The sequence below is a fragment of the Scleropages formosus genome, chromosome 20, assembly GCF_900964775.1.
Source record: "Scleropages formosus chromosome 20, fSclFor1.1, whole genome shotgun sequence".
Classification (NCBI taxonomy): Eukaryota; Metazoa; Chordata; class Actinopteri; order Osteoglossiformes; family Osteoglossidae; genus Scleropages; species Scleropages formosus.
This window is the reverse complement of record NC_041825.1, coordinates 23,556,395-23,698,549: the sequence shown is the minus strand read 5'-3', so window position 1 is coordinate 23,698,549 and position 142,155 is coordinate 23,556,395. Positions and strand designations below refer to the sequence as shown.

The window sequence follows — 142,155 nt, the reverse complement described above, 5'->3', positions numbered from 1 at the left end:
TCCAAGGCAGCTTATCACATTTAAGCAGTTGGGTGACTTTTACCGGAGCACCTCAGGTAGACTGGCATCCCGTCTGGGCTGAACCCCCATGCCTTGCACCCACTAATTCCGGGATAGGCTCCGAACCTCCCTGGCCGGGACAAGCAGTTAGTGAAAATGAATGAGCTCAGGGTAAGTGCACTGCTCTGGTATAGTACAGTAGGAATGGGATTTGAACCGGTAACCTGTAAGTCCAAAGCAGCAGCTCTAAGCACTGCAGTGGCTGCAGTCAGGGGGTGTATCGCAGTCTGCAGCTACAGCTACTGTGGTTCTGCGCTCACATACTGTATAAAGCCGCCCTCTTGTTGACAACAGGATCATAACTGATATATTTTAATACGCTGTTTAATTTGGGTACTTTCATAACACAACGGGCCCCTTGGGTGTCTTCTTTCAGGTTTGGCATCGAGAAGTTACAGCTTCCATTAGTCCATATTTAAAAGTTAAAGCATGCATTCCGGGCCTTGCTGCGTTCAGCGGTTTTAGTACCTAGTGTGGTCAGATGTGAATTGAGGTGATCATCCCCCTGCTGCCTCGTGCTTTCTCCTCACCTGCGCAGTTTCACGTTTCTCCCCATGTGTGAGGAATGTAAAGCGCTCACTGCGGCGGAGAATGCACGCACACTGACTAAAGCCACTTGTCCCAAGCGGGGTCACGGCGAGCCAGAGCTTAACCCAGCAGCACAGGGCGCAGGGCTGGAGGGGGCACACCCAGGACAGGATGCCAGTCCATCACAAGGCACCCCAAGCGGGACTCAAACCCCAGACCCACCAGAGAGCAGGCACAGGCCAAACCCGTTGCACCACTGCACCCCTTGGAGCCGAGAAACTGGCGAAACTGCAATGAACAGCTATTAAGCTCGGCACAGCAGTGCATCATTAAGTGGCGATACGGCTGCTGAGGAGGTGCAGCCGCTGTGGGTTCTACACCCACCGTACTAATAAGGCTTTGAAGTGCCCCCTGGAGAGACAGGAAGGACACGCCGTTGGTCTTAGCGCCTCTCCTATCCCCAATACTACATCCTGTCCCTCTTGTTGGTCGGGACCCGCATCACCGCTTTGGGGCTCGCTCTCTATCTCTGTCCTCCTCTCACAGCCCAGGTCCGGCTGGTGGCACATTGGAATTCAGAGCGAGGGGGGGATCACCCTGAGCTTCGCTCGTGCGCTACTATTCTTGGAGGACTGGAGAAACACGGGACTGGAATACAAAAGCACTCCACATGAGACGAAGTACAAAGAGATGACATACATCCCCCCAGCTTTTCTTACACGCTGCCGTCTTAAAAGAATTATATGAAACTCTAGATGGTGCATATCAGTGTTAGTTACCACAACATTGGACATTGTACCATAGCAGCATTGCACACGCACACAGTCTGAACCGCTCGTCCCATACGGGGCCGCGGGGAACCGGAGCCTAACCCAGCAACACAGGGCTTGGGGCTGCAGGGGGAGGGGACACACCCAGGATGGGATGCCAATCTGTCACAAGGCACCCCAAGCGGGATTTGAACCCCAGACCCACCGGAGAGCAGGACCCGGTCCAACCCCCTGCACCACCGCACCCCCCTCTAGCAGCATTGCCCCTGAGCACTTAGAAAATAGAGGCTGGAATGTGAATTGCAGGATACTGACAAAGGTGAAGGACCGGTCACTCAGGGACAGCAATAGGTGCCATATGGTGATTAATGCTGAAAAACACACACACACTGACTGAAGCTGCTTGTCCCAAGTGGAGTTGCAACAAGCCAGAGCCTAACCCAGCAACACAGGGCACAAGGGACACACCCAGGATGGGACACTAATCCATTACAAGGCATCCCAAACAGGACTTGAACCCCAGACCCACCAGAGAGCAGGACTCAGCCAAACCCACTGTGCCACCACACCCCCCCCCACCAAATGAACACACACACACACACACTTTCAGAACCGCTTGTCCCATTCAGGGTCGCAGGAAACCAGAGCCTACCCAGCAACACAGGGCATAAGGCCAGAGGGAGAGGGGACACACCCAAGGCAGGACACCAGTCCACTGCAAGGTACCCCAAGCAGGACTCGAACCCCAGACCCACCGGAGAGCAGGACTGTGGTCCAACCCACTGCACCACCGCACCCCCTCGATGAATACATCGAAACGTAAAACATTCAATAAGGCTCACTTCAGACCCACTTCTCGGCTGATCTCCAGTCTGCTTCATGAACTCCAGCACATTATCTCAGAGACACCATGTATTCCTACCAATTCTATACATAGCCACTCGTGGGATGTCCGCCAGCAAAAACTGGCGCAGACAAGCCGACCGCACTGCGTTTGTGCATCTATAACTCTTCGTCTGTTGATGGAATGTGGATGGAACGGCGTCTGCTACGGGAATAAATGTAAAGGTAAACGAAGAGGAACAGCGTTTTTGTTGCGTAGCAGCTGCTCGCCTGATGAGTCAAACAGTCACACATGTAACGCATATAGTGGGGACCTCGCGATGTGACTTGTGACTCTGCTCCCTCCAAGACCCAAATATGTTTTTTCATTTAGCTTCCTATGGTTCTTCTTTTCGCGGTGGCGCAGTGGGTTGGACCGGGTCCTGCTCTCCGGTGGGTCTGGGGTTCGAGTCCTGCTTGGGGTGCCTTGTGATGGATTGGCGTCCCATCCTGGGTGTGTCCCCTCCCTCTCCGGCCTTACGCCCTGTGTTGCCGAGTAGGCTCCAGTTCCCCGTGACCCCGTATGGGACAAGCAGTTCAGACAATGTATTTCTGTATGCCTCCACTTGTACATTATGCCCTTATTTTATAGTTGTTTTTTTCAGCTAGTTTATCTTTGGAAATACACTACAGGTCATGAGCCAGAGTGCGATATGAGTCTAGACAGCAAGCCTGCGAATGTGCGCATTCACATTAAAATGTAACGAAAAATACAAATTGCTATCCTTTCCCCTCATCCTCGCTCTTCTGTTTTTGTGTCCCATGATAACTTGAATGCTGTGCAATATATACTCGTATTTTTTTTCGGTCGCATTTGCTTTGCAGATTGAGCGCTTACTCAAAGTTGCTGCCCTTGTGGAAGGATTTACCTTAAGCTGGTGTAGAACCATATCGAAAATGCGGAGCCCACAATACTCAGTGGACATCTAGCAAATGCACACCAATGTTTAAGCTGGAAAAAAAATTACATTTATTTATTTAGCAGACGTTTTTCTCCAAAGCGACTTCCAATGAACTCTATGTAGTGTTAAGAGCCCACACACCTTATTCACCGTGGTGACTTACACTGCTAGATACACTACTTACACTGGGTCACTCATCCATGCATCAGTGAAACACACTCTCTCTGTCACTCACACACCATGGGTGAACCTGAACGGCATGTTTTTGGACTGTGGGAGGAAATCAGAGCACCCATAGGAAACACACAGACATGGGGAGAACATGCAAACTCCACAGTAACCGAGTGGGGATCGAACCCACGTCCTCTCGCACCACCCAGGCGCTGTGAGACAGCACAAATTAAAATAATATCTATATATGATTGTGCATGTGTTTGTTTTTATTTCATATTCATTGCTGTATCTTAGCAACACACATGCATACTAGTATATCGGATACTGTATGAGGGCCATGGTGTCCCTATGTCTGCATTTATATCCAATAACATATTTGTATGAGAGCTGCTTAAAAGAGCCATGCATTGCATGCTATAGTATGGCTGGGGCCAGACGCGGTGAGCGACTCGAAGTTCAGGCCGGTGAATGACGTGGATCGGAGACCGCTGGGGACGCTCAAGGTGGTTCTTCAAAAGAAAGAGGTCGACCTGTAAAAAGGGTTCGAGGGGGGTGTGGTGCCGAAAGTGAGCCACGGCGAACGGAGAGGACGGAGCGACAGAGCAGGGAGCGAGTAAGGGACATGAGAGCGCCGCAAGAACTGAAAGACAGAGGAGGTGGAGGAATGAATCTTTCATCCGGCCTGCGTCTCAGACTCAACGAGGATATGTTTGCTTTCACCCTGCGTGCGTGTCATGCGTGTATGCGGGGACCGTGGTGGTGTGCGTGAATATGTGTCCGTGCTTTTAGAAAGGCTTTTTATAGGGCGGCAGTGCTGTTGCGGGGGGGGGTGCGAGTGACTGGAAGGCTGTTGCCGTATGTTCGTCCTGTTAGCCGCAAAGCATACGTGGCAGGGTGGGGAAATCGCTTGGAGAGGTGATCAAATAGAATATAAGCAAACTGGGACGAGAGAAGGTGGGTCTCTGCGGAGGGAGGCCGGCTTACGGTGCCAATACTACATAGATTAGCCATTTCGCTAAACAAAGGCTGCGTGCTAGAGTGCGATTTGTGACGGAACTCTGCTGCGCTCAGCTCTCGACAGCCTCCTTCTGCTTCGGTAGCGCAGCGAATCGGATACACCCAGCACTGTCTTAGCGCTTTATATCACCCTGCGTGATAGTTTAGCACGTAACGCTTCGGCGGCCGAGGTTTTGGCTATGACAGAGAGGGCAGAGAAGAACGATATTTCCGCTTTCGGTGAAAGAGCAGATGGCGTAAAAGTGGTAAATTTGGGGGTGATCTTGAAGGATACCTTGAGGAGGCCCAAGACCATAGAATATACATATATATATATATATATATATATATATATATATACATACACACACACACACTGGCTGAAGCCGTATGTCTCGGCGAGCCGGAACCTAACCCGGAAACACAGGGCGCAAGGCTGGAGGGGGAGGGGACACACCCAGGACAGGACGCCAGGCACCCCAAGCGGGACTAGAACCCCAGACTCACCAGAGAGTGGGACCTGGCCAAGCCAACTGCGCTACCGCACCCCCCTCATTAAATAAATACATGTCAACGTAAACGTAAATCATTCTCTTTACCTTTGCTTTTGGGGCGAAGGGGCCTGAGGATGGGCAGTAAGTGGAGTACTGCTTAGAGATGTTACCTTGCAAACATGGGTTTGAATCCCTGCTTGTAATATATGTCCCCTGACCAAAGTACTGCAGAATTCCCCAGTCAGAAGTTCCCAGCAGCACCAATGGGTAAATCATAGTAAGTAGCTTACTATATAAAGCTAATGTTGTAAGCTGCTTTGGAGGAAATCATGAGCTACATGAATAAATGAGAATGATGCGGCTGGAGAAGAGGCTGCCCCACGTACTGTACATTCATTGTCTCCCACTGTCTCCATATAAAGTCCACTCAGGTCTTGCTCCAGTCCATTGCTATGTGCTGTGGCATCGGCTGCGTGGAAAAGGATCCTGCACTGTTAAAGGAAGTTACTAGAACCAAACTGATTGTCAAAACAGCAGGACAAAGTGCTGAGTCGTGTCAGAGGGAGGACCCGGCATTGTGCCCATAGTACGTGTGTTGGTCTGCATCAAGGTACCGGTGGCTCGCAACGGCACCCTTCGGACTGAGAGTCCACCACTGGTTGCTGCTCCTTCTGCTGCCGGATGAGCCGGAGTGGGCGGTATTAGGGCAGGTGGGGCACCAGGCGCCACCATCATTAACGCTCGAAGAAATGTTTGATTTGCTTCACCACTGCAAGGCATTTTTAAACGTCTCAGCGCCATTCTGGAAGCGGTTTGGAACGTGCTACATGATCACACTTGTGATATATTGTCACCTTTAGATGCTGAGCCCTTGCTCTGTGTATGTGGAGGTATTTGCACTTTCTCAGCATACTCTCTCTACCTGCATGTTGCTGTGACCCTGTGCTGTTCGTAAAACTGATAAAAAAGCTCCCACCCTGCATTCAGAGCACCAAGGTTTGAATCCCACCTCCTACTGCAATAGCCTTGATCAAGGTACTTACACCTGAATTGATACAGTAAAAATTACCCAGTTGTAACTGCTTTAGTGTACAAAAACCTTTGGAGAAAAGCATCAGATAAATTAATGAATAATAATAAATATAATAAATGCATTGGAATTGATGGAGAAGATCAGTGGTGTTCGTAGCTTTGGTTGTTGATCCGGATGTCCAGGTGTTCGCCGAGCTTAGCATTCAGACTGCAAACGTTTCATCACCAGTCAAGGTGACATCATCGGTGCACAATGTGTGTAATGTGGGTTTGAGTGTCAAACTTGGACATCTGGATAATAAATAAATAAATAAGGTGAAGCTGGACTGAACACAATCGCAGTGAATGAAAATACTCAGCTCACACACTGCCCATCCCATACTGTTGGTTTCAGCTCTACTGAGCATCGCATCCATCCATCCATCCATCCATCCATCCATCCATCCAATGCAGTCTCAGTGGTCCAGAGTCTACCTGGAAGAATAGTGTATCAGGTAGAGCACACTGTCACGCGGAACACAGGGAGCCAGGACAGCTGAACCCAAGTGCAGCGTTGTTCGTCTGAAGTTGAGGGAAGAGGCGAGTTCCCAAAACCAGGGACAGGCGAAGGGTCGGTCGATCGGCGAACGGGACAGGAACGAGGATCCATGGACGTGGTCGGAAAACGAAGCAAGGAGTCAAAAAACCGGAGATCGTGACCAGAGTATAGAGTAAGTGTGTGTGCGAAGTAATGCGAGGAAGGGCGGTTGTCCCAAACGAGATTCCGCAACGGTACGGGAGCTAAAGAGGGTCTTTATAGGGTGAGCGATTACTCAGGAGCTAGTGCAGAGTCAGGTGTTGTCGCTTGTGTTGTGGGCGTGGACGTGACACACCCCACATGGGACTCCATTCCATTTTAGTAGGATAAATATGTTCTCCTTTTTACCATCTGACCAGTAATGTCCTCTGCGGTCAGGTTGCTTGTGCAAACCAACCTGCCCAAACCTGTCGTTCCACTTCCCCACTACGAAGTGGGCAATCTCTCCCCCAAAAGGATTCAACCTCAGTGACTTTTATTTGTGTCCCCATACGCCATTAAATAATCACTGCCACTGATAGACAGAAAACACATCACCTGGCTTCATCGCTGACTGGGAGTTAGTCCAATGTGTGGATCACATCTCGAAATACAAGTGGTGTTATTTTCTATTCAAAACATGACTAATGAGGCAGGCTGTGTGCCAGGACACAGTGAAAACACACAAAGCCTGTGGTCCTTGTGGGGCAGAACTGCCCACTCCTTTCTTTCTGTTGGTTTTAGACTTCTCTAGTTGTGTCTGTATATTCCTGCTCATCAGCGCAGTCCATGCGGACAGGGAGCTGAATGCATTTGCATTGATCTGCCCGAGCGACGTGCTGCAGGCCTCCATCAGCCAGCGGGACCGAGAACCCTGCCGCTGTTGTCTTGCATAACACACACACACTCATCCTCTGCGCCGCGTGTGTCGGCAACGCCGGCTTCTCTGGACGTCCCGCCTGATGGATGAGGTCAAACCAACCTAGAGACCCTCGCTCTTCAGCTGCAGACGTGTGGAGGCGGAGCAGATAGGGGGTGTGGGAATTGATATTCAGAGAGATATTCAGCCGCACGTGACGTGTGTGTGATGCTCTCAGGCCGACTGATTCATGCTCCCTCTCGTAAGCCTGCCGGTGTCAGGAGCGCGCGCAGAAGATGACGTGAACCTGGCATGCTGTCCTCCTGTGCATGAAGACACACTTGTGTTTCCACATCATGCCATCGTTCCAGAAAGATTTGTCTTCCTTGGAAGATACCTCTTTCCCTGACACCCCGCTAATTTATAGGTGAATCTCCTCAAATGATACAGCCTGTCACTGCCCCAGGGGCGCTCTATCCCTTTCTCTGTAATAGCGCTCGGAATCCAAGAGTGGCTTGCAGCTGTCATCCCATCTGTTTGCTCTTGACATGCCTGGCTCTCTCCCCATCTCTCTCAAAGCACACGCTCCTTTGTGGTCCCGATCCCTCTCTCTGTACCATAGACTCCCACAACCTCCCCATCCATTAGTCCAGAGAAAGCGTCCATGAGAGCGTGCGTATTTTAAGCTTCGGCAGGATCGGCTGCAGAGCGAGGCCTGAGCGATGCGGCTGCCAAGTGCAAGGGGTCCTTGATGGAGGAAGGGATCGAGCGCACATGTTAACATGAGTCAGACACCAGACCCTGACCTGTGATCTAAAATCTCCTTCAAACCGCTTGTCGTACAGTGGGCAACAGGTTGAGACCAGGGGACAAGTGCAGACAGAGCCCTGCCTCATAAAGGACTTACTTTGGAGACTTAATGTGAGGTTTGTACTCTAAGACATTTACAGTGAATAGAATAGAATAGAATAGAATAGAATAGAATAGAATATACTTTATTGTCCCATTTCTGGGAAACTTGTCTTGGACAACCATAACACAGCCAGTGCACAACATTGGACTCACATAAAACAATACATACCATAACATACAATAAAATAAGAAATAAAGCAATAATCACAATATATTAGAAACCTACTGTATACCAATCTAAAATCTCAGTTTTGGAATTCTCCGTTCAATAATTTAACCGCAGTTGGCACAAAACAATTTTTATAAATTGTTTCATAAAACAAAAAGAACTTTTATTTTATAAAAAATAAAATTTTAAAGACTTTATTTCTAGAATTTTGAAGTTTTTAAAATTTTATAGAATTTTAAAGAATTTATTTTTTAGAAATTCTCAGTGGTTCACCCATTTATAAAGCTGAGTCAGTTTTACTGAGATTGGACCCTGGGGCTTTTAACTGCGAGGTGATGCCTCTAAGCACTGCACCACCTGCTGCCCCAGGGAGCTCTCAAGAAAGCTGAGATACAAAGAGGACACTACGCAACAACAGGTTTTCTTCATCTTGTCTGCATATTCATGCAGATCTTTCTGGTTTTCAGTTCTTTGTCATTTGCTCCATCCCTCAGGAGGATGTCTGACCCTCTGAACAACATCAGCAAGGGAACACTTTATTCAGCACCCTTTATGTTTGCAAATACTGGACAAATTCCTGCATTTCCACAAATATACCTGTACACATCATCAGTAAGAACTTTTAAAGTGCATTGTAAACATCACCATATTTCTTCAGTTAAAGATGTCATGTTTTACATTATAATATTAAAGAAAGCAGTGACTACAAGCGATCCAGTTAAATTCTGTTTTTTTCATCCTTATGAATCACTCAGAATATACACGATGAATATTAAACTGTGTGGAGACACCTACCCAATACAGATGAGTCACTTTCTCGCCTTCTTGTAAAAATAACCATGTGGTTATTTCATAATTACAGTGACAGACTCTTCTAATCTTCCATAAATCAAAAGATCTTCAACAGGTGAACAAGATATCTGGTGTTTATGATCTATGGAGACAACTGGTGGTATGAAACAGGATCTGCAAAATTGAAAGCAAAATCCTTGTTGGGTGTCTTTGTGTGTGACTTTCTACTCCCGAGGGATTTAATAACACCATTCAACTGAGAAAAAGGTTTAACTGGATCAATTATAGGCTTTTCTAGAGGTATTTTACATTTTTCTCTGAGGAAAGGAAAACATAGATTTGAAAACCTGCTTCTGAGAAAATTCCAGCTATAAAACTCAAAAAGCAGTTGATATATTTATCTTTTCATCGCTTTTGATAGTCACAACTATATACACACACACATTGACTGAAACCGCTTGTCATGAGTGGGGGTTGCGGTGAGCTGGAGCTTAACTTGGCAACACAGAGAATAAGGGTGGAGGGGGAGGGGACACACCCAGAATGGGATGCCAGTCCATTGCAAGGCACCCCAAGCAGGACTCGAACCCCAGACCCTCCAGAGAGCAGGCACAGGCCAAATCTGCTGTGTCACCGCACCCTCGTGACCCCCTGAACTACATACAGTATCTTACTAATAATCATTTTGTTGTGCTTATTATTGTATAGACAGTATGGGTAGAACTATACATATATGCAGGGCAAATACATCGTGACTGACATTATAAATAAGAGGGTTATGTGAAAAAGATTTATTGCCCTCCTGTCAGTGCCTTTAGTTATTTACTGCACGTTTGGTGGGTAGCTATACTTGGCACTTTCTTGGCATGAAAGTGTTGTCAATTCATTGACGCTCTTTTTTTTTTGTCCTGAGATTAAAATTTGAAATTTGACTGATGTTACGAAAATGGACACACAAAAAAAATCTAGTCAACTGTGATTGAAAATTCTCTGAAATCTCTTTGAAGTAGAAAATTACCGCTTATTACATTGCAAGACCTCATCCCAATAATATACACAGACTAATTAGCACAAGAAAAAATCCTTTATTTTTTGTAAGATGCGTAACTATTGTGTGACTTATGTTACATTGACTGATGTTACAATTTGTCCAGTTATAATAAGCAGTTATAAAGCCAACACCTTACAGCATCAACTTGGTTATGAAGTGTAAAATCAAGATTTATTAACAAAGTACAGACATGCACACACTGTCTGAAACCACTTGTCCCAAGCAGGGTTGTGGTGAATAGGAGCCTAACATGGCAACACAGGGTGTAAGGCCGGAGGGGGAGGGGACGTCAGTCCATCGCAAGGCACCCCAAGAGAGACTCAAACCCCAGACACGCTAAAGAGCAGGCACAGGCCAAACCCACCACACCACCGCGCCTCCCCCCCGTCTTAACAAGTAAGTTTTTATATACTACAAATATAAATTAAATTATCCAAATAAGACGTCTAATCTAGGATAACATTTTTACCATGTAATTATGGCATGTCAAACAGTAAAGTTTCAAGTCAAATCTGTCACATCCACACCCACACCACAATAGACGACGCCTAACGCCGATCAAGAGCCTGGTGACAATTAAAGCACCCGGCCTTAAAAGACCCTTCTTGGCTCCTTCATACTTGCAGAATCTCAATGAGGCAACCGTCCTCCTTAGCACTCATGGCCCGGTCGCCTTCATTCCTAGTCTCAGTTCTTTGTTCCCCAGCTTCTGACCATTCGCCTTGTCTCCTGACTACGTCCATGGATCCTCGCTCCCACTCTGACTGCCGATCGACCGACTTCGCCCGTCCCCAACGAGAACTCGCCCAACCCCTCAGTTCCTAACAAACGGTCCTGCAGTTGGGTCCAGCCGTCCCCACGTCCTCTGTTCCGAGTGACAAAATCGAGTACATGTTGCAATTTGCAAGAGGCACCAAAATAACCAAAAGAAACACTTGACACGATTCTTGAATTCAGTACTGATTACAATGTCTTATTGAAACACTGATCATTTTAAAAGTGTAAGTTAAATTTGTACTATCTTAGCACTTGCACGTACGTACATTGTGGGGAAGCTTGTTCAATGACAGTACAGGCTTTGGTCTAAGTTCAGCAGATTTGATATTGCCGATCTTTGTTTCTTGGTCCTCAACAGAGGTGATCAAATGCCTGGCTTGTTTTTCCTTCTCCCCAGCTTCACTTCTCATAATAACTACATTTTTTATCTTCCCTTTCATGAAATTGTATAACTTTGTCAATGGTCTCCTTTGACAGAGGCTTCAGTCCTTCTGACTGACTCTGACTGGAGCTTGGTTCTTCATTGCCAACATCAGATGTCTTTTGGAAAAGCTCATGACAGATAGCTTTCTCATGGCGTGGTGTTGATGGCGATCCTGCCCATAGAGCCCATCTAGCAGAGAGATTGCTTCACCCAAGGCCTTTGCACTTGCAAATGGCTTTTTCATAGCCCGGGTCTTATTTTTTTGGCCTCTTTCTTCAATGAACGCCACTCTTCTGCTTGCTTTCTGGTTTCTTCTCAATCTCGGTCTCGGTTGAGCTTTTACTGCTGCTTTGGGAAACTTAATTCTTTCTTTCTTTTCTGGTCTGCTTTTCATTTGGTGTTGAACATTCTTCTTCTTATATTCATTATACTTCTTCCTGGTCTCCTTTAATTTGGCTTAGCATTTAGCATGATGTTCAGCAGCATTCATGGGCATTTTTTACCTACACTACAGTTAATTAACATATTTTATCATCACGTATTCATCTGCTTTTGTCTTTTAGTTCATTTGTATTCATTTGAATTCATCCATTTCTTCTGTGAGGGGGTGTGGTGGCACAGCAGGTTGGACCAGGTCCTGCTCTCTGGATGGTCTGGGGTTCAAGTCCTGCTTGGGGTGCCCTCTGACAGACTGGCGTCTGGTCCTGGGTATGTCCCCTCCAGCCTTACGTCCTGTATTGCCGGATTAGGCTCCGGTTCACCACGACTCTGCTTGGGACAAGGGGCTTCAGACAGTGTGTGTGCATTTCTTCTATTTACTTGTAAAAAGTATATGTGCATTAACAATTTCAAATACATTGTTTTCTAACACATTATTTCCTGCAGCAGCTGGTGACTACTTTTTTCTTACAAAATTAAGTAAAAATGTAATCTGGCAAGGGTTGCCCAAACTTTTGCATAAAACTACATTTCTCACCTGATGAGTTAAGATGCAACTGATATCACTTGATGAAAAACTTGGACAACGATTTCACACGTTGACCATAAACAATTCAGGAAGTATAAAGGATTGTGTCTAATAATTTGTACTGCCATCTGTTGTACAAATATGAATAATTATATGTTGCCACTTATTGTTTGGGATGCAAATTAACTTTAAAATAAAACTGTGGCTGACATTACATAATGTGATTGATATTACAGATTTCAACCCCTGCCCTGTCGGCACAAATAGTGTTTGCCATACATAGGTTACTCATAACCTCTAGTAAGATGGCTGTTTAAATCAACGGGTGGCTTCAAAGAAAAATAGATTGGCAGTTTTTGTGACTGATGTTATCTGTGTGCTAGAACTATCTTTGGAGCTATATGCGGGGGAAAAGCAGTACAGGCTGTTTGCAGATTATTACATTAACTGTAATCCTAGTTAAAAATATCATTGAAAAGGCCGATCTGTGTGTTGCCAAGGAGCTTTCAAATACAGGAAAATTTCACTGTTTGTGGTGACAGTTAACTTTGGTATATTTGACAGCATCACCAAAAACATGTGACAGATGTTAAAATCTTTCATTTCCATTACCTCTCAGGTCATATCTTCTTAAAACACCAGTTAACCAATTTCTAAAAAACTTTTGTTTCAGTCTATGTTCACATATTCATAGATTTGACCCACAATATATGTGTAGTGCAAGTATGAGTCAAGTACAATCAAAGTCATTCTCTCCACTGTGAATGTTTCTGTTATCTTGTACTTCGCATAGTTTTCTTTCCATCATTTTTTATGTTCGAAGGTTGTTTCAAGGTTCACCCATGTGACATAAGAGTGAGATATATTCTACAAACTGACACAGTCACCTCCATCACTTATATAGCTCTCATTTGTAACCTCCTTTGGCACTTTTCCACACTCTTTACCATTTCAAAAGTTGCATTTTAGCACCTCTAACCTTCCTCTTCTCTCTATCTATTTTTTTGATAAACTGAGACTATTTCACTGATTTAATGGTGATTCATATTAGAGTTATATATTTAATGCATAGGGGGTGTGGTGGCGCAGTGGGTTGAACCGCAGTCCTGCTCTCCGGTGGGTCTGGGGTTCGAGTCCCGCTTGGGGTGCCTTGCGATGGACTGGCGTCCCGTCCTGGGTGTGTCCCCTCCCCCTCCGGCCTTACGCCCTGTGTTACCGGGTAGGCTCCGGTTCCCCGTGACCCCGTATGGGACAAGCGGTTCTGAAAATGTGTGTGTAAAAAAAAAAAAAAAAAAATGAATTTGAGACAATAATGAAAACACAATTTAAAACCTGGTCAGTCATATAGTTCGGATAAGAGGTGTTTGAAGGTGATTACGGCAATTTAGTGTGAAGAGGTAAACTCGCAGCACCACTGAGGACGCGGGAGCGATTTTATGAAGTGTACACACAGTAACGCAACATGACATGTAGGAGACGGTGATGTTACGGCGGCATTGTGGTCCCTCGCTTTTTGCCGAGTATTGGGGACAAAGTGGAAGCGCAGTGTGCGGTCAGTGTAACAGACCAGGCATGCTGTAGGAATTGCGAGGGGCGTAAACGGAAGCTCAGCAACTGCATCATGGTAAATTTAATTTAGATTCTCTCGTCCACCAGTAATTAGATCAGTGTGTGCACAGAAAGTGCTGAAACATCATACAGACACTCACTGGAGGCTTCACCAGTGGCCAGGACCATTTTTGGGCACAACAAACTGTGTAATCAAGTTGTGAAGTTATCATGTTCTACCCCAGAAAGAAAAAAAACAAATAGCTACAAAATATTTATACTCTATCTATCTATCTATCTATCTATCTATCTTTTATTTATTTATTTAAAATTTCTGTCATGATTACAGATATATGTTTATTTGTAAGGAGAAAATCTGCCCAGGATATTTAGTGAAATTACTGTAATTGTTGTAAATTCGAATAAGATTTGCAAGAGAAGAGTGAAATAGTCCATAATGAAAATAGCCGAGTATTAAAAATATTAGAAATCAAGGATATCACTGTATTTATTCCATATGAATCGGAAATTTGTAATACCTAAGCCTTATAGCCCTATATCTTTATACACACACACACACTATATACATATATATGTGCAGAGGTTTCCTGTTCATCCCACGGCAAAGAACCCCCCTCCCCCTGTGCAGGACGCAAGCGCGAGCTTCTTCAGCGTCTGCGCAGTGCGTCTGCCTCTGTGCAGCCCCTCGCGTGCTACGACAGCAGCGCTATAGCTGCAGCCAATCACCGGCCTGCTCTGCGCAGCGGAGTTGCGCAGACGCGTCGCCCGCAGAACGCAGCCATTATCCATCTCGGGCAACCGACACCGCTCGCGTTTTTTTTTTATGCAGAAGTCGAGTGTAAAGATCGTGAAAACGCTGCGAATACAGAATTCCTCTTTCTGAAAATTAATTGGTAATTCTAAATTTAAAGTGTTATGCAAAGTAACGCGAATGCATTTCTGTAAAAGTTGCTCCGCAGCTCTGATGGATCATGCACGCAGCAATTGGTGTTTGCGGCTCAAGCAGCTGCGCACACAGCCGCCTGCTGCAAATGTTGCGCTGCGGCCAGCTGCCAGTGTGTAAGTCGGTAGGGACCGAGCTCTCTGTGGGACAGCTGGTCTCCCTGGAACCATGAACGAGCAGCTCAACCACGAGCTGTCCCTCGATGGCAGCGAAGCCCCCCTGTGCGCCAAGGACTCGACTTTACTGTCCGATTGTGACTCGTCCCCAAAGCACCGGGACCACCCTTTGAGCAGCTGCCCCCTTCTCATCTGTGAGTGGCGCCGTTTTCTGGCCTTTCGTTTCGAACGGAAAGGTCCAAATTCGAATTTTCGACTATGCAAACAATTTTTTTTTCTGGCTTATTTGTTTGTTATTAATTGCATTTTCTTTGCTTCTCGGCAGGAGTTTTCAAACTGGGGTCCGGGGGCTGCGAGAGGGAGCTAGGGAGGAGGGTCCGCGAAAAACTTGAGAGAAAAAAAAAAAATTACAAGAAGAATTTTATTTTTTTAACCTAAACATGTTAATAAGCAAATCTACATAGTTTCGTGATTTAGAAGAGTGGTTCCTTATAAAGGGTTTCAAATTCAAATTCAGATTTTATTTATTTGTCACATACACAGTGACAGTGACAGTACGACGACGTGCGGTGAAATGCTTAAGTTTATACAACTGTCCGACATAACAGTTTAAAAAAAAATAAGTAGTAAAATGTAAAAATTTATATAAAATCTATATATGCATATATGGCGAGAAAGCAGAACATATAAATATCTAAAACAGATGTGCAATGGATTATAAATATTTGTGCAGCATGAAATGCAGCGCGATATGGTGTTTTTATCCCAAAATGCTTTGCGCTCTTTACGTTTTTGCACTTCTGCGCACGTGGCGCGTGGTGGAGCCGCACGCGATCGGCGAAGCATCATTTTAGCAGCTACTAAAGGGCACTGTCAGGGAGTTATTGGGAGAGGAAGCGCAGGAAAAGTAGATTATGTGCTTTTGTTGGACAATACAGCGTGAGCAGATGCATAGGTGACAGGGCCAATGATTTTGCTTGGCAGCTTTTGGAACAAGTGCAAGCGAGGAAATATTTTAAAGCGCTGCAGGTGGATCAAAGCACTGATGTTGCTGCAAATCAAGCACAGCTTATGGTCGAAATCATTCCGTTCCGGTTCCTCGATCGAGGAACTTCTCTTTTGTGGAGCCCTGAAGGCAGAACCACGTGGCAGGACGTATTATTAATATGACAGATCATCAATTGATGACAGTCAATTCGGTAGACCGGTCTCGGTGTGTTGGGGTGTACGGTACTGACGGTGCTGCCGCTATGACCTTACGGTAAGTGCGGTGGTGTTGTGACTCTGATCAAAAAAAAAAAGGCCCCCAACGCTGTTGCCACACATTTAAATTTATTTATTTAGCAGACACTTTTCTCCAAATTTACTTCCAATTAACTCTGTGTAGTGTTATCAGCCACACACCTTATTCACCGTGGTGACTTACACTGCTAGATACACTGCGTCACTCATCTATACATCAGTGGAACACACTCTCTCGATCACTCACACGCTATGGGTGAACCTGAACAGCACGTCTTTGGAGTGTGGGAGGAAACCAGAGCACCCGAAGACTTACACTGCTAGATACACTGCGTCACTCATCCATACATCAGTGGAACACACTCTCTCGATCACTCACACGCTATGGGTGAACCTGAACAGCACGTCTTTGGAGTGTGGGAGGAAACCAGAGCACCCGAAGACTTACACTGCTAGATACACTGCGTCACTCATCCATACATCAGTGGAACACACTCTCTCGATCACTCACACGCTATGGGTGAACCTGAACAGCACGTCTTTGGACTGTGGGAGGAAACCAGAGCACCCAGCGAAAACCCACACAGACATGGGAGAACATGCAAACTCCACACTGGATGAGTGAGGGTCAAACCCTCGTCCTTTCGCGCCACCCAGGTGCTTTGAGACGGCAGCGCTATTCGCTGTGCCACCCACGCGCTGCACGCTTGACCATGAGGCTCGTTCTTGAGGCCAAACGCATTGATGATTTGTATCACGTGCTGAGGGATTTATCTAAAACCGTGAATTATGTAAAATCACAGCCCTTGAGACACAGACTGTTCGGTTTACTCTGCGAACAAATAGGTGCTGATTACGAGGGCTCGCTGCTCCACTCAGAGGTACGCTGGCTTTCCCGCGGGGGGGGGCGCTGCGTTAAGTCACGTGTATGCGCTATGTAAAGAGCTAAGAGAGTTTCTCTCTGGTGAAAAGTCAGAGCTTGCCAACTGTTTTGAAGGTGACTCATGGATACTGAAGTTGTCATACATGGCGTATTATTTTTTTTCAGTTAGGACTGAGTAGGGTTTTGTGAAGACATGTTTTTATCATTTGAAATACGTTTCCATTTTAATGTAGCCTGAAGCAATAAAATATTGAAGTGTTGCTGAGTATTGATTTACCCATTTATACATCTGGATAATTTTTACTGTATCAGTTCCAGATCGGGCATGGTGGTGCAGTGGGTTGGACCACAGTCCTGCTCTCCAGTGGGTCTGGGGTTCAAGTCCTGCTTGGGGTGCCCTGCGATGGACTGGCGTCCCGTCCTGGGTGTGTCCCCTCCCCCTCCGGCCTTACGCCCTGTGTTACTGGGTAGGCTCCGGTTCCCCGTGACCCTGTATGGGACAAGCGGTTCTGAAAATGGGTGTGAGTTCCAGATCGATACTTCAGGGCAGCTGGAAGCATAATGGATCGATCTCTGCCTTTGAACCCAAAGGTTGCAGGTTTGCTCTGCTGCTATAGTACCCTTGAGCAAGGTACTTACCATAAAATTACCCAGCTTTATGAATGGGTAAATAGTTTAATGTTGTAAGTTGTTTTGGGGAAAAGCATCAGCTAAATGAATAAATGTAATAAAGGGAACTGTAGCAGGAACGGGGCCTTCTATCACACGGTGACCGTTCTAACCAGCGCACCACCTCTTTCCGTATTTTATTTTCTTCACACAGGATGCCTTGAAGTGTAATTTCAGTGTTTCGGAGGCCTCAGCTCTGTCAGAGTATCACTCCACTTATAATACAAGCTAGGGGGCGCACAGCAGGTTTGACCGGGTCCTGCTCTCTGGTGGGTTTAGGATTTGAGTCCCACTGGGGGTGCCTTATGATGGACTGGCGTCCCGTCCTGGGTGTGTCCCCTCCCCCTCCAGCCCTACGCCCTATTTTGCGGGGTTAGGCTCCAGCTCAACGCAACTCCGCTTGGGACAAGCAGCTTCAGCCAGTGTATGTGTGTGTGTGTGTGTTTGTAATACAAGTGTACTTTTGTAGTGTGCAAGTAACTAACTGTGTTGTTCCTCCTCAGACCCTGTGAGCATTGACAGAGTGCTCCCTGCTAGCTCCGTGGCTGTCAAAACAACAGTCAAGATTGCTCCAGGTAAGCTGTAGCAATGGCTTCGTCAGAGATGTGCAGTAAAGGGTTGGTACAGGCTACGCACAGAGCTGCAATGATGGACTGTGTGACGAGAGAATGGAGGTGTACCTCAGGGCTCACTTCCTGGCTCTTGTTTTTTCCACTCTATCAATTTTTGTCAGGTTTTTAACTGCTGTTAGTTCACTCATCATCAGCAACTGCTTTTCCAGTGCAGGGGTGTAGTGGTCCAGAGACATTCCTGGAAGGATAAGGGTGAGAAGCAGGAGGCAGCCTGGACAGCACAGTGGTCCATTGCAGGACAGTGCGACACAAGTGTCCTCCAAGTGCTCCGGTTTCCTCCCACAGTCAAGAGACATGCGTTGGGCACCATCACAGTGGCAGCCTGAGTGGATTTCCACACGAGCATCAATGAAGTACGATGATGGCAATGATGACAATGACAGTGCTAATGGTGGTGGTGATGATGATGATGATTATTACATTTACTACGCACTCGGTGACTGACACGTTTATGCACTATGGGAAATGTTGATTACTCATCAGTTTGCATATTTGGACCATGGGAAGAAAATGGAGCTCGTGGAGGAGGCCTACATGAACATAGGGGGAAGCGCCACACGGACTGAGCTGAATTCGAACATGTCCAAACCCACAGCCGATTAGCCGTGGGCCACCAGTGCTGCCCTCTGCACCTCCGTGGCACCCGGTTTGAACCGGTTTATGTTAATTAACGGGCGCTTTCGTTCCTAATGAGCTGGTTCTAAGAGAAGTAAGAAGTAAAAGTAATGCTGACAGCTTTGTATGTTTTAAAAACGCCTAACTTTAATATTATAAACAGCAGGGCACAAGTATGAGAATTTTGTGGTGTTGAAAAAAGGCACATAATCATCTTTATTTAGCACTGCCAGCCGTTGCAGAAACTTTGTGGCTGATGATGACACAGAGCTCTGTGTAATGACGAAATTCTTTCATGCTTGTAGCTGCCGTGCCAGCGCCAGTGCAGGGTATGTCGGGAGACGATGGTGAGGCGGGTTCGCACTTTGCCCCGCGGACCCCGGCCTCGGCAGCCTCTCCTCCTGAGTTCACCCACCAGGCCATCGTGCGCCTGATCGAGGCGGTGGGTCGACGCTGGGACATGTATGGCTCACGCGAACGCACCCGCCTCTTCCACAGCGTCCAGCAGGAGCTGGCGGAGCAGGGCCATGCGCTGCCCATGGAGAGGATCCGCCGCAAGTGGAACAACCTTGTTGTCACCTACAAGCGGGTGAAGGACCGGTGCCGTGAGACAGGCCAGGCCAAGACCTCGTGGGAATACTACGAGGTACAGATGAGTGGGTCACTGTGCGTGAGCACCAGGATGCACTTGTGCTTGAGCTTGACAAAAATGCTCTCCTGACCTCCTCGTGTGCACCAAGGAGAGGAGCATTACAGTGCACCCTAGTACAAAAACAGTGTATACATAATATAGGTGCAGCAGGTAGTACTTTTAGCTTGCCTTTGGAAGGTCCTATGTTTGAATCTCACTTTTGCTATAGTACCCTTGACAAAGGTACATACCCTGAGCTGATACAGTAAGAATACCCTCTTGTGTAAATGGGTAAATCATTGTTAGTTTAACATTGTACGTGTGCTTGGAGTAATATATCAGATAAATAACAATAATAATAATAATAGTAATAAAGTGTCAGTTGTGGTTTAATGCGAGGAAACACAACCATATTCAGACTCTAAGTGTGAAGTGGTAAATAAGTACAGTGTAGGAGACATGACTGGGTAACTAGTGCCAAAATTAAGACTTGTCAGAACCGACTCGATAGCATCAATATCAGGTGCCAGACTCTGTTAAGGTCCATTTTAATTATTTTGTTCATAAATACTTTTAATAACTGTGCTTTTTTTAGGATTAAACCACACAGTTTTGAAATGCAGTGAGTGTTGTGCTTACTGTGTTTATAGCCTTAGTTGCTTTATATTATTAGATTAGTCAAAAAGATCAATACTGAGTGTTTTCATGGAAGTCGTGTTTTGTTCTCCACCTGCCTTCATTTCACTTCAGTCCTCGACTCGCTGCCCCTCTCCCCCTGAACAGATGCTGGACACTATGTTGGGGAAGACCATTGGTGCTCAGGCCGCTACTGCAGCTTCAGCAACGCTGGTCGGCATGACAACCACCACCAAGGCCACATCATCTGTAGAGCTGCCATCATCCAGTCATACGGTGGCGGCGGCTGCCAAGCCCTGCGTGTTCGCTAGCAGCCTCATGGCTACGTCCACCCCGATCCCCACGCTGGTGCAGTCCGTGATCCCGTCGGTGCCGGCTACCCCCAACACCGTCTCCAGCCCTCTGGGAAACGCTGACGCTCACCATCCCCGGCGTGCAGCAGGACCAAGCCGGCTGCGCGTGGGACCCAGGCTGCGAATCGGCCCCTCTGGCTCGGCCGCCTCTTTCTCGGCGCAGCAGAATGGCCCGGCAGCAAAGCGCACCACTCTGCTGCGTAGCTTCCTGTCCTCCCAGGAGGAGCGGGCGCAACTAGAGGAGGAGCGGCTGCAGAGGGCGGAGGCCCGCGAGAAGAGGAGGGAGAAGAGGGAGATCCGGATGGCCGATGCCTTGGGCCGTATGGCCGCAGCGCTGGAGCTGGTCTCCTCCAAACAGGACACCATCATCGCTCTGCTGCAAAGGGTTGCCGACAAGCAGTGATACGTGAGCAGAGCATCGCTAAGGCCACTGGGACAACGAGCCAATGTACCTGCACAGGTGAAGCTCACAGTGATTTCTGAGTGAACCAGAGAACCAGTTACTTCACAGAGTAATTTTAATGTGAGTAGTAATTTGAATTTTAGTTTAAGAGACCACCTCAAGGGTGACTGTCTCTGCTGCTCCAAGTGGCTGCAGGTCGCCGTGGCTACAGAAGTCACCCGATCGATGGCTGGCGCTCCAAACGCTCTGTGAATATGTGCTAATATAGCACTCTCTTTGTGAAACACCACCTGTGTGACGTACGAATAATGTTTATGTTTAATGGTAAGGTCAACGTTTAGTAGTTCCTGTTAAAGAAAAGTATCGTTTTGCTTTTCTCACTTTGTCTTTTGGTTTATAGAATGATGTGTAAATAAAATGTTCTTCAGTAAAAAATAATTTTCTATTACATTCTTTAATTGCATACTCCAGAGAATATTTTGTGCTGTGCCGCAGCTGTATCCCCGCTTGTGTAAATGCCCGCAAAGTATGAAAATACTGACTGTGATCACATCTGAAATGAACTGCACCTGGAGCTGAGGTCACGTGTAAGCGAGAGACGAACTCGGGTAAGAGGCGCTGAAGGTACAAAGTGCCCCGCAGCACTTAATCGCTGCCTTTCTCGCTCACAGGTAAGACAAAGGTGCTCCACTGACACAAACACATTTCGGATCCCATTAAACCTAGGTGCACCCACTGTTTATAAACATATGCCAGTAACCCGGTGCACATTCATCTTGAAGAAAGAGCTCACTCATCTCGCTCATGTAGGAGGGGGGTTCTGTGACGCTTTGTGACATTTGTCCCTTTTCAATCTGCTGTCTTTGCCTCCCCGCCACACAGGGCAACTGTGCAGAGCATTGGGGTACTGCAGACACACCAACATTTCAGTTCCCCGTCCCAACAGTCTAGTATGATGGTCACATTAGGACACTGAGTCGGTTTCGGTGTCACCAGATTACATTTACATGTATTCATTTAGCAGACACTTCTCCAAAGCCACGTGCATCTCATAGAAAATACAATGTGTTCATTACGTTAGAAAGAGACACTTAGATGCAGACGTGTGATTCGTAAGTACAGTTAGTTTCTTTCCACCATATGAACCATTGTTCGTCACACAAGTAGCTGCATAAAGGTTTATCAAAATAATTGACAATTGCTAATCACATTCCTAATCTTTTTTTCTTTTTAAATAAACGTTTACATTACATAACAGGAGTAGCTGTGTGAAGGGTTATCCATTGTGTATCAGGTATGATCTCAAAGTTATAGTGCATGAACATTTAAACCTTACATGAACTTAGAGATCATGGGAGAAGTGAGTCTGGAAGAGGTGAGTTTTAGGACCCTTTTTAAATGTGGAGAGAGATTCAGCAGTTCTGAGTGAGAGGGGGAGATCAATCCACCACAACAGAGCTGGATCCGAGAACCTCGGTGCTTTGCTTTTCCTGCGCGGGACCACCAAGCGGACAGATGTGGAAGAGGGAAGAGCATAGCAGTCTGCTTTGGGTGTAGCGGATGATCAAGTCAAGTGTTGTAGCTACTGCTGGGAGCAGTTCCACTGATGCTTTTGGAGGCCATAACCAGGATCTTAAATCTGATTACAACCTTCAGATTACAGCAGCTCTCTCTCTGCTGCTCCACAAGATGGTTTCTAGGTCCATCAGAAGGTATGTTCTTCACTGATCAGATTGTTTTTGTGCGTACGGTAGCCTCGAATCCTGAAGTGCCGCTTCAGCATTTGAGGCTACCGTACACACAAAAGCATTCTGGGGAAAAAAGTAGTAGAAATTACATCCAAAGCTCTTACACCATAACGAACACATGACTCTGGGCAGGCGAGATATGGCAAGCCTCTATTAAAATTACAGGTGGTCCCCGATTTACAATGGTTCGACTTACAATTTTTCAACTTTACAATAGCGAGCTGGCGATAGATATTCAGTTGAAGCCGAACTTCGAATTTTGAATTTTGATTTTTCCTGGGCAAGCAATATGCGGTGCGATCCGCATTTCCCATTCTGTCATGCAGAACTGTGTATTAGGTGTACTAAATGTGTTTTCGATGTACAATATGTTCATAACCCCATCGTAAGTCAGGGACTACCTGTAATTCATTCATTCATTTACAAATCTCTGCAAGACACCCTTTCTAAGAATACATAAGTCAGTTTTTGGAAAATATGGCTATTGAGCCACTGGTGGTATGTACAGATCTCCAGATGCTTCTATGTTTTTGAAGACAAAAATAACCATTTTCGCTGTAACACAACTGCGTCTTCAAATGTTCACAACTCTCCTGGGCTCCATGGTGATGTCCAGTGTGCAGCTCAGTGTCTCATCAGTGACTTATGGGGAAAGTGGGTAGTGCAGTGGTTAAAGTTACTACTTTTGGACCCCAAGGTCACAGGTTCAAATCCCATCTCTGGCTGTAGTACCCTTGCATCTATTAATTTATAAATTATTAATGATTTGTACTTACAAATAATTATTTGTATTTACTCAATGTAGGATAAGTACCCTGCTATATTACTCCAGTAAAATAACCCAGCTGTATAAATGGGTAAATAATTGTAACTTTAACATTGTAAGTCACTTTGGAGAGAAGTATTATCCAAGTGGGGGGGTGCGGTGGCGCAGTGGGTTGGACCGCAGTCCTGCTGTCCAGTGGGTCTGGGGTTCAAGTCCCGCTTGGGGTACCTTGCGACGGACTGGCGTCCCGTCCTGGGTGTGTCCCCTTCCCCCTCCGGCCTTACGCCCTGTGTTGCCGGGTAGGCTCCGGTTCCCCGTGACCCTGTAAGGAACAAGCGGTTCTGATAATGTGTGTGTGTGTGTATTATCCAAGTGAATAATTGTCAATATCAGAGCTAAGAACAAGAACTGCAGGTCGGGCTGCAGGGGGCGCAGTACAGCACTCAGTCCACGGGGGGGCGCTGCGCTCACTGCTGCGGTCAGGAAGCGTGATTATGTAAGATGCTGATTGTTATTCAAGCATCCGCACTGGTTACAGTGAAATCGCTCTCTAATGGCTGTTTTCCGGTATGCAGTCCTTCGTGGAGTATACATGGTTTTATCTGGAGTCACGCTTTTCATGTTTTATGGCAAATCATTTATTTTGTACAATATTTAGCCATAGTTATAAATAGTTTAGCTATACTTGGCTAGAGTATTTCTATGTGTCTCAGCTACGGTTAGCTACCGTTATAATGCCACAAACACGAGATATTTAGTCGTGTCTGTCCAGCGCTTTTTTAAAAGAAAAAAAATAAAAAAAAAAATACGGTTCCTAATTTCAGGAAATAATTTCCGCGCAGCACACAGCAGTAAAGTAACGCAAAAAAAAAAAAAAAAACTTGCGTCTGACATGCTTTATTCTCATTGGATTAATGTAGGGTCGTACTGGGTATTACTATTGGATTCTGCTTCTGTCCATCAAGGAGAAGCCAATCGCAGCGGAGCAAATTTCACCCGGAAGTACTCGGGTGAGAAGGGCGAGCTGGGCGGGTGTTCAACCTGAGTGGTTTTTTTTTTCTTAGGGAGCGGTGGAGCTGCCTGGGTACGGAGATGCTGTCGACTTAGTGTTTCTTCGGTGTTAACATCGTCTGTTTGACTGAACTCGGCGGGACCTGCTGGTCTGCGCGTGGCGAGATGGCGAGGACACACCCATAAACCTTCCCCCCGTAGCAGCACCGCCCGGTTGGACTCGGTCGGTGTCTCTCTCTGTCTCTCTGTACCGCCAGAGAGGCGGAGCTCGCGAGGTGCGTGAAAAAATAGTGAAGGAGAAGCGCTCGAGTTTGTCTGCGAATGTGGGGGGTGAGTGGGGGGGGGGGCAACAACGACCACCAGTGTCCAGGTGTCCATCTGTTCTGCTGTCTTAAGTGTGTGAGTGTGAGTGTGTGTGTGTGTGTGTGTGTGTGTGTGAGAGTGTGTGTGTGTGTGTGTGTGTGTGTGTGTGTGTGTGTGTGAGAGTGTGTGTGTGTGTGTGTGTGTGTGTGTGAGTGTGTGTGTGTGTGTGTGTGTGTGTGTGTGTGTGTGTGATGTTCAGGCAGGACGTGGAGTGTGAGGTGGGGGGGGGGATCAGGGTGGTACAGAGTGTGTTTGACCAGAGAACAACAACCAGAATGAGCAGGATCACTGACTGCTTGGTGTGTGTGTGTGTGTGTGTGTGTGTGTGTGTCTCTGTGTGTGTGAAATGACACCCAAAGAACCAGGTGCTGGATCTCCTTTTCTGGAGCTGGCAAGTAACCTATTGAAAGGGTTTGTAAGTTGAAGGTTGTTGGTTCAAGCCCCACTTAACAGTTAACCGCTACCCCTGCGGTAGACTTATACCGCACTACCGCAGTAAACCGTTTACCCCTTTACCACAGCTGCGTAAATGGGTCAAACGCTGTCGCTCTGGTTAAAAACATCAGCTGGGTACTGGATTCTAATAATTTTACCGTGTAAGTTCAGCGTAAGCCCCCTTTTTGAGGAGTGCTGCGGCAGGAGCAGGGCTGAACCAGCAACCTTCCGATTTTGACAGCAGCTCTCACCAGGACACTAATAACTGTAACAACAATGATGGTTATTATTATAATAGTATGGGTGATGAGCTGACAAGTGCCAGTGATTTTATCCTTCCAACTGTAGATCAGCCAAGTCTCTTAATGCTTCTCATTGCAGTTTGTGACATCAGACATTTTTGAGGTCACAACCCATCCAAAACTTTTTTTTTTTCTTCTTTGCAGAAAATATGTACCTCATTTCCATTTGGAGTTGATGTAATGGGCTCCAGTTAAGCTTTTCGCGTGTCCACCCTCATACAGCCGCTGTGTGCTGAGGAAAGTGACTCATACGGTGGCTAGAGATAAATTCCGAGAGAAGAAAAATGCAGAATTGGTGCCGTGCAGGAAAGAGGAAACTGTGGTCATCAACTGTGGGGAGTGAGTGTCCTTTAGTGATGATAGGAGAAGGACCTGAAAATAACACTTAGAAGGGCATCTGAATATATCATTTGTGTGTTTTTGAGAACATTATTAATTTAGCTGATGCTTTTGTCTAAAACAATTTACATTGTACTTAGTTATTTATCCCTTTATACAACTGGGTAATTTTACTAGAGCGATTTAGGGTAAGTATGTTGCTCAGGGGTACTGCAGCTGGATGTGGGACTTGAACCTGTGACCTTTAAGGTCCAAAGACAGCAGCTCTAACCACTACACTACACTATCAGCTTCCTGTATCATTCATACCTGTACGCGTGTCTTATTCCTAAACACTTCACTTCCACTGAAATATTTAGCGATGCGGACAAGACACGTCTGTCTTTGATTCCATTTAACAAAACCGTTTTCCCACCTCTCTTGTGTGTTTGTCAGGTTTTAATCGCTGTCGGCTTGAAGAGCTAGAGTTGTGCACCAGGCCTTTCGTAGCTTTATGCCCCTTCCTTTCCTGTTTTCATTATGTCATCCGCTGATGTTAGTGTGTGCCTTACGTGTGTGTGTGTTTTCATCTGCTGCCACTCACTGTTTACATGTATTCATTTAGCACACGCTGTTCTCCGAAGCGACGTACATCCCGTAGAAAATACAGTGTGTTTATCACGTTAGGAGAAAGGGAGACATAGTTGTGGATGTGTGATTCTTAAGTAAAGTTAGTTTCCTTCACCATATGCACTGAAGTTCATCACACAAGTAGGTGTAAAAAGCTTTACCCAAAATATCAACGATTTCCGGTTACCATGAAATGACCTCAGTGAAGACATCTGAACGTGGAAGACTCAAGGGCATTATGATATATTATATTATAATATCTATTCGTTGGCAGCAACCACTTGTCTCGAGCGGCGTTTACGGCGAGCTGGAGCCTTACCCAGCAACACGGCACATGGCCGAAGGGGGAGGGGACACACCCCGGACGGGACGCCAGTCTGTCGCAAGGCGCCCCAAGCAGGACTCGAACCCCAGACCCGTCACACCACCACACCCCCCTATATATTGTATTGTATTGTTAAACCCTTGTGACTCGGGGGGTGTAATATGCTTTGCGGTGGGGTGAAGGTCCAGCAGCTCGTGGCTCCCTGCTTATTTTTTTTCTGGAGTTCATCTTAATGCCTGAAAAGCAATTCATTTCTCGGTGTTAGGTCTGTTCCTTTGCAGTCGTGCTGAGCAAGGTACTTACCCTAAATGGATATAGTAAAAATGATCCTGCTGTATAAATGGGTAAATCATTGTAAAGGTATGCAAGACTCTAAGCCATGTTGCAGAGAGGCATCGTTTAAAGAATGGCTCGTAATTATTGGAGCTGTACATGCAGTGAGAAGCTTGTCTTGTCGCTGCTTAATGAATGCAGTGTGTTCAGTTTACTGGCCCCTATTGACAAAGGTCGTATCATTTGAAGCATGTAGAGCAAATACAAATAATCTGTTTACTTTTAAAAATGAATAAGCAAGCGGATAATACTTGATTGTTAGTCTGGTGGACTTTTTTTTCCCCCCCGTCTTCCACTCTTTTTAGTACAGGTTTATTTTCCTTTTTTTGTCCCTTGGAATGGACACAGCAGGCTGATTGTCACTGAGCGAGTAATCCAGGTACCATGGTGATCTCTCGCTGTGTCCATATCTCGCCGTCTCACATGCACTCTTGTCTTGAATCAGTCTCTCTTGGGCTGAGAAAGAGGTCAGCTGGAAGAATGTCACCTTCTGAACGTTTAGGTTTCGGTCGCATTTTTCTGCCCATATGTAAACACATGCGATCATTAGCAGTGACACTTCCTCAGGCCTGTTTGGCACCACATTCACTTTTACAAGGCGACCGTGTAGGGCATGGTGGCCTAAGAACTTTTTTGACGGTGTTCTCCAAGATCCGCTCGGGCACGTAGAGGCAGGTCAGGAAGAATTCCAAGAACCTTGCAGCCTGCTTTCCTGGAACTGTATCGTGCCGTCTTGCAAGAAACATCTTTCCCGGAAATGTTTCTGTCTGGCGCTTTGTCTGCTCTCGGCAAAGGGGGCTGGATGGACACACCTAGCTCAGAAGTGAGGGGGTCTGCGCGGTGCAGTTGCAAGCAGGTCCATTTTAGATGGAAAGGGCTGATGTGGGCTTCATCCCTCGTCGCGCAGAGCAGAACACCTCGGACATGCTAAAGAGCCTCATGGCGACATATTTCTGTCACACGGCCACTGTTTGCACTTGATGCCACTCCAAGTGCATGATGTCACTGGGGATCTGAGGGCACAATAGATGTTGCCCCCCCCTTTTTCCACACGTATTCCATGTTACATAGTCCCATGCAAGATCCAGTGAACAAAGCCATGTCATCTTTAGGTTTTTTCTGGAGAAGGGAAGAAGGAGAAGGTTAGCATTTTGCCCACATGGTGTCCAGAAAGAGCTGATGGAGGATATGAAAGTGGAAATCACTCCCCCCCCCCCCCCCCCAGTTGTTCGTACTGCTTTCCACTTGGCTGACCTGTTGATAGAACCAGCTGAAAGATCCGGGAGTTTGACTCGTCCTCCTTATTGGTCAATTGACAACAGTTTGCCCACTGTGGTTATTTTTAAAACCAGTGCAGCAAGTATATGGTAAGAAAGAGGACCATAAGAAATAATGTGTGAAATCTGTAAGGCTGAGCTTTGAGGAACTTGGAGGATGGATATCAAATCTGTTAGATGCGTTTTATTGAAACCAGTGTCTTTCAGAAAAGTGTCAAGTCGGAATAATGACTCTGAGATGTTCACTGGGGCTGTAATGTTCTCCAGAGCCTCAGAAACATTCTGGAAGTTATCATGCATCTTGGTCTAGGTACTCCTCCTGGTTGTGGAATTGCGGCTCTGCCCACGCTCCTCTTTCCGTTGTCAAGCCCCTCCACCTTTGCACACCCCTGCTCATTCGCTTTACTGCCCCAGTCAGTAAAGTGGTACCGGTGACACTTATCACAGTAGGTATTCTTTACAGTCTGACTGCACTCCTCTTATCGCTGTTGATTCCATTTTCGATGTTTGTCTTTGATAGCTGGTCTCGCCAGGTTGTGCAGCAATGATGCTGGCCATGGGTTAGTTCTCAGCAGCCACAGGTATAGTTGTGCTGTTACTGCTCTTGAGAACTTTTTCTTTTTTTTTTCCCCCTCTCTCCTACGTTTCAAATCTTGAGGAAGACACTGCTGTACCAGCCATGGAAGTTTTGGGTACAAAGCAGCAGCAGGAAAACCTGGATTCCTGCAGAGCTTGTTTTGCCTGCAGCCTGATTTCCCCCTTTGATATTTATAGAAGTGTTTGCTTTCCCCTCTGGTCACAGCTCAGGATCTGCACTGGTAATGAAGGTATTGAGCGTTGCGTAACCCAGGTGCCGCCTCCTTCGGACGCGTTCAAACACGACTGCATCTCCTCGCGGTTCAGTCCGTAGACCGTGAGCTGCGGAGAGAGAAGGCCGTATGCTCTCCTAACCCCACCGAGAGATTAGCAGGAAAATACACACACACGCGCGTTGTCTGAAACCGCTTGTCCCAAGCGGGGTCGCGGCGAGCCGGAGCCTAACCGGGCAACACAGGGCGTAAGGCTGGTGGGGGAGGGGACACACCCAGGACGGGACGCCAGTCCATCACAAGACACCCCAAGCGGGACCTGAACCTCAGACCCACCAGAGAGCAGGCCCTGGCCAAACCCACTGTGCTACCGCATCCCCCTCAGCAGGAAAATAGATTTGTGATAAACTCGCTGTTCTGCTTTGTTTTGTGCTGAAGGTGGTGGCAGTCATGCACAGGGCAGTGGTGCTGCTGCTGGTAGCTTTGCTTCTTCATAGTGCCTGGGCCGTGGGTTCAAATCTAGCTCTGTTTGTGCACAGTTTGCATGTTCTCCCTGTGTCACATGAGGATCCTCCCACAGTCCAAGGACATGGGTTCCAGGTGAATTGTTGACTTAAATTACCCTTAGCATGTATGTATGAGAGAGATTGTCTGGTGATGAACTAGCATCCTGCCCAGGCTGCCTCACAGCCAGTGCTTTCAGGAGAGGTACTGGACCACCATGACCCTACACTGGACAAGCAGCTATTGATAACTGATGGGTGGTGGCACTCTCTTGAACTCATGTTTTGACTTGAGGACAGTTACTCTAAGTGTGTTATGGTTGCCCCACTGGGACACGCTGCTGTGTTTCTTGGAATCTGATTGGTTGTCATGAGCGTTTTCGCATAGTATGGCTGCAACACACACGGTGGTTTAGTGGTTTCAAGAGTCTGACTGATTGGCACGGCACATTTTGGCGTTCAACGTGAAGACAACAGGAGCTTCTGCCTGCATTGGTTGTGGCTGTGTTGCCATGGAAACAGCCTGGTCGCTTAGCATCCGCGTGTCCCCATTACCCCATTAGAGCTCCAGGAATGCAGTAGGCGGGTGTGTGGGTTGGGGTGGGCGGAGGTATGTGGGTGTCAGAGTTTGTAGCTGACGGGCTTAGCAAGCTGCAGCATGCATGCACACACAGGGGCCCGCTAAGAGTGTATCTGGGCAGGGTGTTCAACTCGACCCAGGGAGCCCTTCGCCACCCCCTTCAGCCGCATCTGCTCCCCCCACAGTTCACAACTAGGCTGCCCAGCCAAACACCTCTTTAGCCCCCCTTCTTTTGAAATGCTGGAAGATTTAACACATGCTGCAATTCAACGATCTCGTGTTTGAGTAATTTTAATCATTTGCTGCCCCGTACAGCGTGGGCCTTAACACAAAACCGTAATTATTATTGATCAATGTTAACGTTTCAGGATGCTTTCCTTGGCATTCCCTCCACAGGTGTGACTGTCACCTCTTCCCTCTCGCCCTGGCGGCGCCGGAGCCACCGAAAGGGGAGGAGCCGAGCACCAGCAGCACAATGGCTCCCACGGCGCCTGGCTCCGCCCCCAGCCCACAGAGTGAGGCTGTGACCAATGAGCTGCAGGAGCTGTCACTCCAGGCCGGCCCCACGCTGCTGCCTCTGCGAGAGAGGAAAAATGGTGAGTGGGCACCTGGACAGTTTTGGCAGGGACTGACCCGCTGTCAAACTCCTACATGCATGTCAAGGCTGACTGTCCATGCCGTCACCTTCCTGATCGCTCCGTCTTCCTTATTCTTAGTCCATGCCGCAGCTACCCAGTGTCGCAAATTTTCGGTAAATTTTGCAGCAGGTGGCGTAGGGGTTAGGGACACTTCGCACTCAAAAGATCCAGGACTGAATCCTAGCCCCTGCTATAGTAGCATAGATTGAGGTTCTAACCCTTAATTTGTACAAATGAGACAGCTGTATACGTTTATATTTATTCATTTACCTGGTGCTTTTCTCCAAAGAGACTTACAGTGCTAGTCTACCCACAATTAAATAATGGTAAATACCCATTTATACAGCTGGGTAATTTTACTGGACCAATTGAGGGTAAGTACCTTGCTCAAGGGTACTATAGCTGGAGTTGGGATTTGAACCTGCAACAGCTCTAACCACTATGCTACCAGCTGTCCTCAGGTAGTATAAAAGGATAAAGCGGCTTAGCGTACAAAACTCGCGTTGTAAGTTGCTTTGGACCAAGGCGTCAGATTAATAAAGGTTAATTTACATAACAGTATATTTATCTGCATTTCTCATATGAATTTAGTGTTTAAACGATTTAAATGTTATCAAATTTAGTTAAAATCCTCTTACGTAAACACAGCCACTGGTAGGAAATAAATAAGTGTCAGGGGTGTGACTGAAACACTGTATGATGGGCACAGCCAAAAATGGAATCTCAGCCTTGGGGCACCAATACACTGTCATTTGTGATTCATTTATTTATTCATTCCTGTCAAGGCTACCTACATCACCCAAGTAACTGTGGCACAAAAAAATGTGTTTAAGTAGGATTTGTCTCTTGACCCACAATACACTAATTTCTGTCAAGTTAAACGTATATCATCTGGCTGTAAGTGGGCAGAATGTGAGTGAAGAGCAGCAGTAACCGCGCTGTTCGCAGTTCGCATGTCGAGCTGCGTGGTTGGGTGTGTTCGCATCTCTCTAATGTCCGCCAGCTGTTGGGTTAACATGGCTTCGTTCGTCCCTTATGCCCTCGAAGGTGTGGCTTTGTTTACTGGGTGGTTAATGAGCCATGTAGGTCAGGTCCTCATCGGAAAGCTTCATATTGTTTGAAATCAGTTTTAGAAATCATATTTTAATATGTGTTTGTACTTGTGTGTTTGATATATACTGTATCTTTTGATTGGTCTGGGCTGTGGGTTCGGATATAGTTTTAAATCTGTTCGTGTGGAGCTCCCTGTGTGGCTTTCTACCGGGAGCTCTGATTTCCTCCCACAGTCCCAAAACATCGGTGAACCGGTTACTCCAATGTTGTTGTCACCTTTCAGTCTGAGGGTATGAACATTCCTGGTTCACATTCCCACTCATGCTGCAGGACCCCTGGGAAGTCCTTAGACATTTAACACAGTTAGAATAATTTGCTGTGTAAGTGGTTAAATCAGTGTAAAGGTGGTAATGTGGTTATCTAACATTGTGAATCACCTTGAAATCACAATACTTAATAATGATAGCTCTGTGTGTGCTGTTTTCACTGGGTGTGCGGTATGTTGCGCTGCTTTCTGTGTGTGAGGATTTCGCACTGGCTGAGATCTGAGATGAATGGGTGTGTCTCCTGCGCACAGACCCGGAGTGTCAGGTCTACATGTTTTCTTTTGTGTTGTTTTCCTCCTTTGTAACGGTCGTTTACCATTAAGTGAAAAAGTGCGGAAGCACCGTCAGCCTCCTCCTTCCAGTAAAAAGTCTTGTACAACATGGAGCGTAACAAGCGGCCATCAGAAAAATAGTCACGGCAGAAAATTGATTATTTAGACTGCTTCAGATTACTCCCACGGTTTGTTCAGGATGAATCGTGCTGCAGCACTTTAGCGGGCTTTGTGTGTTTTGGGTCGAAAAACTCGCGTGAGAACTTCCAAGTGGTTTGGCAGCGAACTGCTGCGTCCTGGGTTCGAGTGTCGCTCTGCATGCCTCCAGGAGGCCTAAGGAATAGTGTCCCTCTAGGGCGGGTGAAATGTTTGAGACCGTGACCCGATTATTAGTGACGCGTAGAGGTGCCCGCACGACTGCAGGTGGATTCGGGCCAATAGGGCCCTCTTCCAAGCCTGCTGTGTCACCTGATGAAAAGCAGCAGGTGGCATAGTGTTCACGTGGAGCAAGGTATGTGACCTGTCTCGTCTTCCACGTTTTAAGACGTGGTTCTTGTTTCAGTGGCGACATAAGGAGCCTGAGCGCCCCTCACTTCGTGCCCACATCTACATGGTGCAGCGGCCAAAGCCGTTCCCTTGCAGTCAAAGGAGCCGGGTTTGAATCTCGCCTCCTGCCGCAGTACCGTTGAGCAAGGCACTTACCCAAACTGATAAGGTAAAAATGATCCAGCTGTATAAGTGGATTAATCAATGTAAGAAGTTTAGTAAACAAATCTGGAGAGAAGTGTCAGTTAAATGAAAATGTGAAAATGTTTAAGAAAACGGGAACAGTAAACACTTGAGAGGGGAGGAAAAAATTTTTTATAGTAAAGGAGAAGTCACTGCAGACTGAATGCAGCCAAACTGTGTAGCAGAGTGCAAAAGCGCTGCTTAGAGAATTGAATCACCAGCAATGTGGAGCTGGTGTGCTGGTCAGTTTATCGCAGGTGAGTAAATAGGTGATCTCAGTCTGGGACGGAAGGGAGTGCGACTCACGTGAATGATTGATTCATAGGTTTATGGGTGGAGAGGAAAGGAATTAGCAGAGATGTTTCTGCCTCCGTTAGTAAGAGGTGTGACATCAAGGACCATCAGGGGAGTGTTTGGACAGACCCTGATGTTTCAGTCATTGATGCATTGTTTATCTGATGCTTTTATCGAAGCAGTTAATATTTACATGAATGCGTTTTACAGACGCTTTTGTCCAAAGCAGTGTAATCCGGAGTAAAAAAAGCATTAATTTCACAAGAGAAGAGCTTTAGACAGACACGTGATTTTGAAGCACAGTTTCTCTGATACCAGTACATTGCACAGTAGCTCCCTGTGGAATCCACGGTCAGGTTGCAAATAAAGAGGCGATCGTGACAGATGATGTGATCCAAATTTATGGAGATCAGGAGAGAAGTGCATCCAAAATCCAATCCAATCCAAATCCAATGCAGCAGTTCTGAGGGATGGAGGGAGGGAGTTGATTCCACCACACTTGACACTTTATTAGTGGGACCACCAAGTGGTCAGAGGTGGAGGAGCACAAGGCTTTTGTGTGGGTGTAGGAATGATCGGGTCCTGTCGGTATCAGGGAGCAGACGCTGGCCGTCCGATAGGCTGTATCCGGAGTGCTCAGTTTGAAAGATGCAGCTACAGGAAGCTGATGGAGAGAGATGAGCAGGAGAGGGATGTGGGAATTCGCAGGCAGGTCCAGAGCAGCTCGTGCAGCGGCAGTTTGAACACAATGACACCAAGATGGCATTTCACTGCTTCTGTTCAGGTTAAGGACCTGGGGTTTGAACTGGAAACCTACAGGTTACAAGGCTGCATCCTTCAGCTGCTGACACAGAGCAGTGGTCTTCCCCATCTTTTTGCCCTCTGCCTGTAACACTTGTCCTCAGCTCGTTCCAGGAGACGGCTGTGTATAATGTGAGATCCCGTTCAACGTTCCAGAAAATGTTCTAAAAAGTTTCCCTCTGTGCGTCCCATGGACCCACTCTGCCAGCTGTGGATGGGGGAGTTGCGTACGGACTTCTCCACACTATATGACCAGCAGGCCACCCCTGCAGAAAGTGAAGTTGGTTTTAAAGAAAGTGTGTTGAAATTTGAGAAAGAGAAGTCTGTAGCGCTGGCAGCAGGGGCATGTCGGAAAGACGGGGTTGCATAACTCCACAGGAAGGAGGGAGGGAGATGGGCTCTTAGTGCTCAGGGGCCAAAGGTGACCTGGAATGCAGTGCAGAGCCTGTGATTTACCATGTAGGTTTACTCTAGTTGGGTCAGAGAAGGAAGAGCGAGCGCGAGAGTATGACAGAGAGAGAAAGGGGGGGTGACAGATCCTGGGCCCAGATATGAAGGATAATTTCTAAACTTTCAAGGACCAGGAGAATAGTAGGTGTTGCCAGAATTGAACAAAAGGCAGAAGTACATTCTTGTCCAAGGAGCAATAAAGAAACGCGCGCGCACGCACTCGCGCACACACACGCAGGGCGTCGGGCGTGCACACACAAGCAGGCATGCTGCTTTGGGACGGCAGGACTTGGGCGGAAGCATAGCGCCCGGTCGCACCCTGACGGACTGTAACAGTCATCCTCGTCCTCCTCGTCAGTGCTGGTGCAGGTCACAGGGATTGCTGTCCACTCCTGGACCAGGTGCGCTTCTCATTTCTCTCGCCACAAGCTGCTCACTTTTTCCTCCCCTGCTGCTTGGATCATGGACTGTTGTACTTGTTGAGAATCCCTTTGCTTCTTTCCAGCGCGAGGGACATGGCCATTCATTCAGGTACCGTCTGCTGCACTTCCTCACGGTCACTTTTGTGTTGTGTGTGTGTGTTTTACTCCTCTCTCAGTGAGCCTTTATGTGTGCTGGTTGTAGTACTGAGTGATTTTGATTTTGTTGTGTAAATGTGTACCGTGGCGGACTGGCGTCCCATCCGGGGTGTACCCTGTCTCACGACTGCCGCGACCCTCTCGAATAAGAGGTTATTAGTATTGGCTGAAAGGGATGTAAATATTTACAGTATATAGCCGTGCTGTGTTGAACTCTGAGGTGTTCAGCAGAGTACAGGAAAAGAAACACGCTATCGTCATGCTGTTGGACTCTATCCGCGGAGTGTTCTGTCCCACTTTTAGGGCAGATTACTTTGTGGCTTGAGTCACTTAGTTCAGAACCGCTTTCAGCTCAGAGCCAAAAGAGCGTCAGCGCATTTGTTCCGACACACCTGTAAGTGCACCTGCATAGCTGCGTGTGACGCTAGCGTCCTTCCGAGACCCGCTTTGGACTTGCAGACACGGACAGGGTTGATGTGGCACAGGACACTCGGGAGGGCGAGGGTGGGTGTGGCTCCTTATCCAAAGAGGGGGGCGGGAGGAGGGAGGCTGAGAGACCGTGGTCGAGTCAGGGTGGGGGAGTTTGATAATGTGTCCAATGCATCATGGGAGGCTGTTGTGTGCTAATGAATGCTGATGACCCTGTAAACCAATGATGGTTCCTTGCCTTGCAATGTGAAAGTCCTGGGTTTGAATCTCTGCATTTGCCCCAATACAGCTGGTCAAGGTACTTGCGTGCAGCTGTAACAATTACCGAGCTGTGTAAGTGGGAGTAGTTTGGAAAATCATGCACTAAACGAATAATAAGCAGTTTTCCCGTGGAGCAAAAGCCGTGGTTTGACGACAAAACGGTTGGTCTGCAAACAGCCGTGTGAGGCTGGGGGTTAGGAGACGGTGATGGCCACTGTAAAGCGAGGTGCTGATGCTCTCTCACTGCTTTCAGTGGCATTGCTCAACAGCGCATTTCTATAGAGGAATTTGCACCCGGGTCTCTCAGATGGGGCTTAACCCCACAGCGCGGAGCACAAACAAGACCGTTTTTGCACAGGTGAAGAGGACCTTTTGATGGAGACACCGTAGTTTAAATAGTCAAGTTGCATTCCCTGTGACACCAGTGAACGGCAACACCTGGGCCATATACGCAGGATCGCACATGCTGGAACGCATTCCACACGCATTACACACATGCAGAGCAGAGAAGCACACCGCATGCTCAGTAGACGTACAGAAATGTAGAAATAACACCCAGTGCAGAGGCACTGCACACATAACCTCAAAAAAAAAAAAAAAAAAAAACCCACATGCGTACGACACAGTCGCAAATGTACAAAGAGAGATCTTGGACAGGACCCCTCTGTGCGTGTGTGTGTGTGCATGTGTGTGTGGACAAGGAGCCCTAGGCATGTCTCAGTGCTTCTTATGTAACAGTGTGGGGGTGGGGGACTCCCCCAGCTCAGGCTCCAGCTTTAGCAGGCTCACACAGGCCCAGTGTGGTGGGCTGCTCTCTGAACAGATAAGACATCCAGCAGGAACCCGGCAGTGGACCCCGCAGACACCATGTGCGGAACACACGGGAGGCAGCTAAAGGCTAGCACAGACGTGTGTATATTTCAGCAGGCACATGTGGATTTACTGCAGTAGTTTCCAGACACTTCCCAGCACCGCTCTGGACCGGTCAAAGTCTGGAGTGTGTGGGCAGCTTATAGCTGCGTGTGCAGTGGCTCTGGGGATCCAGCAGTGACACGCGGGGCTGGATTAGTGGTGCCAGCTGCTTGCTCCCTGCTCTGTGGGCTCAGACCTCACCCTGCCTGTGATATAGCGCTATGGATCAGTGACTCGCTCTGAGCCCCAACGGTTACCTGTCAAGCTCCTCTCTTCACGAGTTCCGTGTCTCGGTGCATGTTTGTCCCCCGACTCGCGCTTCAGGAAGAGGCAGTGATTAGCAGGAGCAGCTACCTGCCTGCATCTGTGAAGGAATGCCCTCGAACCGCAGCCTTGTTGGGTCTGTTTAACAGACGAGATGGACATAGGTGAGCTGATTATCTAGCGCCACTCCTGACTTTGGACATACTGGGTGAAAAATTTGACCCCGTGGGGAAAATGCGACATTTCCAATTGAGCGAAGTGGCTGCGCAACCCCATTCGGTGTGTGGGGTGATCACATTTCACAGGTTCTTCTCAGGTTTGGAGGAGCATAGATGTCTGCAGGTTTTAGTTCTAGATCCTGTCCCGTTAACCGCTTCCACACCTTTCTGGGCCAGGAAGGACTCGGTGAGCAGGAGTGGTGGAAAGCGTGTGAGCTAACAGACAGGGGAAGAGCAGAGATTTGTGTGAGCATCATACATGCCGAATTCCAGCTTTAGTGTGTGTGTCGGGGGGGAGGGGGTGGGAGTGCTCTCTGCCTCCCACACTGAGAAATTTTAATGGCAGACCGGAGGCTTTCTCTCCCGTACTGTTGAGCTGCGTGTGAGGAGGCGTCTACATCCATACCTTCAGCTCGTCGTCCTCTGCCGGCGATCCGCCGAAAAGTTGCCATGGCATTTTGAGAGGAGGAACTCGATACCGAACCCCAGCCTCCCATCCATCTCCTGCTACTCCACCACAACCCGCTGCTGAGCTGTCCTCCAAAGTGATGCGCAACGATGCACGTTATTTACGCCAGTTCTGCCTTCACAGAGCTCCTCATTCCAAGTGGCGCACACAGGCATACACTTTTATTCTACCTCTTTTACTTTACCTGGGTATTTTACTGATCCAGTTCATTGTGAGGACCTTTCTGAAGGCTATGCCAGCAGGTGTCCCCCTGGGATTTGAGCCCACAAGTCCTGTTGATTAGCCCTGGCAGAGTGCTTCGAGATGCCTCTTTTCCAGATTGTTCTGCAGTCTACCTTTGAAGGAAAGATAAGGAGCACCTGAAACAACCGGTGTAATTTGTAAACATTTACACAGGTATTGAACTCGCTCTGTCTCAGTGTGGGATGGGCCCAAGGTGTGCACTTTGGTTCTGTCTCACTTCCTTATTGTCTTTAACAAAGGTGTTCTTGTACCTGTGAAGAGTCCCGCTCCGCTCCTTTGCCCTGGTGCTGCCTGTCGTATCTGCTGTCCCTGTGATGAGGTCCAACTCAAGGGGCTGTGACTTTGCTGAGAATAAGTTCGCACCTCCTCTGAGTCAGCGGCGCCGTTTGTCACCACTGGAAGTCGACTCCATGGCTTCAGACACTCGTGTGACGCTGAAGTTTGTGTGGGCAGCATGTGGCGTGGTGGTGGGTGAAAAATGCTCACGGCTCAAAACCCTGGAAGGAGAACGCCTGTCTGTTCAGTGGGAACAAAGCAGAACAGTTGATGCTATGTAAAGGCTGAAAGGATTTTCCTGGGATTGGAACCAACGTCCTTTTGGCAGCAAGTACAGCTGTAAAAGTCTGTGTGATAACTGCGCCAGTCGGCGCTCATTTGTATTTTCTCATTCCATTTTGTTCTTTCTGTTTGGAGTTATTACAACTGCTGTCAGATGGTGCGCAAGTGGAGTAGAGATCAGCCTACGTTAGAGCATCATGGGGAGGAAACTGGCAAGATGTTCCTGAGCGCTGGAGGGAAGTGATCGTGCTCTAGTGGGGTACCAGCTACGGAACAGGGCCTGTCCTTCCGCACGGCGTGGCAGAGAAGCCTGCACGCCACACCGCCGTGGGGTCCACCGCTGACAATCTCGGATTATGGGATGTTCAGTGTTTCCAGTGACACAAGGCAGCTGCTTTTCTTTCTTTGTTTGTTTATACGTACGTAGTCTCTTGCTCTCCAGCACTGTTTATTTGGTCACTCAATGTCTGTACTTGAGTTGTTACTGGAAGATTTATTTCTACCCCCTTCATCTAAGCACATAATTCAAGTGAAGGTGTGGAAAAAAGTCAACAGGAGTGAACACTAATTGAACACAGTCCAACATATTGATTCTTGCAAATTACAGACAAGCTAATCTCACTGAATGCGGTACAGGAATCGCCATCGTGGTAAACTGGTTACTTGTGTGTTGTATTGCGAATAATTGTAGATTGAAATATTTCTTTGTTTTATTTTTAATTGCATCTTCTATATGCGTCTTCTGAAGTGTCTTTCTATAATGCAGCAAAGAGAACCCATGTCTCGGTGATCAATAAGCAGATGAGGAGCATTGCACGTGTTAATGAGATGAATAGGTCATCAATCAGCATTGATTAGGTGTTCATGGGGACAACATATTTTTACTTTTAGTAATTAAATTTTTTTTTTTCCTTTTGAAGTTCAGTGTAAATAAAATGTCTGAGTTCTGGAGAAGCTCAGTGAGAACTTAATGTGAGTTGGATGCTTTGTGCCACAAACTTGCATCACTTCAGTCCTCTACTCGGTCCCACATGCAGGATGTTCTCTGTAAGTGAAGAGCACCGCTGATGGTCTGTGAGCGTGAGGCTCTTTGGGGTAAGACCCCTGTGTGTGATCAGGTTTCTGCTGGGAGTGCGGTACATTTGTCTTCTGGGTGGTCAGAAGGGGCATGGAGGCAGTTCAGCCTTGCAGTTCCTGAGAGGATGGCTCAGGAGAGACTGTGTGTGTGCGTGTGCGTGTGTGTGAGAGAGAGAGAGAGAGAGAGAGATCCTTGGAAAAAATCCAGTATGAATTGCGTAATTGCATTTCTTGTTTTCTTCAACAGAAGTGTCATGATAGCATTATGCTGCTGCTTCTCGACATCTTTGCCTAAATGATGCAGCTGCTAGCGTAGCGGTTAGAACCACTGCCCTTGGACCCGGAGGTTAAAGGTTCAAATCCCATCTCCAGCTGTAGTATCCTTGAGAAAGGGATTTACCCTAAATTGCTCCAGTAAAATTGCCTAGCTGTGTAAATAGGTAAATAATTGTAAGTAGCATAACTATTGTTTCTTTGGAGAAAAGCATCTGTGTAGTGCCTGAGGAACTGGACTCCGGTGTTTGGACTGACCACATCGAACATGTCATCATGTGACGGGAACCAAAGTGTCCCAGATCAGTGTGTATTTGTGCCACACGCCTCCTACGCTCGCATACTCTGAACGACAGAAAGCGCACTAAAGGTTCTCGTTATTCGCTCTCGCTGTTCTTCCCTGGGGGTCTGTTTTTTTCCACTGTGGTGCAGCTCATCTCAGTGCTCAACTGGTGATACCGAGATGTCTTCGCAGACAGGAGCACGCGCCTACACAATCAGTCCTTTGAGGTACGATGGTGTGAAGTCACAGGATGAGTTGAGAACCACAGCCGTTTGGGTTCGTAGCTCTGAGCTGCACCAGATTTGCCCAGGTTGCGTCGGGCCTTTTCTGACCTGCGGAGAGCGTCGCAGAACATAGCAATGGCAAATGTTGCCATCCGGCTGTGGGTGGTACAGGGGCAGTGCCGTAACCGCCCCAGGTCAAGTAACTCCTCCAGGAAAACACTGTCACACACAGCAACAGCCGGAGTGGAACTACCTCTTTCTGCCTCTGCGGTGTGTGTCATACGTTGACATACTGTTTTAAGTAAATGAAGAAAGAGGAAGAGTGTGACACCAGCACTCCGCCCCCCCTCCCGGCACACAGCACATAATCTCACACCCACTATACACATTGTCGATTTCCTCTTGTGCGACCGGCTCGCGCAGACCATGTCAAGTTGAGCGCCTTCTTGACACTGAGCTGCTCCTTTGTGCTGCGCTCATCTTTACCTTTACCGAAGGGCGCCGTTTCTGTTCTCCACCGTGCCCCTTTGGACTCCCTCACTTTGACCGCCTTCTCCCTCTCTCTCTTTCTCATGCAGTCCTCCAGCTCAAGCTCCAGCAAAGGCGAACCCGGGAGGAACTGGTCAGCCAAGGGATCATGCCACGTGAGTTCTCGTTTCCTTCGTCCATCCGCCGATGAAGATCCGCGTTAATGTGTGTCGGCTCACCTGCCCTTTGCTTGTCTCCATGTGCCCGTGTAGCTCCTGCTAATCTGTGTACAAGTGCAGCCTCCTGCTGTGTTGTAAGCAGCATCACTGTTTTGCAACATTGCTACAGTGTTGCCGAAATGTTGGTGGGGTGCTCGCATGGGATTTATCACTTCCCTGCCTCCGCAAGGTGAACTGCAGCAGTTCTGACTCCTTTGGAGCAGGATGAACCTGGTTTTGGAAGTCATTGGTGGGGGTTTTTTTTTTTTTTTTTTTTTTTTTGGTTCTCTGCTAACTCTGTGTGCAGAGACCAGTTCAGTTGTCCTGTAGCAAAGTAACAGCACGAGGACTTTTCCAGCACCTCCTGTGTGGGCTTTGCTTCAGTAATGGGAACTGAAAACGCTACTCTGTCGTCCTTTTCAATTTCCTCCTGGTCCTCAGATGACCCGTGCGCTCATGTCATGGGCCCCACAGGTGATGTAGTGGTTAGACATCAGTTTGCAGTCAAAAAATCTGGGATCGAGTTGCTGCTCTTGTTGTAGAATCCTTGAGCGTGGTTAAAAATTTTGGAGCAGTGATGGGAGAGCTTGCAGAAGACACTATATTTTAGACATGTTTTGGGATGAAGGCCTTCGTCAGGCTGAAGAAGGATGATGAAGGTCTTCAATGCCGAAACACGTCCGTACCCGAAAAATAAAACGTCCTTCTGTAAGCTTGAAGTGAGCTCTCCCATCATTGCTCCAAAATCCAATCCTACACACCAGTGAGTTTCAAGCACCCAAACCATTTATTCCTATTTTTAACTACAAGTTGAGCACATCTTTTGTTTTTTCCAGTAAAAATGTCCCAGCTGCTCTTCTCGCAGACACTTCCATCTACTCTTCACCTGGAGACATGGTAGAGGAGGGACTCTGTGAGTTGAACTCTTGAAGGGACAATCTAACGGCTGCAAGCCATCCGGGTAGTGATGACAGTGCTTGAGTGACACCATTTCTAGCAACCTGGTATTTCAAAGTTCCTTGCTGACAGTCATTGCAGCAGGTTCCAACATGTTGACAGAAATCCGGTTTTCAAAGGCATGTCCTTAACCGTTACGCCATCTGCTGCACTTTCGTTGCCCGTGTGTGTTTAGTTTCCTGGGAGGATGAAGTGGAGAGAGATACTGGTGTGCTTAGTTTTGTGTTTCTGAATTCAAAGTTTGGTTCAGTAGTTGATAGCTGCGTTACGCACAGAGCCATATAAGTTCTGTTGGACTTCACAGATCAGGGTGACACACTGTCGCCTGCTGCTCTCGGCGGTTTGTGGGTTCCACACTTTAAGATGGTCTCAGCAATGACCGCTGTACCGTCGCCGAGAGCAATTCCTGCGGTCTCCTGCTGTCCTGCAGTGGAGATCCAGCAACAGCCTGGTGCACCTTGTCATCGCTGTCCAGTCCCCCGCACCTCATGCGTGTTCTGATCGGACCTTGGGCTCACTCTGCTCCCACTTGGGGAGGGCAGCTTCCCGTTTTCAAAGCACTTTCTCTTCTCTTTTCAGCTGAAGATCACAATATGTTTAGAGTTGAGTTTGGCAGTGTGGGATTGATGCTCTTGTTCAGTCAAGCTGTGAGCCAATCCAGGGCCCCTTTCCCATTTCAGGAACATTGGGAAGGGGGCGACGGGTGTTTCCCACTGTGACTTGGCACATTTAACTTGCGCAGGTCGCCTTTTGTCTTTCAGCCATGCTCATTGTTGTGCCACCACGTCTGGCTCAGGGCTCCTCCTTTAGGTCCTTACTGCTCAGGAGAGGAGATGCGTTCACGTGTTTCTGGGGTAACAGGCTGGTTCTACAGCCACTCCTAAACACAGAACCTAAGCAAGTGGTGTGCTGCACATGCCTTTGTAAACTGGAAAGGCATGAAACCCACTGCTGGGTGCAGGGTTGCGGCCCATGCTTTATGATAGGATTGGAAGCTGCTGATTGCCGTGACGCTCAGCTCTACTGTGGAAGACGTGAAGGCGCTTGGCGTGACAGGTCAATCTTAAAACCCCGTGGACAGCTAGTGATTACAACACTCGCCTGTGTCTGTTTGCATTCATTGGGCAATCAGCTGCATCTCATGACTCACTTTTCAGTGGTGTTCATGAACAGTTAACATGCCACAGATCTCAACACCTTCTTAACTAGGTATTAACAAGTAGAAGACAGAAGCGCAAGTAGCGCAGAATGCATAATTACTTAAACACAGGGCAATCTTGAAGAGTTTCACGTTGCTTGTACGCTGCCTTCCTGTATGCATTTCTGTATCGTTGTTTGCAGATGGTTGTGCATTTATCTCTCATGGGGTACTTCATATTCTTGGGCTTGTACAAGTCATATCCTCAGCACGTTGACATTCACAGTGTGAACGCGGTGGAACGGTTCACAGGTGGATTGTGAATGTACTTGCCATGGGAGCGCAACTATGGGCTCAGGGTGCAGAAGCAAAGCAATTCTGCATGGACACTGGACCCCAGTGGCCAGGTGCTACAGATGCGCAATGTCTTTTACGCTTCCTACACCCATGAACCCCACAGTGGGTTCAGCCGGTGCCTGCTGTGTGGCAGGTCTGGGGTTTGAGCCCTGCTTGGGGTGCCTTGCAACGGACTGGCATCCCATCCTCGGTGTGTCCTCTCTCCTTTTGGTCTTGCGCCCTGTGTTGTCCGGTAAGGGTCCGGCTCGCCGCACCCCGCTCAGCATAAGCCACTGTTGATGATGGATGGACACGCAGGAACCCCTGCCCCAGCTCAGGAGCCTGTGGGGTGGGTGGGGAAGGCAATCACTCTTTGGATTTTGCTCATGTCTGCATCACAGGCTAAAAGAAGAGAGCAGAGACTCTTCTCCCTGCTGTGAAGGTGGGATAGATGTCCTGCAAGCTGCAGGAAGCCACTTCCTCATGTCTTTCTCCTCTGGCAGCTTCTACTCTCACTCTTAACACATGGAAAGGAATTGGGGAAGTTGCCCTTTGAGAACCAGCACTGATATCGTCCTGCCCTGTGTGTCCGCTTCCACAAACTGAAAAGTCTAGCCGGTCTTAATTTTGATTTCTGTCAGTGAGGTCAATCAGTGGGGCTGATGCATCTATTTTTTTTTTTTTTTTTTTTACCTTTGTGATCAGCACAATGAAGGACTTATAAATTTGGTTTATGATGAAGATGAAGCTTGGATGCATTTAGATTATTTTCCATATTTGTGCACATCGCTTTTGTTTTTTATGTATTTATGCCATTAGAAGAGCGAAAACAGTGATGTCAGACACATGGTACTTCAGTAATTGTGTTTGTATTTAAAGCTCTTTGCTTGTTGTGAATTGCCCTTTCGTTTACTCTAAGTTGGACATTGATTTTGGCGAAAGACATATGCCACATGAATAAATGTAGGATAAGAGCTCAGAAAAGTGCAGATAGAAGAGCTGTGGGTGATCTGAAGATGGTAGAGTAATAGTAATGAGGTAAACAGGACAGCAAAGTTGCACAGTTACTGAATGGTCGGTGACGCACTGCTGTGTGGCTCTTTTCGTTTGTGTGTCTGTAATCCTCTGTATGTTTTTGTGTGTGAACAAAATCCTGAACTGAGCCTCTGCCCATGATTTCAATGCACTGATGGATCATCTGATCCCACCTGTACACACCTGCTGCCCTGCAATGTCCACACGCATGGGATTTGTCCCACCCTGTGTGTGTGGTTTTCTCACCTCGTACCCAACATTTGTATTTCAGGGCAAAGTCAGGGTTTGAGACCAACAAGTTGTAGATGAGCTGAGCCTCCTGTGTACTATCTGACAAGCCCTGGTCTTCAGGCTCTCAGCTGCACAGCTCCATATCTGTATTAACCAGCCCTTCGCATGGAGTGCGAAGGAACTGTTGGTATCTTTCATACAGCATGTTTTCCGTGAGCACCATCCCTCTCTGTTATATAACCATTGGCCTTTGTAAGCTTTTGAGTTAATCGAGGAAGTCGAGGCTCTTAACTAAAATGAGAATGCTCTATGATGTCATTTTGGTCCAAAAACGAAGGTTCTGCTTTCCGCGTTTGTGCTCCTCTTATCTGGTTGTATGTGTGTCTGAGCTGTGCAGTCTCATGCCACGCTTCTCACAAGTTCTCCTTCCTTTCTGCAGCATTGAAGAGTCCAGCTGCTTTTCACGAGCAGCGAAGAAGTCTGGAGCGAGCGCGGGTAAGGCGGCGCACCGCCGGCATGCGCCTTCTACTGCCCAAGCGGACCCCTGTCGTAGTGCCGCCTTGAGTCGATCTCATCCGCAAGCTGTGGATCCTTCTACTCTAACTTAGCCATGCTCTGTTCTCCCAGACTGAGGACTACCTGAAGAGGAAGATCCGAAGTCGTCCTGAGAGGTCGGAGCTGGTCAGGATGCACATACTAGAGGGTGAGTCTTAACTTTTCTTGTTTGTTGAACATTTTGACACACGCCTGCAGTTGGCAGCGTTCCTCTGCTCGCATCGCCATTGGCAGCATCGCCGCTTCTCTCATCTCATGCATCGCGAGACCCCTTTTGGGCAGTACTCTCTGGATCCATGTTGATGGATCAGTTTAGCGTCATGTGCGTTTTGGAACGCGCGCTGGCTCCACTCCTCACCTCTCATATTGCCACTTGTGCAGAGACGTCAGCCGAGCCCTCCCTCCAGGCCAAGCAGCTGCAGCTGAAGCGGGCACGCCTCGCCGATGACCTCAACGATAAGATTTCCCACCGGCCCGGCCCCATGGAGCTCATCCACAAGAACATCCTGCCTGTCCACTGCACCCTCAAGCAAACGCTCCTAGGTACTGACCGCAGTGTGTTCTGTGAGTGGCTCTCTCTGCTGCTCTCTTCTTGGTACCTGCTTACCTCACAGTGTCCATTGTGTCGGCTTCCGTAGCAACATGCGCACGTGGTAAAGTGAAACATTACATATGTGTTCACATTAAAATCCCAGTGTTCATTAAATGTTAACTGAACATAATATCCAGTGCTTGTAAATGCAGTTTCTCTTTACGTGTGGTCCCATGTCGGCGACCTTCTGAAAATGATGCTTCCCTGCAGCGGATACAGATTGCCTGAAGGGGACGGGGGAGAGCTCTTCGCTGGACGAGGACAGCAGTGATGCCTTGTCTCCAGAACAGTCCGCCAGCCAGGATTCACCCTTGGGCCTTATGGCTCTGAACTCTCCTCCTGACACTCTGGCTCACGGTGGCAGCGACCCTTCCCCCACACAGGTAGGGGCCTCTGTCTTCTATCTGCTGTCTTCGGCGTGGTTCCTAACCTTCAGATGCACTTAACCAGTCGGATGTCTGCAGTTTCTGTGTCAGGCCCTGCCTCTGCAGCCTCACATCACCCCTGAGCCCTCCCCACCACAGAAGCTGACCAATGGCACTGCAACTCCAGCAGCCACCCGCCACACCTCAGCCCTGGTCAAGGTGAGTGACCACTCCCTTCACTTCTTTCAGCTCTGCACCGTGTTGAGGGCCCCACCAGTATTGCTCCTCTTTTCCGTGTCACTCCCCAGCAGTCTCAGTCCAAATGTGGTACCGAGCGGCCCTCCCAGCGCTCCAAGAAGCTCAAGGACAGCAAGCCCAAGGTAAAGATGCTGAAGTACCACCAGTACATCCCCCCCGACCAGAAGGTGGACCGCGAGCCACAACCCCAGCTGGACTCGGCCTACGCCAAGATTCTGCATCAGCAGCAGCTTTTCCTGCAGCTCCAGATTCTCAGTCAACAGCAGCAGCAGCATTACAACTACCACACAATCCTCCCTGCACCACCCAAGTGAGTGCGTGTGTTTCTGCGTGTGCCTGTGTGCATGTCTGCAGCTAGTGCCTGATCTTCACCACCTCCCTATTGATTGACATCTATTTACAATATTTACCTTCCCAGACCCCTGTCAGATCAGCAGCCCGCCTCCACTGCTGCCCCTACTCAGACTCGCAATGGACCCGCTTCTGCCCCAACATCATCCAATCAGAACGGGCCAAACCGCCAAAGCCAGCTACCTGGGGTTGGGGCCAAGGCTGGAGTTTTACCTGCTAATCTGGATGACCTTAAGGTGAGCCAGAGCTATAGCACATTTTAGTGCAGGGAATGCAGTTATAATGTTTGTACTGCTGCATAGCATAAAGTGTGCACACTGATTTTTAACTTCTTATTAGTAGCCATTGCTGAGTAGTGATTAATATCCTCTGCTTGACCCTCCAGGTTGCAGAGCTGAAACACGAGCTCAAGTTGCGGGGTTTGCCGGTGTCTGGCACAAAGAACGATCTCATTGAGAGGCTGAGAAACCATCAGGAGCAAGGAGCCACAAAGAACAACACACACCAGCAACTCAGCCAGTTGTCAAGCCTCTACCAATCAGGAGACACAGGCGTGATCGCCACACCCTTCCCATTGGCTGCCGCCAAAGGGGCTCCGGCCTCCACAATGCACTTTGGCAGCACAAGCTCCTCCCCACCTATGTCTCCAACTCCCTCCGAGCGCTCATTGGCTGCCATGAGTCCAGATGAGGCCAGCTGCAATGGAGATGTGTTTGGCGAGGCGGTACGTCTCCCTCTCCATTGGCTGTGTCTACGAAGCCTTGATGACAAGCTGGTTTGACTGTTAACCAGCAGTACATGCAAGCGCTGCTAACTGCTATATCTTACTGCTATAGCACATCATAAAGATCGTAAACAATGAGGGGCCTTCGTCCTGGGCTTGAACCCAAACTCTTTGCTTCATGATGCATTTCTTTGAAAACGGTCTTTGCTGCCCTTATTATTGGTGATACATAGTGAAGGGTTTTACTGAAATACTCCTTTTATATAATGGCATGTCTTTCTGCTGATGCTCGCAGCATTCAGCTAGGCCAGTCCGCAACTCTGCTAATCCCCTTTTGTGTTGTGTAGAATGGCTGTGTTAAAACGCATTTGTCAGGGAACAGGGTGCAGTAAACACATCCCTGAGGCAGAGGGGCCACACTATTCCTGTTTTACCCCTTTTGTTAACACACAAAAAGTATCAAGTGAAATAAACTACAAATCTAAGTCCGCTCTGCAGAGTTCGTTATGAAGGGTGCGTGAGTCACAGCCAAGTCGCTTTGCGCAAGGCTGTGGGAAATGACCCTGAGTGGAAATGTCCCTTTTGTCCCTCTCTCTCCTGTTGAACAGGTGAGCACTCCTCTCACTCAGCTGAGCCTGCACACTTCACCCCAGCACCCCACCTCGGTCAAGGAAGAAAACCAGGGGTCTGCGCCGGGGCCCTGTCGCTTCTCCCGTCATGTCCCTGCGCAGGAACCCAGCCCCCTGGACAAGGACCAGATGCTGCAGGAGAAGGACAAACAGATCAAGGAGCTGACACGCATGCTACGGCAAAAGCAGCGGCTGGTGGAGAGCCTGCGCTCACAGCTGGAGCAGGGCAAGCGAGGGTCCGAGGCTGCTGCCGCCGTCAAAGAGGAGCCCCCAGAGACTGCTCCCCAGGAGGGCAGAGACAGACTCGAAGCAGACGTAGGCCAGATGATTAATGTGAAGATGGAAGAGACTGTAATGAATCCACAGCAGAAGCGCCTGTCCCCAACCCAGCAGCTGGACCAACAGGAGATGCAGCAGACGGCAGCGCCTCGAACGCTGCAGGTTGGTGTCAGAGCCCTGCCCCCTGCAGGTTGCCTTCTGGAAGCACACACACCTATACACACTTGGTCAAGTGCGGCACCGCATTCTCGTGTCCCTTCTGTCCACATTATTCCTGACATTGACACTTTACACCTTACAAATGGAAATAGATGCTTTACTGAAGCAGTTTGGATTTCAGCCAGACTTCACTCATTTCAGTTTAGTTTCCAATAAAATCATTGTCGTTTTGGTGTTAATTTCAATCACTCCATTCTTAGTTGGCACAATTCCTGGGACTTTTCACAAAAAGGTACCTCCTATTGTTCAGATATCCTCTTAATGTGCTCACATAACCCTAGGATTTCCCCTCATCATTGTCTAAGCTTCAAGCAATGAACACAACTTTGTTTCCTTCTGGCAGTTCCCAAACTCTATGTGTTTGTATTGATGGCTGTTTTTTAATGGTAAAATCAAAATGTTATTTATGTGAATAGTAGTACAAAACACAAAATGTGTCGATTCAGCAGTCTTGGTTTTTGCTACCAAAAATCTGGGCAGACAGACCCCTCAAACTTATTGATTCCCCCCCCCCCACTCTCAGGTGTCCCCAGTGTTGGTAAATCAGCAATCCAGCAGCCCAGCACCTACCCCCTCTTTCTCTCTGGATCTCCTTAAAATGAACCCTCCTCCCACCTTGCTGACTGATGGCAATGGCAACCATTACCTGATCGCTGTGACCAGTCGCACCACACCTCAGAGCAAAGTGAACGGGCGAATCATGTTCCAGGTAACGTTGACCTAGTCAAGGCTTCTTGTGTTTGACTCCAGTGTAATGGAACGCACTTCTGAAAATTCACGTTGTGTATCTGTTCATATATCTGTTTTTTTTCCTCTCTTACACTTTGTCAAGAGGTTACAGTCAATGCCCTGTAAGACCAGCAGCCAATCACCACCTCCTGTGGGCACAGACATCCAACCGGAAGAGTCGGAGAAACAGCCAGGGATCCAGCCACTCAGAAAGGTGCGACAAAGAACTACATTTTTCCATTCAAATAACAGTAAGGACAGATGATAATATGGGTGTCTGGTGCAGGGACAAAAGACCGGCCTGCAGCTGCCAACCAACTCGCACACCGTGAGCTTGTCGTTGTCCGCCCCACCAAAACTGCAGCCTTTCTTTGTCAACAAAAGCCCCTCTCCTTCTCCAAAAGCAGCTCCTTCATCACCTTCCAGCAAGGCAAGGGTGAATAATTACGATGTTAGTGTGTATTCCTGTGTAACAGCAAAGAGAGCTCTTTGTCTTGTCTTTCCTATTGTGACTCAGTGAGATTGTTACTAGGAAGGTTATATATTTTATTCTTCTGTTTTTAGGGCAATGTGTGTTCAGGTGTCAATCAGAACACTCTCAGTTCCACCTTCTCAGCTGCCAAACAGCTGCCGCACTCCCCCTCTGCTGCCCAGGAGAAGGTTTGTCTTGCGGTCTTAATCCTTGAACCCCATCCCCTTTCTGTGTGCCTGACTTTTCTCATTGTTGCGGAGTCCTTAACTGCCCTCTCAGTGTGTTTCACTGCACCTCAAGTGTGTGTGTACTGCCTCATGGAGTGTGTATGTGTAGCTACTTCCACAAGTCTTCTTTTGGGTTTCAGCCATGACCCTCACTTACATTTACATTTATTCATTTAGCAGACGCTTTTCTCCAAAGCAATGTACATTTTAGCAAAAATACAAATTTGTGTATTACATTAGAAGAAAAAGACATTGTTGCAGGCACAATTCTTAAGTAAACCAAGGTTACTTTCCACTTGATGCACCGATGTTCATCGCTCGAGTAGATGTATAAAATGCAGGATAGATGAATCCTGATAACTTTCCTACATTTTTTTTTTTTTTGATACACAAACATTTATATACAATACAGGAGTAGTAGCTAGGTAAAGGCTTATCTGGGTATGATCATAAAGTTACGGTGCATGTAGATTTACCCCTTACATGAGCTGGAGAGGTCTTGGGCAAAGTGAGTATAGAAAAGGTAAGTTTTCAAACCCTTCTTGAATGTAGGCAGAGTTTCAGCAGTTATGAGTGAGAGGGGGATGTCGTTCCACCACAACGGAACCAGAACCGAGAACCTCCGTCCTTTACGTGCATGTGACCACCAAGCGAGCAGAAGTAGACGAGCGAAGGGGTCTGGTTGGGGTGCAGCAGTTGATAGTCTTGTAGATGGCAGGGAGCAGTTCTGTTGACACATTTGTAGACAATAACCAGGGTCTTGAATTTGATTCGGGCAGCTATAGGAAGCCAGTGCAGACAAACAAGTAGAAGAGATACATGGGAATGCGTTGGCAAATCAAACACAACTCATGCAGCAGCATTCTGTAATAGCTGCAGAGATTTGATGGCAGTAACAGGAAGGCCACACAGGAGAGAGTTGCAGTAGTCCAGACGGGAAGTCACCATGGCTTGGACAAGTAGTTGGGCAGAGTCGGTTGTGAGGTAAGGACGGATCCTGCGGATATTATGCAGGATGTATCGGCAGGTCCAGGTTGTGGCTTCGATGTACTGAGAGAAAGATAGACTTGAGTCATTCGTCACTCCCAGACTCTTAGCCGAGGAGGTAGGCAAAATGAGTGAGTCCAGTTTGATCGATAGATCATGACAGGAGGACAGGCCAGCTGGGAGGTGAAGAATCTCTGTTTTGGAGAGGTTGAGTTGGAGGTGGTAATCAGACATCCATGTAGAGATGTCTGATAGGCAGGCAGTGATGTGTGCAGAAATGTCTGATACTCCAGGTGGAGAGGAGAGGAAGAGCTGGGTATCATCAGCATAGCAGTGGTGTTTTAATGGGAGGCAATGACCGGGCCGAGGGAGGAGGTGTAGCTCTAGAAGAGCAGAGGACCCAGTACCGAGCCCTGCGGAACGCCAGTTGAAAGAGGCAGAGGAGAAGAACGAGCGCGCCGCCAGACCATTTAATAGAATCTGTTAGATACTGACACTTCCGCACCCTCCCTCATTTGAGATTTATATTTACTTATTTAGCTGATGCTTTTTTCAAAAGCGACTTACAATGTTAAGCTACTTACAATTATTTACACATTTATACTGCTGAGAAATTTTACTGCAGCAACGTGGGGTAAATTCCTTGCTCGAGGGTACTACAGCTGCCTAGGATTTTTTCATGGATTTACACAGTCCTATGCTATACATTGTGTGCGTGTGCGTGTGCGTGTCATTGTGTACCTGTTTCCAGACCATTAACTCTCTGCCTGTGTCTACAGGAGAGTGGCTTGAGCAGTCAGCAGATGGACGACCTGTTTGACATCCTCATCCAGAGTGGAGGTAAGGAGGAGGGTGTGGTGAGAAATTCATGTCATGATTTGGCACAGTTGTGTGTATCTGCAGTTCTCCCAGTGAGCGGTATTGCCATTAATTTTTAATACATGCCATTTCCTGTTTTCCTTTGTCTGTTTCTCAGAACTCTCAGCTGGCTTCAGAGCGGACCCAAACAGTTGCCTGTCCGAGCTTCACCCACACACCGCTCCCCCTTCTCCTTCCTTGTCCCCCCTGTGCTTCTCGCCCACTGCTCTTCGTGAACCCGCAGCCTCTGAGCCACCCACCGGAGTCCCGCAGTGTCCCGACAGAGCAGGTTATGGGCCATGCGCAGGAAGTGGCCGCCTGGAGGACTTCCTGGAGAGCACCACGGGCAAACCACTGCTCGCGGCTGAACCGGACGGCCCGCTCACTCTAATCGACGACCTGCACAGCCAGATGCTCAGCACGTCCAGCATCCTGGACCACCCGCCATCCCCCATGGATACCTGTGAGCTCAGCTTCGGTGCCCATCCCCCAGGGCTGGACTTTGCAGACCCCACCCTGGACACCATGGACTGGCTGGATATCCCTGTGGACGGAGTGGGCGGCGGGACAGGCCCCACGTTGGCACCCCTCAGCTCCCACACTCCCCCCAGCGTCTTCTCAGCAGACTTCCTGGACAGCTCGGACCTGCAGCTCCACTGGGACTCCTGCTTGTAGCCTAGTGAGCTGTGGGGCCCCACCCCGCTCCGCCGACTTCCCGCCCGCAGGCTCCGCACGCACACAGCTACGGCTGGACACGGTGCACATGTGGGAGGTCCCGCCTGCACTCAGCGCTAGCGTCCTTAGAGCACTGAGATGGAGCGTGAGCTCCGTTTTCCCCTCCTGCACTGTACTGTATCAGTACCCCGCCAATGAGAGACCAGCCGTCTCTTCATTAGAATGTCCCCCACTGAGATGCTGTATTATGAGGTCAGTCATCCACTGGAAGCACACAGCAGGAAAAACTTGTCTCCTTCACATTTCTGGCTGTTCTGTCAGGGCATTCTTAACATCTCCAGGTTGTTGCGGTAACCCAATGCCTGTCGGTTTGGAGAGACGGTCCTGTTCGCTAGGGGAGTGGAGTTGGCTCTGTTAATGTACAGACACGTGCGCCGTTTTGTTTTTTTTTTTTTTTTTTTTTTTTTTTTTTTTGGCTGTGTGTGTCCATAGTTCACCTCCAGCTTCAGTTGCCTGGCACACTTTCTTGAGGGCCACTTTTGTACATATTGTTGCTGCTCCTCCCTGCTCTCCAGACGAATGAAGACTTTATTTTTCAACTCCATGGCACATCCCAGTATTTCAGCAGTTACTTCAGCTAATGTGTATCAGAGACCTCCTCATCCTCATCCTCCTCCTCCTACTTTGCACTTATTCTGGCCTTTATGGCATTTTGGTCTGATCAGCCTCTGGAGGATGTTCACTCCTTGTTTGAGGTGTGTTTCAATCAGACTGTATGAAATTGCTGTATTTGGGTACATAAACTATCCAGCTTTTCTTGATTGTATTATTCCTTGGCTGGGAAACACGGGGTTGTGACTCGGGTTTGACAGAACTTGGACCTTTTTTTTTTCTTTTTTTTTTTTTTTTTTAAATGAAAAATACATTTTTGAAAGAAACTTTGTCACTGTGTTGGTTAATTTGTGAAGGGAGGATTCAAAGCACAGAAATACTTCAATGCTGTGGGGCTTTTTTTTACACACAGACACACACTGGAATCTGTCTTTTATCACTGATAGACATTTTTAACAGGAACCAAGTGCAACTGCACAGTTCAGTCGGGTGTGTGTGTGTGTATGTGTGTGTGAATATTGGGAGTGTGTGGTGGGCAGAGCCACGTGTGGCTCTCTGCTCCAAAGGCCAGAAGGCGCTCAGCAATACAGGACAGGTAGTTGAAGGCTGAAGAGCTGCTCTGCATCTCAAACACACGTCTGCACTGACAGGCCAGCGTGGGCGAATCCCCGTTGCACCACGAAGCGGCGTCCTCTAGTGGCTCTGCTGAAATGTTATTTCTGAGTGAAGCTGCCAGTGCTTCAGCTCTCCTCTGCCTTCTTCTGTACTCATCGCTTGCAGCATGAGGAGCACCTTTCTGCCCCTGTCCTCAGCATCTCCATCCTTGTTTCCGAACAGCCTGTGGTCCTGCTCTGTGCCCCTGACAGCTGTTGGAAGCAGCTGGCGAAGGGACACATGTCTGGTTGTTGCCATCAGTGCCACTGTACAGGTGGTGTGTGTTATGGGGGGTGAGTCTGGTCATAGATGTCAGTTAAATCGCTCAACATGCCCTTATGGGGGTTGATTTGCCCTGATCTTTGATGTACCGTCACTTTGATCCTTCTCTCTGTTCTTCCTTTGCTCCTCTTCCTTGTCTCAGTGTAACATTTCCAGTTCTGCCTCCGTTTTCCATTTTCATTGACTGATTTTTCCGAGCCAGATTTGCTGTCCTATATACAGGCAGTCCTGTATCTTGACTTTTCATCAGGACCTTTTTCTAGAACTTTCCGAACCAGAATTCCTGTCCTGTGTCTCGCTGCTCAGTGTCCGGTTTCCCCCTCTTCCCCCTCAGCACTCCCCGATCACGGTCAATCCAACATGAGCTGCATCGTGCACAGTGATGCTCCCACTGGTTAGGAACACAGAGCAAGTTTCTGCCTTTGATTTTTATTAAAATTAATAGAGAATCTGCTCCATCCCAAAACCGGGTTTCAAAAGATGCACAGCAGCTGTGTCGTAGTTGTACAGTTGTTTATACCCCAGGATGGGATGCGAGGAGGAGCAGGATTTTCCAAAACATTAGTGCTCTTAAGGCTTTACACGTATTTCATTATAATGTACAGAAAAAAATTTCACACCTTTAGTGCAACATTGTTTCATTGCATGTCATTTCTTGTTGCTTCAGTAAGATTTGTGACACAGTAAAGAGGTGTGTGTGTGTGTGTGTGTGTGTGTGTGTGTGTGGGGTGATGTGCTTAAGTACAGCAGAAGATGGGATTTGAACCTGTGCTGTTGTTTCACAATCCAACAGACACAGGTTCAAATCCCATCTCCTGCTGTACTGTCTTTCATAAAGATACTTACATTAATGCAGAAAATACCCTGCTGTGAAAATGGGTAAATTTTAAAATAGCTTCTCTAATATTGCAAGTTAAATAAGTATGAAAAGCATGCTGCAAGAAATAAGTGAATAAAATAGTAAAATAAAGCTTAAATAAAATTAATGTTTTAAAATCAGTTTTAATTTTATTTTACATTAGTTTTAATAAAGTTTAATTTTAAAATGTAAAATTTACATTAAAAATGCGATTAAATAGTTTTTTATAAAAGGGTTAAACTTTTAAGGAGGCTGGAGTGGCGCAGCGGGTTTGACCGGATCCTGCTCTTTGGTGGGTCTTCAGTTCGAGTCCCACGTGCGTGGGGTGCTTTGTGATGGAGAGGCGTCCTGTCCTGGGTGTGTCCCCTCCAGCCTAACCCCCTGCATTGCCAGATTAGGCTCCGGCTCACTGCAACCCCACTTGGGACAAGCGGTTTCAGTCAATGTGTGTGGGGGTTCATCTTTTAACTAAATGTACAAAATAAGAGGAATGAAAATTGATGCCACAAATGACTGCGGTGTAGAATAAAAAGTAAAAAAAAAAAAAAAAAAAAAAAGGAGACACTCTAACACCCATGGGGGGGGGGGGGAGGTGAAGTGGACCTGTGGGTCCGGCTTGGTGCTTTTGTCTCCGAAACCAGGAGCCGTTATTGGGTCGAGTCCTGCAGCCCCAGGCGTTGCTCCAATTTCATATTTGTGAGGTGAATGAAATCTGAACCCCTGAATTAGTGACAATTAATTAGCATGTGTCCTGATTGAAGGGGACCGCGATCATTGCTGTGATTGTGTGAGAGAGAGAGAGAGAAAGTGAACAGTCCACCTGAAGCGGTTAAAGGAGCTGTCCTTAGTCTGAAGCGACAGTCCATCTGTGGCCTGTGTGTTCAGACCATCACTGTGTGCACGCACGTAGATGCTTTCACACACAGCCCTGCTGGCCTTCTTCACCGTCGTGTTCCGTTCGAAGAAGACGCCGCGACCCAGTTCAGATGAAGTGGCTCAAACAAGCTAATGTAGTACAAACAAGTTCCAAAAACCCAGTTTTTAAAGAGCTGCGTCTGAACTGAACAAAGCAGAAGAGATTTGTCTCGCAACGTCTCGCTGACGTGTGACTGGAGACTCGTTTTTGTTCACGGGGCATTTCTGGGAACGAGCGTGACGAGAAAGCGAGACGCCACGTCTCCGTGTCCCCAGCTCTTCTGCAGCAGCTCCCACGGATGTAGGACGCCGGTGTGTTGATTCGTTCCCCCTCCTCTGTCCGCATCCTGCCGTGCCGGTGCTGACCGGGTGGACTCGCCACTTTTCTCCGGTGTTGTGTGGCCCAAAACCGCAGGCCTTCTCATTGCTCATTTCCACCCTGTTTTCGTACCTCTGTTAGTAGGTGCGGTAAAAACGCATCATGGTGTGTAATAAATCCAGCGGTACTGTGTGAGGGTGGCACAGCAGGTAGCACTGGTGCCTCGCAGCACCTCGGCAGCGGTTTTGAATGCGGGTTTGATATCAGCTCAGTGTGTGAAGCTGGCCTGTTCTCCCTGTGTTTGTCTGACTTTCCTCTGGGTGCTCTGGTTTCCTCCACAGTCCAAGGGTTTCTTTGCAGGTGAGCTGATGACCCCAAAAAAATTGTCCATAGCGTGTGTGTGTGTGTGTGTGTGTGTGTGTGTGTGAGTGAGATTGCACTGTGATGGACTGCTGTGCCATCCAGGGTGTATCCTGCCTCACGTCCCATCCTTCTGGGATAGGCTCCAGGTCACGGCACCCCTGCTCTCGACAGGCAAGTATGGAGAAAGGAGGGACTGAAAAAGTACAGCATGACAGACATTTTTGACAATATTCCACATTGTTTGACTTTTGAAAGATATTCTCTTATTCCCTTTTAAAATCGCACACGTCGTCTGAAACCGCTTCTCCCGAGCGGGGTCGCGGTGAGCTGGAGCCTAACCCGGCAACACGGGGCGAAAGGCTGGAGAGGGAGGGGACGCACCCAGGACGGGACGCCAGTCCATCGCAAGGCACCCCAAGCGGGACTCGAACCCCACACCCACCGGAAAGGAACCCGGCCAAACCTGCCGCGTCACCACTCCCCCCGCTCCCCTTTTTAAAATGAACAGCTAAAATGCTGAGAACATTAAATACTGTTTCTAATTCCCAGAAGGCTGCGGGGGGAGATGAAAGATATTTGTACAGTTCGTCAGCAAATGCGAAGTTGACGAAAAATCTGCGAAGTCACTTCTCCATCCAACGAAATAATTCGCACCCCATTCTGGCTAAATTCTCACGGTAACATCACATGACATCTGCTTCTATTCCAGAAAAGGGTTTATTTAACGAAACATTTTGAAAAAGCCCTTGTCTAAACACTCAATGTTTTATACACTTGACCAACAACCAGAGGTACGATACAAGCGAAAGCGTTTCGACACATCATTTAAACGTTGATTTTTACAAGGGCGGCCTCGGCCCTTGTCCGTCAGCCGTGCGTCGGCCGCGCGCTTAACGCGACACGTTCGCACGTGCGTTCACCCCCGGGTGGGCTGTACAGAGGTCACGATGGGAAGGGGGACGCGGGGCTGGGACGGGGTCGGCCGAGGACACGCATCTCGTGGAGTTTGGAAGCGCTTCGTTGGTCGGTTTGCGACACAACAGCGTGTTGTTCTCTTTGAGCGCCCGGATGGGTTCATTGTTACCACCCCTGGCGCTTGCACACACTGTGTGTGTGTGTGTGTGTGTGTGTGTGTGTGTGTGTGTGTGTGTGTGTGTGTGTCCGTCCATCTCCAAACTGCAGTAAAGTGCCATCAGTCCTCCTTTATAGATGAGTTTTAAGGAGGACAGTGCAGGTCCTCATTGGTTGCCATGGTTACGCTTTGCTGAAGGCTGCCAGCCCTGGTCCAGCGAGATCTCCAACACTCCTACTTTTGGAGCTGAGTGTGAGAAGTTCGGGAAGTGCCAAATACACAGTTTTACCAGGGTGTGCGGCGGGTCCAACCCGAGCTCCGCCTCCCCTAACCGCACAGATTGATCGGACGACAAGTCATGAACTGTTGGTTGTATGTTGTACAACCATAAAAGGTTCAGAGCGTATCTCAGCCTTTTTCTTTAACACATAATGGTATTAAGTGTTACATACTGCACATGCTAGATGATTATTTCCTAATTTGGAATCTTTGTGCAATACTAGATTGTCCCTACAGAGGGCAGTATTCCCCATGAGTACTGTATTTGGATGGCAGCCACATCTAAGGAGTATATTATATTTATTTAGCAGATGCTTTTCTCCAAAGTGATTTAGTTTTTAGCTGCTTTCTATTACTTACCCATCTGAGTAATTTTAGGGAAAATTTTTGGTACAAGAGTGTTACACCTCAAGGGGGGATTTGAACCCACAACCTGCAGGTCCAAAAGAAGTACTTCCAGCCACTAGACTACTAGCTGTCCCTGGACCCCACTGCCACAGGCAGTTGTAACTCAGCTGACATCTCAGGAAATTGCAATGTTTCTCGTCTGTTGGGTTTGCTAATGCGTTAACCACTCGAACCGTCGTTTCGTCAGCAGGAGTCGGATTTGTCCTGCAAGAGCTCTTCCTGTGCCTCAGGGGCCCCAAGAGGAAGGCTGAGCTCCACCGACACCCTGTCGCTTTGTTGCCGCTAATAAGCCACCTTCCACAACCCTGCTGCTCTTACTGTGTTTGTGTGGGATTTCTCCAGGTGCTCTGGTTTCCTCCCATGCTCCAAAGGCATGTGTTTCAGGTGGATTGGTAACTCTAAGTTCCTCATTGTGTGTGTGTATGTGTGTGTGTGTGTATGATTGTGCTGAAATAGACTGGTGTCCAACCCTGGGTGTATCCTGCCTCGCACTCTGTCCTTCTGGGATAGACTCAGGACCACCAGGACCCTGCATTATTGTCAGTGGATTATCTACCCTTTAGGTGTGAACGAGGTTCACGCGATACAGCAGCTGACCATGTGCTGCACCGTGGTACAGTACAGCCGCAACCCTCATGCTACAAGGGGGCAAAGGCCGGGGGAGGGGAGGGCTGTCTGCTGTGTGCAGGCTACTTGCTGCCAGCAGGGGGCGATGTGGTTCTGGCTATACGGCAAGAAACCGCACAACCTGCAGTGTGTAAAGACAGAGATAAGCTGCTGTGGTGAAGTGCGTGAGCAGGGTTGTTACAGGTAGATCAGCCTGGAAATGAGTCATTTAGAGAACATATTTTTAAAAAGTTCGAAGAATTGCATCATGGAGTCCCACATTTGGACTTCGAGGGGTTAAATCTCACCACCTCGCTCGAGGTCCTTGTCCAGAGCTGTTCCTCTAAAGCGAAAACAAGAGGTTGGCCGCAGCCATCCCGTCCAGTGTGTCCGGCAGCGCCAGAGTGCGCTTGGCACACGCAGCACACTAAACGATTTGCAGTTCCGCGTCCGGCAGCGGGACGGAAATGGACACGGAGGACGGGTTCAGCTGCGGGAAGAAGGTGGCGGTGATGGCTTATTTCTCAAAAAGCGTCGTGAACGTGGTGATTCCCTCACGGCACGCCGGCGCAACGGACGCCTCCTTGTGGCCGTGGGTACGGACCTCCAGCGGGTCCTTGGACCGTTTCCTTCCTGTCCGGTGGATGTCCTGCTTCTGAGTTGGAGCGTCTTGCGCACTGCGTCCCCTTCAAGAGTGACCTGCCGGAACGTAACGCGGCCCCGGCTCCTCGGGAGGCTGATCGGGGCTGACGGGATGGTGACACTGTCCCCGTCCCCGGTGTCACCGCGGAGCCCGGGGGGTCCGTTCGCCCGCGTCACGCGGACACACCTGCAAGCGCTCCGGGCGGGGTATGGGGGGTGGGGGCGGGGCTGCCGAGCATGGAGGACAAAGCCGGCGGAAGACTGACATCGAGGAGGGGTGAGGGAGCGCGGACGGGAGCCGAGAAAGCGGAGCCGGTGTTTCTCCACGGCTCCCCGTCCACCTGCTCAGACAGGAAGCGGAAACACTCGACGCGGAGCCTTGGAAGACGTGTGTGTATGTGTGTGTGTGTGTGTGTGTGTGAGTGCGTGCGCGTGCGGATCGCCCACCCGCCGGCCCCACCCGCTCACACCGTCACCTCCGTCTTGCTGCCAGTGAGGGGCCCTTTGTGCCGGTGGTGGCCGTACGCGTCCGGCAGCACGTCCACGCTGAAGCGGCCGTCGCTGGCGTAAGCGTGTCGCCGGCTGGCGGACTGCGGCGGGTGCGAACTCTGCCGGTGGACGTGGGCCCTGCTGGGGTCCCAGGCCGTGAAGGCGGAGCTGGAGAGAAGGGGGTGCGTCGTGGTCTTGGTGAGCTTGGGCCGTGTCGGCGCTGCCGGGATGGAGATGCTCAGAGGGGACGCGATGTCGGGCTGGTGCAGGAAGGACTTTTCTTTGTGGTGCAGCGGGATTGGATGGAACGTCGGGGGCGGGGCTTGGTACTGGGCGAAGTCCATCAGTGGGTAGCTCTTGTAGTAACCCCTGGTCGCGGTGTCACCTGGAGGCAAGTGGCAGGAGCAACATCGGAGAGAAAGAGAGAAAACATCTGAAATCATAGGTCAACCTACAGCACATTTTTCGAAGAAGTGAACCTGGGCTACGGCTTTGGACTTGGGTTCGAATCCAGCCCTGCGTGCATCCGTGTGCGTGTTTGCGTGTGTAGTTTGCGTGATCTCCCCACGGGTTCGCGTGGGTTTCTTCCCACAGTCCAGACGTGTGTTTCGGGAGAACTGGTGACTCTAGATTTCCCTCCGTGCGTGTGAGTGTGTGTGTTCATTTATTTATTCAATAAGCAAATTGCTGACTATAAACAATAGAGGTGCGTTCAAAGTCCATGGAGCTTATTTGAATATTGACCTGAGTTGACCTCTGCAGCGACAAACAGAGGGCAGTGAAACAAGGTCAGTGTAGAAGTGTCGCGATGAGTCCGTGAGCGAGGGGGGTGTGAGCTCAGTGGCGTCAGCCTGGAGAGCCCATGTACACCCGTGACCGCGGTAACCTCACAGCGCTGCCGAATCTCTCTCGCTTTGTTTCGTTCGCCGCATCCTGAGGTCCGGGAGACTCGGCCGGAGTCGCTGTACCCGAGCTAGGACACGTCCCTCCTAGACGTATTTGCGGAGACCTGCTGCTTGCCATCAGGTTCAAAGCTTATAGCCTGAAGGTTATTGGTTTAAGTCCCTGCAGGATTGCATATATGGGTTCATATATGAAGTGTCCAGCAGTGATTTGCTTTGAGTAAAAGTTGAGCAATGTAACACACACACACAGCATTGACAGTGGAAACACTTCTTTGCAAAGAAATCCCACAAACACAGGGTGAACATGCCAACCACAAGCTGACTAAATGGGATTCAAACTTATGTTGTGTCGTGCAGCCTGGTTTGTTCTGCGAGTGCCGATGAATTTCTGCTGTTTCCATCGATTCATTTCGTCTTTTTCCATTAGAGGCTGAATGACGCCACAGGCGCTGAATCTCGTCATCTGTGTATTTGTTCTAGTAGCGTAGTGCTTAGAGGTACTGCCTTTAGACCCAAAGGTTATTGGTTCAATTCCCCCCTCTCATGTCTGTCCCTGCATATTTGCTGAGAAGATGCTTTTCTCCAAAGCAATATACATGTCGCTAAAGTATTTACCTGAAATTGCTCCGGTAAAATGACCCAGCTGTGTAAAGAGGTAAATACTGATTAACATTGTAAGTCGCTTTAGAGTTATGAATAAATGTGGCGTTAACCCCTGAAGTATTTGGTGACATTTTAGCATAAATGGGTGTCCTTTTGGTTTCAGGAATGCATGAAAACTTGAGCGAGTTTGCATTACCTTCGTAAGGTGGGGGGGGGGGGTGTCTGTACTCCCAGATAATAATATTTGGCCAGAATTATATTGGTTTGGTTACTGTTGCTTCTGGAAGTTGCTACTGAGGGAGAACCAAAGCAATTGGCCCAAAGCTGAGCCAACCCGTAACATTGTAGTAACTGTGAAATGTGTTTCGGGGGTTCGGCAGGACCGTGACACGGTGCACGTGAACCGTCGATAGGGCTGTACGCAGAGAAAGGTGCTTTTTGAAAGCACTCACATGCTGGAAGCCCCTTAATTAGAAATAAGACAGTCTTTAGGAGTGTGTGTGTGTGTGTGTGTGTGTGTGTGTGTGTGCGCGCCCTTCTTTTTGACCCCCTGTGTAAGAACCAGCATCAGTCTGTGGGTAGTTTCCATGTTCTCTCCATGCTCCTTTGGTTTCCTGCCAGGTGCTCTGGTTTCCTCGCACACTCCACCGGCAAGGTGAGAGGGACCGGTGCTGTCCCCCTAATCCCACCATCACCCTCCGCCCCCACCCTGGCGGAAACGGGCTGGCCGTCAGGGTTTAATTAAGACAAAATTAGGTTCGGCTCAATCCAGGACCCTGCTGGTGCACCTGGTAGATCTTGGCCCAGAACCCCCCCTCACTTCCCCTCCTCTTCCTCCAACTTGCCCTGTCCTTTCGGTGACTTTGCCCGCTCAGCAAGCGCCCACCCGCCGTGCTGTTTATTGGCCTCCGGGGAGGGGATGGGGGTTCAATCCAGGACCGGGGGCCAGGAACGGGGTAGGGGGGATATGGGCTGGTGCCCGCTGCAGCTTCTATACCGGCGTGGGGTCCGCCAGCTGGCGCCGACATCTTGCGCCACCCCCACGTCCGCAGGTGTGGCCTCTCATTAGTGAGGCAGGCGGGACCTGCGGGGTCGCGACCCTACAGGAAATAAGCACACGGACTTCCTCGGGCGAGAATAAAAAGAGCAACGAGTGCGTCCAGTCAGCTGTGTGGAAGGAGGGACCGAAAAGGAGAAACGCTGGTGGGAACCGTCAGCCATAATGAGCTCGGCCGCTTCTGAGCTCGAAAGACCCCCGCTGGTCTAAGACCCCGGACTGTGACCCTGGGAAGATGAGCTCTGGTTTTATTTCGGGCACCTTCTGTATTTGCACACAGCTCACCTCCTGTACGTTCCTTCAGATGAGCATCCGCTTAATCAATGCATCTAAACGAAACACACGTTACACCACCTAGGGAACTCATCCAGGCGAGACTCTTCGTCTGGGAAGGTCTCTCCTGTCACGACGAGGTGAAAATGACAAAAAAAATGGCTCTTTTCATGTTTCGGAGTTTGTTGGTCTAGGTGACATCCCGTGTCCTTTTGTAGACACGCGTGCGCCTGAGGGAGGTAATGCGGATCTTCACGAGCCATTCTGCACATCTCTGTGGACCTGCTGTGGTGTCTACAAGGTGTAGGAGATGATATATGTTGACCTGCTCTGATGTCTTTGAAGACTGGGAGAAGATTACTGTGGACCTGCTCACGGTGCTGCAAACTGTAGCAGATGATATCTGTAGACCTGCTCTGATGAGATTGAAGACTGGGAGAAGATGACTGTGGACCTGTTCTCATGTCTTTGAGGATTGGGAGAAGATGGCTGTGAACCTGCCCTTGTGTCTTTGAGGTCTGACAGGAGTTGTCTGTGGACCTGCTCTGGTGTCTACAAGGTGTAGGAGATGATATCTGTAGACCTGCCCTGATAGACCTGCTCTGATGTCTTTGAAGACTGGGAGAAGATTACTGTGGACCTGTTTACGGTGCTGCAAGGTGTAGGAGATGATATCTGTGGACCTGCTCTGATGTCTTTGAAGACTGGGAGAAGATCACTGTGAACCTGTTCTCATGTCTTTGAGGATTGGGAGAAGATGGCTCTGAACCTGCCCTTGTGTCTTTGAGGTCTGACAGGAGTTGTCTGTGGACCTGCTCTGATGTCTACAAGGTGTACGAGATGATATCTGTAGACCTGCCCTGATAGACCTACTTTGATGTCTTTGAAGACTGGGAGAAGATGACTGTGGACCTGCTCACGGTGCTGCAAACTATAGCAGATGATATCTGTAGACCTGCTCTGATGAGATTGAAGACTGGGAGAAGATGACTGTGGACCTGTTCTCATGTCTTTGAGGATCGGGAGAAGATGGCTCTGAACCTGCCCTTGTGTCTTTGAGGTCTGACAGGAGTTGTCTGTGGACCTGCTCTGGTGTCTTTGAAGACTGGGAGAAGATCACTGTGGACCTGTTCTCATGTCTTTGAGGATCGGGAGAAGACGGCTCTGAACCTGCCCTTGTGTCTTTGAGGTCTGACAGGAGTTGTCTGTGGACCTGCTCTAGTGTCTACAAGGTGTAGGAGATGATATCTGTGGACCTGCTCTGATGTCTTTGAAGACTGGGAGAAGATCACTGTGGACCTGCTCACGGTGCTGCAAGGTGTAGGAGATGTCCACCTTTGGTAAGTGCTATGGGTCCAGATTGCACACACTCACCCATGGTGTTGAGCGAGGGGTACTTGCTGTATCCCACACCGGGCACGTTGAGGTGGCTGTGGGGCTGAGAGAGTGCTGCCATCTGTCCAAACGGTGCATAGGAAGCGTTGTTTAGATGGTACTGCTCTGTGGGCAGGAGAGAAACACAGAGGGGAAGGTTGGCACACGAACCACTGTCTCACAAAACTTCAGGGGCAGTTCTGGGCCCTTCCTTGTGTGATTCCCAAGGAGTGCTTCCCACAGTGGTGGACTCTTCACCAGTCTACATCAGTTTCCTTCAGATAACACATCCAGCTGTGTCTGGGGGGGTTTCCTCTAGGTGCTCTGGTTTCCTCGCACATTCCAAAGACACGTGTTTCGGGTGAACTGGTGACACCGAAGTGCTCTCGGAGTGTGAATGTGTCAGTGAAAGTGTGTGCTTACCCTGCGATGGACTGATATTCCATACAGGGTGTAGCCTGCCTCACAACCTATGCTTCTAAGATAGGCTCCGGACCAACACGACCCAAATCTGGACAAGTGGTTACTGATAATGTATAGATGAGTAAAAATTCTTAAGAAAAATTATCCTTTGATCAGATATTTGGTTTTGGCCAGTTTTACTCTCGATCGTCCCTGCAGGCTTGCCAGGTAAGAGAAACACAGAAAGCAGAACCTCGGTGGAGAACCAACAGCCCAGACACATATGGAGTGTGTGAGGATCCTCAGCACTAGGTGTCCATAGCAGGGCGTCAGGTGTCTCCAGCGCCGTCATGTGCAAAGCATGATGGGTAAATGTGTGGGGAGCTCAAGAACTTCTCTCCACCTGAGCAGTTCAATGCACTACGGTGAGCAGTAAGCGAGGGTGTGAGGGGGCCGCCGGATGGGGTGGAGGACACTGCCGCGGTTGCGGCCGCCCAGTCAGGTGCCACCTCCGTCCATGTCCCGCCCAATGTCCTCATCCCTCTTCCCTCCTCACAGGTGCGACAGGGGGCGGGGCAAGGCTTGGGACACGCCCCCCAGAGTTCAAGGAAGCCTGTGTACAAATCGATTGTGTTTATAACTCCACTGACTGTTGCTAATAATTATTTGGTCCCCCGGTACCTGACACGTTGTTGCCCCCCCGCAGAGACCCAGCCGCACCACCCATCCCCTCCTTCCTTCCGTCCACGTCCTCATCCCTCCGTCTGTCTGCTCCGGCTCAACCTTTTTCGTGATTATCAACCCATGGGGATTTGTGAAGATGATACGTAGACCGTGTTGCCGAAGCACTGTCGCAAATACGTCGCGTCCGCTTAAAAGGATGTCATACGCGACAGGAGGTGGTGGCGCCCCCTGCTGTCAGGTTATGGCATTCGCCGGTAACACGCGTGGTTCATCCCGGTCCGAAATTTTTTGCGTCTGCGCTCGGTCTTTTGAGAGGTGCTCCTTTTTATTCTTTCGGCGTTGCGTTTGCCACACACGTCGCTCTCTCGTTCGCCCTCCCTATACGTTGTCGGGGCCATCCGTATACAGGGGGGGTTGGGCTCTGTGAGCCCTGGGGGGCACGTCGACCGCGCCTCGGACGAAACGCCCGCAGCGCCAAGCACCGCAGCTCTTCAAAACTCATCTGCGCTCAAGTAGGCCACCACACACACACACACCTGCACGCACAGCCACACGCACCGGCATTTGCCTACGTGCTCTTCACAGAATGGAGTGGGTGGTATGAGCACGTCCCTTGAATTCAGAGACACGCGAAGTGCTCGCAGTCCACTCATTAAGAAGAGTACCATGGGGTGTAGGGATTGGACCCATCGAGACAGAGGTACCATGCCATCCTCATCCAAATGACGCTAAGTGTCCAACAAGGGGTGGCTATGCGTCCACATGCAGGAGCGTTGAGTCACATCTGGGACAATCAGAGTCAGGGAGGGTCCTGATCCCACCCAGCGCGGTGCTGTGCTTTCGTGGGTCCCAACTCAACACCACCCCGTACTGTCTGCCCTATGTCCTCCGCCCAGATCAAAGACACGGGTCACACACTTGACCCAATCCAAGCGCCCCACTTTACTGCCCTGTTGTACTGGAGGTTGGATCAATTCCAATTAATGGATCCTGGAATCTTTTTTTTCCATTGGACATTAATCATGGTTCGTTCAACAGCTCTGACGCCGGGATGTGGGAGACCTGGACAGGCCACCCCCCCCCCCGAGGCCCTCCCAGCCGAACACGGTGACCCTCTTCACGATACAGCAAGCGTGAGTTCCGTTCCTATAAGCAGTCACACACACACGTGTACCGTCTCCAGGATAAATCCCTTTGGCCTCATTTTCTTCTCCACTTCGAATTTTTTGCCATCACTTTGATCTCAAGCTACTTAGTCAGCAATAATTAACTCTTTTACTTAACTTTAGATATTTACCACTCAGTTTAGTTATCTCAACCACAGGTCCAAAATGGTTTTGTACAACAGAAACCTTTCCTCCATGTGTCTTGCCTCCTTGTCGCTCTCCATGACACTACAAGGCCACCAAAGAACCTGCTCTGCTCCCCAACACCTACAGGACCTGATCACTCCCTATACCCCACCAAGAGTGCTGCACTCCTCCAACTCTGGTTGTTTGACCTATTCACTCACCTGGCTTCCAGTATCAAACATTTATAAATTCTTTTCTTTGGCTCTGATGCGGTGGAATGGGTTCCCTCTGTCACTCAGAGCTGCTGAATCCCTTCCAGGATTCAACATGAACACCGCATCTCCTTCAGACCCATTTCTCTCTTGATCTCCTGACAGCTACATAAGTTTGTGTCACACCATCTACCATGTTCACGTTTGTGTCTACAAGCAGCCTCTTGAGCAACGCGTGCCAGCAAAACGGAGACGCCAGACAAACTGCACTTTGACAATCGTGTATCTGCATCTAAACCGCGTTATCTTTTGATGGCTCCGCTTTATTTTACCAAGTTGAACGTTACTTTGGAGAAAAGCAGCATCCCATCCGTGTGGGATGTTCACCTTCTCCGTCTATGGCCCCTCACCCGTGACCCAGGTGTAAAGGCGTGCGGCGAATCGAAAGTGACGCTGACGTTTCCTGCTGGAACCGTCCCGCTCTTGTCCTGCTCTATGTCGCCAAGCTCTCCCTGTGGGGGGTGTCACCACTTAATAAGAGTACAATGGCGAGTAAAGTCTCCAGGCTGAGCACTTCCCCGATCTCCAGGAGCTGCTCCACCAGATTGCTACACACTGGCTGGATTGTGCTGGATAAGTATGTGTTGCTTTGCATATTAATAGGCTCATGAAGTATCTTAGGCTGGACCCTGAAAGTCAAGAACCACTTATGGAGGAATAAGGGACACTAGTGACTCGAGACAGAATAAGTCGCTTTCTAAGGTGTTGCGGCTGCGAAAATGCATATGGGAGCAAGAGCACCGCATCTGCAGGGAAAGGTGGAGCACCTGTGTTACACAGTAGCTGTGGACTCCATCTACTTGCGGATGTCTTACTGTGATGTGACCTTCCGGGGAGAAGTGGCTTCCCGTAGCTGCTCGATTCAACAGATCTGATCCCCTATTATCTACAAGAGCTGATCACTCACTACATCTCAGTCAGGCTGCTACGCTCCTCCACCTCTATTCACCCGGTGGTCCCCTGCACAAAAGGTCCACAATCAAAAGCAGAAAGGTTTTTGGTTCTGGCTCCGATGTGGTGGAAAGACCTTCCCCTCTCACTCAGAACTGCTGAATCTCCCTCTACATTTAAGAAGGGTCTCAAAACTCATCTCTTTCCGACTCGCTTCTCCCCTGATCTCGTAAGTGCTTGAAAAAATAATAATTTTAATAATTTAAAAATATTAATTTGTTTAATAATGAAAAACCTTTATGCATGTAATGTGTACTGGTTTATATGGTGGTTTGTGACAAACGGACGGTAGTCAAGAATCACGTCTGTATCCAAATTTCTCCTCCTGTTGATGTAATGGACTTTTTTGTATTTTTCTCTGCAAAACGTCTGCGAAATGAATAAATGTAAAATGTAAATGTAGGAGGCACGGCGTCGCGGCACTGCTGGGGTTTGGGCAGCCGCAACCAAGTTCCTCTCCTTTCCAGCATTTCTGCCAGCGCTGTGCTGATCTCCTCAGCTGTGATGGTGACATCAGGTCCTAAGCTTCTGAAACGGCATTGTGGGTAACCAATTACGAATGAAACTACAGGATGGCGTGCTTTCCATTTGGCCGCCGCTGGTGCGGATGATGGGCACGTGACGGGTTCGACGTGTGCGAGCGGTCCTCCTGCTGCTGGAGCACAATCCCGAGTCGTCGCAGCATCAAGAAGCGACCTACTTTGTTAAATAACCCGACGAATCACCGCCCTTTCAAGCTGTGTGCGCGGTGCCAGTCAAAAGTTTGAGTACACCTGGGCATCGCCTGGCTGGGACAAACTGGACAGAGGAGTGAAAGTAAATCAACACAAAGTGTCCCGCATCTCTGGGATCTGCTGCAGAAGTGTTGGGAGGACACGGTGTCTCATCTCCTGACAAAACTGACCACGCTCCCGAGTCGTCTGTACACTCCGTACTGCTTTGCATGCACCGTATCCCACCTTTTGTTCTTTTTCTTTTAAAATCTGATGGTGTCGCTTCTGGAGCACACGGGCAGAAAGGCCACATGGCACACGCTAAAGCTCTCAGCTCTGTGAACTCATAGTGAACATGGCCTTTTGTCGCTCAAGCCTCCTCCTGCTTCCACTGTGTGTGTGTGTGTGTGTGTGTGTGTGTGTGTGTGTGTGTGGCCAGTATCCTGCACACTACAACAGGTCCTGAGCAGAGCCGTGTGCCACATGGTGCCTGTTTCACGCGTGTGCTTGTACCCGTGATGCTCCTGGCACGCTTCGCCCATGCCGGTTCGCCACAGATATCCTCTCTCACAACGGCACGTTTGACCTTCAGTCCGAACTGGCAGCGTCCACTTCCTCGGAAAGCATCTTCTGGGGCAAGGTGGCACTCAGCGATATGGGGGACTGGGTCACACGCGGCGGCGGGGCAAGCGAGCATGCCCTAACGTCCTTTCGGCTTCGTAATTCACCGGCTTCGTGTAAAGAGGAGACACGGAGCGCTTTGGGGCCGCGCAGCGAAAGGGTGGAGGGAGAGGAGCTCCGAGAGAGAAGGGATGAGAAAGGAATAACAGCCACCTTGGATGAAAGAGTACAAGGAGAAAGAAGGAAGCAATGAGTGGGAGAACTGTGATTTAGAGTCCAGTGTGGCCTCGTCTATGAGGACTCCCCCCCCACACGCATACAGAGCAAGAGACACAAATGCAAGCATTAATATGCTTGACATTTCCTCCTTGCTGCAGCCTCCGTATGTAAGCAGTCCAATGACATTTAAATCTGGCAGAAGAACAGGGAAGTGGAGACAGGAGAGAGAGAGAAACTGTGTGTGTGTGTGTGAGAGAGAGAGAGAAAGAGACATTGGGTTTCCAGATCTGGAGGCTTCAGCACACTTCTCAGGACCTTAACTCACGTCTTGTCTTCTACAGGACCCCCTTCTTCACCTCCTTGTCCTCATCTTGGTCTCACTGTCTCATTAAGACTGTCAGCGTCCCCCGGAATGGACGCTGCGTGATCGTCACTGTTTCTCTCTGCTTGTCTCGCAGGTTGCTTCTGGACTTGAATAGACTTCATGTGTGCCTTTTTGTGTTTGCAATCCCTCACTGCTCCAAATTGCAGATGCTGGAAAAAATGCTCATTTAAGGATGAACAAATCTCCAAAAACTAAAGTCGACAGACTGCGGCTGAGTTTGAACACACTTTGCGTATTACACGCTGAAATCATAAAAAGGTGTTTCAATGACACCCGGTTGCTTCATGTTTAGAGCGACTGCTTTTGGACCCCAAGGCTGCAGGTTCGAATCCCACCAGCAGCTGTGGTACCTTTGCTCAAGCAGGGTACTTACCCTAAATTGCTCCAGTAAAGTAAGCTGGCCGTATAAATGGCTCAATAATTGCAAATTCTGCTAAATCACACCTCATGTAAAGCATTTACAGTTATTGCTTATTATTAACCTCCTATTTAGATGCCACCTTTGTCCAGGTTGCCTTATAATATTAGATACCCAAGGTTAGAGTGATTTACTCGTTTGTACGGTATGTATCTCTACCGTTTCAGTTCAGGGTAAGTTTCCTGATCGAAGGTACCGCAGTAGAATGGGATTCGAACCCGTTCCCCTTCAGCCCCGACCCCTATATTACCCACCAACGAAACACAGCAGTAATTCTGTAAAGGTGTGTGGCTCTAAACATCACTGCAGTTTTGTCTGCCGCATTTAATTTGCATATTTTGCACTGTGTGCAAAAATAATGAACGAATAAAATTAATACTGGAACCAAACCGTGTAACACAATTCCAGCTCCTTGGTGTCTGGCTTAAGTACTGGGGCCTGTAAAATATGAAGGAAAGTGTTTTCTTATAATGTCTATAGATAAAACCACTAATCCAAAGGGGAAGTGTCCTCAAGTAAAGGGAGTAATAATATCGTCAAAGCGTTATTTTATTTTTCAATGTAATGTTTTCTCATTCAGACCCGGACGTTAATATTATTGTAGCTTCGGCGTTGTGACTATTAAAGTTAATCCTGGTAATTTAATGTACATCTATGCCCATCTTAAACTGCCGCCTAAGACCGTGAAGCTGGCACAAGACAGACGTGACGTGAAATTATTAAAATCGGAGCGCGTCACGTCGCTTTCAGGATACAGCTCCTTAAACCTGCTTGACGCCGCTGTCGGTCCGTAATCCCCGCAGCTGCGGCGCGGCTCAAATTCGGGCGCGTACAGTCGCGCGATTTCGAAGGGATCCTTGGGCGGCCTTCGGCTGTCTGAGGAAACACTTTGAACTGCGCCGCGGTTACGGTCCATCAGCGCCGAGGCAAATCCTCCCACGTGCGGCACGGCGGGGCGCTCCCCCCCGCAAACGCTCCCCAGCGGAGGGTGGCGCTTCGTGTCGGTCGGCAGGCCGGCTTGTCCCCGAGATGGGGTCGGTCTCCCTCCTGTTCAGGGCAGCAGAGTGACAACAGCTGGGGGTCGAAGTGGTGCGCCAACCACAAAAGCACTCTTTCTTGCGCTCGCACACAGGGTGCAGCGCATTGTAGAGATCCAGACACCCACCGCATCCTGCAGGTCGACGAATCGACCCACCGAATCGATGCGATCATAACTGACCAGAACCAGAGATCGACCCTTTGTGCATGTAACTGTCACACACCCGTAGAGAGTGACCGACCTAACGAATCTGAGTCGATTCCAGGAACGTCAGCATTGGGTGGACCCACCATGCGGTTGTGCGTGTGTGTGTGTGTCTCTCCTGCGGTTTCTAAATCAAGTGCTACTCTTTTATGTGCCTGTGTGTTGTTACCAATCACCATGGTCGACGCACGCACGCACGCACGCACGCACACAGTTGCTGAAACCACCTGTCCCAAGTGGGGTTGCAGCAAGCCAGAGCCAAATCCAGCAACACGTGGGGTGGGGACACACCCAGGACAGGACGCCAGTCCATCACAAGGCACCCCATGCAGGACTCGAACCCCAGACTCGCCAGAGAGCGGGACGCAGCCAAACCTGCTGCACCACCGCGCTCCCCTCCGTGGTAGACGACTGAGGCTATACTGTATGTGTGTCACTGCCCTGCCCTGTAAATCCATTAAACAACGACGTGTGTGTGTGGCATCGAAGGTTCGCAGAGTTCTGATGCAATGTACCAGGGTCACCGAGAAACGGCACTGGCATTCAGACTCAGCAAAGCGTCTCATAATAGATTTACGCTCCCATTTCCACATATACATGGGAACACATCCACAGGGACAGCCGCACACCGATTCATACGCGTGTTCACACTCCAGCGCACAGGTATCAGCATTCCCCTATGCGCACAGCCCTGCGCTCTGCACAGATGTTTGCACGCAGACACGCCATTCCATTTTGAGCAAATGAGGACCTCTTCCTGAGATCAGGAGTCCTCCCCAGGTGCACATCCCACACTGTGTTTGAACAGCAGTCACCCTTGGGAAATGCTGCCTTGCATCATATGTCTGCGGCGCGCGATCCGGTTTCCCCTGAATATACGGTCTCTCCGAGGGGGCGTTAATTCGGCAGCGCTTTTTAACTGTTCCGTGCGACACGGCGGCTGCTTGCACTTTCAGCTCAGGTTCGTTTGTTAACGGCATTGCGTCTAATTATGAGCATAAGTGCAATAATAACGCAGGGATGCAGGACGGGTTGAGCGACCGCAAGAGATCCCGGGCCGGTCTGATCCCGGTGCCCCTGGTATTGTCCCCCGCATGGAAAGGAATGAGAGAGGAGATGGATATCGGTGGGGATGGACGTGTGGGGGGGGGGGGAGGAGTGTGAGAGTAGAGCTCACACACAGAGGAGAAACAGAGAGGGTGAAAAGTCATGCGTGATTCCAGCAACGCAATTAAACCGGAATGATTTGAGGGCTGTGGTCGAGACGCGGTGGGGGGGGTCGCGGTTGGGGGGCTCAGGAACTCTCCGACAGTCTGGGTCGGGTGCGAGGGGCACCGCTGTCGCACCGGTGAGCTCGCTGTCTGAATCGACCGAAACAATTCTGCAAAAAAATAAAAGCTGCCGAGTCTGAAGGCATCGAAGCGGCCTATAATTATTGTCAACACGTATCATTAGCGCGCCTCTAATTGCTTCCTAATGATACGTGTGCTCACGTATCGCTATCTGCGGTGAAGCCATAATAGATGTGTTGTCAATCCAAGAGTGGATCTCCAACGGCGGCGAAGGAGATGACTTTGGACGCGGGGTGGTGCCGTGCGTTTCGGAGTCGAGAGAAACAAAGGTGGTTAAAGTGTTTATGCGGGAGGGGGTTCTGCCTTTGTAGAGGCGGAGGTTGGTCTTTGGGGTGGCGGCGCCGGGGCAGGACTCGGCTCACCGCTCCTGCTGCGCAGCATCCTGGCGGAGATCCCATTGGCGCCGACAGGGTGCGATGCCACGGCACCATCCGCGCTGCCCATGTCCCCCGCGGGCTGTTTCAGCAGCTCCGTCAGCGTCCTGCGCCAGCGTGCGGGGTACAGAGGTACAGAGAGGAAGAGGTTAATTCCACCTCGGGAGAAGACCTTCAGACACTCCGTGATCTAACTGATCGATTGTCATCACCAGTGCCCTTTCCCCATTGATCACCCGGACACGGCGCTCCAGCCGCCCCCCCCCCCCTTCGGAGGATGCCGGAGTCAGCGCCGCATTTCCCATTAGGTACTGTACGCACAATTGGAGGTGGAGAAAAAATTTAACAGAGAGGAAAAATAAGGAAATGGAACGTGAAACGAATTCAGTGCAACTACGACTTCGATGTTGCGTTTAAAGAAAGAATTTCGGAATGTCTGGGCTTTTCCCGAGAACTTTGTTTGCCTTCTCCATCAGTCACATGGTTTAGCATGACACACACACACACACACACACACACACAGATTTGCTGAAACTGCTTGTCCCGAGCGCGGTCGCGGCGAGCCGGACCCTAATCCGGCAACACGGGGTGTGGGGCCGGAGGGGGTGGGGACACACCCAGGACGGAACGCCAGTCCATCGCAAGGCACCCCAAGCAGGACTCGAACCCCAGACCCACCAGAGACCTACAGGACCCAGCCAAACCCGCTGCATCACCGCACCCCCTCCTTCGGTTAGCATGAGAATGATTTAAATGACATTGTGTCAATCGATATAGTTCAATAGGCGTTCACCCCTCTTTTTGTACATCCTACAGCGAAAATGCCCAGGGCGCACGAACACCTCAATCCAGGCCTGTGCCGCAATCATCCACACTGCACAGAGTGTTGTACATAGAGCGACGACTCACCGCAGCTCAACCTCAGCGGCACTGACTGGCCTCGTGTGACACACAGCAGCTCGTCCTTACAAAACACCTCTCCTGTCCAATTACTAAGGGGACACACGACAGCAGGAGGGGCAGCACTCCCTCACCTGTCATATTACGGCACGTACGGTTCCTTCAGACTTCACCGGTTTTACAGGAAGGCAGAGAGAGCTGAAAAAATGGAATGATGGGTGACCACAAACGTACCCTCTCGCAGGGTTTGATGACCCACAGACCTGGTCACCCCAGGTCTCTTTATAGGGGTTCCAGACTGCGAGGTAACTGTGGTTTCAAAATCTCGGCAATCCGGGCAGGACTTTCCGCAATCAGAACCAGGTTTTTGTTCAGCGGAACTCTTTGTGAGCATCCAGCAGTGCGCAGGGCACCCAGAGCATCGCGGATTGTTCACGCACACACTCCGCAAGCCCACCCCCCGTGCACGTGATTTCGGCTGCTTCTTGGTGCCCTTGAACCCCCCACTCCAGCAACATCTTCATACTAGTGCTGCAGCGAGGTGGGATCTGGTTTCAAGGACCTGGCATCCAGGCGCCATGTGCTTCTCGCCCAGCGGACAGGCTGTATAGTGAGCCTGCTGTGAAGCACGTCTTACGACGTGGGGGTGACGCGGGGCCCAAGGAACTCTGAGAAGCTGCCCTTGTAAGAGAGCTGACGCGTTGAGATGAGCTTTTCTCTACAGCTTTTCCCACACCTGCTTGGTGTGGTGTTCTGGAGACCTGGGACTCCTTTAGCAAGACTCACCTGTTTATACAGGCAATTCATTTGCAATCTAATGTTGGCAAATATGACTTGTGTGCAGGAAAAAGGGAATTTAGTAATATGCGATTGCACGGTATGTGCCGAGTCGAAGCCGACCCACAGTGACCACTCGTGTGGTTTTTGAGGCAAGTCGAGGCAGGAAACAGAGGTGAGTTGCCAGGGCCTTCCTCTGTATGGCAGGGGAGGCAAACACAGGACCACCGGACCCCAAGCAGGACTCGAACCCTAGACCTGCCACACAGCAAGGCACGAGCCAAACCCACTGCGCCACCACACCCCCCGTGAAATATGATTAGGAGCGGTCAAGAGCTGCAGAACTGCGTCAGGTGGGGGAGTAAGGTGAGAGAAAGAGCAGAGGAGAAGCATGGATAGACTGAACAAGTGCATTGTGGGATATGTACAAGTGGGTCAGAGCCTACTCCCGGTGTCGTCGCCGCAGCTGAGTCACGTGTTCTCGTCACATGGGCGGGCGTCACCCTTTTGTCTGCCCTTTGCGATGGCTTCGCTTGGAGTTTGCAACCAGAGCTTCCCGCAACCCCGAGCTGACGCCCTCAAGGCGACGGGATCCATCTGCACGAGACGTGTTTGCGCGGTGTTGCTCGGAAATACTCCGCGTGCGGGTCGCTCCGCGCGCACCTGCTGACATCGCTGTTGGCACTTGCTTATAAATAGGCGTGCGACAGCGGGGGGCGGGGGAGCCGAGACGTCCCGCTCCGCTGCCTGGAGATTGAGCTTGTGGAACGTGGAACACGGAACGCGCTGGGACTCTCATTAGGCAGCCGGAGACCGTCCGACAGGCCGCCGTCCATGACCCCGTTACGCATCTCCCCGTCAAGGCCGACCTCAGCTGCGAGCGCGGCCAACCACCCCGACGTCCTCGAGCAGAGCCACGGGAGGAGTCGGTGGATGTGTTCTACACCGCTGCTCATCCCCAGCAGCCCAGGCACCTGGGACCTCACTTGTTGGAGGACAAAGCAAAGAGCTAAAATAATCCTCAAAAAAAAAGCCGAAGAGGAAGCTCCCTGCGCTCTCTCGGCAATTTACCACATGATATATTATTTATAATTTACCTCATGATGTATTATTTCCCTGGGGAGAGAGATATAGATTTAGCAAGGTATGAGCTGTAATTATTTTTATAAGGGCATCTTTTCAGAAGAATTCACCACATCCAGAGCTGCGTCTTATTCGTTCTCGATCGGTTGTTCACGGCAGGGTGTCGCTTCGCTGCTGCTTCCCTCAGCTAACCGCGAAGAGCGGGACGAACAACAGAGGCGGCCGCCACGGCCCAGGGTGCGAGGACCGGACCCCGTGGAAGGTTCTGCCGAGTCGGGCTTGGCGAGTGCGAAATCCTGGGGTGTGTCCTGGGCAGGACAGGGTCGCTTATGTCACTTGTGTGTGTTTAACGTCAAGCACATGTCACAGAGGTACAGTATCTTCACACACTCTGCTCCGCAGAGGCCTCTATCTCAACAGGCATCATAACTGGTTTTCAGTTCCCGCATCCGCCCACAGCATTCTCCTCATTTTCACTGACGAAATAAACACTTATTTGCTGATTCAGGTACACGGATTCCGATGCTTTAGGACAAAATCTTGCAGAGGGGAAAAAATCGACTGTGCTCAGTTCCCTGCACAAAAAAAATTTAAAAAACTGACTGAATTCTAACTGGGTGGCACAGTAGGTAGCACAGGTGCCCCTCAAAGCTCAAGCTCTGTGAAGACTGGTTGTTCTTTCTCTGTTTGCAAAGGTTTCCTCCAGATGCTCTGGTTTCCTCCCACAGTCCAAAGACGTTTGCTTCAGGTGAACTGGTGACTCTATGCCTTGTGTGTGTGTGTGTGTGTGTGTGTGAATTGTAGCTGGGTGTCACAGTAGGTAGCCCTGGTGCCTCAAAGCTCAATCTCCGTGGAGACTGAATGTTCTTTCTGTGTTTGCAAAGGTTTCCTCCGTATGCTCTGGTTTCCTCCCACAGTCCAACGACACGTGCTTCAGGTGAACTGGTGAATCTGTGCCTTGCTGTGTGTGTGGTGTCCCATCCAGGGTCCATCTTGCGTCGTGCCCATTGTTTCTAGGACCACCACGACCCTGCACTGGACTGTTAATGGGTGGATCAGATCCATCTCTCACACTAGAGAGTAAGAGGAGAACCAGGGTGGACAAGCTCTCGTATCTATAAAACAGGGTAAACAGCGCAGGACTCCAGGACGAAGATGATGTCATTCCACTGGGAGGGGAAGGCGCGAGTCAACCCCCTTCCGTAAAACGCTCAAGTTGTTTTTTCGTTCCACAGCCTCCGACAAAAATATGTTCATCTCATTTATTAATCAAGACGTTAAATAAATCACTGGCATTAAAAGCATATTGCGTCTCCCAAACCGTTCCTGCTGAATTGGACATCATCGTTTCCCCTATTATTTATTACATTAAGTTTAAACTTGCTTAGCATCTTCCTCGTGAAAAAAAGAATCTAATAAATGACTGACTTGGGTTAATATGACATTGTCCCCAATAACATACACATCGTGTTGCCCACGCAACATGAAAGAGGGATATTTCGATCCAGAAAGACGCTTTCGTTTCATCCTGGTTCTCCTGTTTATCTGCTGCCTGCAAGGCTCTCCCTCTATTTCGGGGGAGCGATTATGGTCCGTCACTCCAGCAAGCCCTCGCTACTCCCATGATCCACTGCAGGCCCTCGCTGTCTGCAGGCGTTTGATCCTGACAGCCAGTTAATCACCTGATTAAACTAATCGCCATCCTAATTGGGCCAGTTTAGCGCCCCTCTCCGGTACGCCGGGCATGGGGGAGACGCGGGTGAGAGAGATCGGGAGTCGAGCCGAAAACCAAAAAAATCCCATCATCCCCTTGGCATTTTGGGGCATGTGAGCATCGTGGACTTGGGGGACCACTGGTTGGGCGCCACGCTTTTGAACCGGTGACTCACCGGTGAAGCTGAATGAGCGCTTGGGAAAATGAACATCCCTTTGCTTGTGTTTCTGAAGGCCAGCTAGCGAGACCTGAACATCCTTTAACGGCGCCGAGGTGAAGACGGGCTTTTAAGCCGAACTTCTGGCTCACTGGGGAGCCCTGCTGTAGTACCCTTGAGTAAGGCACTTACCCTGGATTGCTCTAGTAAAAATACCCTGCTGGATACATGTACCAAATGCGGTAAGTGGCTTTGGAGAACAGTGTCGACCAAGCCAAGGGAATAATAACATCTTAATGTACAAGTTGGAAAATACGGATGGATCAATTAATCTGCTCTTAGGCTGCAGTTGTGGGATTATTCTAAGAGCAAAACTCCCGCCTTTTAATCTGATGGGCAATTTCCCACGTTATTGTGCGAAAGGCCCGGCGACTGCATTCCTCCATTCAGTCCCCTCTACTTCTAATTTATTTTCCTTTCTCCTCACTCCCGGCGAGCTGTTCGGCGTGTGGCGTTGAGCAGATTTTTGGCTGCCGTGTGAAAAGGGTTGCCGAGACGGAGGCCTCAGAAGGAGGCAGGCGACGGGGGACCCAAGTAAGCCGCCTGCCGCTATTCAGCTCATTTCCACGGGCCGCAGGAGGACGTCGTTAGCTGTCACGTCCACGCCCGCAACTCAACCGACAATACCCGACTCTGCTCCAGCGCCTGATTAACCGCTCACCCTTTAAAAGAACCTCCTCGGCCTCCATACCTTTGCGGAATCTCGTCAGGGACAACCGCCCTTCCTTGCGACTCCTCGCTCATACCCATCTCCAGTTCTCAGTTGACATTCTCCAGTTTTGACCCCTTGCTTTGTTTCTCGACCACGTCCGCGGATCTTCGTTTCAACTCCGATCGCCATTCGACCGACCCTTCGCTTTGTCTCCTGACCTCGCCCATGGATTCCCGCTCTGACCCCGACCGCCGATCGACCAACCCTCCGCCTGTCCCCTATACCGAGAACTTGCCCGATCCTCTGCCTCCAGACGAACGACTCCGCACTTGGGTCTCCGTCCCGGTTCTCTCGGCCTGCCGTGACATCAGCTCTTTGGGAACTCTTAGCGCGCCCTTTGTTTCCCGATTCCTTTAACTTGACTGCATTTTCAATTTACTCATATCTGCGCTTTCGAAAACGTGCACTAATTATGCTTTCGCGACTCCACGTAAACGGACTGCTTTGCTCCTTCAAAGCGCGGCGACGTATTTAGCCGCCCTTCTCACAGCGCAATCCTTCTTCATTTCCCGAGTATCATTTCTTTCATCTGATATTACGTTTTTGTACCGGCACAGACATAAATTACAGTACCACGCTGAGCTGGCATGAATAAACACCTTTTGTGTATAGAATTGAGCCAAGACACAAAGTGGTGTCGGCATGTACAGTACGGGGCTCTGCATAAATTCTCTGTAATGACCTTAAGGGTTTTCTCCTCACCGTTTTGAAATGTTTAGAGCTTCATTTCACAACAGACACAATTCCAAGTAATTGCAATGATCGGAATCATTTGGCCCAAACTGGAGTTGGAAGCTGCCACGATATGAAAAGGAGACGGAGCCATTGCTGCGATTGTGCCGTCCGCTGGCGATCAGCGTCTTACACGATGCCTGAACTTTCGCTCCCGTCTCGCCTGCCGTTCGCACCCTTCCGCCTCATAGCGAATGGCAGGCGGGTGAAGAGCAAGTCTCAAATCCCAAACCCGATAAGATGTAGCAGCCAGTTAGCGTTGCAGCAGCGGAACTTTAAAGAACCGATCATCAGCCTTCATCTCAGCTCCACATCATCCGCGGAAGCCGGCTCGCCCCGAGCGCGCGACCAGCACGCCTCTCACGCTGCCGCTTCATTGCACCGGTTCCTGGTCAGAAACCCAGGTCAAAAGCGGCTTACCTAGGTTCTGTAGATTTTTCTTCATTCGTCAGAAACTTTACTGTCGCGGGTCTGATTATGGACACAGTGACATGCTGTGTGTGCGTGTGCTCTCCATGCATCTCTGTGTGTAACTATGCCCCATCCACCTGTACCACGTTCCCATAGTACACAATCGTTTCTACATTTTTGTCTTCTGTGCTACACACCTATATGCCACCCTTGAATTTTATCTATCTATATAGTGGGCGCTTGTTTGATCGTCTTTTCACTCGTAGCGTGTTTTTCCTACTCGGTCACTTGTTCTGTCCTTCCATTTCCATCCCTGATATTACATCCCCCGGTACTGTGAATTGCACAATTGCATTGCATTGTCTTTGCACTGTTTGATTTTATTTCTTGCTGTTGGTAGTCTGGTGATGCAGTGGCGCAGCGGGTTTGAGTGGGTCTGCGGTTCAAGTCCCACTTGGGGTGCCCTGCAATGGACTGGCGTCCCGTCCTGGGTGTGTCCCCTCCCTATCCAGCCTTGTGCCCTGTGTTACAGGGTTAAGCTCCGGCTCCCTATGACCCTGTATGGGACAAGCGGTTTCAGACTGTGTGTGTGTGTGTGTGTGTGTGTGTGTGTGTTTGCAGTCCCCCACACACCCAATGTTCAGTACTTGAGGGTTAGGGTGACTATAAAGCTTCAAACTTGAATTCTGTGTGTATCTATATATTACTCATAATAATTACTAGTTTTTTTCCATTCATAATCGATATCTGTGCACGGTTTTGCAGTTCTCTGATTTCTTTTAATTTAATTTGATTTGTGTTTCGGCCGCATGGATCTCCGCTCCATCCACTTGCGTGCAGGTCTGTTCTGCGTCTAGCCGTCGTCTGTATCTATTCTCAGTCCACCTCCGAAAGGGAGCGCGCACATCACACGCTCCTTTGTCTGATTCTGACGGACAGGAAGTATCAACTCGAGGAAGTCTAAAAAAAAATACGTTCGAAAACGGCAGTCACTATTTCTGGAATCTATAAAGCCTGAATGACAAAGCAGGGATCAGTAGGCTGAGGGAAGGGAGGGAGGTAGGATGAGTCAGTGGGCCTTTGCGGAACATCTTGTATGTCTGTCTGGAAACCACAGAGCCCTCAGGGTAGGACAGTACAGTACGGATGTAAAAATGTCATTAAACCCACCTTGGGCCACTGCGCCCCAAATAGTAAGGAGTTAAGCACCTCCCACCGTAAAGCTCCTCAGCCAATCCGCACTGTAATCAAATGTCTCGGAATATTTAAGTTGTCGTAAATGTTAAGGGTTTCAAAGTCTTTTGTGGTAGAGCAAAGTACACACACACACACACACACACACACACACAACATCTGAAACCGCTTGTCCCATACAGGGTCACGGGGAGCCGGAGCCTAACCCAGCAACACAGGGCGTAAGGCCGGAGGGGGAGGGGGGACACCCAGGACGGGACACCGATCCACCGCAAGGCACCCCAAGCGGGACTCGAACCCCAGACCCACCAGAGAGCAGGACCCGGTCCGACCCGCCGCGCCGCTGCGCTCCCCTACTGAGCGAAGTATCATTTGTTTAAACGAAATAAGAGTCAACAACTCTCGACCGTATGGATGAACAAACGTCTAAGAGAAAGACTCAGCGACACCACCGTGTGGGGTTAGCGCTCCGAAAACAAAAAAAATGTGCCATTCTCCGTGTCCTTCGGTCTCTCTTTACGTGTCACGTATTCCGTGTTCTTGATTCGGTACCTCGCAGACGATCAAAGTCACACTGAGCCCCTGCAGCAAAGGGCAGGAGGTGCAGGAAGCTCATCGGGGCTGAGGGAAAGCGAGGCGGGTGTTAAATGTTCCCCTGCTTTTACTATGCGAGTCTAACCCCTGCTCTCGCAACGGGCTGTGTAAACTTCTCCACGGTGCCTTAATGAGGTCACGCCGTTCCATCATCTCAGAGGCGTTGCTTCCTGCCTTCAGGAATACATCACCATGAGACCAGTTGGCTGCAGTCTCCTTTTCTTTTCTCTTTTTTTCTGCAGTAAGGATGTTGTTACCAGTTCCACTTAACATCTTACTATTGTACCGCTGTATGCTTACTGAGCTCATCTACGGTAAGCACCTCACCGAAGGGTATCATAGCAGCGCCTGTCTTTTTAGCACGCAGCCCTTTGATCAGAGACCCAGACGACTAATCGCAGTCGTACTAGTCGCCGCCACTGTGTCACTGTGTCACTCGCAACGAGGCTGTGGGGCTGCTAAGCCGTGACCCTTTCGCTGATCCTTTTCCCCTCATGCGCCAGCTGTCATTGTGGCGAGTGACGTAGCCGCGCACGTACCACGATCAGCTTTAAGTGATGTAATTACAGCTTCGGTAGATGCAATTCTGTGTCGTTTTGCAGAGCAACCTTTCTAGGAGTCTGCATCACAGTGCTCATTTCTGGTAGCGCAAAAAGTGCTAAGAGTAGCGCGGCGTGCATCAAGCGGCGCTCAAAGTGAGGCATGGTTAAAAATTTGTGTGGGGGAGGATGCAGATGACAACACAGCAGAGATATAGATATAGATGTAGATACAGCTATAGGTATATAGATATAGATATAGATATAGAGTTCATTGGAAGTCACTATGGAGAAAAGCTAAATAAATAAATGGAAAATTTAAATGTAGATATCAAATCTTCCAAGACTGATAGAGAAGAAGTAAACTTGTGAGGGTCTAAGTTCATCTGGGCTGCCCCCCCCCCCATTCTGGTCATGCTAATATTGGAAGATGTGACTAGTGACGGTTACAATTCCTGATATGTTATTAACTTTAGGTGATGTAATTACGATTACAATAGATGTAACTAGCATTAACTTTAGGTGACGTAATTGGTACAGGAGATATGGTTAGAGTTCACTTTAAGATGCATTACTACAGATTGGTTCACATCAGATTAACATAAAGATTGACAGATGGATATTAGAGAAAATCAGGCTGGAACCCTCATCAAAAACACTGATGATGGCACTGAGGTTATCGTACTCTGGGTATGTGGTGTCAAGGCCGGTTTCTCTCAAAAAGGCAGTAACTCCTGGGGAAGTTGCAGGAAAATGAAGAAGAAGATGATCAGCAGTTTGGAGTTGAGTTGGACTCAATCGCAGCGAAAATAGACACAGCCCTTTAAACTCTAAGGACTCAAGTGTTAGAGCAGAATTCTCCGGAGTCATCTTCTTCTAATGGTTTCCCAGAGACGACATTGACTCAGCAGCACTTAACAATTGGAGATACAGGAAACGTGCTTAGAATTCTCATCTCCCTCATAGATGCCCTCAGTTTGGCAAAGTGAAGGGTGTTCTCCCCATGGGATGGCAACACATTCCCCTTGCACTTTTTTTTCCAGTGAAGGGCTTGATCACACACAAAGACTGCCATTCGATGGTCGTGAAGTCCATACCTTTGTTGCCAGCAGGAGGCCACCGCCAAATGGGACTTGAATGACTCCTGCAGTCACTCAAAACTCATAATAGATGCGGTACGTGTTGTGAAGCGTGGAACAGAAATAGAGTGGAAGAGGCAGCAGTGTATATTCCGACTTGTCCTCATTTGTACAACGCTGTCATCAATATTTGGGCGTTCGCCTACGGTGCCCAGTCTGGTGGCTGCTGATCTTCTGTAGAACCCAGTCCAGCGGTGTGGCCTGCACTGTCATGCTGTCTTTCATCAGTGCCTTGGCTTAAGGGAGATAACTGGCGACTCTTACCGGCACTAGCTAATAAACTGATAATTGAATGGCGACCATGCGGTTTTGCTCGCTGGGCTCCGCCGTTTTCTGGCACCGCGAGGCGCGAGGTCTGATGAGCACCGCTAGGACCAGGAGATAATCCTAGGCGCGGCGTTAATCTTCCTGCCGTCTTAATCTTTTGTGAAGTTTAAATCCCTTGCAAGGTGTTAATTTCGCAAGGAGTTTAAAGTAAATCTTGCAAGAAGTGGTACGTTAATATTATATATACAGAACAAGTCTTCATTAATTTCACTTATTTTTTCCTCTCTTATCCTGTGAGGTGATTGATTCTTAAGAGCAGTATTATTATAAGACAAGCTGCATTATCTTAGTTGATGGCACTGATTTTGAAATTGGAACCCTTTTAGCTATACAATCCCAATAGACTATGGAGAGGTGCACGTGTGGCTGACTACATTTATTTAATGTTATCGCCCAGCAAGCCATAAATAATGAACAAGTCCTTAGCTAATGTGCCCTTTGTGTTTGCATACAACGAGACACACAGAGCCCTGCTCTACCATAGCATCGTGTGTGAAAGGAGCATCGGACAATTAATGAGCGACTCTGAGCAACAGGACCCCAGGGAGCAGTGCTGCGGTCATTTATGGTCATTTATTACCTTCAGACCAGAGGCAGCGGAACCGTCCACAGACATCCCATGGACTTTTCTCATTATGCAAATGCAGGCAGAGGTCTCACAAAGAGCCGAGACAAAAGAGGGCTTGGTTCATGGGAGTGTGATGGCAGAAATAGATTTTGGAGGGAGGAGGAGAAATGATAGCACTGGTAAGAGGTGTATTTACGGTTGAACGCGAGCTGAGCCCTTGCGCAGTTGCAGCAGCTGTCAGGATGATTTGGATAAAGGGCTCGATGTGGCTGCTCTTTCACAGCACGGAGCTCCAGGTTTAGCGGCCAGTACTCGGACGCCCTTAACGGTGCTTTGCGACCAGCCACAACGATAAGCCATAAAGATAAGCCAGGAAGACGTACCACACAAACACCAGATTCCCTCCATCTACACTGGAGATCCAAATATATCCACTAAAACGTCTTTTTCTTTCTAAATTTCTGTAAGCCGTGTGATTCCGCCCATGATCGTGTCCCATATTTATTGTTCAATACCGGAGAAATAGTGGAGAAATCAACGTGTGCAAAGACTGCCAATTATGAACTAAATTAAGTTAAGATCGCTAAACCAATCCACAATTAATCCTTAACTAATTCCTCTTGCCTCATTATCGGACTTGAGACAGCTCCCCAAAAGAAGCTATCAAGGGCTCAAGAGCTGAGGCTCAATTTGGTTTTATGGTTTTATGTTTAAAGTGCTCTGTGGGCAGCGATGAAGCTGACTAATCTGTAGATTCCAAATCTGCTCGTTCTCTTCAGCCATTGCCTCCATCCTTCAGAAATGACCGGTGTGGGGTTTCGGGGCTCCGTACACAACATCCTTTCTGTCAAAGGGTGACAAATAATCCACAAATAGTTCCGGACGTACTTCTGAACATTTGCTTTGGCTAAAGTAACCAGTGATGTTATGTGTCGACATAGAGCGAGTTGATGAGTTGAGCGAGTTGACATCATACTTATGGGACGTTTGAGAAACACATGATGGACTTGGGCTCCACAGTAATAACTAATGTCATAACAATTTATAAAGTCGTGATGTTTTCAGAAGAGGTTTAGCTCGATGTCAATAAAGGACACTCATAGGCTCTGGCTCGACCGCACCGGGTCCCCAAGATGGACGGTTGCACCTGGCAACACCTTGTTAATGAGACAAGAGGCACAAGGTGCAGCCAAATTCCAAGTATCCATCAGCCGGTTTGAGACTGTAGAAATTTGGAGTTTGGGAGCAAGAAGGGAAGGTTTTTTTGTGATCGAACGTCTCGGAATGTATCCTCCCCTTTCTGGGCTGAAGAATCGGTGCGTCTTAAGGGTTATCGTTAAATCTGCTCTCCTGTGCTCACTTTTGCTGTGTTGGGATTTTTCTGACTGTTGCATCGTTTGCTGTATGACATCGTTACGGGTGGAGAGAATAAAAAACGGCCACCCACCAGCGACCCCTGTCCGGTCGCTCCCTGAAGCAGACACACCTTGCTTTGCCACACACACATTTTAAAGGTGTGCTTTTCTTCAGATAAATAGTGCTCAACATACTCTCAGACATCAGATCTGGAAATGTCCTCTCCGGTAAGAACTGGTGAGCCCAAGACATTGACAGCTGTGTGATTTACCCCGACGCCCCGCGTTTCCTTTCATATTAATCCTGTCGGGGCTAAGAATGTCTTCCTGCCTGCCTTAGACTGAATATGATAAGCAGGAAATTCAGGCAACTCGGAGTCAGCGCACAGGAGGAGGTGTGTTCGCACCCGAGTCGCCCTGACTGCCATGCTTCAAGGGGGAGGTTTAAGAACAGGGTAATGGGCTATGATTGAATTATGAGGAAAAGGGGTTAAATTAAATAAAAATATTTTCTAACAAAGCTAGCAGTTACATTGCTAGGTTTTGGTAATGCAGTGATGAGTTCCACTCTTAGAGAATTACTCTAAGTGGAGCACACCGGCGGCCCGAACCCCCCCATCGGTCCAAACCAGCTGATACCGGACCAGCAAGAGCACCCCATCTTCCTCGAGATTTTGCCATGATATCAGTTTTACACAAGTGAACCTTGAAAGTACAGAAATGCCATCTTTCCGAGAGAGATCACGCGTCTCAGGATATTCTTCCTGAACTTTTGAGGTCTTCTTGCTGCAAACGCTGTTTGCGGTCTCGTTCTCGTTTTTTCAGCTCTTTTGCGCACGGCTGCGTTTTCTGGTAAAACTCCGTAACCAAAAGAGAAATTCTTCCTGTTGTGCTTTTTCTTTTTTTCTTTCTTTTTTTTTTTTTTTGTGGATGCATCTTTAGGAAGTCATAGAAAAAAATAACCCTCTATACTACACACACACACATTCCTGAACCGCTTGTCCCCTATGGGATCGCAGGGAAACGGAGCCTAAACCGGCAACTCAGGGCATAAGGCCGGAGGGGACACACCCAGGACGGGACACCAGTCCATTGCAAGGCACCCCAAGCAGGACTTGAACCCCAGACCCACCGGAGAGCAGGACCCAGCCAAACCCACTGCGCCACCACTGTCCCCTTGCGTATAACGGGATGCAATGCTAAATGTTACACCTGCTCTGAGCCAGGGTGGCTGCTGTGGTGCAAGTTTGAAACCACGGAAGATGCCAGTTTATGGCGAACATGAAATCTGATCTGCTTGTGTTTCCCAGGTGGATGGACAGAGTATCACTGTCGCCCGCTGTGTCATACCCCATTGGGAGAACAAAGAGCTGTGGTAACCCAGTGTAAAATACCGAGGGCCTGACAGTGGGAGGTTTACCGTACACTCCTTACTGCCCTGCCACGGTGCAGATCGGGGGTGAAAGGGCACAAAATAAACTCCCGTTACAAACCTCTAACGTAGACCTTTCGCTGTGTTATCTGTACAACCTGCCATAATTGCCCCCCCTGCCCCCGCAGTTCATGAGCCCTCAACAGATTGTCTTCACAACCATTGAAATGTCATCCCAGTTTAATATAAAGTCTTAATCCCTCAGTCACATTCAGATTTTCCCCCATTTGCTGCCTTGTAATCTACGGTTTTAAAACACCCTCCCTCTTCCTCAGTCTTCTCTCTCTCGCTCACACACACACACTCGATCACACAAACACGCAGATGAAAACACATTTTCCCTTGACCCTCAGCTGTTTGTGACAGTCACAGAACCACCGAAGTGCCCCGATCTCCTATCCTTTCTTGGGTCTCTGCGGGGTCGCCCCCCAGCCCCGCTCACCTGGAGCTGTTCATGTCGTTCTGCCCACCACGGCTCTTCTCCAGGCCCAGCTTGGTGAAGATGCCGACCAGCACCATGACAGCCACCACGCCGCAGATGATGTAAACAATCATGTGGGTCCTGTCACGTTCGTGCTGGTCCTGGAACTCAGTGACAGATGCCACCGGCCGGCCAGTGTTGGCCCAGATGGGCGTGTCATAATTGGAGCAGGACGTCTGGTCCAACCTGTGCTGCTTGAACTGGCAGCAGAAGCGGTAGAAGCAGGTGCCACAGCAGTAAAGGTAGATTCCGGCATTGCAGTTGAAAGGTGGGTCCCACTGGCCCATCACGTCATAGTAGCCACGGCAACGGCTACCTGTGGGTGGGACGGTCTCCTCCTCGAGTTCCCCTGTAGGCGTCGATAGGGTGACGTCCGGTGGCAGGGAGGGCTCTGCCGTCTGGTTGGCTGCCAGGAGGTCAACATCTGGCTGTTTGTCAGTCTGGGCCAGAGAGACCCTCCCCAGAAGTAAAGGGAGGAGCAGCCGCAACGTGACGGCTCCGCTGGCCATGCCTCCTTAATCCCAAAGCTACAGATGTACGAAGACTTGGAGAGAGCTGTTCTCCAGAAGAAAAGTCCAGTTTCAGCAGAAGAGCCAAAAGTTCACGATACGATCGGAGTCTACAGTGCGGAAAATTGTCGGATTCCACTCAGTTGAACCCTAAATTTGAAAAAGAATTCGTAGAAGAAAAAGACGAAGATCTGTTAACCCTGTGAGGGAACACGCAAGCTTTGAGCTGACCAGGACCATGTGTGGCAGAAGCCCAGCGGTTCCGCAGATCTTGACTTCAGCAGCGGGTTCGATTTTATCCTTCAGACCCAAAAGTCACCTCTGTCCCAAGGTGGCTGGAGAGCCCAATTTTGGGAGGTTGCCGCCTGAGCGCAATTCGGAATCTCGGTGATGGCTTTCCTACAGTTTTTATAACGGCTTTGTAATTTTTCCGGCGTTTTCCTTTGTTCACATAATGGGAACGATTTAATGCCCACTTGGTTTTATGCACGCCTTCTCTGCCAGCCCTTCCCTCGAAACCAGTTTCGCGCGCTGAGGGCCTCCTTTCGCTTCCTCTGGCCGGGTTGCAGGAGCTGGCAGGACTTCTGAAAGGATGAAATTCGAAATCCCACAATGAAGCACAATCCAGCGCTGGCCTGCTATGTCAGCGCTTCATCTCAGCGCTGGGACGCCCGATGCCAAAGCTGAGAGCAACAGTTCCGGATCCAGAAGGAGATGGCCTGTTCGTAGTCTCTCCGGGGGGGAGCCGTGTCGCGCTGCCGGGGTTCTTGGGGCATGTGAAGCAGGAGGACCCTCAAAAGACACGCGTGTCCCAAGAAGTCTGCTCACAAAGGCTTTGAAGTGGAGATTCTCAGAAATTAATATTTTAGCTTTGGCCTCTACGTCTGTGTGTTCAGGTGTCAGTCCTGGGGGGATTTTTCGCTTTGATTTATGGTCACCACCCGATGACCTGCAGTCACTCGGTCCTCTTTGTGAACGTCCGTCCGCTTGTCTCTCTTGCACCCTCCTCTTCCCCAGCCCTAAGCCTCACTCCTCGAACCCAGGAAAGGGCAATCGCAGGGAAATATAAAGGCCCCTCTGTGTGCCCAGGTTAAACTCCAGAATCATCTCCCCGTCCGAGCAAAGTGCAGCGACACACTTTGCCCGGAAAGACCAAAAGGAGAGCGAAAACAATCCCAGATTGCGGATGTAGCTGCGCTCGTGCTGTTGTATTCCTCACTCACGAGAGCCATCGATGCCAAGCATTATTTCCCATCTCAGACAAAAGCAGCTCCGCCGCGAAGAGATCCACATGAAGCGACTCGCATTCTTACGGCGCAGCATCTGCAAAGTGCCTTTTCCAAAGTCCAGTCCAGAGAGCGATGTGAGAACCACACATATGTCGATATGAATATAGCACACAGTATAGAGTATTACACTGTACGTAAATGTATTTGTGTGTTTTTTCCTTTGTGCTCGGTTTTTCCGCAGCCGCCAACTCGGGAGGAGACTGTGATTCGACCTGCTTTCCGTCCCTTCTGGTGCAGAAGTGTGTTCCTTCCCGCTCTTCTGCTCTGATCCCGATCTCGCGCTCTTCTGAGGCTGGCTCACTGTAAATAGGCAGCACCGAACACTGGTGTCTCACACGGGCTCCCGCTCCCCATCCCTCTCTCTCTCATCCCTCACTGTAACTCTCTCCCTCGCTCCCTTCCTTCCATGAACGAATGAGCGCACCTCGTGCATCCAGACCCTTCCTCTCGCCCTACCCCTTGGCACCGATACAGCCTCCTTCTACCTGTGTTTGCCCTTCCCTCCCTCTCTCCTAGCTCTCTTTCTGCTTCTGGCTCGGTGTGTGTCCTGCGGTCCTGGTTTTTCCACATCCACAGCGTCTCTCCTGGTCCTTTGTTTCTCCGCGCTGCCGTCCCCGTCCTGCCTTCCCGCTCTTTCTCTTTGTCTCTCTCCCCAGCCGGCTTGCCTCTCTCTCTGCTTCTAAGCCCCATCAGCTCAACAGATGAGTGTGGCTACAGTAGAGGGTGGGGGCGGGCAGCGTGGCACGCTTGTGTGTGTGGGGGGTCACACAGCTTCCTGCATGTTGGTGTCAGCCTGCATCTGCTTGCAGGAGCTGGTTTGTGGGACGGAGACTAAAGGTTAAGACACCGAGCGTCCCATGCAGGCATCAAGCGCATTAGGGCATCGTTCGATTTTTATTTACTGCCGTGGATTACGGGTGCAGTGAAACAGAGAAGAAGGTGGCCAAGAAGAAGGTGCTCGGAAGGGAAAGTTCGCGGGAAAGGTGAAGAAAGACAGGGGGGGACGGGCGAAGGTGTACGGAAGATCTGCCGAGGATGCGAGCGGGAAGAGAGGTGAAGGTGAGGTGGAACCCGTAGGCGCCCCCCGGGGACCAGAGCGGAACGGGGCAAAGCGAGGGATCGGCCTCAGAAGACAGGGCGCGGAGCGGTACATGTTGTGCATTTTGAAGAGCGGCCCGATTTAGCGTTCAACACTATCTGGAATTTGTAAATGAATTGCCTCTGGGCCCCAGATTAGCAGATGAATGTGCCCTCTCGTCGGCTCCGGCTGCACGCCTCTGAGGATGCTGCTAAATGATTTATTCCGTTTCTTAATCATCCACTTTACACTCCCTTTGAATATTCATTTTAGCTCGTTTTTTTCCCCCTCGGTTTTTTCTCCCAGCCAAAGATTGCACCGGCTGAGCTCGAATCCCTTAGCCTGCGCTCGCTCCTTACTTGCCCACACCCTGACCCTCTAATTGCTCTTTTTTCTCCAACTTGCTGACAGTCGTATCTAGCCGCATGACTTATAGGAGCAATTCAGGTTAAAAACCTTTCTGGTGCACCATTCACCCCTCCTGGGACTCAAACCAGCAATCTTCAGGTTACCAGCGAATCCGTTCTAGCGCTAAGCTGCCTGCAGCCATCCCCGAGCACAGAACAGTTCTCCACGTGCATGACGGTGCTGAGCGAGTGCTGAGCGAAGCCAAACCCACACGGCGGCGAAAACGCGGTAAATTGCGGGGAGGCTCCCTCGGTTTCGAATTGCATTGTTTCACATCTTTTTTCTCGGTTTCAGCCAGGTACTCTGTTCTTCCATACGCAACAGGCACTGCGATGTGTGTTTTATGAGCTAGTCCTTCCTTTTCGCTCAAGGGCCTGCAGGTCACCTTGCGCGAGATATCCGACTCAGAAGAGAACTGTTCACCCATTTCACCCACAGCCCTGTAGACGCCCAGCTCGCAGCAGGAGCGGCTGTGAGCCACAGGGGGCAGCAGGTTTGAGTCCCGCCTCCTGCTGCAACACCCCTGGTCAAGGCTCTTACGTTAAGCTGCACCAGTGAAAATGACCCAACTGTATTAATGGGTAAAACATTATAAATAGCTTAGAACTGTTAAGCCCCCAGACAGACAGAGCTGCGCTGAAGGTTCTGTGCTTTGATCCACGGCATCCGAAGAAAACAATCACAGTCCAGTCGATCTCCGCAAAGCGGGGTGGGGGCTTGGAAAGCAGCCGGGAGGGAGAAAGGAGGACGAAGAGAGGAAGACGCACGCCGTCGCCGGGAGGAGACAGTCGGCGCACACAGGTGTGCAAAACATAGTATTATGTGTCATCTAGACATGACAGGTGCGGAGTCCCACACACATCGGAAGGTGGGAGCCATAAAAACAGAAAGGGCCTGATAGCTCCATATACAAGTTTCCTGGAGGAACAACTTTCCGTTTATCTGTGTGAAAAATTGGCACAGCTTTAAAAAAACTAGGGTTCACAACCAAAAGGTTGTCACTTCAAGTCCCACATACAAAGGGACTTGAACCAACAACCTTTCGGTTGCAAAACCTTGCCTTGCCTTGACTCTGGTGCCCAGATTGCTCCAGTTATGTATCTACCTGTTTTTCTTGCTGAATCTCATTTTATCCGGGTCAGAAATGGATGCTCGAACCCCTTTCTATTAGAGCCACCGTCCCCAAAGCCAGTCCCACTGCATCATGGGGTAAAAATGAATACTGAGCACAGCAGCAAAAACAGGATCAGTAACAATGCACCTGCTGCTAGAAAACAATTTTGTGTAACTTGTTTCAAATGAGTTCGGAAAGCAGCTTGGGGTTTGAAGGACGTTGACCGGTACGTCATGCCTGGGGCCGTGCGCACGTCTCGAGCACCCGCGGGTGCTGTGTCAGCGAACCCGGAGACCACAGGGGCATCTTCGCCGTCTCGAGCCCGCGGCTCAGTCTGACTTTCACCGCTTGCCGGTTTGGACCTGAGCAGGCCAGATGCCTGGGCTAAATAAACAGTGCGGAACCAGTGTCCTACTGGCAAACGTTTGGAAAAGCGCCAGGTAATCCCGAATGACACGGGAGCGACTCTCCTTGCAGCGGCACAGCGCGGCTTGAAGAACACCCTCATTTATTTCCACCGCATGAACATGTAGCATCGAGAGTCCAGTAAATGGCATTGTGGGTAATGGGAGAGTCCAGTGCCTGCGTCCGCAGAAGGTCGAACGGAGCGGTGACGCTCGTCGTTTTCACTCATGTCCAAGCGGTCATTCGGAACAGTGCGGCGACTGTGCCCTCGTGAGACGTTTGACCTTTTTCCTGTGTCGAATCCCATTCCGGTGCTTTTCAGCGTTCGCATTCGGCGCACGGCACTTAGTGCCGCCGAATTAATGCCGTTGAGGTATAGCTGTGCAGCAACAGCCCGTCTTCGAGATTCATGAAAAAGTGGCGCTGTGCCTTTTTGTTGGGGGTCGCTTTCCCTGCGCAGTAATACACTTAAGCTGTTTCTCAGCAGAATTTTATATTTAAAAAAATTATTCGCTTTTCATTCCATGTAAAAATCCTGCTAAAACGTCTTCTCATTGAATACTTTATGAAACGCGTGTTTCTACTGCGTATCTTACCAACATTTATTAGACGGGGTTGGTGTTTTAGGATTTTAGATGAGTGTCATTTCGCCGATAGTAGTATTGATTGCTTACTTGCTCACTGAGCCATTATTTATTAGTTGCAGTGTTATGATTTTACTGTGTGGCTCAGACTTTTGCCCAAAACATCTTGTTACATCACCTGTTTAGACAGCTGGATATTGTACGAGAGCAGCTCAAGTTACGCGCCTTGTGCAAAGGCTCTATGCCAGTAGGTGGCTTAGTGGTAAAGGTATCGCCTTGCAATCAAAGGACCAGGTTTAAAATCTCAAACTCCTGCCGCAGTAGCCTTGAGAAAGGGACTTACCCTGGATTTTAGCAACACTTTTCTCCATTTCCACTGTAAATTTTACTGTATCGATTCAGAGTAAGCAACCAGATCAGTGGTACTACAGCAGGAGGTGGGACTTTAACCTGGGTCTTTACGTGCACGTCTAACCACTATGTCCCTATGGATTGAAATGAACTGATTCAGTAAGAATATCCCACTGTATCGGCGGGCAAATTATAAATTATTTCAGGAAACTTAGTACACAAAAATCACGGTGTTAGTTGCTTTGGATAAAAATATCAGCTAAATGTATGAATGTCAATGTGTTAAAAAGGGTATGAACCAACAACCTTCAAGTCCCAGCCCCTTTTCGTTAAGCACTATGTTTCAATCTTTTTAAAGCAGGGTGACAGTGCTGGTGGAGCAAGCAGTTTATAAAGCGGTGTTGTTACCTACTCAGCGGCATCTTTCTTCTCAATCGTACTTGCAAAGACATATCTTGTTAGTGCACCGCTTTGCCGGAACAGTCCGATCGGCTACGGCCATCAGTCTGGTCATGAGTTCCTCTGGTCAATTACAGGGAAGGGCTCCCACTCAACTTTCTCAATTAACAATTTATTAGAACACCAGCACCAAGGAAATAATGCTCTCAGACCAAGAACTCCATTTCCTCTAGGACCTATGCTTGCAACCAGCCTTCCCAGCCTGCCTAGCACCCCCAGGCTCTTTTTTTCAACAGAGTGGGAAACATGGCCACCCGATCATTTCCCCCCGACGTGCTCCCAGTGGTTACACACGTTATTTACAGATTTCCCAGAATGCAACTATTTACACAAAACCAGTAACGCAGGTCGCTGCAGCATAATTTGTGTCCCAAAAAAGCTCAAAAGAATTAGGGTGAGAAATGTTTGTGATTAGAATTTGACAGCTAACTATTTTTTAAATTTTCAGTTTTTCTTTTTAAATGTTGCATTTATTACACGGTAGTTACTCGGGATACTAGTGGTGGAAGAGCAGAGAAGAACTCCAGTCAAACACCAGCAGGGTTAGTGTGTTGATTCCCCCCAAATACAAGGCTCCGCTAGTTTCTTAGCAGTCTGAAGGACTCGGGTTCAAATCCCTGCTCCTGCTGCAGTGCCCTTCATCAAGGTACTAACCCTACATTGATACGGTAAAAAAAAATTACCCAGCTTTATACATGCGTAAATCATTGTACGTTGCTTACATCTATTCGTCTAGCTGACACTTTCCCAAAGCAACTTGGAGTTGCCCTTTGGTACAACTGGGCAATTTTGCTGAAGCAACTCAGGGCAAGTACAGTACTCAGGGGTACCACAACTGAAGGTGCCATTTGACCCCACAACCTTTGTATCCAAAAGTTCCAACCACTGCGCTACCAGCATCTTCAGCTTCAAACCTAACGTTTTAAGCTGCCATGGAGAAACATGGTGTCTGAAAAAAACGATAATCACTGCACGTTGTGGCCAAGTTCAACAGGGCGCTCGTGGACCGCTCACACCTACGGGACAGCAACGCGTCTGGGTTCCGACGGGCGTTCGAAATGCTGTGTTCAGCTTTCCCGTTGCCATTTCACCTAGGACTACTCACCTTCCATTTGTTTTCACCTTCTCTATTGAGGCCCTCGTTGTAAACTCAGCGGGGGGCCTTTGGACGGCCCTGCTGTGTCAGGACGCTGGCAGAACAGTAGCTCCTCATACCGAGCAAAATGCTCCTATTGTGCTGTGTTTGGTTTCGCTTTGTGTTGTTGCCTCATTCACCTTGTGCTTCTTTGTTGTAGCCCGACTGCATCAGATCAGTGTTGTTTTTCCTTTCCTGGGTTGGAAGGGACTGGATTTTCGGCCAGTTGAAGCCGGGGGTTAAATCCTCCCGACCGGTCCTGACCATTCGCTCTAAATGTTGTACCTACAGCAGTCAAAACCAGCTGCAGAGTCAATAGCCTGTGGTAACACAGGTGTCGACGCAGTGAAGCTGCTGCTTTTGCTTAAAAGCTTGCGAAAGAAGCTGTTTTTGGGTCTAACATTCCTGCTGTGACCACACTCGAATATCTGCCTTGGAAGAAAGCAGTAGATGGTGCCGCAGTTAAAGAGCTGTACGTGAGATCCAAGATTCAGTTCAGTTTTTACATTTATGTTATTTCGTTTAGCAGACACTTTTCTCCAAAGTGACTTCCAACGAACTCCATGTAGTGTTATCAACCCACACACCTTATTCACCGTGGTGACTTACACTGCTAGATACACTACTTACACTGGGTCACTCATCCACCCATCAGTGGAACACACTCCCTCTGTCACTCACACACTATGGGTGGACCTGAACAGCATGTCTTTGGACTGTGGGAGGAAACCAGAGCACCCAAAGACTTATACTGCTAGATACACTACTTACAATGGTTCACTCAACAGCAATGTGTTACAATTCAGTTCAGTTAATTTTCATGGAGTGCTCTTCTCACGCACTGACAGATGCAAGAGCGAGGTATACAACTCAACAGTAAACACCTGGAGGGGTAAGTGAACAAACAGGCTCTAGAACAAGGTGATCTAGTGGTTAGTGTCATTATCCTCTACCGGAAGGTCCTGGGTTTGAATCCCACCTCTTGCTGTAGTACCCTCTAGCAAAGTATTTAATTAATTACTATTACTATAATTAATATTGTGAAAATGACCCTGCTGTATAAATGGGAAGGGGGCATGGTGGAACAGTGGGTTTGACCAGGTCCTGCTCTCCGGTGGGTCTGGGGTTCGAGTCCTGCTTGGGGTGCCTTGCAATAGACTGGCATCCCACCCTGGGTGTGTCCCCTCCCCCTCCAGCCTTACGCCCTGTGTTGCCGGGTTAGGCTCTGGCTCCCCGCAGCCCCATATGAGACAAGTGGCTTCAGATGGTGTGTGTGTATAAATTGGTAAATCACTGTAAGTGCCTAAGTGCACACATCAAATATTGTTAGTTGCTCCAGCAAAAAGGTATCAGATAAATGAAGAGATGTATATGAAGTATCAAGCTGAGCAAACAGTTGAGAAGTAAGCGAGCAGGTGTGTGAGCGGAGGGAAAAGGAGCGACAAGACCTAATATTGCTCGTGCCATTGTTTTCTGTCCTCCGTGGCTGTCGTGCTCTCTTCCGCGTAATGATGCTCCCCGGCGCCGTTCCAGTACACCTTTTTACCACTTACTCCTAATACAGAGCTCACAATGGGCGACTCAGGAGAGTGGGAACGCTGTTTGTTATGGATTTGTTATGGATATTTATTCTTGGCATTTTCCGCGCAGCCTTTTGTTCCCCAGCCTTCCTTAATACAGTCAGCGTTTCTGTTTATCGCATCAATCCCGGTCGCTCCGTCGTTCTCGCCCTCTCGCTTTCGCACCCGACTCGTTAGCGTTTTCCATCTGCATCATGTCATCTGTGTGATGCAGTGAGTCAGTCTTCATTTTCGTAATGGCGTACCCTCTCTTTCGCCTCCATCCTCCTCAGCCCCCAAACCCCACCCTCCATCCATCTATAATTGCCAGTAATAACTTTGTACAGGTCGGGGGTCGCGGAGGTCCGGATCCCACATTGGAAACAGAGTACAGTGCAGGGTAAACACCTGGATGGGCACAAATCCATCACAGGGTAATTACACACACCCATTCACTGACACTTTCACACACTGCAGGCAATTTAGAGTCACCCATTCACTTGAAGCATGTCTTTGGGCTGTATGAGGAAACCAGAGCACCTGGAAGAAACCCACACGAACACAGGGAGAGAGATGCAAACTCCGCACAGACTGTGCCGGATTTGAACGTGAACTCAGAGCCCCGGAGGCATGAGGCACGAGTGCTGCCCGCTGTACCACGGTGCAGCGTCCCAGTATAGTCGAGGGTCCAGTGTAGTCAGTGAGCATGTCCATCCCAACCCTGGACCAACCTTGGACACCACAGTTTAGAAACTGACTTTGTCATCGCTGTCACAAATGAGAGGCAGGAAAGGGCAATAAGAGAGAGGGAAAGATCGTTGCGTGAAACTTTATCCTGTTATGTTCGTGGCTTTTGCCCGATTGAAAAATGGCAGCATATTCTGGAGCCAAACCGCAGAGTCACTGCAAGGCTTATTTTTTCAGACTTTCCCCGAAAACTTTTATGGCCGCTTGCCGTTCCCATAATGCACCGGGGCCCCAACCACCCATAGCTTAGATCTGAAGACCCTCTTAGTTTATTCACTTAGTCTTACTATGTTCAGTTCCCTTTGGTTTTTATATGGAACATCTCGACATTCAGCACTGGATTAACTCATTCAAATAATTTAATTCAACTCTTTCAATATTAATTTTAAGTGTACTTTTTGATTTTTCTTAAAGTTCACAGCTTTTCCTTTTGTTTTCCTCCAGCATCCAACATTTCTTTGTCCCTCACCGTAGTGATAACCATTCATGTTAGAGTGGAAAAATCCATTTACATCTAGGAACAAATGCAAAGCCTTCAATTATTTTAATGAAATGTGTCTCAGGGGTGGGAGGAAAAGAATATGTCCTACCGAATTATAAATATGTCCTTCCACCCAACATGTACACAGATGGACCGCAAGTTTGAAGAAAGTGTTGCGGTTGCCAAATTACATCTTTTGTTTTCTTTCCCGTCATTTGCATAATTATGCAATTCTTTCCAAACAAAGATTGATTTGAAAGTCGTTCATGTCGCAGATCACGGAAAGCACGCGAAACACTCTCCTCTCCGTGCTGGCTGAAAGACGCAGAAACTCGGCGGCAACGAGACATCCGAACGTGCGACCTTGAGGTCACGCCGTTATACGGTAAAATTAACATCAAGCAGCTCCTTAACATTCCAACTGCGTCCGCTCGCATGCACGTTCGCCGGAGCGGCGAGGTGTCCGTTTCCGTCCCCGTCCCGCCGTCCAGAAGGTGTGTGTGTCCGCGGCTGCAGCCACCCTTCTGCACTGCGCTCTTGTGCAGGAGGTGTGTGTGGTGTGTGTGCGCCGGCGCTCCGGACCACGCGGGGGTCGACATCTGCATCTGACGGCCTCCTGCTCTCCTGTCAGGGAGGAGGGCTGGGAGCGAGAGAGCGGCTCTGGGAAAGCCGCCATCTGGAGATGTTGGGGAGGCTGAGCTGACGCCTGCATGCTGTGGCGTGAAAAAATGAGGCTGCCGTTCGGCCCGTGCCGAACGGCACTTCCACACTCATTAGCAACGTATATCGTTCAAAAGTGCCGTCGTCCCTGGTGGAATACGAGAATCAGGCTGTTGCCGTGCGGAACTGAGCTGCAGTTGAAAGGGAAAGGAAAAGGAAAAGGGAAGTCTAGTGCAAACTGCCTGAGCTCTGGTTCTTGCAGCCCACCTCATGGTCTAGATCCCTGCAGCTCTGGCCCCTGTGTCAGGGTTTGGAGGCAGGGGACAGGAGCAAGGAGGCCATCCAAGGGGGTCTAAGTGTCAGACCCCCCATCCACCCCCCAACATGCCCTCGGTGACTCTGACAGCTGGTCCCCCCACGACCAGAGTCCTCGAGCACCTGCGGATGGGGAGAAGAGCTGCCAGGTGGAAGCGCGGGACATTAAAGCACCGAGGAACCAAAATGAGCGGAGGCTGTCAAAGGGGTGGCAGAACAGGGCTGCAGCTCGCGGAAGGTTGCGAGTTCAGCGCCCGAGTGGACATGGACACCCTTGAGCAGCTTTAGTAAGAATCGATGAAGTGTAAACCTTGTGAGTCACCCTCGGCTGAGGGGTCAGCAAAGCCAATAAACTGTAGGATAAACACGGAGCGATGGGTTCGGTGGATACGCGAAAACGGCGCATTGAGACAACAGGCTGGAGACGGAGGCAAAGAAATGAACGATTTCGGTCTCTAAAGGCCACAAACAGAGACTGCAGGACATGTGAGCTTTTCATCGCTATCAGGATTTGGACTAGGACACAATTCGAGGACGCGGGTCTCAGCTGCATCTCTGAGAGCCGCAGAGGCGCATTCCCACCGACTAAACAAACTCGAACGGTAGATGCTGGATTTCGAATGAGTGGTTTTTATTCTGGAGGATAAGGAAGAATGACAAAATCTGTGGTCTGACGGGTAAACACACTCAGGCGTCTTGGGACCATCTCAATGGTGGAGAGTACACATGCTTTTGGTCTTCTGGGATGATATGAAACCTTAAGTAATGAAAGAACATGTGAACTTCTACTCAATTTCCAGTGTAATACCTGTTGGAAATGTAACGGCAGCTGAACACCAAAGGAGCAAATGATCATCGGGTGTCCATTCCACCCCAGAGACAGCAGCCTGTCCACCAAGGGAGTCTCACACCAGGTCAATCAATATCACTTAGCTCATCCTATTCTCCAGAGCTACACAGTGATTTATCCATTTACACAGATGGGTCTTTTTTATTGGAGCAATTCAGGGTTAGTACCTGGCCCAGACATGCTTCAGCAGGAGGTGGGATTTGAACCAGCTGCCACCTAGTCCAAATGCAGCAGTTCTAACCACTACACCACCTCTACATGTATCTGGACAGTGTGGAAGTGTCTCTCACACTGCAGCCTGGCTACCATTGGAGGAGATCTTCACATGGAGCTAGGGTGGAGTTACTGTAGAAATACCAGCTGAGGAGCTGTGGCTGATGGGTCATAGGTTCAAGAGCCTGGGGGCATTGTGCCGTTAAAGTTTACATTCGTTTTAACTGTCATCGCATCCAGGGTGTACCCTGCCTCACACCCTATGCCTCTGGGATAGGCTCTGGATCACCACAACCCAGCATTTGACAAGCAGTCATTGAAATCGGACAGATAGATTTTTTTCACGGCTTCGTCTGTAATTTTTCTTCAGTTTGCAAAAAAAAAAAAAATAAAATAAAAAAAGTAAAAAGGCTGACATTTCTTTGGTTTTAATTAAAACATTTTTCGGCGAGATTGGCTTCTGCGTGTTACATCCGGGAAAACGGCTGAAGAGCGTCGCATAAAATCGAAAGCCCTGAGAACGAAACGAAGGTGCCGCTCAAATTTATGGCAATTAGCGGTGCCAAACGAATTAGCAGCAAAGTGGTGCAATATGAATTAATCAGCTGCGCAACTTGTAAGAGGAGCGATGCCACGAGGAGCGATTGGAAACCCCTTCAGTTTGCAGCACAGGGATTGATCCCATTTGCTTCCAATTAAATATTTCCCTTTATACGGCACATGTCGCTTTTTAAATAAAACAACGCCGCAAAACTCTAGAGATGCTGCTTCTCGTCCTCGACTGTGACGAGTCCCGCCATGGAAAGGGTCCAGAGGAGAACTTTCCAGAGATCGGGTCTTACTCTCACTAGCGCTTGTACAATCCTAATGGCTGCGGCCTTTGTGTGAACATCCAGGAAGCTACAAAGGCTTCTTTTGTTTTGTTCTGTTTGTAGGGCAGACGTTCTCCTGGGCTTTACAGCACAAATATGGGGATTTGAACCCCATGGATGGTGCTGTTACAGAACCACACTGACTTCGTTTACTCTCTCCATCTCAATATTTACGCTCTCCGCCATGTGTCGCCATGTGTGACGTCATCTGTGTCAGAACCCCAAAGACAAAAAAAACAAAAAAAGACTGAAAAAACAGCAAAGGTTTGTGATTGGCCTGCAGATATGTAAATGGTAACCATGGCAACCAAAGAGATTAATTGGGTAAGCGTTGACTCGGTGACAAGAATCGGTGACACAGATTGCAAACTTTTGGCAGCAACGGCTGCGCGAAGCTGCCGATGTAATTGATTCGCCGTGAATCTGAGCTCCACCTTCCACCTGGTCCGCAGGCTGGGACCTGTAGCTCACTGCACCCTAAATCATATTTTATGAATATGTAGCAATATCACGCGTACCCATAAAATGTTTGTTGATCTAGTAATTCCCGTCAGTACGTCCCATCAGTACGGCATAGTGGTTCAAGCTGTCGCCTTGCAACTGGGCGGACTGCTGCAGTACCCTTGATCAAGGTGCTTACCCTGACCTGCTCCAGTAGAAGTGATCCAGCTGTATAACACTGTAAGAGGCTCAGTACGCAACGTGTACCTTGGAAGCTCCCTTGAGAAAAGCGGAAAAGTTAAGTTGATGACGCTAAAAGCACTTGTTGAGACCGGGCTTGTAGGTTGTTAGGTCATAGCTGTAGTCCCAGGGAGACGAGGTTCCCCGAACCCAGCATCGCTTGAGGAGGGAGAGCGTACAGGTGTGTCAGGCTCGCTGTTGCGCTGTGGATGCGTCGCGCAGTCTCCTGTCATTGTTCATACTCATCGAGCTGAGGAAAGAGAAAGTCCCGTGGGACGTGCCGTTAAAAAAAAAATCGCCTATCCAAACATGTAGAATAGGTGGTAATTCAGTAACAGATTCATTTATTTAGCAGCATCCTTCTTTTCCTTCGAAGCGCAGCTGTGTCGCACTTCTGTAGGTCATCAGCGGCTCTCTGGGTATGTTTTTTTTACGGATGCGATTCTGTGACTGGGACACTCTGTAAGAACAGCTCCTGGGTCCAAATCGATGGCCCAGCGCTGGGAGCCTCAGCCAAACCAAGACACCCGCCTTTAAAAGCCCATGATTTCCCCAAACCTGAGAACAATGGATTTCTCTCATTCTAAATTTAGAGATCCCTCGTGTGTGTGTGTGTGTGTGTGTGTGTCTTTCTCTCTTCTCTGTCTCTTCCACTCTTCTCATCCTCTTTTCTACTCTCATTCACTGGTATCGCTCACACTCCTTGCAGGTCACACATGGTGCGATTGTAATTATGATGAATCATCTGTTCATTTGCTTTCATATTTTTCTTATCCGTGGAAGCACGCCTGATAGCTTTGCTTTTTCGTTTGCAGCCATGAAATCCTGTGTGTATTTCCCATCTCTGTGCGCGTGTGTGTGAGAAACTCCGAGTCTGTATTTCGTAGGATCGTCTACAGGATCAAAATGCAGCTTGCAAAAGGTGAGATGTGGGTTTGATCCCCGTTCAGTCTGTGTGAGGTTTGCATGTTCTCCCCATGTCTGCGTGGGGGGTTCCTCCGGGTGCTCTGGTTTCCTCCCACACTCCAAAGACATGCTGTTCAGGTTCACCCATAGTGTGTGAGTGACAGAGAGAGAGAGTGTGTTCCACTGATGTATGGATGAGTGACCCTTTGTAAGTAGTGTAAGTCACCGCGGTGAATAAGGTGGGTGGGCTGATAACACCACATAGAGTTCATTCGCTTCAGAGAAAAGTGTCTGCTAAACAAGTAAATGTAAAAAAAGAAAACAAACGTCAGAAATGCGCTATGTTTGCCGAAAAAATGCGCGAACCTTCTGTGGCTCAGAAACACATTGTTTATTCCTCCCAGTTAACCGCATAGTAATGAAGAGTTCTTTATAGAAAAATTTTATTTACTATAAGATCTTTGGGAGCTAATTATGCCCATTAGGTGAAGGCAGATTGCATTTGTGCATGTTTTTATTTTTGGACGGAGGGTTCTGTAATTACCGCGTAGACATGTCATTCTGTTGCACCGCCGCGTCACACGTCCCTACTCCATCTTTCGATATAGTTAAAAAATCACGCAAGCCCTCTCAAATCTAAATCTACATTCCATAACCACCCTTCCACCCCCCTCGACTTCCTTCTAAAAATACTAAGGCTGCAGTTTTATTTCCGTTGTTTTGACGCCTTGGGACAAATCAGAGTAACAAGCATGGAAGAGATATCTGAGCCGGGTTGGTGACATCAAATGGGCTCCAGGAAATTGCTCACCGCATGTGAGGGAGAGCAGCCGCACGCTCCGCTCCTCACGCTCGTCTCTGAAACTTCATCTTCGCAGGCCCTGATCCATGGGTTAAGGAGCCCGGTGTGTCTCGGCGCAGAGCGGAACAACATCGCAAACATCTATGTGTGTCATCTCGCCCGCACAATGGAGATAAGCGCACTGTAGCCTTCGGTTTTCCGAAAAGCACACGTTCCCGTGTCTCCTGGCAGCGTGAAAATACATGCGCTGTACGCTAATTGCTCCCGTAGGCTCTATCATGTTCACGGACAAATAATTAAGGCCATAATAATATGCACGTGTGTGTTTTACTCAATGACTACAAGTGAAGAATTCTTTCATTCCGTCCCTGGGAGTGCGTGGCACCCCAGGAATGGGAAAGTGAACTGGAAGCACCTCCAAGAACGCAAAATTGTTCTAAACAAGGGGGTTGTTGAGCCAATTTTCAGTCTTGGTGACCACGCGTACAGGGTTCTTCCGGAAAGTTCCGTCCTACACTTGTGTCCTAAGTGTTGACAGGGGTGTGTGCACTGTTCCAGCGATGGATCCATCCATCCGGTTGCCCTCTTCTTCTTTTTCCTCCACCTTTCCCAAGCATTGCAGTCTTGCTGAGAGAATCCGGTGTTCGTATGAAGTGTCCGAAGTATGAAGAGGGAGCACCGAAGGGTAATCACACACACACACACACACACACACACACACACTTTCTGAACCGCTTGTCCCATAAGGGGTCACGGGGAAACGGAGCCTACGTGGCAACACAGGGCGTAAGGCCGGAGGGGGAGGGGACACACCCAGGACGGGATGCCAGTCCATTGCAAGGCATCCCAAGTGGGACTTGAACCCCAGACCCACCGGAGAGCAGGACCTGGTCCAACCCACTCCAACCTACCGCGCCCCCCTTGAAAGGTAATCAGTTGGAGGGAAAAGGGCAGAGAGAGCAGGGAAACACACAGGGAGACACACTGTGGGAAAGGGGACCGGTAATGAAGGTCGTCCCCGAGAGAGGGGAGGGAAGCAGTGAGACAGATAAGAATAATCACTCATAATGATTCATTTGAAGTGCATAATGTGAGTCCAGCTTCACCCAAACCCTTGCGTGGCTCTGGCAAGAGCGACAGCACATTCAAAAGAAGATGAGAATGCGGAACTGGATGGGGCGAGAAGGCAGGCGGGCGAGCGGCAGGAGGCGGGCACCATTCGCAGAAGGACAGTGTCGAACGAACACACGAAAGTCGGAGCGTGTCCAGCAGGAGTGGACGCAAACCTAACGAGGGCGTTTAGGAAGGTGCAGCAGGTACCAAGGCAGTTCCACCTGATTCTTGTGTTTCACTTTATTCCCACCAAGATGGGAACACAGTGCAAGACTACACACACACACACACACACACACCATCCAATGCCGCTTGTCCCTTACGGGCTCACGGGGAGCCGGAGCCTAACCTGACAACACAGGGTATAAGGCTGAAGGGGGAGGGGACACCCAGGACGGGACGCCACTCCATCACAAGGCACCCCAAGCAGGACTTGAACCCCAAACCCACCAGAGAGCAGGAACTGGGCCAACCCACTGCGCAACCGCACCCCCCAGTGCAAGACTAATGAGGAACAATATGCAGGCGACTGTTAGACATGAATTCTCACACACACACACACACACACACCCGTGCACATGAGTACAGTTGGAAGAGCGAAAGGAAACTGCAGGCCAGAACCATAATTGTTTTGACAGATACGCAGCCGTGTTTTGACTCATGACAAGGCGAGGGCTGTTCCCCGCACAAGCCGGAGCGGTGAGCGTCGCGTGGGCCTGGTGGACCGGTCGGTGAGCGGCTCGGGCTGAAGGTGGACTCCAGCGCACAGGCAGCCCTGCATCTGACAGCAGCGCTTCCCTGCGGCGTGTGTGTGTCTGGATGCATAATCGGTCCTGAGCTGTGAAGGAATTACTGCGCTGGCTGGGGGGATGGGCTAGGATTTAGACCTCATATCTTTAGTCCGAAGACACAGAAACACTTGTTTTTTACTTAAAAGCAAATGAAAACTGAGAAGCTTCTCTCTTCCTCCACACACATCACTAGAACCGTATGTCTTTTTTTGCACGTAAAGGTCAATTTGGCTCCAGTTGCCGAGTTAGATTTATTTGGGTAACCGTGGCCTCGAGTCCAAGTCAGAAATGTTTGTGCCAACATTCTGATTTGCATCTCCACTGTCACACAGGCAGACACATATTTACAGACATTCATTTAGCAGATGCTTTTCTCCAACGCAACTTCCAATGAACTCTATGTAGTGTTATCAGCCCACACACCTTATTCACCGCGGTGACTTACACTGCTAGATACACTACTTACACTGGGTCACTCATCCATACATCAGTGGAACACACTCTCTCTCTCTGTCACTCACACACTATGGGTGAACCTGAACAGCATGTCTTTGGAGTGTGGGAGGAAACCAGAGCACCCGGAGGAAACCCACACAGACACAGGAAGAACATGCAAACTCCATACAGACTGAGCAGGGATGGAACCCACATCCTCTCGCACCACCCAGGCTACTCACTGTGCCACCATGCCACCCAAAAGGAATCTGCCTCTTGCTCCACCATATCTATAGGTGTGTATACATAGGTCCATATTGGTCCACCACATACAATACACACAGGTGGATGTTGCAGTGAAATTCCATATTGACACACAGTGAAAAAGTTATTGTAAGTCGGGCAGTGAGAAGACTGGAAGGTGGGGAGCAGCACTAAGCCCATGATAAAGTAGAAGTGCTTCAGTTTCCTCTTGCTGTGTGTATCAACTTCCCCCACGCAGCTCCTTTCCTTATTTATCTGCGATAAAACACTCCAACAGGGAGTCCTGCGGGTTTACATTTCTTGTCTGAGCGTGTATTTCTCTCCCAAGGTGTTTGAGCTCTCTGCGTTCTCCACGGAGGAAGAGAAAGAGGAGGAGCACAACTCCGAGAGGAGGAGAGAGGAGATGCAGTTTGCTCATCCACTGATATGAAAAGCCATCAGGCAACTGAGGAGAGGAAAACAAAAAAAAAAACTCCCAGGCCAAGGAAATTAACCAGCCACTGAGCCACTCATTTTCACACATGTATTTGCCAGTACTAGCGGCTGCCCTGCCTGCCCTCATGTTCTGTATGACTTTGGCTAAAGCTTGTCCCCTTCTTCTTTTCCTAGAATGCATTTTGAAGGGTCTGTGATGCCCCTGTGTCAAGTGAACCAGCACCCATATAACAAAAAACAAAGAGCATCTCCCGTGGGTCCCATAAACGTGGCGTTTTACCTCTGTTAGCCCGAGAACATGCGGGGGGACTGATGAAGGGATTTGTCCATGAGGAAGACACTAATGTATGCGGCGCAGCGGAAGGAGGCTCTCGCTGTTTCACGTGTCACCTCGCACCAGATCTGCCTGCTGGGGGACTTAATGTGAGCAGCGTGACAGCCGGGATTTAGCTCGCCGTGTTAACCGTGCCTTGAACAGACACTGTCTTTCTCAAGTGCGTGCACTAGACTTCGTCAGGCCACGGGAACCTGATCTGGAGGCCCTTGGCGACCTCCACGGGTGCCGGAGGGCTAATGCTGAGTTTGGTAACGGCCCCCAGCGGTTGCGGAACCAGGGCTGGGGAGCTGTCAGTCATTCCGAGCGTCTCGCTCACGGTCTGCTGCGCATTTGTCCCACGTGACACCCCGGCTCTTGGTTCTCGATCAGCGATGCGCTGGAGGTTCTTGTCAATTTGCAAATTGGTAATCTTAATAATTAGCTTTATTAGCATGCTGCTATCTGATTTCATTGCTGCTGTTGTAATAGTCATCTTATTAGGGACTTACTGCAGGATCTAAGGTTGGGTTTGACAAATGACCGCTCCAGTCGTGAGACCGATACTCCCTCTGCGACAGCGCTCATTACTTCGATCACTGTCTTAGTAGCGGGAAGGTCCGAGTCCAATAAGGTCCTGTGCAAAGTGTTGTAGGTTTCGTCTTCCTACCTCTACATGTTCAAATTCATTCATTCATTCACTCACTCACTCACTCACTATCACTAACCCCTTGGCCAATACAGGGTTATATATACTTACTCAAATATATACACATTTACTCAAATATATACAGCTTAAGGGTAGTTTAGAGTCATCAACACACCTGAAACACACATCTTTGGACTGTGGGAGGAAACCAGAGCACTTGGAGGAAACCCATGCAAACATGATAAATGTAAAGGTAGGGGTGGAGGACATGTAAACACCAAGCACACGAAGCCAGATTTACATTTACATATATTTGTTTAGCAGATGCTTTCCCCCAAAAGCGACTTCCAATGAACTCTATGTAGTGTTACCAGCCCACGCACCTTATTCACCGCGGTGACTTACACTGCTAGATACACTACTTACAATGGGTCGCTCATCCATACATCAGTGGAACACACTCTCTCTCTGTCACTCACACACAGATTTGAACCTCTCTCTAAACCCGCTGTCCAGAAGCCGTGAAGCGCCAGCATGACCCGCTGCAAACTCTCTGCCTCTCCAAAAGTGACATATACAGTAAATCGTCTACTTGTACATCACGGCGTCCTCTCCCTGACTCGTGTCTTCGCATGAACCCTGAGTTGAGTTCATTTTCCCTGCCACTGCTGCGTACCACGCCGTACCCTAACTTTAATGTACATCATGTAGCGCTCTCATCTAAATCCCTTAAAGCAGAATGGATTCGTTGGTCTTTCTCCTTGTTGAACAGCCTCTCCGTTCACAATGTCCTTTTTGTGTTCACACACACACACACACCGGTCTTCCCTCAGTCCCCTTCCTATTGAAAGGCGGCACAAATCCGGCGACCCGAGCATTCAGTAACGTTAGCGTAACCTCCACGTGCGCCCCTACTGTAAAACGCACCCTTACGCAACAAGCCACTCACTGGGCTCAGCCACTTACCAGGCCCATTTCAAACCTGATGACAAAGACGCTTTCTAGTTCAGCGCCGGAGGGCCCTCGGATCTGCTTGTGTTCTGCCGCTGAGTGGAAAATTGCCAATTGCAAGCCGGAGCTCCCATTCCAGATGCGGCGTACCATAGTACAGGATCCGAGCACAGAGCAGGGCTGCATAACTCGGGACCCGGAGAACAGACCCAAGCAGTTTTGGAGGACACATTTTACGTAGCAGGTAGCACAAGCCCCTCACACTTCCTGGGCTGAGTGTGAAGATCTAGGTTCGAGTCCGACTCAGCCCGTGTGGAATTTGCAGGTTCTCCCCGTGTTCACGTGGGGGATAAATCGCCCATACGATGTGAATGAGCGATCAGTAAAAACATGTGTACAGTACCCCTGGAAAGTGTGAGTCCACCTGGGCAACAACACCCGTATGGGAGAACCTGGACGGAACATCTCTGGGACCTGCTGCAGAAGAGCTGGGAAGACACGGTGTCTCATTTCCTCATCTAACCTGGTAATCAAACACCTTCTGAACAAAACCTAGACTCCAGTTACATTTCCTCTCGGTACTGTATAATTTACCCATATTATTACTGCTGTTTCTCTCTACTTTTCATCACCGCAGATGAATTCATTACCCAGCAGACACAGAAGCACAGGCAAGTATTAGTTTCCCTGCGCTGTCTTTGCTGTGGGGGGTGCGGTGGTGCAGTGGATTGGACCGGGTCCTGCTCTCCGGTGGGTCTGGGGTTTGAGTCCCGCTTGGGGTGCCTTGTGATGGACTGGCGCCCCGTCCTGGGTGTGTCCCCTCCCTCTCCAGCCTTTTGCCCTGTGTTGCCGGGTTCAGATCCGGCTCCCCGTGACCCCGTATGGGACAAGCGGTTCAGGCACTGTGTGTGTGTGTGTCTTTGCTGCAGCCCACAGCCTGGGATGATTTATTTAGCTTACAGTGATCCAACAGCTTGACAAAACGTGGATGTAAAACACTCAGCAATGCCATCTTATGTGCTTATTAAGGCTATTCACGCATTCAAAGAATATTTTTCGCAAAACTCAGTCCCATGAGGTCTTCAGCGTGCGGCGAAGTAAATGGTGTCAGACTGCCTGTGTCACTCGATCACGCCGTTTGGAAGAAGACCGACTCTGATGCGGAATCTGTGTACCATCATGATCTGGATGGTTCCCAGGAAATTTTGCTGGCTGGGTTCACCATTTGCACTGTGAAGTGAGCCACCAGACAGGCGCTGCAATAAATAAAACTTTATTTTCCTTCCGCTTTTTCACTTTTATTGCTTGTCCAAATGCTTTTATTTGCTTCAATTTCATATTTTCCGCCCTTGCCCGGCAGGTCACAAACGAAGGGAAAGGGTCGCAAAGGTCCTGGGTCCCTGCAAACACTTTTCATGGCCTTTGTCCAAACGCTGTGTAATTTTCACCTATTTCCACACCCCGCCTCCACCTTCGCGGGGTGCCGCTGTCTCCCACAGTCCTCTTGTGAACACTCTTAGTGTTAATAATGCCTTCATCCTACGCAGCCACGTCACCTCTCGCTGCGATGGTCCTTAGTTCATATGAACAAGGAATACAAACAGTAGAGAAATTTCTCATTGCATTTAATTTAGCCACTGATCCACTCATTTTCACACATGTATTTGCTAGCCACGCTCTTATTTTATCGTATGTCATCCTTCGTTCTGCACATTACATTCCCTTCAGTGTGTACATGAGGGGGACATCTGAAGGACCGTGAATTATGATCCAATTTAGGACAGACACACACACACACACACTCACATAATCAGATCTGTAATGAATCACGGCTCAGCCCATATTTTTTGTCTGTTCTCACTGAACCGCAAAGCTGTTTATCCACATGTGGCTGTCGCGCTCGGACTTAGAGCCCAGAAAAAGCTTCCCCGCAATCAAGGCCCCATAAAGGCGAAGGGTTAATTAAGGTCAGGACCGCAGGAATAATCTCAGCCCACAGCTCGTGTGCAAAGACCACCAGCACTCAAGGTGGAGGCCCAAGGACACGAGGAGTGTCCTGATGCGAGCAGGGGCTCCACGCTCATGTCCTGCCCCAGCTCCCCTCTGCCTGCGCGGCAGCTAAGCCTGAAGCAAGGAGCAGCGTTGGGTCAAAATGAGAGCAAATTTAGGAGCATGTGGAGACCCAGGGTTACTCTTGGTCTCACCATGAAGAAGGTGAGAGAACAAAATATCTCAGGCTGAGATAGCAGTTTGCCCAGATAGCCCATGATTGCTGAATAACCAGTGTTTTATTGCCCTTGTGGGTTCCACTGGCACACATGCTATGACAATACAGCCTGAAATAGAGCAGCTTCAAGTGGGGTGTTACATTTGTTCATTCAACAGCTGCTGTTCTCCAAAGCAACTTCCCATGAACTTTATGTAGCGTTAGTAGCTCACACACCTTATTCACCAATGTGACTTATACTACTAGATACACTACTTACAATGGGTCACTCATCCATACATCAGTGAAACACACTCTGTGTCACTCACACACTATGGGTGGACCTGAACAGCATGTCTTTGGACTGTGGGAGGAAACCAGAGCATCCAGAGGAAACCCATGCAGACACAGGGAGAACATGCAAACTCCACACCGACTGAGCAGGGATTGAACCCATGTCCTCTCATACCACGCAGGCACTGTAAGACAGCAGCGCTACTTGCTGCCCCCCCATGTGCAGTACTGCATATTGTTAAAAGAAAACATGCTTCACAGTACTGTACTTTCAATAAAAACCAAAGGGGCAAAAGGTGGCGATTCTTAACCTGTTTTGGACCACGGACAATTTTAAGAATTTGCTGAAAGCTAAGGACCCCTCCTAGGGAAATGTACATATATAAAATAGTGCTGTTTATTACACTGAAATTTGATTACCCTCACATTGAATTATGTCATATACTGTTTAACAGCAGTATAATAATAATTTTGCTTTATTTTAAACTTTGTGTCATTTATGGTGCAGACCCCCTGGAAACCATCCACAACCCCGCTTCCCCTTCCCCCCAACTTCACCGACCAATCCAGGTTCTAAACCCCTGTTCTGGAAGGTGAGATTTCAGAACATAGTGTGGTTTAAATGAACTGACCACCCAACAGGACCCTATGACACTCGGTTTGTCAAAGCGAGAGGAATCCTGAGCGCGTCCTTTTGATTGTAGTCGTTCCTCCTGGTCCGTCATGTTTCAGTTTCTGTGTATGTTTTGTGCATTTTTTGTCAAGGTGGATTTGCAAGGATTATTTTTTTACCTGTGTGTGAGACGGGATTTGCATGTGTGTGTCTCAAGGCTGTTTTAAACTCTCCTCCCTGATAATTGTTCTCTCAGTCAGTATTGAAGCACCAAAAATTCAGTTACAGTTAAGCAGAAAGGCTATTATTCCCCATAATTCATCAGTTTCTTGTTGCTGATGACTTTTAAAAGAACAAGCAATTTCTTTTTGATGACAGAACAGTGACTACAGTAGAGCTGTATGATTCCACTTTTAGTACACCTGCTTCAAACCAGACTTGCTCAGGTCAGAAAACACAAAAACTGGACATCTGAGGAGTGGAAGTTTCCTTTTACTTCGACAAGAGGTATTTAATTCTGTGCAATGCTTTGCATCATACATTTTGGAACAGAGGTACACACTTGGTGCCTCAAGTTGTTTCCAGAAAGCGTACTCAAACTTTTGACTGATACGTTAATCACGTAAGAATCTCTAAGGACTTTGTATAAAACATAACACACAGTACAGATAAAACCATCATTAAGAGAGGATTCTCATAATTATATATTACACTTAATTAAGCTATCAATTAAGTCACAGGTTCAGGGCAATTAGATGTTTCCTGGAAGCGCAGCGGGGGTGGGAGTGAAGGTGCAGAGGGGAGCAGGACTGCAGCTGGGGAGGGTCCACAACACCAGAAAAAAAGGAGGACAAGAGGGGAAGTGATGCTCATGCAAGATGACTTTTCTTTCCAAAATGAAAAAGTGGCATTTGACATGTAACGGGGTTCAATGAGGAGAAAAAAATAAATGATGGGGGCCTAAGTAGGACAAAAAGACCCAGTTAGGACAAGAATTAAATAAAGGGAAGCACTCTGAAATAGGGGACATTACGCAAAAACGCACATCAAAGGAAAAACGCTACTGTAAGTATCACATTAATATTCAATAAATATTCAATGCCTGGGATGATGACACCAACGACACCAGATAGGCTTTTTAAAAATGTTCAAAGTTACTTTGCTCAAGCAAAAGAAAGGAAGTGGAATAATTCAGTGCGCTTGCCATACATGCCATTTGCCGCCCTTGTCTGTTCATTTGTTTTGTTTTGTTTTGCTTCTCTGAGGATGGTAGTGAAATATTCAGAGAATTATGTGGTGCTTAAGAACTTAGCACTTAAGAAGTGGGACACTGGTACAGCTGGGCGAGGGACGAAAGTGGCATGTAAAAGATTCATTTCCGTTGACTTATTAATGCAGGAGCTCTAAGTCTTCAGCACAACACAGCTCAACACTAATAAATCTCATCGAGTGCTTTTGTTGTTCTTGTTCTTGTTGTTGTTGCTGCCGTCTGGCGACATGTTTGATGCTTGTTGATGTTTCGCAGAAACCCCCCGAGAAAAAATGTTTAAATCAGTCGTTCTGAGCTTGGGACCCATGTTCCTCCCCCAGGGGGTGTGTTCAGCCCTGTCACATGGAGCACAGGGGAGCATTTTGACAAGCAAGAACTATACAATACAGATTTTTCTTCTCCAGTGTTTTATCAAAGGGCAGCACGGTGGCACAACAGGTAGCACCGGTGCCTCAAAGCACCTGGACTGTGTGATAAGGTGTAGGTTTGATCCTCATTCAAAGTGTGTGCAGTTTGCATGCTCTTCCCATCTTTGCATGGGTTTCCTCTCACTGTCCAAAGACCTGTGTTTCAGGTGAAAGCGTGACTCTAAATTCCTCATTGTGTCTGTGTGTATATGAATGATACTGTTGCCAGAATGTTGGAAACACACAGTTCTCTAGAATGTCATTGTATGCTGTAGCATTTAGATTTCTCTTCAGTGGAATTAAGGGCCCTAGCCTAAACCATGAAAAACAGCCCCAGACCATTATTCCTCCACCACCAATCTTTGTAGTTGGTACTATGCATCCAGGCAGGTAGCGTTCTCCCGGCATGTGTCAAATTCAACCATCAGACTCCCAAGTGAAGTGTTATTCATCACTCCAAAGAACACAGTTCCACTGCTCCAGAGTCCAATGGCAGCATGCTTCACACCACTCTAGCCAACGTTTGGCACTGCATGTGGTGATGATGGGCTTTTGTGCAGCTGCTTGCACAAATGATTTTTAATCGACTAGACCTAACACTTCACTGGATTGACTCAAAACATGAGGCAGACATAGACCACCTGTCCTATAACTCTGGGGGTGAAACTTTCAATGACAGTTCACGAGAAGTGTAGGACAACCGTATGAGCTTACTTGGCTCACAAACAGACAATACAGAGTTGTGGAATAAAGGGGAATCACTGGCAGTTTGGGGTTTGCTGTTTTTTCATTACTGAAGCACCACTAAATAAAACATTGTTACGCTTCATATAAATTGTTCAGCTCTACAATATATAAAGCTAGAAATCTATTATGAGGCTGTATATCTTATATTAGGCACTTGTGCCTCCTTGTGGTCTTTATGACTATAATTCCTACACAAACACTACGCTACACACTGTTTTAGTTTAATAAAAACCAGGTAAACCTTGGTAGCCTGCACTCTCAGTTACTTACTTTGAGTAACTGCTTGTCCTGGTCAGGGATTCAGCAGTATAGAGCCAATCCTAGAATCATTGGATGCAAAATGAGGGGTACCCCCTGGATGAGATCCCAGTCTAAATTTATTTAGCTGACATTTTTCTCAAAAACAACTTACAAGGTTTATACACTAACTTATTCAGACTTGTTTATCCTTGTATACAGCAGGGTAATTTACTGGAGCAAGTCATGTTAAGCACCTTGGTCAAGGGTGCTTGTGAGGTGACAGCCATAAAAACTGTGCCACAACTGTACCCGGAGTCAACCTTCAATATCACTGCTACTCATAGAAAATAAAAATAATTTTAAAGTAATAAAACTAATCATAGAATATGTTCTATATTTCCTCAATATAAAAGAATCTTGGTGATTTCAGATCATAACATTTGTCTCTCCACACATTAAAGTAGCCTGGCAAAATCAGATCTGACCCCATATGCTGCCCTCTTCCCTCCTCTCCTTCCTGTTGTCAGTCCTGTTTCTGGATTATCAGCAGGGTCAAGACAGTTCAGAATTTCTAGACAATATTGCTGCGGCTTTCCACTCACCCTTCACAGCCCTGTACTCACTGCTCCTGGTTCCTGGACCGGAGGCGTCCTCTTGTGGTCCGAAGGTGGAACTCATTCTCTCCTAGAGCACCTCCATCACATCCAGAAAGCTCCCACTTCAGCTAGTCACTTAGCTGCTGCTTTTCTCCAAGGAAACTTAGGGGTAAGTTCGTGCAATAAACAACTCACAATTATTTACACATTTATACAGCTGACAATATTTAATGTATCAATTCAAAGTACCTTGATCAAGGGTACTAAAGTAAGGCTAAGAATCAAACCCAGGACCTCCAGATTACAAGACACCAGCGCTAACTGCAACACCACTTGCTGCATCCATTTTTGGTGTGCACTCGAGTGAGCTGCTTTATTTATGTGAATAAAAAGAGAGCAACATAGTAAAAAAGTAAGACATTACACTGGCATCCATCAAGGAACTACTTAAAAAAATTGAACCAGCACAGGTCATTATAAACCTGCTGTTCAAGGTGCAATTAAAAAACAGAAATGCACAAAAGGCCAGTTTGACAAGGTTTATTTTTATCAAGCTTCAGTAGATTTTAATATACAATCCATTAGTCAACAAAATACAGAAACACCAATAAATGCAGAAAGGCAGGTAAAACCCATGGGAGCTTGGTTCTTTGCTATATCACTTAGCATTTTAGCATTTCATCTTAACATGTCTGTTGTTGATTATCAAAACACAATAAATACATATATTAACCATATAAGGACACCAAAAAGGGTAACATCAATAAAATAACACATCAGAAAAAACAAAAGAATGAGAATATATTAAGAACATAAGAACTATGGCAACATAATACTGAATAACAGCAGAGATGCGCTAGTAGATGGAAGTTGGTCATGATACTGAAATTACTCCAGAACACACAAAACCAGGAAGTGCCCTGGTCAGTGTGTAATTCTACAGAGACCGCACATCCCAGGTTCCAGTATTGCTCCTTTCTGCAAACCTGCTGGGTCCAACGTGAACCCCATACAATGCGTTCAGTTCATACCCGCCAAGTATTCTGCAGTCTCCACATCGTTCAGTTTATGTTAACAAAATACGCGTAGTACATTTTCAAATCAAGTTCTCATATAGCTGGATTACAAAATTAACCATTTGTTATTCAAGCAATGTTTATTTTTAAACAATGAACTGGCAAGCAAAATCTGTTCAGTTCCACATTCACAAAAATGGGGAAGTGGACCAGCAGCAGACCCCATACTACAATACCTGTGACTCACTGGAATCAAGGCCACAGCTGGAAAGGGTGTGGATCAAAATGAAAGAGCGTGTGATCTACTTCTATCTACACGTACGTGACACATCACAGAAAATATATATTGCCCTGTCATGAAACCTGGCTATTTGCGACACTGCAAATACGATACTTTTTCCAAGAACAAAGTATTTCTCCTGGATTAATGATGAACTTCCAAACAACCACCTGAGGCTAAGCCATTCATTTCTGTCCAATCTAGAGGACAGATTCTTTAAGTCCATCTCTCAAATGGTACATGCTACAAGGCGAAGTTCAAATACATCTTATACAGTACGTTGTATGCTTGTGAATGATTCCAAACACTTGGGGTGGGGGATTGGACAACTACTTAAACATCCCAGAAATATATCCAACTGTATCCTGGCTATGAAGGGGATACAGATGTTTAGTGCTGTCACAGTGGCAGCCTGAGTGAATCTCCCCACAGAGACTAATAAAGTACCATTTTTTTTTTTAAAAAATCTATCAGGAATGGCTAATTCTTGAACGACAGGTTCACTGTCTTCTTTGAATATGGAAACCCTTTCATCCCACACAAAAATATCAGACAGAAAGGCCTCATACCCAAAGGACAACACAAAAACAGAAAGCAGAATGAAACCAGAGTATCAGGTTTGCCTTACGGACTGGTGTTGCCTATCGCCGTACTAACGATTACCCAGTTTCTGCAGATCCAAAATACATTTTAAACAATCAATTCTTACATACATGTTCATAAAAACAAGAATCGACTGGGTCTTACATTAAAGTATCCCCATATACCTGCAGAGGAATAAACCTTCCTATCCAGTTCTTGGTCCAATGTAAAAGTGATGTGTGCCAACTAAAAGCCCTTCTTTACTCTTAATTCATAAACAGAGACGGGCAAAACAGTCACAAACTGTTCAATCTATTGCAGAGGTAAGAAATTTGAGTGGGACAGTTACAGTATATGGCACTCAGCTAGGAAACCACAGGATCATCTTGTGATGACCTACAGCTCTCCAGGTATCGTAAACCAATCAGAAATACATTCCGCCCAGTTCTATAGTATCATCAGCCATTTATTTTATCCCCTTTCTCCACTTGTCAATGACGGAACCTGATTTAGCACGAAATATATTACCTTCTTGCTTCTGACATGCAAAATCAGGAAAACAATTGAAAGTGACTAGGTCTTTCCAGGTGTCCTATAACTCCACATCAGTCAGTGATTTGACTTTTTTAAAAACATTTTTAAAATGTTATTGCTTAGTAGACCCAGAGAGATTAGAAATCTTAAAGTGGGGCAATGTTGGGCTACCACTGATCTTCCTTCTACTGAGGTGCTATGAATTGTGACCCATCCGTGCATAAAACTCTTTTTCAGCTCATATGGCAGCAAAAAAACATCAGAGGAGATGCAAGGAGAGCAAGCATTTAAAACAAGGAGTAACAAACACCATATGTTTATGAGAGAAATATGGATGTTTCATTAAAAACACAACAGATGCATATGAGAGGTCAGTGTAATAAAGAGGTAATATGTCATGAAGCTTACTGGGATTTGTAAGGTCTAACACCTTTCAGACTACCATTCACCACCCAATCTTCATCCACACTCTCTGGAGACCTGGTCATATGATCCATTTAGACATGAGGCGGTGGATCACATTGGTTTCAAATAAATATGGCTTCCCACCCAACTCACTCCCCAAAAACATGTAAGGAAGATCTGCAGCTCTGGTCTTACAGTAACCCATCTTGCTCCACGGGAGAGAAATATGCTAATCCTGGGTCTTGGGTTTAAAAGTGCCTAATGGACATTCAGCAAGTCTCTGTGGCATGAAGAGGCAAGGGTTTGAAGAGAGCATCTTCAAATTTGGACCTGGAGATAGCACCCACGCGGCTGGTGTATGAATCTATCATGCACCTCACATCTAAGGGACCTGAGACTAAATAGCACTAAGCAGTTAGTAACCATAGTATACTACCACAAGCCAGTTAGCAAAAATGTATGATTTTAAAAAGAAATTTTAGCGCTCTGAACTATGATGAGATTTCTGTAAAACCAAGAGGGAACAGGCACTGTTAAGTCCATTAAACACTTAAATTGAGATGTTTGTTGCCTATGCTGGGTGTTGTTCTGTGGCTTCAGGTTAGTGGTTGGACTGGGTCCATGTGTACAGCCGTTGAAAAATACGCATGGGGTATAACATCTTTTCCTGTGTATCTTGAATGTTAAATTGAGGGTAGAAGACGGGGTGTAAAGATGGTACATTCCCAAAGAACCAAAACAGAAGATCCCCAGCTGGAGACAGCAAAAGGGCATAATGGTAATGGGAGACCCACTGAGGGTCACCAGGTACAGAGCTGCAGATCTCCAGGGAATCGCAGACATGTTCATTGTTTAATAAATACAGAGGGTGTACAAGTGGGCCAGCAAGCCTATCTCTGGCTGAAGTTTCCTCCAGGAGGTGTAATGGAGATGGAGTCCAGCAACGGGCGGAGAGTCTGACCGAAGGGCCTGGGGGTTTTGACAAACACAACGCAAATCAACATAAAGTCCTCTCATTACACCTTTTTATCTCAAGGACATCACTTTATGTCTGCCATTTCTAAAGACACACTCTATATTCTATGTTAATCTCATAGTTAAGCTTTCAAGGTTACAACTCAACGAAATTTCAGCGACATAAGGCTCAAACAGCTGTCGCTCTGGGAGAAAGGTCAGACTCACGTGGAGAGGACCTCCGAGGGCAGGTCCGTGATGTAGGAGGGAATCTTGCGACCTGTCAGGAACTGGGCCACTTCATTTGAGAAGGTGTTGCAGTTGTGCTCAAAGAGCCGGTACCTGTCAGCTCTTAAGGGAAAACAGACCAAATACTGGATTCTCTTCACACAGCAGCACTCAGTCAGAGATAAAAAAAAAAAAAAAAAAAAGATGTCTTGAGAAATCAGTACTGTGATTTTGCACTATATATGAAAAACAACAGCGTTACACTTCAGCAGATGGAGCTTCACCTGTATGTGGATTCTCCCAGCGAGCATTGGTACTCCATGAAAATATCCTCAGTTACCTCTGTGGTCCCTAAATCTACAATGGCATCAGGATCTCCCAGAAGTGTCCCACCCTGAAACATATAGCACCATTAATTCACTACTGCCCTTCCCACACATCACAACAAATTTGTTTTGGTAATTTCTCTCAATTTTTCCCTCTTATGAATTAAGTACAACTGATTGGGTGAAAGACTGACTGGCCAATTGATCAACAGATTGTCTAATTGAATAATTGACTGACAGCTTAATTGATTTACTGATCGACTGGCAATATGGTTAACTGATTATTTCCCCCAGAAATTTGCTCCCCAGTATCTACATGGCCATATCATTTGCTACAGCCCAACCAGACTGCTACGCTCCTCCACCCGCTTTGTGCTTCCCCACACAAAAGGTCCAAAATCAAAAGCTTTTCAGTTCTGGCACGGATGTGGTGAAATGACTTCACCTTCTCACTCAGAATTACTGAGTCTCTACAACTGAGAAGGGTCTCAGAACTCCTCTCTTTCCAACTCACTTCCTCCCAATCTCATAAGTGCCTGATTAACATTATTAAATTAAAATTATGTTTAATAATGGAAAGTCTTTATGCACGTAATGTGTACTGGTCTATGTGATGGCATCTCTTTCAGACTCGCACCACTGATCTTTTAAGAGCATGATAAATCTGTAAATGTTTAATAGTTTTGCGATTACGAATCGAGCAGACATATATGCAGCCTCTTGTGCGACGTTTACAGTTAAGAATGACGGACAAACCTTTGTGCAGCTACTCATGTGAAGTATACTGGTTCGTGTGGTGGAATATGACTAACTGTACTTTAGAATCACATGTTTGCATCCAAGTCTCTCTTTCTGTTAATGTAACGCACTCATTGTTATTGTTCTCAGAGATGTGCGTCGCTTTGGTGAAAAAAGGTCTGCTAAATGAATAAATGTCAATCACAAATTTTAAATAAATATTGCTCTGTGTAAATCTTTTGTCCAGGGATAAGCGCAACAGCCCAAAGCGTCGCACCGGCGGACAGTTGGTAATTCCTTCTCCTCCGAAGAAGAACTCTTTTCCGTAGACCACGATGGAGGTGTGCCTGAAAGACAGCACAGTGAAGATGACTGAAGTTTACCTGTGTATGAGGTACCATCACAGTGGGAGAACCCAGAAGTATGTGCTCATGCACAGTGACCATTTAAAAACATTCTTACCATATTCCATCGAGCTGCTTTCCTATGAAACAAACATGGGGAAGGTTCAGACTGGGCTCACCTCAGCTGCACAACACAAACTAGGCTTCCTTAACCATGACAATTTCAATTATGTTGACAGAGGTAACAAAAACAGTGCGACTAAAAACAAAACTCATTCTACCATCTTCCTATAAATAATCAATGCCAAGAAGAAGAAAAGCAGATATAAGACATCTCCTAAGAAACCGAATACATCGTCAAGCATTGATTTACATCCAGAAAACGATCCTTCAACATAATAACGAACTGATTTTGACGCAGTAACACGCCATATAAAGCATAATTTCAATATTCGGTGTAAGCATTATTTGGCGCCGTTTAAATGCTGTAACGTTCAACGTCTTGAACAAAATAAATACTACACTAAACGTTATATGTAATAATAAAATACTACATCACCGGCCTGATGAACACCGGGTCCGCCGAGCCTCGGTCTTTCCTGGCTTCCTGTCCCGGAATAAGTGAGGCTAAACCGGCCACAATTGGGACCCGTCGGCAGGTACTTACCCAGCATGATGGGGCTGAGCTGGCGGGCCATCCCTCTCGATAGGTCGTAGATGTAGAGCTTCACCGGGAAAGTGGCACAGTGCTCCATGATGATGCTCGGACGGCGGATCTTTCAGTGCCAAAAGGTTAATGAAATGAAATGATGTCGATAAACCAGACCTTCGTACCGGCTGCTCCTAGCTGTCCTAAAAAAAAAATGTGGATGTGAACACCAGATGAAAGGACGCTTAAATAAGATACTAAAATAACGTGTTAACGGCTAAACAAATGACAAGGAGAGCTCGCTGAGCGCTGTCACTTCTTCATCTGCGAAATTAGCTGTGAAGCTGCTGTATTAGCCACCAAGCTAGCTGAAAGACTCCAGTGCTGTGTCATTATACCACTTTAGCTAGGAAAACACATTAGCTATGAAGCTAAGTTAGCTGTGTATGTCTGCGACAGTGCTACTGTGTTGCATTAGCTACGGAGCTAAGTTAGCTGTATAGCTATAGTGTTGTGCTTCTGTACCGCATTAGCTAGGAAGCTAAGTTCATTGTAAGGGGCTGTTGCTAAAGCGCATTAGCAACGAAGCTAAGTAGCTGGAAGGCTGCGGTGCTATGACATTACAGTGCATTAGTCGTGAGATAACTGCGTTACAGTAGCAACGATGCTAAGGGCTACAGGGCTGCTGTGTCACTGTAACTGAAAACTTGAGTCATTCGCTAAACTTTAGAGAAGTGAAGCGCTCAGAAACTAAAGGGCCGCTTCTTTCAGCGGTGGGCAGAATAATCAAAAACTCCCCCTGTTACTCTAGGGGGAAAAAATACTCAAAGTAATGTGTCAGAAATCAGTCTGAGGGAAAAATAAAGCAGTTACTGGGCTTTAAAAATATCAAGTGAATTGTTTATATTTCATATTCTGAAAAATAGCATCTTAAATATATAGTTTTGACTTTTAATGGAAATAAGTCATCTGCTGTTTCAGTAAAATTGGATATTTTCAATAAAAGTATTAAAATGCAAGATAAATAATGGAACAGTCTGCAAACAAACTAACTAGCTGGTTGGTCACATTTATGGTCTTTATTTACCAGACCAGGCCAACTGCTAATCGATAATAGTTCATTATCAAAATTCAAAATCAAATGGAAGCAAATGCTCAGTCAGTATATTTTAGAAGTAGGATGGACATGTAGTAATGTGCCAATGAAAAGTATGGTAAAAAGTAAAGCTTAATATTATGCAGGTCACCTGCTGATTCTTTTTTTTTGAAAATTCCTTCTGACATTAAGATTAGCTGGATGTTTTTCAACCAAATTTTTAAATGTCTGATGGTTGCTCAGTAACATATTCTATAATTAATACCTATTTCTATTAACTGAATAAATAACTATATATCCTTCAGAATGGACTTTTAGGGAAATACACTAGTTATTCTTACCTACTTAGAGTATATTGTTATTGTTAGAAAACTTGAGCTGTTCTTTGCTGTCAGCAGTTTTACTGTGAAACAGATAATTGTTTAAAATGTGTGAATAATATCAAGTACATGGCAGTACTAAAGTGAATTTCCTACATTAGGTGAGTTTGAAATGTAAGTATTTTGACAGGACTTTCTACTTGTTTTAGGTAGGGTCAATAGTGCTCTTATCTTACTTGCATTAGCTGTGTGCAAGTAAAATACTTCTCATAGAGTGGCACATGTTCATAACTGTTTTGAATTAGTAGACAAAATACTGTGATTTCTTGTTTACTGTTCAATTACACTTTTATGTGTGATTGCCTTTTAGGACAATTCCACCTTTAAAAAGAATAAAAATGGCATTTCACATACTATGAGCAAATGGCTAATATAATTTTACTGCAATATTATTTTTATTTGTTAAACACTGTCAAAAAAACAGTTTTGGGAGGATAAGATCTTTAAGATCACGTTAAATTTGTTTTTCATTGGCACTTTACTGTGGAACGAGTAGGATAAATAAATAGGAACAGAACTAAAGCAGAAATTAGTAACTTGACAGCATTCCTATAAAGTAAAGAGAAAGTGGTCACAGTATTCAAAAGTTAAATTTGACATTAAATTCAAATAAATAGCAAGCATGTTCACAACACTTGATCAAGCATTTGGTACATTATAAATGAACATTTGTCATGACACTACCTTGCATGTAGCTGCTTTAACAAAGAGCATTCTTTTCCTCTCCCTTGACTTTCAGTTGAGAGTTTTTTGTTCCTTTCCTCCGTGGCCAATAGTCATACTTATAGCTATAATAACTGTATGGATAATGTATTACTCTAGTATATAGTTAACTCATTTGTTTCTTTGTTTCATGCCTTTGTTCAGCACTCTATAAAAATAAACTGAATTGAAATGGATAATTCACCAACATGCAGTTGTTCAGAATAGAAAAACACTGTTGAACATTAAATTTAAGTTTGAGCCAAGTGTGATTAGTATATTTATTTTTATTTATCGTATGATCAAAAACAGATCATCAGCAACATAGGGCAAGCTTTAAGCTGTAAAATTGGCTTCATGTAGCCAGAGTTTAACATCTGTGTCATCGATATTCGTCAGATCCACTGGCGTGGTTGTGTACGTGCGGCAGTAAGCCAGCAGATGCTCTGCAGTTTGTTGCTCCTCACCGCATGGGCATCCAGGGCTGTCTACTATTCCCATTTTGTACGTGTGTGCCCTGAATCGGCCGTGCCCGATGCATAGTTGGTTTAGGCGCTCCCAGTAGTGTCGGTGTAGCTGGCTTCCAGGTGGTTTAGAGGAGGGCACTGGGATAAATCTGTGTAGCCATGAGCCACTAGTAAATTAATTAGTATATTAATTTACATTAACATGCTTTTGAAAACTTTACCAGAATTCGGTTCTATAATATATAAAAAACGTCAATAATCCAGTAAATAGCAAAATGTCACACTTCATTCCGATAAGACAGCATTTATAAATAAAGTGAGTCAGTGTGCAAACATTTAATTTCCTATTGGCACTGTTACAATTGTGCAATGCCATTTGTGTGAACACACAGTAAAAGGGTTAACCTAAACTATTAACATAACAGTAACTCGCAAAATAATTTTGTTCGGTAACAGTTCTAATTTTTTTTTTTTATATAAATTCACACACACACACACACTGTCTGAAACCGCTTGTTCCGAGCAGGGTCACGGCGAACCGGAGCCTAACCCGGCAACACACTGCGGCCGCAAAGCTGGAGGGGGAGGGGACACACCCAGGACATTGCTCACGATATACTTACTGTACTAAACTTAGTTAAACATGCCAAACTCTCTTGTATTTTTAATGGGTATAGTTATTTGGAAAGGTGTCAACGAAATTTGCATAATTATATAACTATGGTTTTAGATTTTCAGCGATAAGGATGCAAAGGAGATACTGTGCTTCGCATTGTTTCCCTGCGCTTTCCTAAAAAGTTCTTGCGGCTACGCGTCATTGGTTAAAGGAAAACTGTAACAGCCGAAAAGGACCAATGAAATTCACAGAAGTAGTCAGTGGACAGTGAAGAGGAGTTGCTATTGGTTCAGTTCACAGAAGAAACAGGTAAAATTGATTTGAATGGCTCAGGAGAAAACTGTGACTGACAGCGCAAAAGACCAATGAAATCCACAGAAGAGCTTTCCTGCTGAAAGGTGTTGCAGTTGACTACAGTGAGCGTGACTTGACTGGTTTTGAGGAAAGAACGTTGATTGAAACATTAAATGTGCACAATTCAAAAGTATTGAGAGGAGAGTGGCAAAAATGTTACATGAGGACATTTCTCGCTTTTTGTTTGTCTTTCAACCATTAAAAACACGATCCTTGGATTTTCGAACGGAGTTAAAAGTAAACTCCGCCCTGCTTACAATTGTTTTGTAAGTTGAGAACCCAGTGCAAACCAACTCATTACTACCACCCACTGATAATTAGAACGATGGTAAATGTGCATAGAACTTGATCGCATAGAAAATAGAATTTAATTATCATTCATTGTCGGAATTTTTTGAAAATATTTGTACAAGCAAAAAACAAATTAAGTAATGCCATTGGCAATGTATCACATCTAGCGTACCGCGCTCTCTTCTACCTGAATATGATATAATAATTAACACTTTTCCAAAAAGTATGTTTTCCTACATGCAAGTGCCACATGGAAGATTTTCAAAGCTCCGTGAAGTTGGCCCCCATAAGAACAGCATAAATGAAATGAATCTTATGATTCCTTAGTGCTACTTCTGTGTCGTAAAAATTAAAATTTGTGCCGTTGCAGTTTTTGAGATATTTACATTTATTTATTTCGGAAGTGACGTCACTCCAGCCCTCCCTTATAAGCCCCAGGGGGTGGAATTCGCGCTCATTCGTTTGTGCTACATTTGTGCCGGCCTTGCGCTTTTACTTTTTTAAATATTTTTTATTAAATATAAAGGATAGTATTTTGTATTACGTCACCCGGAACTGTGAAATTGCCCCCCGTACAAAGTCTGTCAAACGGGGAGGTAGAACCGCGGTTTAAACGGCCCAAATAAAAAGAAATGCATATTTTTCGTTAGTGCTACATTTGTGCCGCTTACTTAGCATGATGCTAAATATTATCCTTTATATTTGAAAAAGCAAAAGCGATAGGACGGGGCTGTTCGAACGGCTCAAATATAGCACTAACAAATGAGCCCGAATTCCAGTTTCTCCGGTATTGTAGGGGGCTGGAGTGACGTCACATGCCATGTAAACAACCTTTAATGTCTCCAGAATGAAAGGAGATATAAACGCAGTTTGAACGGCACGAATGTAGCACAAACGAATGAGCCTGAATCGACTTCCTGGGGCGTTGTAGGGGGGCTGGAATGACGTCACTTCCGAAATAAATAAATAAATGTTAATATCTAAAAAACTCCAACGACACAAACTCTAATTTTTATGGCACAAATGTAGCACTAATGAATCATTTAAATTTATTTTTTAGCAGATGTTTTTGTCCAAAGTGATGTACATCTCGGCAAAAGTACAGTTTATGCATTGCATTAAGAGAAAGAGACATAGCTGCAGACATGTGACTCAAGTAAACCTAGTTCGTTACCTACCACTTGCTGCACCGAGGTTCATCGTTCAGGTAGGTCCATAAAATGCAGGATAGACAAATCCTGACACCCTCCTACCATTTTTTTTTAAAATAATATTAAGATACTCAAGCAAATACAATGCCGGAGTAGCGGCTGATAAAAGGCTTTATCCGGTGATCCTCATGAAGTTAGAGTGCGTGAACATTTACACCGTACATGAGCTGGAGAGATCCTGGATGAAAGGGGTCTGGAAAAGGTGAGTTTTCAGACCCTTCTTGAATGTAGACAGTTTTTGCAGTTCTGAGTGGGAGGGGAAGGTTGTTCCACCACACGGAGCCAGAACCGAGAACCTCCGTGCTTTACCTTTCGTGTGCAGGACCACCAAGGGAGCAGAAGTAGACGAGCGAAGGGATTTAGCTGGGGTGTAGCGGTTGATCAAGACCTGTAAATAGCTGGGAGCAGTTCTATTGATGCATTTCTAGACAATAACCAGGGTCTTGAATTTGATTCAGGCAGCTATAGGAAGCCAGTGCAGGGAAATGAGAAGAGGAGATACGTGGGAACGCTTTGGCAAATCAAACACAACTCGTGCAGCAGCATTTTGTAGAAGTTGCAGACTTTTGATGGCAGTAGCAGGAAGGCCACACAGGAGAGAGTTGCAGTACTCCAGACAGGAAGTCACCATGACCTGGACAAGTAGTTGCACAGAGTGAGTTGTGAGGTAAGGACGGATCCTGCGGATATTATGCAGGATGTATCTGCAGGACCGGGTTATGGCTTTGATGTGCTGAAAGAAAGACAGACTCGCATCAATTGTTACTCCCAGACTCTTAGCCAAGGAGATAAGTGAAATGAGTGAGTTGTCCAGTTTCGTGACAGGAGGACAGGCCAGCTGGGAGGTGAAGAATCTCTGTTTTGGATAGATTGAGTTGCAGGTGGTGATCAGACATCCATGAAGAGATGTCCGACAGGTAGGCAGCAGCATGTGCGGAGATGTCTGACGCACCAGGTGGAAAGGAGAAGAAGATCTGAGCATCATCAGCATAGCAGTGGTATTTGAATCCATGGGAGGCTATGACTGGACGGAGGGAGGAGGTATAGATCGAGAAAAGAAGAGGACCCAATACCGAGCCCTGCGGGGCACCAATTGAGAGAGGCAGAGGAGAAGGATGAGAGCTCCACCAGACCACTTGATATGATCTATCAGATAGGTAGGACTCAAACCATCTTAGTGCCACACCTTTGATTCCATGCTGACTAAGAGAGGAGAGTAAAATCTGGTGGTTGACTGTGTCAAATGCTGCAGACAGATCAAGGAGGATGAGGACCGAGGAGAGGGAGGCAGTTTTAGCGGCTTTGAGAACATCAGACACCACCAGAAGGGCCATCTCAGTGGAGTGACCGACTTTGAAACCAGACTGATAACCATCAAGGAGATGGTTCCGGGTGAGGTCATCAGTTGATCACAGGCTGCCCGCTCTAGGGTTTTAGACAGGAAGGAGAGGAGAGAGACTAGTCTGTAATTTTCAACCAGATTGGGATCCAGGGAGGGTTTTTTAACAGAGGTGAAATTAGAGCGGTTTTGAAAGCACCTGGGAAACAGCCAGAGGAGAGCGAGGAGTTGATGATCGTAGAGAGGAAGGTGGAGAGTTGCGGGGAAATGTTCTGTAGGAGTGAGTGGGATTGGGTCAAGCGAGCAGGTGGTGGCTCTGCGCAGTATCAGGAGGTCAGAGATGTCAGATTTACAAAGTGGCTTGAATTTGGAGAGGATAGCTTCGCAGGGAGGTCCAGCATGAACCAGGCAGGTTGATGCTGAGAACTTATCAATAATTGCTTTGTCGCAGAAAAACAACGCAGAGTCATCAGCACTGAGAGAAGAGGGAGGAGGAAGTGGCAGGGAACACAGAAGGGAGGAGAAGGTCGCAAAGAGTCTGTGTGGTTTTTTAGATGCAGATTGTATTTTGTTGTGGAAGAAGGAGGTTTTAGCCGAAGAGACGGCAGACTGAAAAGCAGCTAAGAGTGACCGGTAGGCATCCAGGTACAATGGAGTTTTGGATTTATGCCATCTTCGCTCTGCAGCCCGCAGTTTGGTCCTGTTAGCACGTAACATATCAGACAGCCATGGGGTAGCAATGGGGTGTGCTGGTCTAGAAGACAGAGGACAGAGAGAATCGAAGGAGGAGAATAGGGCAGAGAGGAAAGTGGTAGTGGCATCATCTGTAGATACATCCGAGAATTGCGCAGCAGAAGGGAGAGCGGCCAGAGTAGCAGAGGCAAAGCAGGAAGGTGAGAGAGATTTTAAGTTGCAGCAAAAGGTGACAACAGGAGCAGAAACAGGCGAGGAGTTAGTGGTGAGGGAGGGTTGAAAGGAAATGAAGAAGTGGTCAGAGACATGAAGCGGAGTGACAGAGGACGGGATAGCCACAGTTGCGGGAAAATACAAGGTCAAGACAGTTGCCCGCTTTGTGAATAGCAGGGGATTGGGACAGGGAGAGATCAAAGGACTGTAGGAGCAACAGAAGGCCGCTTGCATGGATGTCATCGACATGCAGGTTGAAGTCACTCAGGAGAATCAGCGGAGAGTTGTCCCCTGGCAGAGAGCTCAACAAGATGTCAAGGTCATCCAAGAAGCAGCTGAGAGGGTCAGGAGAGCGATAAAGAACAACCACAACAAGAGTGATTGGGGCAGTGATAGAGACAGCATGCCATTCAAATGAGGACAGATCATGCAAGTGAAGAGGAAGACTAGAGTATTCCCACCGGGGAGAGATGAGCAGGCCTGTGCCTCCACCTGTGCCAGAGGAACAAGAGGTGTAAGAGAAGGAATAGTTAGTGGAGAGTGCTGCAGGTATGGCTGAGTTGTCTGGGGTGATCCAGGTTTCAGTTAGGGCCAGGAGGTCCAGTGAGAGATGGGAGGCATAGGCTGCTATGAAGTCAACCTTTCTCACTTTCTCCTTCTTTTGGACTCATAAAGTTTATTTCATTTGTGCTGTTTGTAGGGGGCCAACTCCACGGAGCTGTAAAAGAGGCTATACATTCAAGGGCTCCTATTGCGCCAAACCCAGCTACTGTTTTGTCATTGATACCGTCAGGGATAACTTGGTTTTCTGTTATTGATCCAGCAAATGTGTTCTTCTCAATCCCTGTGCACCCAGATTCACAGTGCTGGTTCGCCTTCACATTTAAGGGAACACATTGGACGTGGACAGTGATGCCTCAGGGCTACACCGAAGCGCCTAACGTCTTTGGACAGGAACTGTCAAAGAATTTGGAAGGGTTCCAAGCTCCTGCAGGAGGTGTGCTTGTACAGTACGTTGATGATTTGCTGCTATGTTCGAGATCTCAGTCTGCATGCAAAGTCAACACCAGAGCGCTTCTCTGCTTTCTTGCAAAAAATGGCCATAAAGCCTCTAAGGCGAAGCTGCAGTTAGTAAAACAAAAATTTTCTTATTTGGGACACATCGTCACCCAAAATGCTCGATCAGTGGGGACTAAAAGAATTCAGTCTATTTTGGAAATGCTAAACCTCTAACAAAATCACAACTCATGTCAGTTCTGGGCACAATCAGGTACTGCTGCCCATGGATACAGGATTACGCGCAGCGAGTACAATCCTTACAGGATTGAATACATGGATAGGGCCTAGCCCTGGCAGACCGACTGACATGGATTGACGAAGGTGAAAAGACTTTGACTGGCTTAAAACAAGCATTAATTACTTCACCTGTTCTGGGTATACCTGACTGTGCCTGGAGATTTGTGTTATATGTGAATGAGAGACAGGGGTTTATGTCTGCTGTCCTGACCCAAGCTCACGGGGACAAACACCATCCCGTTGCTTACTACTCCAAGAGGCTAGATTCAGTAGCTTCAGCCTTACCTCCTTGTCTAAGGGCTGTTGCTCCAACTGTCAAAGCAGTAATGTCTTGTGCAGACCTTGTCATGATGTCAGCTTTCATGGTGCAAGTACCTCACGCCGTGCATGCTATTTTAACGCAAGCCAGAACAGCTCATTTAACACCAAGAAGGCTGACTCATTACCAGAACGTGTTGCTGACTCTGTCCAGTGTCACTCTTGAACGCTGCACTACTTTGAACCCAGCAACATTGCTGCCAACCAAAATTGATGGGGAACCTCAACACTGTTTGGAAGTACTGGATGTGCAGTGTAGGATCAGGCCTGATGTCACTGATGTGGTGCTCCCTGATGGGCTTGTTATGTATGTGAATAGCAACACCCTTAGGTTGGGAGATGGAACCCTCTCAACAGTGTATGCCGTGGTGGCACAGGAGGGCCATTGCCTGGAAAGTGAGCGGTTACCCTCAGGTTAGTCAGCATAAGCACGTGCATTTATTTTGGAGTCACGTTGCGAAACTATAATCTACAGACTCACGTTATGCTTTCGGTGTGTCTCACAACCATGGTGCATTATGGAAGCAATGGGGGTTCCTGACTAGTGCAGGGAAGACAATCTAACATCAAAAACTAGCTGAAAATCTGTTACAGGCCACACAGCTACCCTTGGCATTGGCTATTGTCAAATGTCAGGTGCACACAGCGGGAGAAGATATAGTGACTCAGTGCAATCAGAGAGCTGACGAGGAAACCAAGCGGGCTGCTCTTTCTCCCTGAAGTCCACAATTACAACTCGCAGTGATGCAAACATGTCAAGAGGCTGATAACACGATTTCTGTCATTCAAACAAGTGCGACTGACAGTGAGAAGCGACAATGGCTGAAAAATGGAAAAGTGGATACGGATAGCACAATCCAGCATCACGAAACTAACAAACCTTTTTTTCCCTGCAGCGCCTACCCAGAAATGGCAAAAATGACTCACGGTTTAGATCATGCCTCTAAGGCAGACTCTGTGACAGACTGTGTGACTCGAGAATGGGAAGCTAGTGGGTTTGCCTCTCTAGCTGCTGCCTATTATGCGAAGTGTTCATTGTGCTTATAGTATAACATTGGCAAGGCGACAGCCACTCCAGGTTCCGTGACACCCTTACCCGAGGGTCCGTTTGCACATATTCAAATAGATTTTACCGAGTTGACACCATGCCATAGCTACAAGAACTGTCTGGTGTTAGTTGACCTTTTTTACCAGGTGGATTGAGACAATTCTGTGTAAATGCGCAGATGCCAGAAGTGTAGCTAAGCATCTCTTCAAGGAAGTCATTCCACAGTGGGGAATACCGTCACACGTAACCAGTGACAACGGCACTCATTTCATAAACACTCTCATTCACGACCTAGCCGAATGGTTGAGGTGTGACCTCCGCCACTACTGTGTGTACCATCCCCACAGTGGTGGAATAGTGGAAAGAGCAAATCAGATGCTTAAACTGAAACTGGCTAAGGTTTGTGCAGAAACAGAACTTGCTTGGCCTGATGCACTGTTAGTAGTTCTAGCTATGATGAGAGGCAAAGCTCACAAACAACTTGGTGTTTCTCCATTTGAAGTGTTAAGCGGGAGAACAATGCCAATTCCAAGTCTTGGATGTCCTGTCAGTCTGATGAAGACAGATAATGATCTCTCTATTTACCTCACAGGTCTGAAAAAGTCATCTCACGCAGGTTCATCAGCGGGTGAAGGTCAACTGGTGAGTTCCGGAGACACCTGACCCGGTGCAACCCTTTCAACTCGGTGACTGGCTGCTGATTCGAGACCTCAGATGCAAGCATTGGAATCAGCCTAGGTGGAGAGGCCTGTACCAAGTGCTGCTGACGACTCCACACACAGTCAAGGTCAAAGGAGCTGACTCCTGGACACACGTGACTCATTGCAGGAAGGTTCCCCAACCGGAGAACTGAAGAAAGGACAGTATGCATTTTATGATGTTATTGATGTGTTTGATATGTTTCTTTTTTCTGTTCCATGGTGTAGAGCAACACCTAAATGAGAATGGACTATATGGATTTAATACCTGATTGGCTTTGACTTCAGGTTTGCAAACTCGCTTAACCAGTCCAGTTGCTGGGTGTGCACTCACATTCCTCACTCTATTTCCTCCGGTTTGCCTTTATTCCCTGTATCTACATCAAAAGTAGTCCTTTTGGGCTTTTTTCCTCATGGCATATACAAGGGGACAATTTTTTTTTTTTTAAACACGTCTGAGTTTTGGAATTCAAGAGGCTATCATGTCCCACTATTACCTAGATATTCCCGCCATTTCAACCTTACCGATCAAGCTGATGCTCTTCCGTATCTCATGCACACCGGGAAGTAGACTGGCTGGATTTGTTTAGACCGGTATGGGATCTGACCCGTTGGCAGACTCCACTGTAATTTCACAGCTAGATAAGCAGGAACCAGTGGTGCTCTAAATAAGACAGGTTTTAGACCCTCTTGAGACACCTTTAGAGGAATGACTTATAGGAGAAGTATTACTTTTTCCTTGTCTAACTACTCTTGTATGCCCTATAACACATACTGGATATGTGCCAACATGCATATCCATGGTTATCTCATAAGTGGTCAGGCTCATGCTACTTAGGCTATGTAGTTCCCCATGTCAGAAAGTTAGACACACATCCATGGCATGCGAGAGCTAAAAGAGTACAGCTGATGAGAAAAAGGCCAATTATGGTTTTAATGAAGGGCAACTTGTTCTTTCAGGAATGTTACCTTATTATGGTGCCATTAGAACAGGACACTCCATTAATTTTCTTTTACCTGCCCTGGAAAAACTGGCAAACGACACCACAGATTCCCTAGGCACGTTTTCCACAGAAATGGTAGCCTTACATACAGTGGCCTTGCAGAACAGATTAGCCTTAGATTACCTTCTAGCTGCTTGGGGAGGTAGGTACCTGCACAGTAGTCAGTAAGGAATGTTGCACATATATCCCGGACAATTCGGAACATATTAACTCACTGGCAGATCACATCAAAACGGTTGCTAAGGAGGCCCATGTCCCTCCAGATCCAAGTCTGTGGGGACGGATTCAGCTGCCTGAATGGGGAAAAGGTATAATCAACGGATTAATGGTGGTTTGCATGCCTGTTTTGATTGTTTTGTTCATTTGCTGTTGTTGTTTTTCATGTATTAAGAGTATGTTTATGAAGATAATGACTGGGACTGCATTTACCACGTACAAGTATGCTACATTCTTCCCTGATAGGGAAGCCACTATAAATGACAGTAATGACAATGGTATGATGTGAGCCTTCACAGACTCAAAGGAGGGAGTGTGAGAGAAGAATTTCTAAATGTAACATTACTTTTTAAACTTTCCTTGAACTTACTATGCATGCGGTAAAATGTATCTTGCTATATTATCTAGCGCAAAGGGCAGAGCTGTCTAAGTACTTGCAGTAATCTATATATGTTAAAACTCAAACATGAGGCATAAAACAAAAAGAAAAAAAGGGAAAAACAAGCTGTGGGTTGTTAAGATGAGCAGGGTACCAGCCAAGGTCCCAGGAACTAATAAATGGCGCAATGAAAGAACAAAGAACTGTTTTCATTACGTGATTGTGGGTGTAAAAACTGAATAAAAGGCTGCCGCTTCGCGCCGTTCGGAGAGTCACTGTGGGCTGACATAGTGCAGACACAGGTTCCCGCTGGCTGGCCGGTGTCAAACTATAATTCATAAAGAATTAATAATAGAGGCGTTCCTTCACTGCTGACCAGTTCATGTCATAAACATGCAATGGCCCTTGGCTTGTTATTAATCACCAGTACCCTAGAACTCCAAAGAGGAGCTGTAAATACTGTAGGAGGGATCTGAACTGGAGGTGGCACAACAATCACTCTGTTTGGTGCTCTTTACTGCCCTCTACTGCATGGACACAAACACGGGTTGCATTCATGCAGCATCAAGCAGAAATCATAGAAAATAGGTAAGTGGAAGGGAGGGGGAATCGCAATTAAAAATAAACAGAGTGGAAAAATGTGCCACTTTAGAAAATATGATGATTTGGTGTTCTCATCACTATTTATTAAAGTGGTCGGAGGGGTAAGGGAACAGTTCCTTAAGAATCTTGTGACGTGGTCTTAGTACTGCTTCTACGGTATGATGGCGCATCCAGACCCTGGCAAAAAAAAGGTGTTGCTGGAAAAGGTGACTCACTGTCATCTCCCAGTTCCTCTGCTTTGAGAGACGGGTCACTGCCTGGAGAACGCTGGCGCGCTCGAGGTGGGGGTAAGTTTTTGGAGATGAGGTTAGCCAGTTTCTTCTTCACCATCTTCTTCTCTGGAATGGCATGAGAGTGGTGACGAGGATGAGAGGCTGGGAGGAGTGGACGGATGAATCGGAGGATCGGGATACGAACGAAGATGAACTTCAAAAACTCAGCCAATAAGAGAGCAAGTGGCAATGTGCGATGTTGGAGATAGTCGAACATACTTTTTTTACCCAGGAGTTTGGGTTTCTTGGGCGCTTCTTCTCTTGGTGCAGGTTCTGCAATTGGGAGAGAAAGGATATGTCAGTGTAGTAACAGTATTGTGACCAACAAGTTGAGCATTTTTCCAAGCCAGAACCAGTACTGAAGGACTAGACCAACTACTCCTTGCCGTTGATTAACGAGGACAAAATTAATTTAAAAATCATAGCTTCTTACCCAAAGTACAGTGTAGACCCAATACAATAATACACAGGGAAAGATGTTCAAACCCATGTGCCAAAATTAAGGGGGCTGGACACAAACCAACCATGCCACCAGTACCCCATCCCTCCTAAAACCCTATATACCACCCAACCAACCTCAGAATATCTCCCTCCACCTACAAATCAGCCCACATCATGGACAGGTACTACTCTCCTCACTGGGAGCCACAGCGAGCATTTCGCTGGGGTTGTAAAGTGGGCACCTTCCTTTGTTGATGTTTCATTGAATTGAGCCCACGACATCTCCAGAAGGCTCAACTGTGAGATCTGGCATCCCAGACCCACCCCCCTCCATGCTCGCGGCGTAGTCCCAGTGACTCCACCCACCAAGAAACCTCCCACTCCAGCCATCCGTTAACCACCAACTAACCAAAACCCAACCAACACACCACATCAGCACATGGAGGCGACAAGACTTAACATTTGATATTCACATACGTGAATACCCCCCAACAACAGATCTACTTACCCCAAACATTCTGCTGCCTCCTTATCCACAACCACTGACACATTCTGTATGTATATATTTTAACTGGAAAAGCTGCAGTGGTGTCCCCACCTTCCCCTCTCCTCCTGCACTAGTCCTGCCCTTACCGGAGGCAATGGGGGGCTGTAGCTGGTAGCCCGTGATTTCACACCAGCCCACGGGGTAGATGTCGGGGGACTGGTAGTCGACCCATTGGTCAAACTCGGGCTCCCAGCCATCAAAGTGCAGCAGAAGCAGGCGGCCGGCACAGCGCCTCACGGTGGCTACACACACGAGCCGCGGCTCCATCAGGTCCACTGCCTCCAGCTTCATCCCTGGGGCAAAGCCGTGGCCGGGGCAGTCCTTCAGGAGAAGACAGAGTCGTCACAGTAAAACAAGATCTATTATCTGTTTTTGAGCCCTTCCCACCCTCACCCAGCCATCGGAGTTGCACCAGTAGTATATGGACTGGGAATGCAGTCTCAGAGGGTTCCCATGTATACAAGGACAGGTGTTTCTACTGGACTCACTGTGTTGAAAAGTCTCGCCGGTGCAGCGATGGCTCCAGTCTCCTCCAAGTATTTGGGCCAGGTGAAGGTCACCCGGTCATAACCTGTTGGTGACACAGACATGTGGCATTTACACACCTGCCTGCATGAGGTTCAAGTGTTGACAAAACAAGTCTCACTGACATGCTGGGGGATGCTGCAGAGAGCATGACAACAAAAGCAGTTTTTAAAAATGTGACTTTTTCAGGACACCAGTTCAAGTCCTGTTCAACTCAGGTTCAACACCACTCTCAAGGGTATAACAGCAGAGATCAAAACCTTTTGGTTACAAGTCTGTTTGGAACATGGAGGTGAGCCAGGACATACCAGCGGGCAGCGTGAGGGGGATCTGGTTCTTCTCACAGAAGCCCACAGGCAGTATGGCGTGGGAGGATGCATGGTAGCAGAACCAGCCGTCCTCTGTCTCCACCCCGTCGAGACCCACCATCAGGTATCCATCCAGCAGTACCTAAGAGACAGACAGATGGTGAGAGAGGATGGTGGACGTATGTCCTGTGTAACACGGCACATTCTAGGTCACAAAATCCCTGAAATTTCAGCCAATGGAGCAGCAGGGTGTAAAACAGACTGAGGGTGGATGTCCTCTGGGGAACACAGTACTTAGTGTGGGACGAGTATGCTGAGGTGCTGCAGAATGGATAAGGAGAGTGACTGCAGAGTGTGTCTGTGAGACAGAAAGAGAGATGGAGCACCTTGCGCACAGTTGCCACACAGATGTTGCCCAGGTTGAGAGGGTCAATGGCCTCCAACTTCATCCCCTCCTGAAAGAAGCCCCCCTCCATATACACAGTCCGGACCTGAAACGCACAGCCGCTCACAGTCAACCCAAATACATATCACAGCAAAATACACAAATCTTCAAGTCAGTGTACTGCAATAACTCAGCACACACACAGAATGACGACTGACAACATACAGACATTTCAGGCTGACACCATAAACACAGTATATGAAACCATGAAATAGACTAACAGAAATACAGCATTCTACACAAACCTCTGTGTGTGTGTGTGTGTATATACGTACACACATACACACTGTATGAACCCAGACATTCAAGGTCCACACATGGACAGCCTGACCTTTTTGAAGAGGTGGGGGACGCTGTCGCAGTAGATCTTGCGGAAAGTTGGGTGGCTGCTCATGTCCACGCGCTTGTCTGAAACAGAGAGCAAACGTTTCCCTTTCCTCTCCTTTTCCTCGTCCACAACAGATGTCAAGGCCCCCCCACAGCCAGTGCTTACCGCTGCTCTTGATAACATGGCCCACCTTGCAGGACCAGCCTACGGGGTGCAACAGCGGGCTCCACATGTGGCACCAGAAGTCGGAAAGTGCCTCGCCGCCAGCCTCCAGCCCTGCGTCCTCGTAGAGCAGCCGCAGACGGCCGCCAATCACCGTGTCCACCACAGCAGTGCGCGTGCGGCTCACCAGCGTGCGGTCCACCACCTCCACGTGCATGCCTTGCCGGAACGGGTACTTCATGCTCTCTGCCATCTGCAAGGGAGAATAGGAAATAAGAATCAAACACAGAGGCATCCATACCGGGCACAATACTGTGGCGCTCACACAACACAGCACCTTACGTTGTTAGCGTTGTACACAAAGCTGCTTGCAACAATTTACCCATTTATACTGCTTTAATACATCAATTCAGGGTAGACACCAAGACCAACATACAACAGTGTAGGGGGGGGGGGGGGGGTTCAAACATGGGAATTCAATTACAAAGTGACAGCTCTAACCACTACACCCCTGCTACTCCTACACCCTCATGGCTGTAATTGACTCGACAGTTCTGAGCACCAATACAACAATATGACCAACAATACAAACACACAGTGAATGGACAATGTAAAGCCCTAACGCTCCTCTTCATGACACAATCAGCTAGACTATACGGACACTCTGGCCAACTTAATAGGTACACCTGGTTGGTACTATGCATGTGTACCTAATAAAGTGGTCATTGAGTGCACAGCCTAACTAGTTTCTATTCAGTCAGGTTGGGTCAGGCCAGCATGGGGGTCTGAACAGGTCAGCACCTTGATGTAGAAGTCGACAGGCAAGGTGTGCGCTCCCACCAGCCGGTTCATCAGGTACTTCTTCCAGTTTTTGATGCGTTGGTGGACGGCTAGAGGACAGAGAAACACATTGGCATCCAGAAGCTGATGTGTACTCCCAAAGCCTACGACAGGGCAAGCCCGGCCACTCACACTGAGGAGGCACGAGCAGTTTGCCGTTGACAGCACACCAGCCAATGGGGTGAATGTCCACAGTGCCCAGGTTGCACCAGAAGTCATGGCTGGAATCATCTTCAAAGCCCTCATAGCGCAGGAGGGCCTTGTAACCTGGCAGGAAGGCAAGTGGCCACAGTGGTGAGCTCTCAGGGCTCCACTCGGTCATTTACACAGCTCAACAGGCTCAACACAGCGTGCCCCATATTTTTAATCCACACAGGGGGACCAGACTGTGATACGTGACTGTGGCTCTGCCCATCGGCGCCCTCCAATGGTGAACCTGCGAGACAGATGATGGAGGCAATCCAGTAGACCTTGCTGGGCAGTACGGCATCGCTGTCCAGGACTTCCACCTTCAGCCCCACCGTCACATCATCCCACTGGGAGTAAAGCGGTACCTGCGGGACAACACTGTTCAAATATGGGGTTTCTTGAAAATCACATGGCAAAACTGCTAAGATGTACACGATCACTGATATAACCTCAAAACTATGTAAATGACCACAAAAATTCATGACTGGAACCTGGGGCATATCAGGGAAAGATCTCAAGTTTTTAAAGATAGGACCGTGTTGATGGTCATGTTTCAGGCTTCCATTGAGATTTACACCACCACAGCTAAGTATTCTTTGGACATAAAGCATCAATCCAGTACCCAAGACAGAGCCTACAGATGGACTCACGTGTCTGAAGCAGGTGACGGGGGCGGCATCGAAGCCATTCTCCGTGAGGTAGGTGTCCCAGTCGAAGCCAGTAGCCACCGCTGAAAGAGTAAAGCAACATGTCAGTAGCTCTAGCCAGGTACCACCATGTGAATCCTGTCCCACTGTGCCCATCAAGCAGTGCTGTACAGGTAGTTTTCTCCCCTCACTTTTACAGTCAGCTGAACAAATACTGGCACCCTTCATGAAACTGAGCAAAAATTAATGTGTAAAATAAAGCATACAATGAGTCATATTTTGGGCTCAGACATATGGGGGAGCCATATACCTTTAATGCAATTTTTCGAACATAAAACATTTCATTAAAGATAAATGTCTTCTCAAAATGTGCACCATTGCAATTAACATTTGGTGAAGCCTCCCCTGGAGCAGATAGTAGCACTGAGGCCCTTCCTGTAGTGTGAGGCTGGAGGACTTTTGGAGGTCTCTTGGATACCTCCTCCATACAAAACATTTCAAGATCTTTGATAGTCCTACTTTTGCACTTGTGGACTGTCCTCTTCATTTTCGACCACAGGTTTTTAGTAGGATTCATTCAAAATATTTCACTGGAAAAATTTAGACACCTTTCTCAAGGGTACAAGAGCAAGACACTTACACAAATGTAACATGGCAATCTTCAGGATCCAAGTCTGTTGACCTAACCTACCATGTACCTCCTGTCCAAGGGAGGTCGTGGGGCAATACAGAGTACGATACCCAAACATGATGAGTTTGCCTTTCTCCTTCCATGTAGGAGACCGGCTAGGGATGTGAGGGAGCTGATCAAAATTCAAATCCGCTGAATACGGATCTAAACTTATAAATCCGTACGGATGTGAACGCAGATGCGGTTTTTTTAATGAAAATTAAAAAGGAATGTATCGTTTTTACTAATCCAGATGCACATATAAATTAAAAGAAAATAAATACTTATATGCATTAAACTTTACACACAGGAGTAATTTTTCTTTTCAGCAATTTAAAAGAAACAAAACAATCAGTTTATGCACAAATTAAATATTAGTAAGAATATAAGCATTCATTAACATCAGTATGAGTATTTCCACTTAAAAATTCAAAACAAGCTGCATATGTGAACTTATGCAAATCATCTTACATTACACAAAAGAATACAATGAAACACATGGATTGCAAAATGTTACAGTAATACTTATCACTGCGTAATCAATATGCAAATATACACAAATCACTGAGTAGTCATTTACAGATATAGATGTGTATAGTGGTGTAGTACAGTTCTGTAGTACAATACAATCATTAATTGTCACAGTCTCTCCCAAGTGCCCCTACACTTTCAGACAGCGATGCATATACTTACAGTACTGTGCAAAAGTTTTAGGAACTTGGAAAAAAAAAGCTGTAGAGGTTGCATGACTTCAGAGTTGTTTTCGAGTCGACAGTTATGTGATGAAAGTCGAGTCGATGTCGACTAATCGCTGATGACGTCATGAATAAAAACACATGAGAAGGGAAGGCTCTGCAACAACCGACAAACTCATTCATTTTTTTGTTTTAATAAGGCAGAAAAATCAAAATGGCTTTTTATTGTTGCTGAGCACACGCAAAAAGAAAAGGACTTGGTTATTAATTTTCTCTTTTCATTTAATCATACGAAGTGTAGAAATCAAAATCTCACAATACCAAATATGATGAATATCCTGAAGTGCATAATATTTCCAATCTAACGGCACAGCACTACAACTAGTAGTGCTGCTGTTTCACGGCACCTGGGTGGTATGAGAGAACATGGGTTTGATCCCCACTCAGTCTCTGTGGAGTTTGCATGTTCTCTGGGTGCTCTGGTTTCCTTCCACAATCCAAAGACATGCTGTTCAGGTTCACCATAGTGTGCGAGTGAGAGAGAGAGTTTGTTCCACTGATGTATGGATGAGTGACCCATTGTAAGTAGTGTATCTAGCAGTGTAAGTAACCTTGCTGAATAAGGTGTGTTGGCTGATAACACTACATAGAGTTCATTGGTAGTCGCTTTGGAGAAAAGCATCTGCTAAATAATGTAAACTAGCAGTTCACCGTGCTTTTACCACCTGCGCTTAATAATTAGTAATAAATTTAAGAAGTAGCACGTGCAAAATACTGCCGATTTTCTCAGTGGACATGTCATCGTCCCTCACTGTCACTCTTGCTGCTTTGGAAAAGCACCTAGTGATCCATTATGAACTCATGATCAATAACTTGGAGCGAAGCCAGGATGTTCGATGAAGCTGTGATGCATGATGAGCGGTTTCAATTCGTTTACATGTAGGTTGTTCAAGAATACCACAAAATGAAATAATTCAAAGTCAAAAAACAAGATGGCAAGAAACTATAAATGAGGCATAATTTAAATATTTTACATTTTGAGCAAAAAAATGGTTTTTAAACATCGTTAATTCATAATTTGTTTTTAATTTTTAAACAAAAAACGAATGAAAGCATCGCATTTTCTTTTTCAATTTTGAATAAAAAAACGCATGAATGCAACGTACACAGACCCAAGTTATATCGTTATTTATTTTGCATCACATCTAGTACAGCTAAAGGTCTAATATCTTTAACAGTGAAATTCACCAGCAACTTGCTGACTTGCAGCCGGCGTCTTTTCTTCATTACAGCAAGGCGTTTTGTGAAGTCGCTAACTGCTGTCGAGAGGATTTGGATCATAGTGTTAGCGGATGCCTTTGTGTGCATCGCACTTGTACTTTTGTTGTACATCAGGACGGACTTGCATTACTTGCAAGTGACAGTAGCACAGGCTTCATCCTTAGTGAAGTATTTCCACACAATTTATGAACCGCTGCTGGTTTGCTGCAGTGACCCACCAGGCTCCTCACCTGTTGTTTTCTCGGAGGCGTCCATGTTGTTAGTGTCATAATCACGTGATCAGCGACTAGTCCAGGTCAAGTTTAAAGTGTCATCACAGAGCGGTAAAGCCGACAAATCGACTAGTCTGTGCAACCCATACTGTAAAGTGAGAATGATTCAAAAATAACGCTCTTTATTAATAAACTTCCTACAAAGCTCAGTAACCATCCATCGTCAAGCGCTTGTCCCGAGGACGACCACCTTGTGTCTTGTTGCTGTACTCACTCTTGCCATGGTGTAAGATATAAGAGTTAAACGGCCACATCTGACAAAACCTCACATATTCTGCGTGTTTGTCCCTCACTGTTTTATTGCCTCTATACAGTTGTTTCTGCTTCAGTTAACTGGTGAGCCATACAAAGACCTCAAGTTCTCTATTTAGAAAGTGGTTTATTACTATTTTACTTTCTTTAACGACACACAAAACCCTTACTGTAATACTGTAACTTTTTGCAAAAAGAATGCTTGGAAATCTAAAATATGCTCTTTCCCATTGACACGAACGCAGAAGACACTAAATAATAGTCTAAACATATTTGTGAAACATCTAAGTGCCTAAGACTCTTGTACAGTACTGTATAAAATAAAGCTCTTAATGAGCTCAGTTGCTTTGACTACTTTTTTCCTCATCAAATTTGTATCCACCGAAAAAGCACTGATACAATTCGACAGATTTTGGATCTGCCAAAAACGTTTGAAGTTCAACAACATTTGAATTTGAACGTTGTCGCATCCCCAGAGGCCACTCACCGTCTTGCCCAGTCATGGTGCCATTCAGCAGCTGTCCAACTCCCTGGGAGTACAGGAATGTCCCGATTTTTGAGGACCAGGCAGCCTTGTGCAGCACCTTGGCCTTCTTGGTGGGAGGTTTCCCCTGGAGTGGACATGTGGCACAGTCAATGCACCCCACAACAGAA

At 47.8% G+C, this 142,155-nt stretch overlaps 5 protein-coding genes across 14 annotated transcripts; 2 read left to right on the top strand and 3 right to left on the bottom strand.

The window, feature by feature from the left end:
* The first annotated feature begins 14,705 nt into the window (after positions 1–14,705).
* LOC108938840 (uncharacterized) lies at positions 14,706–21,361 on the top strand. Of its 2 annotated transcripts, none has more exons than XM_029246962.1 (4): positions 14,706–15,167; positions 18,271–18,342; positions 19,320–19,660; positions 20,429–21,361. In XM_029246962.1, exons 1-4 carry the CDS (start codon positions 15,026–15,028, stop codon positions 21,035–21,037), a joined length of 1,164 nt encoding a protein of 387 aa, XP_029102795.1. In that variant the 5' UTR covers positions 14,706–15,025; the 3' UTR covers positions 21,038–21,361. The 2 variants fall into 2 exon arrangements, with proteins under 2 accessions (XP_029102795.1, XP_029102794.1); XM_029246961.1 differs by having other exon boundaries at positions 20,396–21,361.
* Positions 21,362–24,099: 2,738 nt separating this feature from the next.
* Positions 24,100–53,965, top strand: LOC108938849 (myocardin-related transcription factor A-like). Of its 7 annotated transcripts, XM_018759803.2 has the most exons (19): positions 24,100–24,118; positions 24,616–24,837; positions 30,834–31,033; positions 41,368–41,433; positions 45,612–45,667; positions 45,800–45,875; positions 46,109–46,270; positions 46,530–46,702; positions 46,784–46,903; positions 46,993–47,252; positions 47,361–47,529; positions 47,679–48,017; positions 48,626–49,087; positions 49,668–49,853; positions 49,977–50,087; positions 50,160–50,309; positions 50,438–50,533; positions 52,339–52,399; positions 52,536–53,965. In XM_018759803.2, the coding sequence occupies exons 3-19, from the start codon at positions 30,913–30,915 to the stop codon at positions 53,090–53,092; spliced, it is 3,165 nt and encodes a 1,054-aa protein (XP_018615319.1). In that variant the 5' UTR covers positions 24,100–24,118; positions 24,616–24,837; positions 30,834–30,912; the 3' UTR covers positions 53,093–53,965. The 7 variants fall into 7 exon arrangements, with proteins under 7 accessions (XP_018615319.1, XP_018615321.1, XP_018615322.1 ...); XM_018759805.2 differs by lacking the exon at positions 24,100–24,118 and having other exon boundaries at positions 24,576–24,837; positions 46,996–47,252; XM_018759806.2 differs by lacking the exon at positions 24,100–24,118 and having other exon boundaries at positions 24,576–24,837; positions 50,160–50,303.
* A 5,426-nt stretch (positions 53,966–59,391) lies between these two features.
* LOC108938838 (protein shisa-9B-like) lies at positions 59,392–88,615 on the bottom strand. The gene is made up of 4 exons (XM_029246935.1): positions 87,867–88,615; positions 73,719–73,837; positions 64,805–64,930; positions 59,392–60,977 (listed from the first exon to the last, which is right to left on the bottom strand). Exons 1-4 carry the CDS (start codon positions 88,412–88,414, stop codon positions 60,568–60,570), a joined length of 1,203 nt encoding a protein of 400 aa, XP_029102768.1. The 5' UTR covers positions 88,415–88,615; the 3' UTR covers positions 59,392–60,567.
* Positions 88,616–115,177: 26,562 nt separating this feature from the next.
* Positions 115,178–121,144, bottom strand: LOC108938836 (desumoylating isopeptidase 1). Its single transcript, XM_018759786.2, has 6 exons — positions 120,722–121,144; positions 120,173–120,194; positions 119,988–120,057; positions 118,931–119,040; positions 118,647–118,769; positions 115,178–118,433 (listed from the first exon to the last, which is right to left on the bottom strand). Exons 1-6 carry the CDS (start codon positions 120,807–120,809, stop codon positions 118,355–118,357), a joined length of 492 nt encoding a protein of 163 aa, XP_018615302.1. The 5' UTR covers positions 120,810–121,144; the 3' UTR covers positions 115,178–118,354.
* Positions 121,145–132,237: 11,093 nt separating this feature from the next.
* On the bottom strand, positions 132,238–141,348 carry LOC108939898 (lethal(3)malignant brain tumor-like protein 2). 3 transcript variants are annotated; one of them, XM_029246816.1, is made up of 14 exons: positions 141,208–141,347; positions 138,335–138,414; positions 137,932–138,049; positions 137,628–137,762; positions 137,457–137,545; positions 136,659–136,908; positions 136,497–136,573; positions 136,107–136,211; positions 135,721–135,862; positions 135,376–135,458; positions 134,974–135,208; positions 134,119–134,172; positions 133,843–134,001; positions 132,238–132,722 (listed from the first exon to the last, which is right to left on the bottom strand). In XM_029246816.1, the coding sequence occupies exons 1-14, from the start codon at positions 141,230–141,232 to the stop codon at positions 132,715–132,717; spliced, it is 1,560 nt and encodes a 519-aa protein (XP_029102649.1). In that variant the 5' UTR covers positions 141,233–141,347; the 3' UTR covers positions 132,238–132,714. The 3 variants fall into 3 exon arrangements, with proteins under 3 accessions (XP_029102649.1, XP_029102646.1, XP_029102647.1); XM_029246813.1 differs by lacking the exon at positions 132,238–132,722 and having other exon boundaries at positions 133,701–134,001; positions 141,208–141,348; XM_029246814.1 differs by lacking the exon at positions 132,238–132,722 and having other exon boundaries at positions 133,701–133,965; positions 141,208–141,345.
* Between the last annotated feature and the right edge of the window lie 807 nt (positions 141,349–142,155).

Coding starts and splice junctions, on each gene's coding strand:
- LOC108938840 (XM_029246961.1), top strand. CDS start 15,026: ATGAACGAGCAGCTCAACCACGAGCTGTCCCTCGATGGCAGCGAAGCC. Junction 15,168..18,270: donor CAGCTGCCCCCTTCTCATCT/GTGAGTGGCGCC, acceptor GTTCCTCCTCAG/ACCCTGTGAGCATTGACAGA. Junction 19,661..20,395: donor CCTCGTGGGAATACTACGAG/GTACAGATGAGT, acceptor ATTTCACTTCAG/TCCTCGACTCGCTGCCCCTC.
- LOC108938849 (XM_018759803.2), top strand. CDS start 30,913: ATGGCTCCCACGGCGCCTGGCTCCGCCCCCAGCCCACAGAGTGAGGCT. Junction 41,434..45,611: donor CAGCCAAGGGATCATGCCAC/GTGAGTTCTCGT, acceptor TCCTTTCTGCAG/CATTGAAGAGTCCAGCTGCT. Junction 50,534..52,338: donor CCTCTGCTGCCCAGGAGAAG/GTTTGTCTTGCG, acceptor CTGTGTCTACAG/GAGAGTGGCTTGAGCAGTCA.
- LOC108938838 (XM_029246935.1), bottom strand. CDS start 88,414: ATGGCCAGCGGAGCCGTCACGTTGCGGCTGCTCCTCCCTTTACTTCTG. Junction 73,838..87,866: donor AACGACATGAACAGCTCCAG/GTGAGCGGGGCT, acceptor ACGCTGGCGCAG/GACGCTGACGGAGCTGCTGA. Junction 60,978..64,804: donor CCCCTCGCTCAACACCATGG/GTGAGTGTGTGC, acceptor ACTTGCCTCCAG/GTGACACCGCGACCAGGGGT.
- LOC108938836 (XM_018759786.2), bottom strand. CDS start 120,809: ATGGAGCACTGTGCCACTTTCCCGGTGAAGCTCTACATCTACGACCTA. Junction 120,058..120,172: donor AAGCAGCTCGATGGAATATG/GTAAGAATGTTT, acceptor GCTGTCTTTCAG/GCACACCTCCATCGTGGTCT. Junction 118,434..118,646: donor CCCTCGGAGGTCCTCTCCAC/GTGAGTCTGACC, acceptor CAAAACCCCCAG/GCCCTTCGGTCAGACTCTCC.
- LOC108939898 (XM_029246813.1), bottom strand. CDS start 141,232: ATGGACGCCTCCGAGAAAACAACAG. Junction 137,763..137,931: donor CTCCATCATCTGTCTCGCAG/GTTCACCATTGG, acceptor CCTTCCTGCCAG/GTTACAAGGCCCTCCTGCGC. Junction 136,909..137,456: donor CTGTCGACTTCTACATCAAG/GTGCTGACCTGT, acceptor TCTCCCTTGCAG/ATGGCAGAGAGCATGAAGTA.